This window comes from Mus caroli, unplaced genomic scaffold, assembly GCF_978045245.1.
Source record: "Mus caroli unplaced genomic scaffold, Mus_caroli_1 scaffold_4, whole genome shotgun sequence".
In the NCBI taxonomy this organism is placed as follows: Eukaryota; Metazoa; Chordata; class Mammalia; order Rodentia; family Muridae; genus Mus; species Mus caroli.
In genome coordinates, this window is record NW_028227259.1 from 109,002,876 (window position 1) to 109,134,930 (window position 132,055).

A 132,055-nucleotide genomic window follows, 5' to 3' on the forward strand; every position below is an offset into this window, starting at 1 on the left:
TGACTCTTGGTCATCCAGACACAGCTGGGAGTCCCAGAAGAGCCAAGAACTGAGTCAGGACCCTTGGGGCACATATCTGTGTGATATGATTTTTAATTATGTAACCATATTGTCTTGACAATATTTTAGCCTCCTAAAGAGTAAATTCTAAAGCCCTTTTACAAACGCAAATCTATTCTTTTTGGGTCTCAATCCACCATAAATGTATTTCAAGGCCTCTGTTAATTTCTTTCTGCCTTCCCATGGTGAAGCTCTTTACTATGTGAGGATGACATGAAGTTTTCTGTTCCATGAATGACAGTGCTTTAAGATCCTTGTCCTAGCTGCCTGGAAGCCAGTCTTCTCCTGACAGCCTTTGTAACAAGAAGTGGAACTCCCAGCTCCTCTGGCCCCCTGCCATCCTGGGATTTGCCATGCACCAGCATTGATGATAATGGAGTGAACCTCTGAATTGTAATCGAGCCCCAATTAAAGGTTGTCCTTATGAGAGTGCATTTGTCATGATATTTGTTCACAGCAGTAAAACCATTATTAAAACAGGAAAAATTGAAAGGAGAAAACAAACAGCTAAAGGCCTTTTCAAAAGACATATCCAAAGACACTACCATTGTTTCCTGTCCCCTGGAACTCCTGTCTGACCTTAGCTGCCATTGTGGGTTGGACCTGAGGTGACAGAGAGTCAAGGACACAGACTTGTGGAGCAGACAAGAAAGACAGTGCAAGGTCTCTAAACACTGCTGCAAGCTCCTTTAATTCCCTCCCCACCATGTTCATTGGTACCAAGAAAGTGTCTGTGAGTATGAATATAAATGCTCAGAAGATACTGTGGAATCACAATTCTTTAAATAATTTTAGACAATTCCCATCACTGTACATGTCAGTTGCAGGTTTATTTGGTGGATTTAAAATACAAAATAAAATACAAAATGAAGAGAAAGAAAAAGGTGATTTCTGTTTCTTGTCAGGAAAATTCAAACAAATCAGAAATTTAAATATGAAAACATCAAAAATGGTGATCTAACAACGAACCCTTTTCTGAAGAGGTAGCAATTGTTCATAATTATTTGCTAAGAGGATAATCATTATACAAGCTATAGACAGGGAATTCTCTCACAGACCCCAGGATGAGAGTTAAGAGCCCCAAGATGAGAGATGGAAACCCTGGGTCTCCAAGAATTCCTCACCAGCACATCTGTAAGACAACACACTCAAAGGTAATGTCAAACCTAATTCAGGATATTTACTGTTGCTTCCATTTACAAACACACAGTTAAAACACATTATTAAACATTTCCTGTTATTTAATTGACAATAGTCCTAATATGATTCCAATTTTGTTATACATCCAATCCATCAATTGTCTTGAATCTGGTACTTTAGTTAATTTCAAAAACAATACAAATGGGTTAGCTGCAACATCTACTCAAAAGCATACTGGAAGTGGTCTTAATAAGCTTGGCAAGTTCTCAGATCAACAGTGTGATCCAACTATGTAGACACAACAATGTTGTTCATTTCTCAATCTATAATGCTGCTCTCTACAAAGGGGAAAAGTAAGGATCAAATATTGCTACTCCTGTAGAAGAAAATCCCAGCTTCCTAATGACACAGATGTTTCAAGGAGATAAACGTGGTGTCAGCATTTTGCTTACTCAGTAGACACTCATGTACAAGAACAGAAGCAATGATTTCTAGACCTGGGACCAGAGGAGGACAAGAACTTCATTCATCCAGGAGACAGTGAATTCTTGTCTCTTCCTATAGGAAGTCTGAAGTGACTATAGCTTCTGTCAAGTTGACAATAAGGTACCCAGCACAAATCCCACACAATTATAACCTATGTATTGCATCACTCATACATAGTGCCAGGTACACATTTGAATTCCTGTAAAGTGTAGGATGGTTAGATTTTATTCTCTGGATACTCTCCATGGCCTCTCTAAAACAGACCATTTACCAGAGGGGTCTAATTGTCCTGCATCTTGACTGATCTAGGAAGAAAAAACACTACATGTCCTCTCTGAACATTATGTCGTCTTTGCTGTAGATTTCAAGGTTTGTTAGAAATACGATAGCAAGCCCGGCATGGTCGCACACGCCTTTAATCCCACCACTCAGGAGGCAGAGGCAGGTGGATTTCTGAGTTCGAGGACAGCCTGGTCTACAAAGTGAGTTCCAGGACAGCCAGGGCTATACAGAGAAACCCTGTCTCAAAAAACAAAACAAAACAAAACAAAAAACAAAAAAGAAGAAATACCATAGCTTTCCCAGTGTTGTCACTTAACTCTGTGCAACATGCAGATGAAGCTCAGACATTTTAAAATGAATGTTGGGTTGGTTTTACTTTAGAGTAGTTTAATCTAACAAAGTTTAAAACTCAATAATTATCTTATTTGCATGTGTCTTTGTTTTGTATCTGTGATAACTGAAACAGCTCACATAAAGCTTTACAAGCAAGTGTTTATAACTGTTACCAGGATTGGTCAAATCTAATGGAACTCTGTTTATTTAAGTAGAGACTTGACATAAATGCATTGATCCTTGGCTTACAAATTGAAATATCCTGTCTATCATCTACCTCCCAAGTGCTGGGATTAAAGGTGTGTGCCACCATGCCCGGCTCCTGTCTATCATCTGTAAGGTTTATCATTTACATATCTTAATAACTTACTTGGACACTTCCAACTTGCATAAACTTCCTAATTTCTCTTTCCATTCTGGAAACATCCAGCCATTCTAATCTTCATAGATAAAACTTTAATTATTAAAACTCAATCATTGCCTTCTCTTCTTCCTCCTTCTCGTTTTTGTTTTTTTTGTTTTTTATTGATAAAGGGTTGCTCCGTGTAGCCCAGGCTGTCCTGGAATTCAGTACTACACAGAGCAGGTTGACCTTGAAGTCTATGATCCTCCTACTTCTGCTCCAGGAGTGGTTGGATTCAAGACTTGCCCCTTATTTCCAAACCTTATGTTTACATTCTTATAATTTTTTTAACTTACATTTTAAAGAGTTCAAGGGACATTGATGTTTGACCATTTAGAGCATGAAGCTAAAACTGCAACTATTTTCTTTTCTTTTTTTTTTTTTTTTGGTTTTTCGAGACAGGGTTTCTCTGTGTAGTTAGTCCTGGGTGTCCTGGAACTGGCTCTGTAGACCAGGCTGGCCTCGAACTCAGAAATCAGCCTGCCTCCGCCTCTCAAGTGCTGGGATTAAAGGCGTGTGCCACCACGCCCGGCAACTATTTTCTTAGTATCAGGATATCTAATAAAAAAAAAATCTCTTAATCAGTAACAATAACATGCTCATTTGATCTTTGTTTTTGTAGTTGTGATGAATTGATGATTTTTCATTATGTCAGTAAGAAGCATGTCAGGTCCAGGATGAGTGGCAGCCTCATTTTTTCTAATTTTAAACATGTTGGAGAGGTTAAGGACTGCAGCTGTTTCCAATTAAACAGCCCTGGCTGTCCTGGCACTCAAATTGATCCCAGTGGCAGCAGCTGCTCCGAGTTACTAGCTGCCAGCCCCAATGTTCTACTTTCCTGAATGAAATACACACTCACACTCACACACACACACACACACACACACACACACACACACACACACACACACACACACACACAGCACTTAAATTTTATATGCTTAAAACAATTCAATGGCTGGGCCACTTCCTGGCCCCAATATTGCCAATCCACCTCCCTTTAATATTCCTAAGTTATTGCTACCAAACCTCTATAGTCCATCTTTGCTGCCCGTGACACAGTCAGGCAGCCCTTTCAGGGCCACTACTCCCTGGTTCCTACATGGTAGCTATCTTTATTCTGCAACTTCTCGTATGTGGTGTCTCCTGATCCTCACCCAGCACATGTCAAACCTCCTTCTCTTCCTCCTTATCTCTCCCCAGCCTGTGAATCATAAAACTCTCTCCTCTTCCTGCCCTGCACAGCCATTGGTTTTCAGCATCTTTACTTACCAGTCAGAATCAACCTGGAGCATCCCTGAGCATCTTACATATGGACCCTTTTGTGAGCAGTTTGGGGGAAAAAATAAACATAAGAATACAAGCAGCTACAAGGGTATGTTCACAGAAATCGAGATTCTCTTTTATTGGTGCCCATATCTTAGCACGTTGTAATCAAATAAGCAATAGTATGAGGGTCTGTAGCCACAGAATCAAGGTATACTTAATAATTATTCATTATAATAAACACATTTTGCATTTTCTTATGCCAATGAAAGAAATAGGTGATCGAAACTTCCTCATTGTTTCTCTAAGGCTTGTTGTGGACAATAACAACGCCCATAAGAGCTCTGCAGGCTTTTGTCTCACAGTGAAAGAAGTTCGGAATGTGTGCTAAAGTTGGGGATTTCACATTTAGACATAGCAGTAGAAGCAACAGGCTGGCAGGAAAGCCAGGGCTTGGCTTGAAGGCTGCTTGCTGCTGGGTACTAAGCCATGGATGGCTGCCAACTTCCTGGAACAAGATAGGGGCTGGAGGAAGTTGCTGCTCATGCTCAAGAGCACACTGAGGAATGAAAGCTCACAAATGTGTTTCAATTTCTTGGGTGAAGACTGTAATTGTTGCAGATGCATATGAAATTTAAGAGGCAAAAAACTCCCTATAGCAAAAGCCAACAGAGAAACTGAAGTGGACAGGCTGAAAAGCAACAGGAGCAACAGCCTTAGGGAAAGCTGTGGTTTGTGTCAGCTCAGCCCACACAAAGGCCAGTCTATTACACAGAATTTCAAGAGACCTCCAGGAGACAGTTTAACATCACAATCTCTTGTGTACTCCTTTTGAAATTCCACCATATATCCTAGGGGGTCTAAGTACTGTTATTTATCCATATTCTTCCCCCATTACTCATCACAATTACACAGGAGAAAAAAATGGGAGCAATCACAGACTCTTTTCCCATTTATTTATATGTACACATTCAATTGTCTTTCTCCCTCAACCCAATGCTCCTAAGTCACTGGAGAACTGCATTTCATAGATTTTTTTTTAAATATTTTTATTACATATTTTCCTCAATTACATTTCCAATACTATCCCAAAAGTCCCCCATAGCGCCCCCCACTTCCCTACCCACCCATTCCCATAGATTTGTAATCCTCTCTCATAAGACACAGGCAGCTCTGGGCTCTGAAAGGTACGCACATGCTGACACTATCTATACATTTGCACATATACAATAAATAGAATAGATGTAGAATTAAGATAGATGTAGACCTGATGAATACATTGGAAATCTTGAGAGTTTACGGACATTTTTTGTTGTTGTTGTTTTTTCGAGACAGGGTTTCTCAGTGTAGCCCTGGCTGTCCTGGCACTCAATTTTTGTAGACCAGGCGGGCCTTGAACTCAGAAATCAATCTGCCTCTGCCTCCTGAGTGTTGGGATTAAAGGCATGTGCCTCCACGCCCAGCTGGGACATTCTATTTAAAGCAGTGCTCCACCTTCTCCACAGTCACTCATCCTATGCTCTAGGCTATATTCCTTTTTTTTTTTTTTCAGTGCAAGCATTTTATTGGTCCATACTCTTTTTTTTAAATTTTTAATATTTTTATTACATATTTTCCTCAATTACATTTCCAATGCTATCCCAAAAGTCCCCCATAGCGCCCCCCACTTCCCTACCCACCCATTCCCATTCTTTTGGCCCTGGCATTCCCCTATATTGGGGCATATAAAGTTTGCAAGTCCAATGGGCCTCTCTTTCCATTGATGGCCAACTAGGCCATCTTTCGATACATATGCAGCTAGAGACAAGAGCTCCGGGGTTCTGGTTAGTACATCATGTTGTTCCAACAATAGGGTTGCAGATCCCTTTAGCTCCTTGGGTACTTTCTCTAGCTTCTCCACTGGGAGCCCTGTGATACATCCAATAGCTGACTGTGAACATCCACTCCTGTGTTTGCTAGGCCCCGGCATCGTCTCACAAGAGACAGCTATATTTGGGTCCTTTCAGCAAAATCTTGCTAGTGTATGCAATGGTGTCAGCGTTTAGAAGCTGATTATGGGATGGATCCCTGGATACGGCAGTCTCTAAATGGTCCATCCTTTCATCACAGCTATGAACTTTGTCTCTGTAACTCCTTCCCTGGGTGTTTTGTTCCCAATTCTAAGAAGGGGCACAGTGTCCACACTTTGGTCTTCATTCTTCTTGAGTTTCATGCGTTTAGCAAATTGTATCTTATATCTCAGGTATCCTAAGTTTTGGGCTAATATCCACTTATCAGTGAATACATATTGTGTGAGTTCTTTTGTGATTGTGTTACTTCACTCAAGATGATGCCCTCCAGGTCCATCCATTTGGCTAGGAATTTCATAAATTCATTCTTTTTAATAGCTGAGTAGTACTCCATTGTGTAAATGTACCATAATTTCTGTATCCATTCCTCTGTTGAGGGACATCTGGGTTCTTTCCAGCTTCTGGCTATTATAAATAGGGCTGCTATGAACATAGTGGAGTATGTGTCCTTATTACAAGTTGGAACATCTTCTGGATATATGCTAAGGAGAGGTATTGCTGGATCCTCCGGTAGTACTATGTCCAATTTTCTGAGGAACCACCAGACTGATTTCCAGAGTGGTTGTACAAGCTTGCAATCCCACCAACAATGGAGGAGTGTTCCTCTTTCTCCACATCCTCGCCAACATCTGCTGTCACCTGAATTTTTGATCTTAGCCATTCTGACTGGTGTGAGGTGGAATCTCAGGGTTGTTTTGATTTGCATTTCCCTGATGATTAAGGATGTTGAACATTTTTTCAGGTGCTTCTCTGCCATTTGGTATTCCTCAGGTGAGAATTCTTTGTTCAGTTCTGAGCCCCAATTTTAATGGGGTTATTTGACTTTCTAGTGTCCACCTTCTTGAGTTCTTTATATATATTGGATATTAGTCCCTTATCTGATTTAGGATAGGTGAAGATCCTTTCCCAATCTGTTGGTGTTTTTTTTTTGTCTTATTGATGGTGTCTTTAGCCTTGCAGAAGCTTTGCAGTTTCATGAGGTCCCACTTGTCAATTCTCGATCTTACAGCACAAGCCATTACTGTTCTATTCAAGAATTTTTCCCCTGTGCCCATATCTTCAAGGCTTTTCCCCACTTTCTCCTCTATAAGTTTCAGTGTCTCTGGTTTTATGTGAAGTTCCTTGATCCACTTAGACTTGACCTTAGTACAAGGAGATAGGAATGGATCGATTCGCATTCTTCTACATGTTAACAACCAGTTGTGCCAGCACCATTTGTTGAAAATGCTGTCTTTCTTCCACTGGATGTTTTTAGCTCCCTTGTCGAAGATCAAGTGACCGTAGGTGTGTGGGTTCATTTCTGGGTCTTCAATTCTATTCCATTGGTCTATTTGTCTGTCACTATACCAGTACCATGCAGTTTTTATCACAATTGCTCTGTAGTAGAGCTTTAGGTCCGGCATGGTGATTCCACCAGAGGTTCTTTTATCCTTGAGAAGAGTTTTTGCTATCCTAGGTTTTTTGTTATTCCAGATGAATTTGCAGATTGCACTTTCTAATTCATTGAAGAATTGATTTGGAATTTTGATGGGGATTGCATTGAATCTGTAGATTGCTTTTGGCAAAATAGCCATTTTTACAATGTTGATCCTGCCAATCCATGAGCATGGGAGATCTTTCCATCTTCTGAGATCTTCTATAATTTCTTTCTTCAGAGACTTGAAGTTTTTATTATACAGATCTTTCACTTCCTTAGTTAGAGTCACGCCAAGATATTTTATATTATTTGTGACTATTGAGAAGGGTGTTGTTTCCCTAATTTCTTTCACAGCCTGTTTATTCTTTGTGTAGAGAAAGGCCATTGATTTGTTTGAGTTAATTTTATATCCAGCTACTTCACCGAAGCTGTTTATCTGGCTTAGGAGTTCTCTGGTGGAATTTTTAGGGTCACTTATATATACTATCATATCATCTGCAAAAAGTGATATTTTGACTTCATCTTTTCCAATTTGTATCCCTTTGATCTCCTTTTGTTGTCGAATTGCTCTGGCTAGGACTTCAAGTACAATGTTGAATAGGTATGGAGAAAGTGGACAGCCTTGTCTAGTCCCTGATTTTAGAGGTATTGCTTCAAGCTTCTCACCATTTACTTTGATGTTGGCTACTGGTTTGCTGTAGATTGCTTTTATCATGTTTAGGTATGGGCCTTGAATTCCTGATCTTTCCAAGACTTTTGTCATGAATGGGTGTTGGATCTTTTCAAATGCTTTTTCTGCATCTAACGAGATGACCATGTGGTTTTTGTCTTTGAGTTTGTTTATATACTGGATTATGTTGATGGATTTTCGTATATTGAACCATCCCTGCATCCCTTGGATGAAACCTACTTGGTCAGGATGGATGATTGTTTTGATGTGTTCTTGGATTCGATTAGCAAGAACTTTATTGAGGATTTTTGCATCAATATTCATAAGGGTTATTGGTCTGAAGTTTTCTATCTTTGTTGGGTCTTTTTGTGGTTTAGGTATCACAGTAATTGTGGCTTCATAGAATGAGTTGGGTAGAGTACCTTCTGTTTCTATTTTGTGGAATAGTTTGTGAAGAACTGGGATTAGATCTTCTTTGAAGGTCTGATAGAACTCTGCACTAAACCCATCTGGTCCTGTGCTTTTTTTAGTTGGGAGACTATTAATGACTGCTTCTATTTCTTTGGGGGATATAGGGCTGTTTAGATCATTAACCTGATCTTGATTCAACTTTGGTACCTGGTATTTGTCTAGGAACTTCTCCATTTCATCCAGGTTCTCCAGTTTTGTTGAGTATAGCCTTTGGTAGAAGGATCTGATGGTGTTTTGGATGTCTTCAGGATCTGTTGTTATGTCTCCTTTTTCATTTCTGATTTTGTTAATTAGGATGCTTTCCCTGTGCCCTCTAGTGAGTCTGGCTAAGGGTTTATCTATCTTGTTGATTTTCTCAAAGAACCAGCTCCTTGATTGGTTGATTCTTTGAATAGTTCTTCTTGTTTCCACTTGGTTGATTTCGCCCCTGAGTTTGATTATTTCCTGCCGTCTACTCCTCTTGGGTGAATTTGCTTCCTTTTGTTCTAGTGCTTTTAGGTATGTTGTCAAGCTGCTAATGTGTGCTCTCTCTAGTTTCCTTTTGGAGGCACTCAGAGCTATGAGTTTTCCTCTTAGAAATGCTTTCATTGCGTCCCATAAGTTTGGGTATGTTGTGGCTTCATTTTCATTGAACTCTAAAAAGTCCTTAATTTCTTTATTTATTCCTTCCTGGACCAAGGTATCATTGAGAAGAGAGTTGTTCAGTTTCCACGTGAAGGTTGGCTTTCTATTATTTATTTTGTTATTGAAGATCAGCCTTAGTCCATGGTGATCTGATAGGATGCATGGGACAATTTCAATATTTTTGTATCTGTTGAGGCCTGTTTTGTGACCAATTATGTGGTCAATTTTGGAGAAGGTACCATGAGGTGCTGAGAAGAAGGTATATCCTTTTGTTTTAGGATAGAATGTTCTGTAGATATCTGCCAGATCCATTTGATTCATAACTTCTGTTAGTTTCACTGTGTCCCTGTTTAGTTTCTGTTTCCATGATCTGTCCATTGGTGAAAGTGGTGTGTTGAAGTCTCCCACTATTATTGTATGAGGTCCAATGTGTGCTTTGAGCTTTACTAAAGTTTCTTTAATGAATGTGGCTGCCTTTGTATTTGGAGCATAGATATTCAGGATTGATAGTTCCTCTTGGAGGATTTTACCTTTGATGAGTATGAAGTGTCCCTCCCTGTCTTTTTTAATGACTTTGGGTTGGAAGTCAATCTTATTAGATATTAGAATGGCTACTCCAGCTTGTTTCTTCATACCATTTGCTTGGAAAATTGTTTTCCAGCCTTTCATTCTGAGGTAGTGTCTATCTTTTTCTCTGAGATGAATTTCTTGTAAGCAGAAAAATGTTGGGTCTTGTTTGTGTAGCCAGTTTGTTAGTCTATGTCTTTTTATCGGGGAGTTGAGTCCATTGATATTAAGAGATATTAAGGAAAAGTATTGTTGTTTCCTGTTATTTTTGTTGTTAAAGTTGGCATTCTGTTCTTGTGGCTGTCTTCTTTTAGGTTTGTTGAGGGATTACCTTCTTGTTGTTTCTAGGGCGTGGTTCCTGTCCTTGTATTGGTTTTTTTCTGTTATTATCCTTTGAAGGGCTGGATTCGTGGAGAGATAATGTGTGAATTTGGTTTTGTCGTGGAATACTTTGGTTTCTCCATCTATGTTAATTGAGAGTTTGGCTGGGTATAGTAGCCTGGGCTGGAATTTGTGTTCTTTTAGTGTCTGTATAACATCCGTCCAGGATCTTCTGGCTTTCATAGTCTCTGGTGAAAAATCTGGTGTAATTCTGATAGGCTTGCCTTTATATGTTACTTGGCCTTTTTCTCTTACTGCTTTTAGTATTCTATCTTTATTTAGAGCATTTGTTGTTCTGATTATTATGTGTCGGGAGGTATTTCTTTTCTGGTCCAGTCTATTTGGAGTTCTGTAGGCTTTTTGTATGTTCATGGGCATCTCTTTCTTTAGATTTGGGTAGTTTTCTCCTATAATTTTGTTGAAGATGTTTGCTGGTCCTTTGAGTTGAGAATCTTCATTCTCATCCACTCCTATTATCCGTAGGTTTGGTCTTCTCATTGTGTCCTGTATTTCTTGGATGTTTTGAGTTAGGATCTTTTTGCTTTTACATTTTCCTTGATTGTTGTGCCGATGTTCTCTATGGAATCTTCTGCACCTGAGATTCTCTCTTACATCTCTTGTATTCTGTTGCTGATGCTCGTATCTATGGTTCCAGATTTCTTTCCTAGGGTTTCTATCTCCAGTGTTGCCTCATTTTGGGTTTTCTTTATTGTGTCTACTTCCCTTTTTAGGTCTAGTATGGTTTTGTTCATTTCCATCATCTGTTTGGATGTGTTTTCCTGTTTTTCATTAAGGACTTCTACCTGTTTGATTAGGTTATCCTGTTTTTCTTTAAGGATTTGTAACTCTTTGGCAGTGTTCTCCTGCAATTCTTTAAGGGATTTTTGTGCTTCCTCTTTAATGTCTTCTACCTGTTTACCAGTGTTCCTTTGTATTTCTTTAAGTGTGTTATTAAAGTCCTTCTTGAAGTCCTCTACCATCATCAGGAGATATGCTTTTAGATCCGTGTCTAGCTTTTCTGGTGTGTTGGGGTGCCCTGGACTGGGCGAAGTGGGAGTGCTGGGTTCTGATGATGGTGAGTGGTCTTGGTTTCTGTTAGTAAGATTATTACGTTTACCTTTCGCCATCTGGTAATCTCTGGGGTTAGTTGTTGTTGTTGTCACTGTTTAAAGATTGGAGCAGAAGCTGTGTTCCACTCACCAGCAGTCTCAAAATCCTGTGGCAGGGGTCGTGGGTAGCTGGCGCTCTAGACCCTGCGCTCTAGCTACCCCGGTGCTGGTCCGGCCGGATGAGGCCTGTGGCCCTACTCAGGCCAGTTTCTGCTTCCCTAACTAATGCAGTCTCAGGTCCTGCTCACAATTGGATTGGAGCAGAAGCTGTGTTCCACTCACCAGAAGTCTTAAGATCCTGTGGCGGGTGTTGTGGGTAGCTGGCGAGTGTCAGCCGACCCTGCGCCCTAGCTACCCTGGTGCTTTTCTCTCTAGGCTATATTCCTGATGCCTCTTCTATGTTGGATGAAGTTTCCCTCTAATAAAGAAGAGTTCTGTTGTCTACTTTTGAATCTCCTTCACAAAAAATGCACACAATTGACTGGGTATTAACTTAATAAAAACTTAATGGACTCATCAATGGGAGGAGATGCCCTTGGTTCTGGGAAGGTTCTATGCCCCAGTATAGGCCAAACCAGGACCAGGAAGCAGGAGTGAGTGGGTTGGTGAGCAGAGGGATGAGGGAGGGGATAGGGCATTTTGGGAGGAAACTAGGAAAGGGGATAACATTTGAAATGCAAATAGAGGGGCTGGTGAGATTGCTCAGCAGGTAAGAGCACTGACTGCTCATCAGGGGTCCTGAGTTCTAATTCCAGCAACCACATGGTGGCTCACAACCATGATGCCCTAGTCTGGTGTCTAAAGACCACTACAATGTACTTACATATAATAAACAAATTCTTTTTTAAAAAATGAAATGTAAATAAAGAAAATATCTAATTCTAAAAAAAGAAAAAATGTAAAAACAAAACAAAAACCAAACCCTTAATGGCCCTTTAGCACATACCTTCTTGTGGGAAATATTTAAAAAGAGAGCTTGCTTGTTCCAGTGCTAGTGCCTGCAAGGCAACCAGCAAGCTGCAGCACTCCTGCCCAGGGCCACCGGGAGTCACTGTGGCCCCGTAGGAGCTCTCACTTGGCAGTCCCTCTGCCTGCAAACTCTCTGGCCCTGAGGGGCCACAGGGCCTTCACTGCACCATCTCACTCAGAGTCCCTCTGCTAAATATCTCTCTGGTGCCCCCTCCCCCTCTTGAGTTTATCTCACTACTATGCAATGCCTATTCATCCCATGATAAGTCATAGCACCACCTAATTTCCTGGTAGAAACAAGACTCAAAGCTTAATAGTTAACCAATTAGATTTATATTTCAAAATAATCATGATATACAAGATACCAATAAATAATTTCGGATCCAATTGACAATGATAAAGCTTTACCCCAATTATTGTACCCTTGTGAAAATCTCAGCTAATTGCATCTGTTTAAAACCACTGCAGATCAGGATCTTCTTGTCTATCTGCCTCTGTGTTGGATTCCTCCTTCCCCTCTTCCTCCTGAGACCTCAGGAAGACCTGTTGAGAACTCAAAATTGTCTTTCCCCATCAAGCCATCAGTATGCCCAACATCACACCATTCTTATGGGCAAGTGCAATTTTGATTAGATATTGTTATCATTAAGTGTCTAAAAATGTAAGATAGTCCACACATACAACACACTGAGCATTAAGCTCAACTTCAATAAGTTATCAATTTTACTATTAGAGATTTAATAAAATGTTTACATCACAGAATGTTTACATGCATGTTCATTAGGAGTAATTATCTGGCTAAACATTCATGAACTGTCATAACTCCACAGGTTCATGGAAAGCTAAAAATCAGAGCTAAATTACTAGTAAATGTTTGATTAGATAAACCCAGTAATATTTTATCTTGTCATAGCACCCGTAATAAATCAAAGTTCCCTTTTTATGACATTTGGTTACTAGTTTTACAGCCTTTTGGAATATGCTCTGAATAGTAGAATGCCTACTTAATATCTGAAACCGATTCACGGGTAACACTTTTAGACTAGCAGAGTTCTCATTGCCGTTTTGACTATCAGAAAGACATAATAACCATCCTCCTATAGAAGAGATTAATCAATACTTATGTAATTTTAGGAATTCTTATAGGATAACCATTAAGAATTAAGTAGGCGGGCTGGTGAGATGTCTCAGTGGGTAAGAGCACCCGACTGCTCTTCGGAAGGTCCAGAGTTCAAATCCCAGCAACCACATGGTGGCTCACAACCATCCACAACGAGATCTGGCGCCCTTTTCTGGAGTGTCTGAAGACGGCTACAGTGTACTTATATATAATAAATAAATAAATCTTAAAAAAAAAAAGAATTAAGTAGGCATCTAATCGCCTATAAAAGATCAATACAAGAAAGTATGTGTTTCTAGTTCTTCAAAGATCTGTTCAAAAGTGTGGGATAATACCTAGTGATTATTATATATTTAATAATAACAGGAAACTCATATTAATAGCAGTAATTTGTCCTAAAACAATTGCTCCTGGGTATTGCCTATCAGACCAAAAAAAGTTATGTTTGTTTTTTTCTTAATCCTAGACAGACTCATCTCAGGAAGATAATCTATTAGTCAATAGCTTGTTATATGATGGTTCCTGGCATGTTGTTCATTTGGCCTCCATTCCATTAATTTTACTGTAATCATGAATCTCTGTAGGTAGAACAATATGAGGCTGGTTGAATAGGGAAGCATTTGCTGTGCACGGGATAGGACTGAAGTTTAACCCACAAAACTAACATAAAGGAGGGAGTGGTGGAGGGTATTTCTAACTGTAGTGCACTGTGGAGAAAGGAGACAGCCAGGAGAATCTCCAGAAGCTTTGAGGCTGCTAACCTGCCATACACAGCAGTGAACAATCAGAGACTCTGTCTCCAACAAGATAAAGGTGAAGACCAATGCTCAAGGTTGTTCTCTCAGAGACTTAGGCCAAGCTTGTGTGATAGCACCTATACATCTGCACATGTGTGCATGCACACACACTTATACATACAAATCCACATATGCAGACATTCACAAACATACATACATATACACACACCATTATGCACATACTTACACAAACATACATACATGTATATATGTACATGTGCACACACAACTTCTTTATAATGGACACAGTTATGAAGAGAACAATACACTGTCTTTAGCTCATGGACATCCTTGGTATTGGGTAGTCTATTGATCACATGTGAGAAACAATTCAGTGTTCATGATTGTAATCTTTGTAACTGAGAAGCTAAGGAGGGGAATTGGGATTGTTCACCTTGGCTGAAATTTGAATTCTTATCTCCAAGAGAACAAGAGGAGGGCAGGGTAATTAAGCATGGACTGCTAACATGGATCAGATTGTGCTGTTTGTACAGCATCGGACACATCGGAGACCAGGTAAAGTTAAAGGTTGAAGAGTTAGTTTCACTACTCAATCAGTTTTAACATTCTAGCATCGATTAGGGAAGGACATACAAGTTGCCCCTGCCCCTGGACCTCTCCTCACCATACACACCACCCCTATATGAAGAGATATCGACACTTGATGACTGATTGCAGGGGGAGTGAAAGTCAGTTTTCTTCAGGACAGTGATCCTTGGTGTGTTGGCTACCCAGGGGAGGATTTTACTCTGAGGGCAGTACTCTTATGGGCAGTGCTAAATGGACCCCTCTGTGGGTTACTGAAAAAGAAGGAGAGGAATGGGGATGGGGAGGGCAGAAGGAAAGAGAGACAAAGAAAAGGAGGGGGGGCAGGAGAAGGATGAGGAGGTAGAAGAAAGGACAGACCTGTCAAAGTACAGATACAGACCCTAGTAGCCAATAGCCTGTAATGTGTAGGGCTGCAAAGGATCCTGAGAACAAGTAGATTTGGGAGTGGGCAATTATTCCAGGAGTTAGTGTGTACAGATACTAATATAGAAGATGGTGCACTCCATTAATCCCAGCACTTGGGAAGCAGATACAGGCAGATTTCTGAGTTCAAGGCCAGCCTGGTCTACAAAGTGAGTTTCAGATCAGCCAGGGCTATACAAAGAAACCCTGTCTCGAAAAATAAAGGAAAAACAAACAAAAGAACCAAACAAGACAAAGCCCAAATATCTTTATCTTAGCAAGGTTATTCTGGAGAGCCTCTTCCCAAATTCTATCCCTCTGAATTAACCCTGGGGGTTAAGTGACTTCACATCTAGAGTTTACCCTGAAATGTGACAAGAGCCATTTCATATCACAAGTACCCTGTCTTTTTTATTGTGACTATAGCCAAATTCCCAAGTTAAGATTCCTGATCCATCACCAGAGAAGGATCCCTCTGTACTAGCTAGTTTTATGACAACTTGACACAAACTAGAATTATCAGAGAAGAAGGAACCTCAATGGAGAAAAAGCCTCCATAAAATAGCTGTAGGGCATTTTCTTAACTAGTGAGTGATGGGAAAGTGCCCAGCTCATGGTGGTGGTGTAATCCCTGAGATGGCCTCCTGAGTGCTGTTAGAAAGCAGGCTGAGCTGTTAGAAAGAAGGCTGAGCAGCTAGAGAGATGGCTCAGTGGTTAAGAGCACTGGCTGCTCTTCCAAAGGTCATGAGTTAAATTCCCAGCAACCACATGGTGGCTCACAACCATTTGTAATGGGATCTGATGTTCTCTTCTGGTGTGTCTGAAGACAGCAACAGTATACTCATATAAACATAAAATAATTGAAAAGAAAGAAAGAAAGAAAGAAAGAAAGAAAGAAAGAAAAAAAGAAAGAAAGAAAGAAAGAAAGAAAGAAAGCAGGCTGAGCAACTCTGATGAAGCCAGCCAGCATGCAGTACCGTCCATGGCCTCTTCTTCAGATGCTGCCTCTAGGTTCCTGCCTTGCATTAGATCCTGTCCTGACTTTCCTTATGTGATGAACATTACAATGCTTAAGTTGATCTCAATAAACCCTTTCCTACCCAACTTGCTTTTTGGTCACTTTTGTTGTTGAATCAACAGAAACTCTGAGATACTCTCCATAAATCCTACTTACTTAATGAGCTGATGAGGATGTTTTTATAGTTACTCATTATGTTTGGGTTTCTGTTTGATTGTATTGTTTTGATGTAGTGTCTTTTGGAGCCCAGTTAGCCTCAAACACAGTATCTAGCTGAGAATGACTTGGACCCTGATCTTCCCAACACCAATCAGATTCATTAGCTATGACATTTGCAGGATGATAGCTTAAGTTCTCACTGACAAGATGAAGAAATTGATACCAATGAATGTAAGATTATCTAGGGGAAATTCTCCATTATCAGGTGAAAAATAGTAATTATCTTTCATCATTATTAGAGATGAGATGAAGTAAGATGCAGTACAGACTAACCTTAGTTTGGGGCTTGGTATCTATAATTTAGTTTGATGTTATATTCTGTTTTTTAAATAATTGCTGATTTACAATATGACAGATACCAAATAAAAACAATTTTCATTACATACTTTATATAAAAATTTCTGTTTCTGGCTGAAGAGATGGCTCAGAGGTTAAGAGCTCTGACTGCTCTTCCTGAGGTCCTGATTTCAATTTCCAGCAACCACATTGTTATGATCTTGAACACTGCATGGCTTCACAAGGACCACACCAGACCAAAACGTTCCACATGAGATTTATTGAGAGAGAGAGAGGCAAGGTGGCAGTGGAAAGAAAGGCAGGAAGAGAGAGAGAGAACAGGGGTAGTTGCTTTCTTCATATATGGATGATGATGTAATCACAGGTAAAGGTGGGAGGTGAGTCAAGTAGATTCTGGAAATATGGTGGCTGTTGCTTTGGCAACATGTCTGCAGGTCCCCCCTATGTGATGTCGTGGGTTTCAGATGTGGTGATACCAACACACACGGTGGCTGACAACCATCTGTAATGTGATCAGAGGCCCTCTATTGGTGTGTCTGAAGAGAGTTAAAATGTACTCACATAAAATAAATAAATATTAATAATATTTCTGTTTCATATTTATAATTTTTATTTTTTAAAATATACAGTTGCATAGTCTGATCATTTATATATGCTTGGCTCAGAAATTGGCACTATGGGGAGGTATGGCCTTGTTGGAGTAGGTATGTCACTGTGAGTGTGTACATTAAGACCCTTATTATACCAAACTGGAAGCCAGCATTCTGCTGCCAGCCTTTAAATGAAGATGTAGAACTCTCAGCTCCTCCTAGACTATACCTACTTGGATGCTGCCATGTTCCTGCCTTGATGATAATGGACTGAAACTTTGGACCTGTAGTCCAGCACAAATTAAACATGCCCTTATAAGGGTACCCTTGATCACGGTGTCTGTTCACAGGAACAAAACCCTAACTAAGACAGAAATTGGTACCAGGGACTAGGATTTGTCTATCACTAGGGTGATACACCTGACCATGCTTTTGTCAGGAAGAGTGTGGATTTGGAGACTTTGGATTTGGAAAGCAGTGGAATGCTTTAAGTTCGGCTTCATACAATAGCCTAGGAAGAATAGGAATGACTTTTTGGTGATATTCATTTGAATTGTGCAGACCTGGCCCAAGAGGGCAGAGTGGAGAAGAATTTCAGTATATGGTCTACAGACTGTTTTTGTGGTAATTTGGTGAAGAGTGTGGCTGCTTTTCGCCCTTGTCTGAAGAGTCTACCTCAGTCTAAGGTACAGAGATTTATATTAAATGCTTTTACAATAAAGTCTCAAAAAAATCCCAGCAGAGTCATTGTTCTCTGGTTAAGTCCCATAAGGAGCATTTTGAACAAGCATAGCAAGCTTAGAAAGGAAAAATATAAAATATATGATACAAGTATTAAAGCTGCACTAGGAAGTAAATTGGAACTGAATGCTACATTCTAGGAGACTGTGAAGAGATTAAGAGATATTGGAGTAAGATCCCATCCAGTTAAATTTACATCCAGGCATGGTTGGACACATCTTTAATCCCATAAGACAAAGCCAAACAGTTCTCTGGGTTCAAGGCCAATCTGGAACAAAGCAGGTTCTAGGGAAAGAAATGCTTAAATCCAAGCATAGTGGTACACACATTTCATGCCAGCATTACAGGAGACAGATCCATGTAGATCTCTTGAGTTCAAGGTCAAACTCCACTGTAAGTTCCAGGAAATCCAAACTTAGGCAGTGAGAAATTTGGAAAACAGAAAGCTGGTGATAATGTAATAGAAAAAGGGGCCATGTTCCCGCCCAAATAAGCAGGAAAACTCAACAGCTTTGGCCATGTGGCTCTGGATATAGAGTCAAGAATAGAAAGAACTTCTGAGACAATTGATGCTGGTTAGCAGGAGCTAAGACATTAGTGGTGATTAAGAAGAGACTGGTATCACTGAGGTGAAAGCTTCTGGGAAGGGTTTGGTGAGAGCACAAAGATACTCTGTTCCAGAGACAGCCAAGATAGTACCTTGTGCTACAGCTGTACTTGGTAAGCTGAAAGTGTCGCCAAGGTGATATTGGTTTTGAAGGCATGAAGACACCATGAAGAACAGCTGAGGCTTGTCACTGTGAGAGACCATGGAAGACCTTTGGTGAAAAGTACAGCCTCAGTTGCAGTTAATGGCCAAGGACTGAAGGGGTCATGAAAAAGATTTGAGGCTTGGCACCATGAAGCAAGGCTATTTGGTGAATCCATATTGTAGCAGAAGACCCCAGTGTATTGGAGATACCAGTACCATGAGATGATCACCAAGAACAGCAGTGGCAGTGGATCAACCTGATCTTAGAGTGCTACAGAGCAGAGAAATGAAAAAGTGATGCCAGCCCTTTGGAGGTTCCCAGAAAAAAATGTGTAGATCTCAGATATTGGAACATGAAACTGTAAGGTTGAAGGTGCCTTGGAGACCTAAAAATGTTAAAGATGTCAGGGCCATGGAATACCTGCTGAAGACAGCTGCTAACAGGAAGAAGAACCTGCCCAGGAGAAAGAAGTTTATTGTACTCAACAAAGATCAAAATGGAGTTGGAGATCTGAATACTATAGCTTTGACTTCAGACATGGAAATGCAGAGTTTGGATTTGTAAAGATGGTTTCCTTTCTTGCTGTGGGGATTACGGTTAAGTGACTGAGTGAGTCTCAGAAGAGACCTTTAGCATTGGACTTTTAACATTGTTGATACAACATAGTTTAAACTTTGTGTGCTTTGGAAGTTGGACTAAATTAATATTTTATCATGCTATGTGTAGGTATGGCACGAATAGACTCATGTGTTTTAACGAGACTATGGGAGCCAGGGAGTGGGATTTGATGGTTTATATATGCTTGGCCCAGGGATTGACACTATTTAGAGGGGTGGCCTTGTTGGAATAGGTGAGTCACTGTGAGTATGGGCTTTAAGACACTCAAGGTACCTTCCTGAAAGCCAGTATTCTGCTAGCAGCCTTCAGGTGAAGATGTAGAACTCTCTGCTCTTCCTATATCATGCCTGCATGGATGGTGACATGTTCCTTCCTTGATGATAACAGATAACCTATGCACCTGTATGCCAGCCCTAATTAAATGCTGGCCTTTTAAGGGCAGCCCTGGTCATGGTGTCTGTTCACAGGAGTAAAACTCTAACTAAGACACATGTATGATGCATTTCTGTGATTCCCCCTCCATCTCTCCTCTCTCATTTCCCTTACAATCACTTCAAATATTCTTCTTTACAAGGATTTTCTTACAGTCACATCTTTGGGCTTGTCTGGTGACCCACAGAGTTTAAACGAGGCTGACTGTGGGATCCTGGGTTTCAACCTTTCCACTTGAGCTCAATCCATGCTTGCCTCATTCCAAACATCTGCCAGTAGCCAAAAGTTCAGTAGATTGGGGGATGGGACCACTGAGCCCCTCATTGTTCCTTGCTGTGCTGGTGAAGTCTGCACTCTTATGCAGATAGCTGCGGAGTTGAGAGACAGACCATGGTTTCCTTGGTTGTGCATGAGCACAATATTGCATTTCCATTCCTTCTTCTCATCTTCTGGCTCCTGCATCCTTTCTACCTATATTCTATAATGCACTGAGTTGTATAGGGTGTCTTTCAGGTTTCCGGTTTGGAGTTAAGCAATTGGGTGTTCTGTAGCCTGATACTGTGAGCAGACATGAGTCTCTGCATTCACCACAGTTGACAGCATAGGCAACCTCTCTGGCTAATGCTGGCTGTAACCTTTGTCCATGAGAATAATTACAAACATTCAGTCGATAGTTTGGAATCACATCTTTTAAAACAACTGTCAAAAGTTCCTACCCAGGAACTAAGAACTTCTAATATCTTAAGCTGTAATAACTGCACATAGGTAATTGATTTGTCCATTTCCGGTTGGCTCCGGCTGAAAGGTTAAATATTGAGTGTCCCAGGAATTCAGATTGATGTAACACATGGATGCTGGGTACGGACATGAACATGAACATGAACTTGGCCATGGCCATGGAAAAATGGAACTCCCAGATTACAGACAACAAAAAAATTGGAGGAAAGCCACTATAAACAATGTGGAAGAACCTTGCTACCTGATGGCTGAGGGATCCATAGGATCTCAATGAGGCTTGCAGTTACATGGGCAGCTTTGCAGGCAACATCACCTTCACAAGTGTAATATTAAAAGGATTCAAATGGGGGATTGCGGCATATGTGGTAGCTTGAGGGACTGAATATTTCCTGGATTTCCAAAATAATGATAAGAAGCAGCACCTTGGGAAGTCTCTTTTGTAATAAGATTCTCTCACTGTAGCATCCTTGGCTGTATGTTTGTCCTTGAAAGAATATTAGTATGGTTTGATAAAGTAAACAAAACTGTTGTTTTCATAACTAATAAATAATTTTAAAAAAAGGATAATCATGATACAAGCTAAAGACAGGTGTCTTTCCCAGAAGCCAATGAGAGTCTAATGACCTGGATCATAAAGAACTCTTCACCAGGGCTAGAGAGATGGCTCAGTGATTAAGAGCACTGATTTTGGGTATCAGGGGGACCCAGGCACCCAGAAGCTCCACCTGAGCAGTAGCAGAGGTGCCTTCTGGTCTGCGGTGGTGCCCTGAGAAATTCTGGGGTTCGAACTCTGTAGCCAGTCCCACAACACCCACAGGAAGATACCCTCTCAGTTGTTTTAACACTCACAGGATCACAGGATCAGAGGTGAGGAGGACACAACATCTGCCTTAACATCAGGAGAAACTGTGACCAATAGAACCCTTGCACCATAGAACTCTGCCAGACCAGTGAAGCAGGTTCCTTCAGGTCTGGGTTGGTGCCCTGAGCAGATGTTGGCCACAAACTCCGAAGCCAGCACCACACACTAACAGGAAGCTCCACTCCCAGGTGCTCTAACATGCCCAGAATAATAGGATCAGAGGTGCCCTAAACAGAGCTTGGATGCAAAATCTGCAGCCAGTCCCACAACACCACAAAGAAGCTCCACTCCCAGGTGCTAATATCCTCAGGAACAAGGGATCCCAGGATCCCAGGAGCTTGGTGACACCAGGATCTCAGGGTCCCAGAGGCAGCTTGACTCCCAGGAGCATTGACAGACCCAGGATCTCAGTGTCACAGAATGCCAGAGATAGCTGAACTCTGAGGAGTTCGACCACAACCAAGATCACAGGTAGAACAGGCTGCAGGCAGATATAGCCATGGCAGGAAACACTAGAAATAATCAAAAGGCAGGAGGCAAGCTTAAGAACATAATCAACAAAAACCAGGGTCATTTGGCATCATCAGAACCCAATTCTCCCACCACAGGAAGTCCTGGATACACCTTCACACCAGAAAAGCAAGATTCAGTTCTAAAGTTACTTCTCATGAAGATGAGAGAGGACTTTTAGAAGGACATAAATAACACCCTTAAAGAAATACATGAGAACACATGTAAACAGGTAAAGGGTCTTAAAGTGGAAACATAAATATCCCTTAAAGAATTACAGGGAAACACAATTACACAGGTGAAGGAAATGAAGAAAACCATCCAAGATCTAAAAATGCAAATAGAAACATTAAGAAATGACAAAGGGAGTAAACACTGGAGTTAGAAAACCTAGGAAAGAGATCAGGAGTCATAGATGCAAGCATCACCAGCAGAATACAAGAGATAGAAGAGAGAATCTCAGGGGCAGAAGATAACATAGAAAACATGGATACAACAGTCCAAGAAAACGCAAAAAGGAAAAGGCTTCTAACCAAAAACACCCGAGAAAAACAGGACACAATGAGAAGACCAAATATAAAGAGAATAGGTATAGAAGAGAGTGAAAATTTCCCCCAACTTAAAGGGCCAGTAAATATCTTCAACAAAATTATAGAAGAAAACTTCCCTAACCCAAAGAAAGGAATGTCCATGAACATACAAGAAGCCTGCAAAACTCCAAAAAGAATGGACTAGAGAAGTATTGAAATGCCTCCTGTCACATAGTAATCAAAACACTAAATACAGTAAACAAAGAAGGAATATGAAAAGCAGTAAGGGAAAAAGTCAAGGAACATATAAATGCAGACCTATCAGAATTATTCCAGACTTCACGAGAGAGACTGTGAAAGCTAGAAGACCCTGGGCAGATGTCATACAGACCTGAAAGAACATAAATGCCAACCCAGGGTACTATACCCAGCAAAACTCTCAATTATCATAGTTGGAAAAACCAAGATATTCAATGATAAACAGTATCTTTTCATAAATCCTGCCCTACAAAGAATAATAGATGGAAAACTGGAGGAAACTACACCCTAGAAAAAGCAAGAAAGTGACCTTTCAACAAACCCAAAAGAAGATAGCTACACTGTGATGGTTTGTATATTCTTGGATCAGGGAGTGGCACCATTTGGAGGTGTGGCCTTGTTGGTATAGGTGTGAACTGGTTGGAGTGGGTGTGTCACTGTGGGTGTGGGCATAAGATCCTCACCCTAGTTGCCTGGAAATCAGTCTTCAAGTAGCACCTTTGGATGAAGACATAGAAGGCTCAGCTCTGTGCCTGTGCTATGCCTGCCTGGATACTGCCATGCTCCCACCTTGATGATACTGGCAACTAGGGTGAAGATCTTATGCCCACACCCACAGTGACACACCCACTCCAACCAGTTCACACCTATACAAACAAGGCCACACCTCCAAATGGTGCTACTCCCTGATCCAAGGGACTCTGAACCTGTAAGCCAGCAGCATTAAATGTTGTTTTTATAAGGCTTGCCTTGGTCATGGTGTCTGTTCACAGCAGTAAAACCCTGACTAAGACAGAAATTGGTACTGGGAGTGGGGTATTGCTGTGATAGGCCTGACCATGCTTTTATTTGAAAGAATGTGGATTTTTGGACTTTGGATTTGGAACTCAGTGGAATGCTTTAAATGGGGCTTAATGGGTCATAGTAGTAGGAATATGGAAGACTTTGTTGCTGGGAGTAACTTGAACCCTGTTGACCTGGCCCAAGAGATGTCAAAGGAGAAGACTTTCAGTATGTGGCATAAAGACTATTTTTGTGGTATTTTGGTGAAGAATGTGTCTACTTTTTGCCCTTGTCTGAAAAGTCTGCCAGATGCTAAGGTGAAAGGACTTGGATTAATTGCATTAATTGCATTGACAAAGGAAGTTTTATAAAAGCCCAGCAGAGACTTTGTTCTCTGATTAAGTCTCACAAAGAGAAGTTTGAAAAAGCATAGCAAGCTTAGAAAGGCCAAATATAAAATATATGGTTCGAGTATTAAAGGCATACCAGGAAGTGAAATGGAGCAAAATCCTGTGTTCTAGGAAATAACAGATTAAGGGAGTGGGACCTTGGGGCAAGATCCTACCCAGCTTAATTTAGATCAAGGCATGGTGGTACACACCTTTAATCCCATGAGACAGGCATGCTGATCTCTGCAATCAAGGTCAATCTACAGAGCAAGGACCAGCATAGCCAAGTTTAGGCAGTGAAGAATTTGGAAAACATAAAGCCAGTGATAATGTAATAGTATAAGGGGATCTAGTTTCTGTAAGCAGCAGAACTCGGCAGCTTCAGCCATGTGGCACTGGCTCTAGAGTTAAGAATGGAAGGAACTACTGGGACAATTGATGCTGGTTAGCTGGAGTTAAGACATTAGCAATGATTAAGAAGAGACCAGCATCACTGAGTTGAAATCTGGGAGTTGTTTTCTGGGAGCACAAAGAAGCTGTGTTCCAGATATAGCCAAAGTTGTACTGAAAGATCCTGAAAGAATGTAAAAGGTCACAGAAGTCCTGAAATTGGCAAAATAGATTTGTTAGTAGAATTAACTTCACTGACTTAGAAAAATAGAGGTGCACAATGAATGCTCTGGCCACTCCTTGAACCCGTGTGTCTGCCAATGTTTTGACTCCTTGAACCCATGTCTGTGCCCACTGAAAAAGCCCATTGCCAGGTAGGTGTTTGTGATATTGGTTGCTGAGAAAAAGTCAGAAAATCTCCCCAGCAACCACAGCCTGGCCAATCCGGAGCTGCTACACCTGCACCAGACTCTTTCCTTGTACCCCTCCCATACCCATTTCTTGAGAATAGATATTGTTTAGATCTGGAAATACCCTACTCCCCCCTTCTCCTTTCTCCCCTGAGGGCCTATAAAAACTGGGACCTCTTTCACCTCGAGGTTGACTCCTCTACCCCTGCGTGGGATATGAGTCATCCCCAGAGCTCTGGCTTTCCCCGAATAAAGCCTCATGTGGTTTACATCAAGCTTGGTCTATCGTGTATTCTTGGGTGTCCGCTATTGTCCTGAGGCCTGAGCAAGGGGCTCCTCGCGGGGTCTTTCAATACCTCATGCTGCAGCTGGACTTGGTAATGTGTATGAGTCACCCAGGTGGTACTGGTTTTGAAGGCATGAAGGTGTCATGAAAAACAGCTGAGGCTTGGCACTGTGAGAGGTCATGGAAGGCCATTGGAGAAGGTATAGCCTCAGCTGTAGTTGATGGCCCAGCACTGAAGGGGTTGGGCAAAGGATTTGATGCTTGGCACCATGAAGAGAACCTATGAGAGGCTATTGGAGAAGCCTAGTTGGAGTGGAATACCCCAGTGTATTGGAGATGTCAGTACCATGGGATGACCACCAAGAACAGCAGCCATAGTGAAATGGATCAACCTGAGCTTAGAGTGCTACTGAGGGCAGAGCTGGAGACGTGATGCCAGACATTGGGAGGAGTCCAAAAGATCAAGTGGAATCCCAGACATGGAAACAAGAAGCTATAACATTGAAATTGCCTTGGAGACTCAAAGATGTTAAAGATGCCAGAGCCATGGGATACATGCTAAGGAAAGCTGCTAACAGGGAGTGGAACCAGCCCAGGAGAAAGCAGATTGTTACAGTCAACAAAGATGAAAAAGGAGTCAAGATCTGAAGACTGCTTTGACATCAGCCATGGAGATGCAGAGTTTGGAATTTGCCCAGCTGGTTTCCTGTCTTTCTTTGGGGATTACAGTTTAGTGATGGGATGAATCTCAGAAGAGACCTTGAACTTTGGACTTTTAACATTGTTGAGACTGCTATATACTATGAGGACTTTGAAAGTTGGACTAAATGCATTTTGCATTATGTTATGTTTAAGTATGGTCCCCTTATAGACTCATGGGTTTGAACAAGTCTATGGGGGCCAGGGAGTGGAATGTGATGGTTTGTATATTCTTGGATCAGGGAGTGGCACCATTTGGAGGTGTGGCCTTGTTGGAATAGGTGTGACCTTGTTGGAGTGGGTGTGTCACTGTGGGTGTGGGTACACCTTTATCCTCACCCTAGTTGCCTAGAAGTCAGTCTTCCACCAGCACCTTTGGATGAAGACGTAGAACTCTCAGCTCTGCCTGCGCCATGCCTGCCTGGATATTGCTATGCTCCCACCTTGATGATACTGGACTGTGCCTCTGACCTGTAATCCAGCCCCAATTAAATGTTGTTTTTATAAGGCTTGCCTTGGTCATGGTGTCTGTTCACATCAGTAAAACCCTGATTAAGACACACACAAATACAATTCCATCTCTAACAACAGAAATTTCAGGAAGTGACAATGACTTTTCCTTGCTATCTATTAACATCAATGGACTCACTTCCTCCAAAAAAGACATAGACAAACAGACTGGGTAAGTAAACAGGACCCAGCATTTTGCTGCATACGGGAAAACCACCTCAGTAACAAAGACAGACTACCTTAGAATAAAATTTTAGAAAACAATTTTCCAGGGAAGTGATCCCAAGAAATGAGCTGGAGTAGCAATTCTAATAGAAAATAAAATAAACTTTCAGCCAAAAGTGATCAAGGAAGGACATTTCATACTGGCCAAAAGAAAAGTCTACCAAAATGAACTCTCAGTTCTGAACATTGATGCTCCAAATGCAAGGGAATTTAGTAAAGTTTCATGAAAGAAACTTTACTAAGCTCAAAGCACACTTTGCACCCCACACAATAGTAGTGGGAGACTTCAACACTCCACTCTCAGCAATGGACCAATTATGGAAATAGAAACTAAATAAAGGCAGAGTGAAATGAACAGAAATTATGAACTACATAGATCTAACAAATATTTATAGAACATTTCATCCTAAAGCAAAAGAATATACCTTCTTCTCAGCACCTCATGGTACCGTCTCCAAAACTGACCATACAATTGGTCACAAAACAGGCCTCAACACATACAAGAAGAATGAAATAATCCCATGCACCCTATCAGATCACCACAGACTAAGGCTGGTCTTAAATACCAACAATAATAACAGAAAGTACACATACACATGGAAGCTTAACAACGCTCTACTCAATGATTACTTGGTCAATGAAGAAAATAAAGATACATCATACCAAAACTTATGGAAAACAATGAAAGCAGTGCTAACTAAGAGGAAAACTCATAGCTCTAAGTGCCTCCAAAGATAAACTGGAGACAGCTTACACTAGCAGCCTGACAGCACACTTCAAAACTCTAGAATGCCAGGCACAGTGGTTCATGCCTTTAATCCCAGCACTTGGGAGGCAGAGGCAGGTAAATTTCTAAGTTGGAGGACAACCTGGTCTATAGAGTGAGTTCCAGGACAGCCAGGGCTATAGAGAAACTCTGTCTCGAAAAACCAGGAAAGAAAGAAAGAAAGAAAGAAAGAAAGAAAGAAAGAAAGAAAGGAAGGAAGGAAGGAAGGAAGGAAGGAAGGAAGGAAGGAAGGAAGGAAGGAAGGAAGGAAGGAAGGAAGGAAGGAAAGCTCTACAACCAAAAAAAAAAAAAAAAAAAAAAAGCAAGTACAAGAGGAGTAGACTATGGGAAATAAGCAAACTCATGGCTGAAATCAACCAAATACAAACAAGAGGAAGCATACAAAGAATCAACAAAACCAGGAGCTGGTTCTTTGAGAAAATCAACAAGACAGATAATTCCTTAACCAGACTAAGCAGAGGGCACAGAGACAGTATCCAAATTAATAAAATCAGAAATGAAAAGGGAGACATAACAAGGAACTATATCTTAAAATAACTATTCTGTTCATTGAATATTAACAATTGAAAATATTAAAATCATGTTCTACAAAAAAATAAATGAATAGAAAATGAAAATAAAACTGACTGCTCTTCCAAAGTTAAATTCGCAGTAACCACATGGTGGCTCACACCGCCTACAATAGAATCGATGCCCTCTTCTCATGTGTCTGAAGACAACTACAGTGTACTGATATACATAAAGCAAATAAATGAGTATACAAAATATTTTTAAAAAATCAGTACATTTGTAATTCAACACACACAAAGTCAAAATTTGTTTATTTACTATTTCTTCTCTTTTATAACTCATACTTTCACACATCATTAAAAATTTCTCCGTTTAGGCTCTGAAGCCCAGCTGGGAAGGCAGGTGGTAGCTTGTGGGGAGTGATGTGCAGACTCAGCTCCCAAGTGGCCTGCCAACCTGCTGGTGTCCCTTGGTCCCTGAGATCGTTGAGCACTGGCCCTGGGGGAGGAGGTCTTAGGCAATGGGGCACAGAGAGGGAGGGCAGCCAGGTAGTGGGAGCATCCTGGCTCTGTTACACGGATCTGGCTGTCCAGCTGCTGCCCTCAGCTGCTGCCCGCTCCTATGGGGTCGTCTGCAAGGGGCTACTGCTCATATTCTTTGACCTGGCTTGGCTGCTGCACATCAACTTTCCCTACCTCTACATCATGGTGTCCATGATGTTCAACGTGGCTTGCAGGTTCATATTGAGATCCACTGAAGGCCATCCTTGACTGATAGGCCTCACCCCACTCTCTGCATCAGAGGGCACAAAGCATGATGGCTGGGACAGGGACCCTGGGTGTTTGCCTGGCCAGTGTAAAGCAGTCACAAGGAGATGACCCGGAGAAACAGCATGTGGTCTTAAGAAAAGAAGTCAGGAGAGGAACCCCAGCCCCTCAGTTGAGCCTTCTTGGACAGACTAGCCTGTAGCACATAGCTATGGAAAATCACGTGCCATGAAGGCAGCATCCTCAGAAATGAAGCATGGTCAGAGCAAAGCCAACCTCTTCACAGTGGCTTCAAGTGTTTCAGTCACTGAAGGGATCAATGGGGAGAATTTCAGCACCAGCAGCCTCCCTAGGCAAGGCTGTGGCTCTGTCCCCTGCTCCTTCAGAAGAACAACTAGCTGGGGTGTCCCATGTCATCCAGGATGCACTAGGAACTGACTGGCCAGGAAGAGTCCAGAGCCACAGGCAACCGTGAACAGTACCTCAAAGGAGAGTCCTGGGTGTCAGGACGGCCAGGCCATCCAAAACTAAGGGAAGTGTGATTCCTAAGAGGTGAACCCCTAAGTGCTGTCCCCAAGGGCTAGGCACCGGGTAAGAACAGTCCCACCGATACTCTGAGCTGTGCCAGTTGCCATATGCTTACCCCTATTATGAAGTCCTACCAGAAGACATGATGAGATGTGTGTCCCTTGACCTATTCAATCCCGTGCTTTCAGAGAAAACAATAGAAGATGAGAAACTCTTTCAAGTACTTCAGATGGTCTGCACATAGTCGTGGGGTCACTGGCTCTACAGTCTTCCAGATTAGCAAGTCTCTGATGCCATAGTTAAGGTTCAAGCAGAACAAATAATAGCAGATTAATTTTAAAGGTTGTCTTACAGTTTCTTTTGCATTAAGTTTGGCGTATGCTGCAGCCACTCAGTTCTTGCTGTGTCCTGTGAACCAGGCACTCGCTAGTTGATGCAGAAGAACATTTTCGAGCATGTTTTCAATCATTTCAGAAAGATGCTCAGAACTGGGAAAACCTCTCCCTCAGGGAAAATGATTGATCTATCCCATATATGATCAGACAGGAACCATTTAGCACAGGGTTCCAAATCATGGAGACCCATCCTCAAGGGCTAGCATCGAGATGCAGCCTGCCTCAGCTCACCTCTGGCCATCTGATGGAAGTGGAGACCTGTAGGCTATGCCCTCCACTTCCTGTCAGCCTTCCTTCAGTCATGAAGAGCCTTGCTTGCCATTTCTGCATTGTACTGACTCAGTGACCTGAAGCTAGAGGTCACTTCTGACATGCCCCTCTCTTCCCTGAGTTGCAGTTTTTAAGGGAGGCATTTTGGAGAAGTTGCAATATTACATTTAGGATAATTTTAAATTACAGAAGAGTTTAAGACTTTTCTGCCGACAGAACACAGATGGCAAATGATGAATTTTACTTTATCCTGGCCCAGGACTTGTGATTTCTTTTACATTAAGATTTTTTTTCTCCAAAATAACTCTCCCATTGTGGCTTTTTGATAACATTAATAAGGGAAATTTAAAGAGTGGACATTTTAAAGCCTCCCTACCCAAGACATTGTTAAAAAGAACCATGGGGGAGTTGGGGGGACCTGACTGTACATGTCATTCATATTGTGTCCTAAATTACTATGCCATGGGCTATTTTAGTGTTTTGGGAAAATAATAAAATCTGCTCTTTAGCATAATAAAAAAATTCTCCTTTTTATTTACATGGCAGTAGTCATGATGTGCTTACTTTAGGTGTGGGTCATTTATACTATTCCCATGGCCCTGATGAAGGCAGACTTTAATGACAGTTGAAATAGCAATCTATAAAAAGAGCAGAATATCATTAAGCTTTTTTTGGGGGGAGGGGGTGGGTGATGGGCAAGGGGCAGTCATGTTTGGTTCTAAAATATGATTCTTGCTTATCTTGCTTCTACTTTCTGATTTACCAGTCAGTGTCAGTTACAGGCTCCTTCATCTTTCATGTGCCTCCAATTAAACCAGTCAATATTTGGTTACCACCACAAGTTCTGTGCTACTATTGACCCAGTACACCTTGCAAGCAGGAAACTTTATAGGCTGAAGGTTCCAATCCTGGGTTGTTTCCCCTCCCCTTCAGTTCTCCATGACTTTTCCAATCTACCATGGTCCCAAGATCCACTCCTTGTCCACCCCCTTCAAAAAATAGCAGGTCAGGCTTTTGTGGATATCAACTGAACAAGAAATAACATATGACAACAAAAAAAGCCCACATTTTCATTTCAAACTAGGCAAGGTATTTAACTAGGAGAAAAAGCATGAGACGATTAGACAAAAGAGTTACATGTGAAAGACTCAAAAACTCCCAAAGGGAGGCACTTACTCAAGCCTCGGGACAGCCGCGCACCCAAGAAGACACTGAGACCGAACTTAAGATGTATAGAGAGTAAGATTTAATACAGCAACGACAAGAAAGCACATAAAAAAAGCACATATACCAGATATCTGGGGTCGAAACTCATGCAGCCAGCAAGGTGCAGAGGAGATTCGGCAATTGGCCCAAACTTTTCACAGGCTTTTATAGGAAATAGCCAGGGGAAAAGTACAAGTTTTACGTCACCAAGGTGTTCTGCCAAGGGGCTTTACATAACCAAGGGGTCGTGTCCTATATTTTGGCAATGTACTCGATCTATTGGATCATTCTGGTGTAGTACCAGGAGGCCCCTATCTCAAAAATGTTCTTGGCATAGTCTTCAGTTAGGAGGGGTAGGACTAGGTTTTTTCCAGGAGACCCCTTATCTAAAAAATGTTCCTGGAGCAGTTTCCAATTGGGAGGGGGTACCTTGGGGTAAAAAGTTCAGGAGTGCTCCGGGAACAGTCTCTGGATGGGAGGGGTAAGAGGACCCTGAACTGAAGAGTTCATGGAGAGTTCAGCTTTCCTTCTTTCAACATGCATACACACAATTTCTCTGCTGTATGATTCTTTTCATGCAAAAAGAGACTCTGATATGCAAAGTCTTAATCAAGTTGACTACATTCATAAGAGTTCACTGCAATCTAGGTTTTTAATGCCCTTGTGCAAAGGCTTTACCACGTTGTTTACATCGACAGAGATTCTGTCAAGTATGTTTTCTTTTGTGACTCTAAAGATTAGTTATGTGAAAACACTTTAACACATTGGTTCCATGAATAGTGTTTCTCTCCAGTATATGTCCGGTTATGGCTTTGAGGATGGCTGTGACGAGCAAAGGCTTTAACACATTGTTTACATTCATAGGGCTTCTCTCCACTATGTGTTCTTTTATGACTCTGAAGAAAACTCTCCTGTGAAAAGGCTTTACTACACTGGTTACATTCACAGGGCTTCTATCCAGTACATGTCTTTTATGGCATGGAAGATTACTGTTATATGAAAGCACGTACGACATTGGGTACATGCATAGTGTTTATTGCCTCTATGTGTCTTTCCATGGATTTGAAGATAGCTGTGATGAGCAAAGGCTTTATCACATTGGTTACATACATAGTCTTTCCAGTGTAGGGTTTTTTTTTATGCTTTTGAAGATTAGTGTTTTCTGCAAATGCTTTGCCACAGTGTTTACGGTTTCTCTCCAGTATGTGTTCTTTTATGGCTTTGAAGATGGCTATGATGAGCAAAGGCTTTACCACATTGTTTACTTTCACAAGGCTTTTCTCCAGAATGTGAGCTTTTATGCCTTTGAAGAGCACTGTGACATGCAGAGGCTTTACCACATTATTTATATTCATAGGGCTTCTCACCAGTATGTGTTCTTTTATGCCTTTGAAAATCCCTGTGATATGCAAATGCTCTCCCACACTGATTACATTCATAGGGTTGCCTTCCAGTATATGTTCTTTTATGGCTTTGAAGATGGGTGTGACAAAAAAAGGCTGTACCAAACTAGTTACATTCATAGGGATTCACTACAGTATGTGTCCTTTTATGTCTTGGCAGATGGCTGTGGTAATCAAAGGCTTTAACACATTGGTTACATGCATAGGGCTTCACTCAAGTATGTGTTCTTTTTTTTTTATTTTTTTATTAGGTATTTTCCTCACTTACATTTCCAATGGTATCCCAAAGCCCCCCATACCCTCCCCACACTCCACTACCCACCCATTCCCACTTCTTGGCCCTGGCGTTCCCCTGTACTGAAGCATATAAAGTTTGCATGACCAATGGGCCTCTTTTTCCACTGATGGCTGGCTAGGCCATCTTCTGATACATATGCAGCTAGAGACATGAGCTCCAGGGGGTACTGGCTAGTTCATATTGTTGTTCCACCTAAAGGGTTGCATATCCCTTTAGCTCCTTGGGTACTTAGTCTAGCTCCTCCATTGGGAGCCCTGTGATCCATCCAATAGCTGACTGTGAGTACCCACTTCTGTGTTTGCTAGTCCCTGGCATAGTCTCACAAGAGAAAGCTATATCAGGGTCCTTTCAACAAAATCTTGCTAGTGTATGCAATGGTGTCAGTGTTTGGAGGCTGATTATGGGATGGATCCCCGGATATGGTAGTCTCTAGATGGTCCATCCTTTTGTCTCAGCTCCAAACTTTGTCTCTGTAACTCCTTCCATGGGTTTTTTGTTCCCAGAGGCAGGTGGATTCTGAGTTCGAGGCTGGCCTGGTCTACAAAGTGAGTTCCAGGACAGCCAGGGCTATACAGAGAAATACTGTCTCAAAAAAAAAAAAAAAGGTGTGATTAACTATTGCATATGCCAGAAAGATTGTGCTGAAGGGACCCTGTTATAGCTGTCTCGTATGAGGCTATGCCAGTGCCTGGCAAATACAGAATTGGATGCTCTCAGTCATCTATAAGATGGAACACAGGGCCCCCAATGGGGAAGCTTGAGAAAGCACCCAAGGAGCTGAAGGGGTCTGCAACCCTATAGGTAGAACAACAATATGAACTAACCAGTATCCCCAGAGCTTGTATCTTTAGCTGCATAAATAGGAGAAGATGGCCTAGTTGGCCATCACTGGGAAGAGAGGCCCCTTGGTATTGCAAACTTTATATGCCCCAGAACAGGGGCATGCTAGGGCCAAGAAGCAGGAATGGGTGGGCAGGGGAGCAGTGTGGAAGGGGGTATAGGGAACTTTCAGGATACCATTTGAAATGTATATAAAGAAAATATCTAATAAAAAGCAAATAAATAAATAAACAAAAAAGAATGTGTGATTAAGTATACACAAATATATGAATAAAATTTTCTGACTACATTTTGTTTTGCCTGTATAATGACTTCAGGACTGGCCATGTTCCAATGCATAGTCAAATAGGGAGGTCATCATTCCCTAATGCCAATTCTTCCGATTGCTGGAGAATTTCACTCTTTAATGACCAACAGGGCATTGGGGGTAGATTTCTTTGCACCCACAGTTCACTAGAAAACCTAGGAATAGTAAACACCCATAGGACAGAACTCAATGAAAGAGATAGAAAAAAAATCTTCATTCACTTCAAAATGCTCAGATGTATTTTTTAAAGACCTCATGACCTCTGCTATTTGAAGACAGACATTACCTACCTTTAGCTGTAGAAGCAGACCTTAGCCAACTTCTGCAGAACAATTATCCCACACTCTTCCCTACACTGTTAACCATCCCTAGGGGAACTGTCCAATGTACTTTATGACCTCTGACATCAGTCACAGACCACATTGAATTCTGGGTATTTTACATATAGAATCCAGTCTTGTGGTCACATTTACTTTCTAAAATGATTTCAATGCAATCAAAACTTAAAACATCTTGTACAACTAGAATTAGGCTGATTGGACTCTTTGTTTCCTGGAAATCTTCACCAAAATTGTATTGCATTTTAAATATGTAGGCAATGATTTGGCTGGCATTAGATTCCCCCATGTCTGCACCAGGTTGACAAAGTCACTGTGCGTGAGATTTTCATTCTCATCTCTTAGCATGGTTTGCTTCCCCATCTGATACCTAAAGGGAGCCCCTCAAGAAGATTGGATGCCCAAGTGACCTAGAACGCCTTGGGTAGAAAACATGAAGGATAGAAAATTGGGGGTGCCCAATAGTCCATGCCAAAAAAAAAAAAAAAATTGGGGATGGAAAAACCACAGCATCTAAGCAGAAAGAAGTTTCTTCAAGAGCATCCATGTTTCATTCCAGGACACAAAACATCTCACTACTACATATTACTCAGGTACAGGGGCTTTAACACAACCTCCTTGCCTTCCTGCTCAACAGGCATGAACACTGTACAAAACCATGGGTATAGACAAAATATTCCTACAAATAAAATAAGGATCAAATTCTTTTGCTAGGAGAGACAGGGAGGGAAAGAGAGAGGCACACATACACACACACACACACACACACACACGCAGAGAGAGAGAGAGAGAGAGAGAGAGAGAGAGAGAGAGAGAGAGAGAGAGAAATTAGTATCATAAAACTTTAGGGGTTAAGCTGGGAATGTAAGTGCATTTCTTCAGTCCCAGCACTCAGAACACAAAGAGAGGAAGACCTCTGTGAATTTAAGAAAAGCTTTAGGGACACAAGGGATATAAAAAGCATACTAAGGAAAATCAACTCTCAAAATTCAGACAACATAAAATTGAATTAAGGTAAACTCAGAAGAATTCCTCAATACGAGGAACAAGACAAGGCTGATCAGTGTCTATATCTGTACTCAATATGTTGAAAGAGATCCAGGGGATATAATTTGAAGAGTTAAAATTCAAATTATCCTAACTGGGAGATGATAGGACCTTACTGATACAAAGAATTCTACTACCAACTTTCTATAGCTTATAAACACTTTCAGGAAACTGGCTGGTACAAGATTAACTGAAAACTGTAAATTAAATCAATATCCCTTCTGTATACCTCATATATCAAACTGACAAATGGACTGTGAAAAAAATCAGAGCAACAGTATAATAAATAACATATGAAATGTGTCAGAGTAACATTTAAAAAGCAAGTCACTTTAAAAAAGCAAATGAAAGATTTGCATGACAAGTTGAATTAGTTAAAGAAACTGAAGTAGACATAAGAAGATGGGAAACTTTCTCATGCTCATGAATTGGTAGGATTGATGCAGTCAAAACACAAATCTTCACAAAAGTAATCTACAAATTCAACACAATCCCTGACAAAATGCCAAAAATGTTTACAGAGCATGAAATGACAATTTCCAGCTCCCAGGACAAAAACCCAGGAGAGCTACAACAATCTGGAGCAGAAAAATAACTACATAGTACTGGCATATAGACACACAGCTTGAATAATGGAATAGAGTTGAAGACACAGAGACAATTCAAACCACATATGGACACCTGGAGTGTCTAAAGGAATCCACCTAGACCCAATGAGAAAAACAGGACCTTAAACAAGTGGTGCCAATGACCCACATTGGCTCTGATAGGGGTTCTGAGACAAGGGGTGCCTGGGAACAGCAAAAACATGACAAGAAGTCAAACAGTGGATTCTAACTCAAGACCTGTGTTCTGCTTGAGACATCTTTTTAAGTCTGCTGCTCTCTCTCTTCTGTTTCTTCCCTGGAGATCTCTCTGTCCATGTCATGCTTATTCTGTGTGTGTGTGTGTGTGTGTGTGTGTGTGAGAGAGAGAGAGAGAGAGAGAGAGAGAGAGAGAGAGAAAGATCTCCAAGTAGTTTTCTCTTTTTATCCTTAACATTTGTCTAGATACAGCAACTCCAGTAAAACCCAAATCTAATCATTATTTTACATATCAATCCAATCATTTATTCAAGGTTTCCTTGAGTATTTCAGGAATCACCATCACAAGGCACAAGTTCTTAGATTCTTTTTTTTTTTTTTTTTTTTGGTTTTTCGAGACAGGGTTTCTCTGTGTAGTCCTGGCTGTCCTGGAACTCACTTTGTAGACCAGGCTGGCCTCGAACTCAGAAATCCGCCTTCCTCTGCCTCCCAAGTGCTAGGATTAAAGGCGTGTGCCACCACGCCCAGCTCAAGTTCTTAGATTCTTAAGGGACCGGAAGCATACATTTTTTTTTCCTTAACAATGCAAAAGAATTCAGGGATCTATTAGCCTTTCTTAAGCATACTTCAGAAGCCAGTTCAATTGCACAAAGTCATCAGATTACAATTTACCTCTCCTGGGAATGGCCTTTTGCCTGGCCAAACAGACCTTGAACTGTGGAATGTGCATGTCTTTTAATCTCCTTGCCTTTGTATCTTTCTCACTTGCTGGCTCACAGGGTAACTAACTTGGTTCCTTTAGAATCCTTAAAAAGCCCCTCATATGATTCCTCTTGCATCCTTATTTTTGGCAGAGTTGAGAAAGCATATATTTTCAAGCTCATGTATTTAGAGCTTTTTTGCATAGCCTTAAAAGCTGTCCTGAAATCTCAGTTTTCACAACTTGGCTGTGACATAGCCACACCCTCACCTCCAGGACTCCAGCAGTTTCTAACCAGCATGGAGTCATTAGCATTCACAGGGAAGACATTCCTCTGAAAATGAAATCCTCTGATTTCAGAGAAAAGAGTCCTCTGTGAGTGGGTCCAGAAAATTTGTACATGATTACACAAATAAGACTTACTTATACCTACAACAGCCATCAACACTCATGACAGCTCACATCAGTGCCTGGGGGGCAGGGGGGGGCCATGAACCATGTCTACCTGTGCCAACCAGGGCCACACTTGGCTTAGCAAAGTGGTGCTTGTTAAACTGTAGTTCGACATGGAGATGTATGGAAAGAGATTTGTCTTCTTTCAATGCACAAAACTCATTTCCAAATAGATTTCCAACGACTTAAAATAAAACCAGACATATTGATCCTGACAGAAGTATAAAGGGAGAACCTCACTGAATTCAATGTTACAGGAGACACCCTTCTGAACAGAATACTAATAGTACTGAAACTAAGATCAACTATTCATAAATTGGACCTAATGAAACAGTGATGTTTCTGTAAGGCAAAAGCCCAGTTAATTGGACAAAAGACCACAAAAGGATTGAGAAAAGTAATTTTACCATATCCACATTGTCTGATAATGTTTATATATATACCTCACAAAACTGGATGTTCTAATATCAAAAACACCATATAAAAATAGGATACATATTTAAACCATGAATTCTCAACAGACAATCTCAAATGGCTGAGAAACTCTTAAAGAAATATTCACCATCCATACTCATTATGGAATTGCAAGTGAAAACTAAGTTGTGATTACATATGAAACATGCCAGAATGGTTACGAAGAATAACACAAATGATTTTCATATTAGAGAGAATATAAAGCAAGTGTGCCACCTTCTACTGCTTTTAGGAGTACAGACAAATATAGCCAATATGAAAATCAGTATCATGACGCCTCAGAAATCTGAAAATACAACTACCTCAGGACCAAGCTATATCAGTCTTGGGCATATATGAAAAAGGTACTCCATGCAGCAACCCAGATGGACACATTCTCACCTATATTCATAATAGCATTGTTTGTACTAGTCAGGAGGTAAAAACAACATAGGTATCCCCCTGAGGAAGATCAGATAAAGAAAATGTGGCTTGTCTGTATAACACAGTATGAATCAGCTGCTAAAACTATGATAACTTAAAATGAATCCATGACAACAGGCTGATGACTGGAACTACAGTAAAAACATCCTACATGAGGTAACCCAGACTTAGAATGACGGAAGACTTATACTTTCCCTGACATGTGGATATTAGCTCTTAGGTAAAGTTTAATCTACGTATCCTCCACAGACCCGGAGAGGTTATGTAAGGAGAAGAGTTGTAGAGGGGAAACACACATTTCTTGAAAGCAGAAATAGAAGAGACTTTCTTGGTAGACTGAGGCAAATGGCAAAAAAAAGTGGTAGGGATCATTTGGAGGGGGGATGTAGGGAGAGAGTTCAGGGAGACAGAGCTGGGATTAGGGGACAATTGCAGGTTTGTAAAGGAACAAAGTGCCCTGGGAACTTTCAGGGAACTCTGAGGGTGACACTGGTGACCATTCCTACTAATTCAGGACAAAGTCTTAACTGGTCATCCTGTATAGGCAGCATGGATTCTGTGTTGGGAACAGGTTATATTTCACTGATTTGTGAGCCATGGATGGCTCAAACTACCCATGCTGAATACATTTAAAACATTTTGCTCTCTGCAACCAGACCAAAGGGACACTTTGTTTTGGACAACATTCACACAACCAGCTAAACGTGAAAATCAAGTTTGTGCAGGTTTGGAGCCTTCACCCCTATGTTCTAGTTTCTTTGTGGAGACAAGAGAGTCCACAGGCCAAAAAAGAAAATCTTCAAACTGATGCAAGCTATAAAACCTACATATACAGGGGCTGGAAAGATGGCTCAGCGGGTAAGAGCACTGACTGCACTTCCCAAGGTCCTGAGTTCAAATTCCAGCAACCACATGGTGGCTCACAACCATCTGTAACAAGGTCTGACGCCTTCTTCTGGAGTGTCTGAAGATAGCTACAGTATACTTACATATAATAAATAAATAAATATTTAAAAAAACCTCCATATAAACACTCCTGTGTATAAAGTGTGCTGAGCCTAATTGATATTGAACCTTTTTGAGGGGCCAAGCAATATTTGGTTTAACTTGAGGAGATGTACATCAGAGGGAACCCAATCCTTACATGGCCAGGGTTTTCAGAAAAGACTTAAAGACTTAAATAGGAAAAATGGGGTTTGCATGGGTCTCACCCAGGTCCTCTGCTTCTATGTTATGGTGCTTAGCTTGGTGATGTGTGGTAACCCTAACTCTGGGAGGAAGTATGGCTCTGACTCCTTTGCTTGATCTTGATGTTCTTTTCTTCCTATTGGCTTGCCATGGACAGCCCCAAAATGAGGGCTTTCATTTATTTATTTATTTATTTATTTATTTATTTATTTATTTATTTATTATATGTAAGTACACTGTAGCTGATTTCAGACTCTCCAGAAGAGGGTGTCAGATCTCATTATGGATGGTTGTGAGCCACTATGTGGTTGCTGGGATTTGAACTCAGGACCTTCAGAAGAGCAGTCAGTGCTCTTAACCACTGAGCCATTTCACCAGCCCGTAGTGCACTTTTTAAATTTATTTTATGTATATGAGTATTTTATGTATATAAGTATACTGTAGCTAGCTGTTTCACCAGAAGAGGGCATTGGATTCCATTAACGATGGTTGTGAGCCACCATGTGGTTGCTGGGAATTGAACTCAGGACCTCTGGAAGAGCAGTCAGTGCTCTTAACCACTGAGCCAACTCTCCTCCAGCCCATAAGGGCTTTCAACACGCCTTCTCTGTCTTGTTTTGTTCTGCTTGGCTCTCCTCTCCTTGTAACCTGCTCTCCTCTAAAGAGAAAACAGAATGAGAGGGAATCTGTGAGAGGGAGGAAAGAGGAGGTGACAGGGTAACTGGAAGGAATGCAGGGAGGAGAAACTGTAGACCTGATATGCTGTATGAGGGGAGAAGAATTTAGTTTCAATGAAAAATTAATTGAATTATTACTTGAATGAAAAGGTAAAGAGCTGGGAAGTGGTGGCACACACCTTTTTTTTTTCCAGAACTTGGGAAGCAGAGGCAAGTGGACTTTCGAGTTCCAGGCCAGCCTGGTCTACAGAGTGAGTTCCAGAACAGCCAGGGCTATACAGAAAAATCATGTCCCGAAAACCAACAACAACAACAAAAGAAAAAAATGGAAAAGTAAAAAGAAAGGAAAATGCAAAGGAGAGAAACAATGAAGAAAGAAATTCAAAATGATGAAGAGTAGGAGTGCATGATTTTTGACAGGTACATTTCTCATGCTCTTCCTGAAGAGGATGACCATCACAGAAGAGTTCATGCCAAGCCTGTGTGTGTGTGTGTGCGCGCGCGTGCACATATGTTTGTGTGCCTGTGTCTGTGTATATATATATATGCAAACATGTGGGAAGCCACATATGTCATTGCAGAGTGGCGCAGGCTACTGCTGGCCACCACACATAAGTTTGGGCAAACAACCAATGCTTACTTATGCAGTAAAGTTTTTCACCAAAACACTGCCTGGCCCGGGCATGATAATGAGGCTCTGCAAAGTACTAAGAGAATAACCAATCAGATGTGAGACATGCAAATGAGGTATGATAATGAGGTACTGAGAGAATAACCAATCAGATGAGAGACATGCAAATGAGGTATGTTAATGAGGTACTGTGAGATACTGAGAGAGAGAGTAACCAATCAGATGAGGAACATGCAAATGAGGCATAGTGCATAACCAATCCGGGTGTGAGACACGCCTCTCCTAGACCTATATAAGCAGCACCAGTTCTGGGCTCCGGGTCTCTTTGCCTCTACAATCAAGCTCTCCCAATAAACGTGTGCAGAAGGATCCTGTTGCAGCGAAGTTCTTGCTGGTCGAGTCAGACGTGAGCAAGACAAACACACATAAAACAGGAAAGAGACTCAGGTCATTGTCTTGTGTTATCTTTCATAAGGTTGGACTGTGGAATTAGAAGAGTAATTGCACGTTTATTTCTAAACAACCACTCTTGCTTATCAATATGAAAATTATGTTTGATTAACTATTCAAAAATAAGAAATGCATACATATTATTGGGTATTGATATTACAATTATATATTACACTTAACAGACACTCCTGGGCAAAAATATTAAATGTTGGGTTGGAGAGATGGCTCAGAGGTGAAGAGAACTGGCTGTTCTTCCAAATGTCCTGAGTTCAATTCCCAGCAACCATAGGGTAGGACACAGTCATGTATAATGAGATCAGGTGCCCTCTCCTCACTTGCATACATACATGCAGGCAATGCACTGTATACATAAAAAAAAAAAAGAACTAAAATAAATAAATAAATAAATAAATAAATAAATAAATAAAATAACACCTTTAAAAATACTCTTAAATATTTACAAACACATTCTCCAGAGCAAAAATGTGTGACGACCTAAGCCTGGTTATTTACTCAGAAGAATTGAAATGGGTCACTTTTCTAAAGTATTGCACTTCTGCTCAATGATCTCTTATTGCCATTATTTAAATTCAAGCAAAATCGATTCAGTCTGTTTCTTAACCTCATTTTTAATTTCGAGCCACTTTGACTCACGGGCAGAAAGTTCTCTTTGCAGCCACATAGAACAACTTTCTGGATTCTTCCAGTCTGCTATGTGACCTATTTGCTTCTCAATAACCTGGCAACTCTGGTGTAAAAAGCTTGACACTCACTTTTTCTCCCCTAAATACCAACCAGAAGAACATTATAAAAACATTTTGAACCTGAAAGCTGATGCTACATTCTGTGCTTTCTCCCCCGAATTTTCAATTTCAACCTGTAAGGTAGACAGGTCGGCTGAAGCTCTCACATCCATCTGACAAATGGCAATGTTATAAAAGATTAAAATCAGATGGGAGAAAGAGTCAGCAGGACATTGCTTAAGCTGTCATTCTGTGCTGTTTTTTTTTTTTTTAAAGATTTATTTATTATTTATATGTAAGTACACTGTATCTGTCTTCAGACACACCAGTAGAGGGTGTCAGATGTCATTACAGATGGTTGTAAGCTACCATGTGGTTGCCGGAATTTGAACTCAGGACCTTCATAAGAATAGTCAGTGCTCTTACCCACTGACCATCTCTTCAGCCCCATTCTGTGCTGTTTTATGACCAAGAGGGCACTGGTTGTAGGGATCCTTTATAAGGGTATAGTCCCTTAAATGTGACCTTGAACAATGTTACCAATGAGCACATGTGTATTATAAACAAAACAAAACAAAAAAAACCCTCACAAACTCCAACAACAATAACAAAAATCAAAGTGACTTTAACTGTTAAATTTCTCACTGTCCACCTACTATTCATCCTCCAAACAGTGAGGCCCCATGCTCTACAGATCTCTCTGCATGGAGATTAGAATGGTGGCTATGGCTCTGCAGTCTCTCATGCCTCCTTATGACTTCAGGAAAACCCATGCCCTCTAGAACCCACAAAGAAAACAACTTGGAAGAGCATTTTAATATCTGCTCCCTGCTAAGCATCATGAACACATGAAAAACCTCTGAAACTCAAATCTATTTTTGAACCCTGGAGTTAATTTCCATGAAACTTGCATTGTGGCTGGTGGTAATAGAACAAGGGACAGATGAATAACAATAGTGACTTTCAAGAAGAGCAGGCCATTCCCTGCTGAGGAAATGCCATCAATAAGATGATGTACGATCTTGTCCTTATGTGTAATATAGGCTGCTGATCTATAACCTGACACACACACACAGCTTCTCAGCTTACATAATTACATCAACAAAGTTTGATCCCACAGAACCTCCCCAACTTGTATACCCACCAATCTGTACAATTTCTATAAACATGCATGAATTAATCAATGCTGAGGAATTTAAAACAATCACTCACTTTGCCTCAGAATAATGACCCCTGCAAATGACTCCCTTAAACTTTAGTCTGTGAGCTAGCTCTTGTCTACATTGTTTCACCTTACTGTGTACACAGTAAACCATTCCTCCTGTTCTAGTCTAAAAGGCTGAAGACATGTTCCACAGGAAACCACTTTTCCTTTCACTGCAAAGGACAGTTAATTACAGAACATGAATGAGTGATTTTAAAAATGTACATACATTTAACATTCAAACTTAGAAAGTCTAATAAAAAGGAAAGCAGGTTCAGTGCCCTGGGGAGCATGGGACTGGGAACCGTGTTATAACATAGCTTGTCTCAGAAACATTTTTCTAAAAGGCTAAATAAATGTGCAGCTGTACAAAAATTAATGGATCTATTTTTTGTTTCCTTAAAAACAGTGACATATTGAAAGAACGTGCTCTCTGTCACACAACAGTTGGGATGCGTTTTAGAATTAGACAAAATTAACTCCAAATGAATCACAACAAAAATGATAGATAGAGAAGAGCTTGTAGACTCTACTAGAGGAACCAAGCCTGCCCACCACTGGCATCCTCTTAAGAATGTTTCTGTACACAAGCCCCTGCTCCAAATGCTTTTTGCAGATTCAGCCCAGAGAGGGAAGTTACTAAGATGCCACTGCTGGGTCCAGGAATGGCTAACACTAAGAGACCTCACACGTGGCTGCATCAAGCTGCTGGTTCCTGCCCAACCCCGAGCAGGGCCCACCACAAAGGCTTCCGCTCCTCACCTTTGTGGGCAGTGAGCATGTGCTGGCCACGTTGCAACTTCAGAGCTTACTTAGCCTTCCCTCAGTACTCAGCAGTTGAGGTCAAAGCACAACACACCAATTCACAGCCTCACAATAAACTCTCACAATGCAAGGAACATGCCAAATGATTTTGGGAAGAACCCTCCTCCTAATCTGACTGGCAGGCGCGTATGGAGGCTCTGATTGGTCAGTGCATCTGTCAGTTCATGTATTCACTTCCACTGGTTTTACCTTCTTTGGGCTCTGAACGGAGGCATATCTGACTATATTTTCCTTTCTGCAGCGTGGCTGGTGCTGGGCTTCAGGGGAAACCAAGACTCTGCTCAGGGACGGGAAATGCAGTCCATGATGAGGGGCAGGCCAGAGCTGGTTGGGGAGTTCCTGGGCTGTGACAGGTCCCGGGCCTGGGCTGGAGGTTGGGGGTGAGGTTCTGACTCTTGGTCATCCAGACACAGCTGGGAGTCCCAGAAGAGCCAAGAACTGAGTCAGGGCCCTTGGGGCACATATCTGTCTGATATGATTTTTAGTTAACTAACCAGATTGTATTGACAATATTTTAGCCTCGTAAAGAGTAAATTCTAAAGCATTTTTACAAACGCAAATCTATTCTTTTTGGGTCTCAATCCACCATAAAAGTATTTCAGGGCCTCTGTTAATTTCTTTCTGCCTTCCCATGGTGAAAATCTTTATTATATGAGGATGACATGAAGATTTTCTGTTCCATGAATGACAGTGCTTTAAGATCCTTGTCCTAGCTGCCTGGAAGCCAGTCTTCTCCTGACAGCCCTTGTAACAAGATGTAGAACTCCCAGCTCCTCTGTCCCCATGCCATCCTGGGCTTTGCCATGCACCAGCTTTGATGATAATGGAGTGAACCTCTGAATTGTAATCGAGCCCCAATTAAATGTTGTCCTTATGAGAGTGCATTTGTCATGATATCTGTTCACAGCAGTAAAACCATTATTAAAACAGGAAGGAACAATTGAAAGGAGAAAACAAAAAAACAAACAACTAAATGCCATTTCAAAAGACATATCCAAACTCACTACCATTGTTTCCTGTCCCCTGGAACTCCTTGCTGACCTTACCTGCCTTTGTGTTAGACATGAGGTGACGGAGAATCAAGGACACAGACTTCTGGAGTAGACAAGAAAGAGTACAAGGTCTCTAAACACTGCTGCAAGCTCCTTTAACTCCCTACACCCCATGCTCATTGGTACCAAGAAAGTGTCTGTGAGTATGAATATAAATGCTCAGATATACTGTGGAAACACAACTCTTTAAATAATTTTAGACAATTCCCATCACTGTACATGTCAGTTGCAGGTTTATTTCCTGGATTTAGAGTACAAAAAAAAAAATACAAAATAAAGAAAGAGAAAAAAGAAGATAGTTTCTGTTTCTTGTCAGGATATTTCAAACAAATCAGAAATTTAAGTATGAAAACATCAAAAATAGTAATTTAACAATGAATCCTTTTCTGAAGAGGTAGCAATTGTACATAATTAATTGTTAAGAGGATAATCATTATACAAGCTAAAGACAGGGAATTCTCTCACAGACCCCATGATGAGAGTTGGAGCCCCATGATGAGAGATGGAAACCCTGGGTCTCCAAGAATTCTTCACCAGCACATCTGTAAGACAACACACTCAAATGTAATGTCAAAGTTAATTCAGGATATTTACTGTTGCTTCCATTTACAAACACATAGTTAAAACATATTATTAAACAGTACCTGTTATTTAATTGACAATAGTCCTAATATGACTACAATTTTGTTACACATCATGCGAATCCATCAATTGTCTTGATTCTGGTACTTTAGGTAATTTCAAAAACAATACAAATGGGGTTAGCTGCAACATCTACTCAAAAGCATACTGGAAGTAGTCTTAATAAACTTGGCAAGTTCTCAGATCAACAGTGTGATCCAACTATGTAGACACAACAATGTTGTTCATTTCTCAATGTATAATGCTGCTCTCTTCAAAGGGGAAAAGTATGGATCAAGTATTGCTACTCCTGTAGAAGAAAACCCCGGCTTCCTAATGACACAGATGTTTCAAGGAGATAAACGTTTTGTCAGTATTTTGCTTACTCAATAGACACTCATGTACAAGAACGGAAGCAATGAATCCTAAACCTGGGACCAGAGGAGGACAAGAACTTCATTCAGCCAGGAGAGAGTGAATTCCTGTCTGCTCCTATACGAAGTCTACGATGTGTTCTTGGATTCGGTTAGCAAGAACTTTATTGAGGATTTTTGCATCAATATTCATAAGGGATATTGGTCTGAAGTTTTCTATCTTTGTGGGGTCTTTTTGTGGTTTAGGAATCAGAGTAATTGTGGCTTCATAGAATGAGTTGGGTAGAGTACCTTCTGTTTCTATTTTGTGGAATAGTTTGTGAAGAACTGGGATTAGATCTTCTTTGAAGGTCTAATAGAACTCTGCACTAAACACATCTGGTCCTGGGCTTTTTTTGGTTGGGAAACTATTAATGACTGCTTCTATTTCTTTGGGGGATATAGGGCTGTTTAGATCATTAACCTGATCTTGATTCAACTTTGGTACCTGGTATCTGTCTAGAAACATCTCCATTTCATCCAGGTTCTCCAGTTTTGTTGAGTATAGCCTTTTGTAGAAGGATCTGATGGTGTTTTGGATGTCTTCAGGATCTGTTGTTATGTCTCCTTTTTCATTTCTGATTTTGTTAATTAGAATGCTTTCCCTGTGCCCTCTAGTGAGTCTGGCTAAGGGTTTATCTATCTTGTTGATTTTCTCAAAGAACCAGCTCCTTGATTGGTTGATTCTTTGAATAGTTCTTCTTGTTTCCACTTGGTTGATTTCGCCCCTGAGTTTGATTATTTCCTGCCGTCTACTCCTCTTGGGTGAATTTGCTTCCTTTTGTTCTAGTGCTTTTAGGTGTGTTGTCAAGCTGCTAATGTGTGCTATCTCTAGTTTCTTTTTGGAGGCACTCAGAGCTATGAGTTTTCCTCTTAAAAATGCTTTCATTGTGTCCGATTAGTTTGGGTATGTTGTGGCTTCATTTTCATTGAACTCTAAAAAGTCCTTAATTTCTTTATTTATTCCTTCCTTGACCAAGGTATCATTGAGAAGAGAGTTGTTCAGTTTCCACGTGAATGTTGGGTTTCTATTATTTATTTTGTTATTGAAGATCAGCCTTAGTACATGGTGATCTGATAAGATGCATGGGACAATTTCAATATTTTTGTATCTGTTGAGGCCTGTTTTGTGACCAATTATGTGGTCAATTTTGGAGAAGGTACCATGAGGTACTGAGAAGAAGGTATATCCTTTTGTTTTAGGATAGAATGTTCTGTAGATATCGGCCAGATCCATTTGATTCATAACTTCTGTTAGTTTCACTGTGTCCCTGTTTAGTTTCTGTTTCCATGATCTGTCCATTGGTGAAAGTGGTGTGTTGAAGTCTCCCACTATTATTGTGTGAGGTGCAATGTGTGCTTTGAGCTTTACTAAAGTTTCTTTAATGAATGTGGCTGCCTTTGTATTTGGAGCATAGATATTCAGAATTGATAGTTCCTCTTGGAGGATTTTACCTTTGATGAGTATAAAGTGCCCCTCCCTGTCTTTTTTGATGACTTTGGGTTGGAAGTCAATCTTATCAGATATTAGAATGGCTACTCCAGCTTGTTTCTTCATACCATTTGCTTGGAAAATTGTTTTCCAGCCTTTCATTCTGAGGTAGTGTCTATCTTTTTCTCTGAGATGAGTTTCCTGTAAGCAGCAAAATGTTGGGTCTTGTTTGTATAGCCAGTTTGTTAGTCTAGGTCTTTTTATTGGGGAGTTGAGTCCATTGATATTAAGAGATATTAAGGAAAAGTAATTGTTGCTTCCTGTTATTTTTGTTGTTAAAGTTGGTATTATGTTCTTGTGACTGTCTTCTTTTGGGTTTGTTGAGGGATTACCTTCTTGTTTTTTCTAGGGCGTGGTTCCCGTCCTTGTACTGGTTTTTTTCTGTTATTATCCTTTGAAGGGCTGGATTCGTGGAGAGATAATGTGTGAATTTGGTTTTGTCCTGGAATACTTTGGTTTCTCCATCTGTGTTAATTGAGAGTTTGGCTGGGTATAGTAGCCTGGGCTGGAATTTGTGTTCTTTTAGTGTCTGTATAACATCTGTCCAGGATCTACTGGCTTTCATAGTCTCTGGTGAAAAATCTGGTGTAATTCTGATAGGCTTGCCTTTATATGTTACTTGGCCTTTTTCTCTTACTGCTTTTAGTATTCTATCTTTATTTAGTGCATTTGTTGTTCTGATTATTATGTGTCGGGAGGTATTTCTTTTCTGGTCCAGTCTATTTGACATTTTAAAATGGATGTTGAGTGCGTTTTGTTTTTAGAGTAGTTTAATCTAACAAAGTTTAAAACAGAATAATTATCTTGTTTGCATGTATCTTTGTTTTGTATCTGTGATAATTGAAACAGCTCACATAAAGCTTTAGAAGCAAGTGTTTATAACTGTTACCATGATTGGTCAAAGCTAATGGGAACTCTGTTGATTTAAGTAGAGGCTTGACATAAATGTATTGGTCCTTGTCTTACAAATTGAAATATCCTATCTATCATCTTTTTTTTTTTTTTTTTTTTTTGGTTTTTTGAGACAGGGTTTCTTTGTAAATCCCTGGCTGTCCTAGAACTTACTCTGTATACCAGGCTTGCATTGAATTCAGAAATCAGCCTGCCTCTGCCTCCCAAGTGCTGGGATTAAAGGCGTGTGCCACCATGCCTGGCTCCTGTCTATCATCTCTAAGTTTAACATTTACATATCTTTAATAACTTACTTGGGAGCTGGGCGTGGTGGCACACGCCTTTAATCCCAGCACTCGGGAGGCAGAGGCAGGCGGATTTCTGAGTTCGAGGCCAGCCTGGTCTACAAAGTGAGTTCCAGGACAGCCAGGGCTATACAGAGAAACCCTGTCTCGAAAAACCAAAAAAAAAAAAAAAAAAAAAAAACTTACTTGGAAAATTGCAACTTTCATAAACTTTCTAATTTCTCTTTCCATTCTGTAAATGCCGCAGACCCTCTGGGTCCCTTTGTCTGCATGGAACGGGTCTCTAGTCGAGAGTGGGCAAAGCGTAGGATGAATTTGACAGACAGATAGATGCACACAGGAGAGGTTGTGTTGGATCTGAATGTCTTTTGACGAGCATCAGACTTTTTATACAGAAGACAATAAAGAAGTTGGGTGACATACCCGCAACAGACAAATAAGGTAATCAGATGCTTAATGACTCTTACACAGAACAGAGGAATGAAAACGCAAAGACTGGCAGGAACTGGGCAATAAAATAACTGAGACAAAGTCAGCCCTATCTAAGGTCAGCTATAGTCTTAGAAGCCAGGTGTGAGATCTTTTCACTCCATGGTTCTAGCTAGGAGTTCCTTTCTAGCTAACCATCTCATGAATAATGCAATACTCTAAAACCAAAGCCCGATATACTTCCTAAACCATTGTAAATTCCTGTATATGGGTGTAACTCAGCTATAGTTCTAAGTATCTCTTCTGGTTTCTCCTACAGTCAGAAACTTCTTTCTTCCTTGGTGATGGTAGTTTCCTGTGAAAGACAGTGACCTAACTTTTACTCAAAGTGATAGTGTAATACCAGGGGCAGTACTGAAATTAAGCCCAAGGTCTTGCTCAAGGATGTTCTAGGACTGTTGGAACACTGGCTTTAGCTATGTCAGAATTCAATCTTAAAAGGCACTTATAATAGGATAATACTGAAAGAGAGCACATGGATCCATACACTAGACTAACGAGAGAATGGAAAATTAATGTATGGGTTAGAGAGGACGCCAGACTCCAGGACTGAGTTTCTGTGAAACTCTTCTGCCTCAGTGAGTAGCTTCCAAGCCTCGGCTTGTCAAACTGACTTGACCAGAGCTCGTGGCATGGAAACATCCAGCTATCCTAATCTTCATAGATAAAACTTTATTTATTAAAACTCAATCATTGCCTTTTCTTCCTCCTCCTCCTCCTCTTTCTCATTTTTGTTTTTTTGTTATTGAGACTGGGTTCCTCCATGTAGCCCTGGCTGTCCTGGAATTCAATACTATGCAGACCAGGTTGACTTTGAACTCTATGATCTTGCTGCTTCTGCTCCAGAGGTGGTCAGATTAAAGACTTGCCCCTTATTTCCAAGACTTATGTTTACATACTTATAATGTTTTAAACTTACGTTTTAAAGATTCCAAGGGACATTGATGTTTGACCATTGAAAGCATAAAGTTAAAACTGCAACTATTTCCTTAGTATCAGGACCAAATAAAAAAAACAATCTCTTAATCAGTAACAATAACATGCTCATTTGATCTTTGTTTTTGTAGTTGTGATGAATTGATGATTTTTCGTTATCTCAGTAAGAAGCATGTCAGGTCCAGGATGAGTGGCAGCCTTATTTTTTCTAATTTTAAACATATTGGAGAGGTTAAGGACTATAGCTGTTCCCAATTAAACTACCCAAATTGTTCCCAGTGGCAGCAGCTGCTCTGAGTTACTAGCTGCCAGCCCCAATGTTCTATGTTCCTGAATGAAATACACACTCACACACACACACACACACACACACACACACACACACACACACACACACACACAGCAGTTATATTTCATATGCCTAAAACAACTAAATGGCAGGACCATTTCCTGGCTCCTATATGGCCAATCCATTTCTTTTGATCTTCCCTTTGATCTTGGTAAGTTATTGCTTACCAAAACTCTATATTCCAACTTTGCTGTCCTTTATACAGTCAGGGCCACTATTCTCTGTCTCCTACATGGTGGCTATGTTCTCTATTCCTCACCCTCTCCTGGTGGTATCTCCTGACCCTCCCCCATCACATGCCAAATCTCCTCTTCCTCCTTATCTCTCCCAAGCCTGTGAATCATAAAACTCACTCCTCTTTCCTGCCCTGCCCTGCCCTGCTGTTGCTTGTCAGCATCTTTACTTACCAGTCAGAATCAACCTGGAGCATCCATGAGCATCTTACATATGGAAACTTTTGTGAGCAGTTTTGGGGACCAAATTGAACATAAGAATACAAGCAGCTACAAGGGTATGTTCTGAGAAATTGAGATTCTATTTTATTAGTGCCCATATTTTAGCATGTTATAATCAAATAAGCAATTGTATCAGGATCTGTAGCCACCGAATGAAGATATACTTACTAATTATGCATTTTACTAACCAGAGTTTGCATTTTATTATGCCAATGAAAGAAATAGGTGATCACAACTTCCTCATTGTCTGTCTAAGGCTTACTGTAGACAGTAACAATGCCCATGAAGAACTCGGAAGGCCTCTGTCTCACAGTGAAAGAAGTTCTGGGTGTGTGTCAGTAGAAGCAACAGGCTGGTTGGGAATCCAGGGCTTGGCTTTGTTTAATAACCCTTTAAAGATGGCAAGACTTGATCCATAGTATGAAGTTTCATTTTTAAGAGACTTAAGTAATTAAACGAATTTTCTTTAACATTTTAAGTTTATCCACATAAAAGGATCATATCCAACTTCATGGTAAAACAAAAAGTGCTTTAAGGTGAAGATAAGCTTTGGTTATATATGCACAAGCCTGGCATGGTGGCACACACCTTTAAACCCAGCACTCAGGAGGCAGAGGCAGGCAGCTTTCTGAGTTTGAGGCCAACCTGGTCTACAAAGTGAGTTCCAGGACAGCCAGAGCTATACAGAGAAACCCTGTCTTGAAAAACCATAAAAAAAAAAAAGTTATGTATGCACAAGTCATACAGCCTCAAGCTGATAGAAGCCTGCTTGCTGCTGGGTACTAAGCCATGGATGGCTGCAAACTTCCTGGAACAAGATAGGGGCTGGAGGAGGATCCCCTGCAGAGGACTTCCAAGTTGGGACTCATGCTAAAGAGCACACTGGGGAATGAAAGTTCACAAGTGTTTCAGTGTTGCCTTCATTTCAATTTCTTAGGTGAAGACTGTAATTGTTGCAGATGCATATAAAATTTAAGAGGCAAGCAACTCCCCATAGCAAAAGCCAACAGAGAACCTGAAGTAGACAGGCTGACAAGCAACAGGAGCAACAAACAGCCTTAGGGAAAGCTGTGGATTGGGCCACCTCAGCCCACACAAAGGCCAATCTATTACACAGAATTTCAAGAGACCTCCAGGACAGAGATTAACATCACAATCTCTTGTGTACTCCTTTTAAAATTCCACCATATATCCCAGGGGGTATAAGTACTGCTATTTATGCATATTCTTCCCCCATTACTCATCAAAATCACACAGGAGAAAAAAATGGGAGCAATCACAGACTCTTTTCCCATTTATTTATATGTACAATTTAATTGTCTCTCACCCTCAACCCAATGTTCCTGAGTCACTGGAGAACTGCATTTCATAGATTTGTAATCCTCTCTCATAAGACACTGGCAGCTCTGGGATCTGAAAGGTGCCCACATGTTTATGCTGATACTATCTATACATTTGCATATATACGATAAATAGACATAGACTTGATGTAGATTTATAATAGATGCAGACTTGATGTATACGTTCAAAGTCTTCACATGAAAAAACGTTTGATTTCCACCTAAATTTTTATTTGAGTCCATAGATTCAAAAATATTGCACATTTTAGAGTCAGAGAATCCTCCATAACTGTATCCATATTTCTAAAAGATGAAGCTGACTGCATGAGCTTATGAAAAGCACTCACCATACATTCTGACTCTGACAAACCCAGGCATATCAAAAATATGAAGTCTTATGAATATTATAGTCTCCATAGGCCACAAGCAAGGCCTGAATCTGAAATTAGAACAGACTCCTGAGTTGAGTGACATCTCCACAACAGCTTAGAGTCAGATCATACCCTAGGGGAAAACTGAAAATCACCATCTGTACATGGTCTTTTCCCAAGCTATTCAAATGATAAATAAGTGGGCCTAAGGCCAGCATGTTGACTAAGAGGGTCACCACAACTGGGAAGCACAACAAAGCATTCAGTAAGACACAAGCATACATGCAGGACTAGAGAAGGAAGAAAACCTGAATAACAAGCCAGTGCTGTTAACCTAACACAAATCTTGCCACCAATTTATCCACTGGTATTTAAAGTTGAGAAACCCACACACAGTTAAGTCTCCATCCCTGATATCCCCTGTTCTGGATTGCAGATCCTGTGAATGAAGAAGCTCTCATAACAATAGATGACCATCCCTGCAGATCTGAAGGACTTCAAAGCATCCTGTGCAGGTCCATGAAACATAATTTTTTCTGAAGCCACTAAGGTGAGGCTATCAAAAAATCTGAAGATGGAGTACTGAGACTGGATAATCGAGAAAATGATGGTGTGTCCCCTCTTCAACATTTCAACTTAACAGAAGGATACATGCTAAGTCACTGGACACTGGAACCTTGAATTCTCCACAGAACATTTCACACCTGAAGGCACACTCTTTGTTGTCATTTCAGGTTGAAATTTCCTTATAAACACCTCATTTCCCTTGTTATTATATACCTTAGTGACAAACCAAGATCCATGCTCCTATTTAAAAGTCTATAGCTCCTTATCGTGTGGAATATCAGGGGTTCACTGTCCACCAGAGTTTTATTGACACTATAGATCCCCAGACACTGTAGCTCTGGGACATTGAATTAGATCACTGACAGGCACACCAGGTGATCTGCAGATTTACCTGAGATTGAGAGCTAGTGATAGGGCATTTATTGATATTATGACTGTATGCACAGTCCCTTTCATCACATATAGTTTCTGTCTCTTCAGGAACTGGTTTTTATTATTCTGATAATATGATTCATATTGCTAACCACTTGCTCACTTTGCCTAATGCTCCAGTGATAAACTCATTTCAATTTTAAAAATATTGGCAAACTAAAAACTTTAATGTGATGCTATTCTGAAGAAAAGCATCAAAAGGCCAAGCAACAGGTTTATGGTTTACAGTTGGCCTGCCTCTTCCTCCCAACTGCTGGGAGTAAAGGGGTGCGACACCACGCCCAGGTAAAACTATTAATAAGACAATGTTTCCTGGGCTGGTGAGATGGCTCAGTGGGTAAGAGCACCCGACTGCTCTTCCGAATGTCTGAAGTTCAAATCCCAGCAACCACATGGTGGCTCACAACCACCTTTAATGAGATCTGATGCCCTCTTCTGGTGCGTTTGAGGACAGCTACAGTGTACTTACAATAAATAAATAAATATTAAAAAAAAAAGACAATGTTTCCTACAAATTCTTCAGCCACAGAGTTCATTTTTGAGCGCAGGACATATCACTTCGTTTACTTCATTCTTCTTTGTGTTCAGAAACCAATCTTAGAAACCTGTTTCCTCTGCATCAATCACTCTATTCAGATCCATCACTCCGTTCAGACCTCTCCACTCAGCCCCAGCTCAGTTGTCCCATGCTTGAGGGTTTAGGGACATTCTATTTAAAGCGCTGCTCCACCTTCTCCACAGTCACTCATCCTATGCTCTAGGCTATATTCCTGATGCCTCTTCTTTGTTAGATGAACTTTCCCTCTAATAAACGAGATTTCTGATGTCTACTTTTGAATCTCCATCACAAAAAATGTACAAAATCAACTGGGTATTAAGTTAATAAAACCTTAATGGACTCATCAATGGGAGGAGATGCCCTTGGTCCTCGGAAGGTTCTATGCCTCAGTATAGGCCAATGCCAGCGCCAGGAAGCAGGAGTGGGTGGGTTGGTGAGGAGAGGGATGAGGGAGGGGCTAGGGGAGTTTTGGGAGGAAACTAGGAAAGGGGATAACATTTGAAATGTAAATAGAGGGACTGTTAAGATGGCTCAGCAGGTAAGAGCACTGACTACTCTTCTGGAGGTCCTGAGTTCAAATTCCAAGAAACACATGGTGGTTTACAATCTCTATGCCTTGTTCTGGTGTCTAAAGACAGCTACAATGTACTTACATATAATAAACAAATTCTTTTTTAAAAAAAATGAAATGTAAATAAAGAAAATATCTAATTAAAAAGAAAGAAAAAATGTAAAAACAAAACAAAAACAAACCCTTAGTGGCCCTTAAGCACATACCTTCTCGTGGGAAATATTTAAAAAGAGAGCCTGCATGTTCCAGTGCTAGTGCCTGCAAAGCAACCAGCAAGCTGCAGCACTCCTGCCCAGGGCCACAGGGAGTCACTGTGGCCCTGTAGGAGTTCTCACTTGGCAGTCCCTCTGCCTGCCAACTGTCTGGCCATGAGGGGCCACAGGGCCTCCACTATGCCATCTCACTCAGTGTTCCTCTGCTAACCATATCTCCAGTGGCCCCATCCCCATCCCGAGTTTATCTCACTACCATGCGATGCCCATTCACCCCACGATCAGCCATAGCACCACCTAATTTCCTGGAAGAAACAAGACTCTTAAAGCTTAAAGTTAACCAATCAGATTTATTTTTCAATATAATCATGATTTAGAAGATGCCAATAAATAATTTCAGAGACAAATGATAAAGCTTTACCCCAATTTATTCTACCCTTGTGAAAATCTCAGCTAATTGCAGCTGTTTAAAACCACTGCAGATCAGGATCTTGTTGTCTGTCTGCCTCTGTGTTGGCTTCCTAACTTCCCTTCCTACTCCTGAGACCTCAGGAAGACCTGCTGAGAATTCAAAATTGTCTTTCTCCATCAAGCCATCAGTATGCCCAACATCACAACATTCTTACGGGCAAGTGCAATTTTAATTAGATATTGTTATTACTAAGTCTCTAAAAATGTAAGATAGTCCACACATACAACACACCCAGTATTAAGCTCAACTTCAATGAGTTATCAATTTCACTATTAGAGATTGAATAAAATGTTTACATCAGAGAATGTTTACATACATGTCAATTAGGAGTAATTATCTGGCTAAACATTCATGAACTGTCACAGCTCCACAGGTTCATCGAAAGTTAAAAATCAGAGCTATTTAATCCCAGCACTTGGGAGACAGAGGCCTGTGGGGAGCCTCCCTTACATTCTCCATTACACGATGGCACTGACACCCTGTGTTCTAAGTAGTAAACAAGCAAGCTGCGCATGTGCAGGGGTAGTTTTCCACTCCATGTGCTCTGCCTTCCCCGTGACGACAACTCCGGTCGATGGGCTGCAGCCAATCAGGGAGCGACACGTCCGAGGCGGAGGACAATCCTCCATAAAAGGGACGGGGCTTTGCCATTTTCTCTCTCTTCTCCTCTGGCCTGTGAAGAAGTAAGCAATAAAGCTTTTGCTGCAGAAGATTCCGGTTGTCCTGAGCGTGTTCTTACCGGTGGGGACAAAAGCTCAGGATAAGTGGTGCTGAAATTCGGGAACTACCATCACACCAGCGCAAGGAAGATCCCTCGTTTGCGGGGCAGAACCAGAACTGCGGGACCCGTGACAGCTTTACGAGGTATGTCTGGCCTTGAACTTTCCCTAGTGTTAAAAGCCCTTTTGTTCCTTTTCACATGTCAACAAGTTGTTAAGGCAGGGTGGAGATTCTGGACGAAATTCAAGACAGTCTATCAGAAGTAAAGCAGGGAGAGAGATCAGGAGCAAAGAGGAAACATGGTGCACCAAATAAGTATACAGGCCTTTCCACGGGTCTTGAACCCGAGGAAAAGTTAATGTCAGGGAAGAATACCTGGGGAGAGATTGGAAGGAAAGAGGAGAAAAAAGATGAGTTTAAGGAGCCAGCTCTTAGTAGCTCTGAATCAGATGAAGAACTTAGCCCCTCTGAGGAAACAGACTTGGAGGAGGAAGCAGCTCGTTATGAGAGAGCAAAGTACCAGCCAGATAAAATGCGAGCTTATAGGTCAAGAAAAAAGCCAAAAGCAGCTGGCAAAGGCCAGCTTGCTGCTCGGCCTCCGGGCAGTCGGCTTCAAGGTCATAGTGCACATCCACCCTATTCGGAGCCCCCGCCCTGCGTAATGCATCAGCCCTGCACAGAGAGGTAGTGCACAGAGAGGCAGTGAGCAGACTCGTTCATTCCAAGAGAGGAACAAAGCAAGATGCAACAGGCATTTCTGGTCTTTGAAGGAGCCGAGGGTGGGTGTGTTCACGCTCCGGTAGAGTATATACAGATTAAAGAGCTTGACGAGTCGGTCCGTAAATATGGAGCCAATGCTAATTTTACCTTGGTGCAGTTAGACAGGCTTGCCGGCATGGCACTAACTCCTGCCGACTGGCAAATGATTGCAAAAGCCGCTCTCCCCAGTATGGGCAAATATATGGAATGGAGAGCTCTATGGCAAGAGGCTGCAAGAAACCAAGACAGACAGGGTTTAGGCTTTTTCTAGGGGCCATTGGGGCAGCACAACCCATATGATTGGGCAGTTTTAGTTACCTACTTTTCAGGACAAATAGATAACCATTATCCAAAACATCCAATTTTACAGTTTGCCCAAAATCAATCTGTTGTGTTTCCACAAATAACAGTAAGAAACCCACTTAAAAATGGGGTTGTGGTATATACTGATGGATAAAAAACTGGCATAGGTGCCTATGTGGCTAATGGTAAAGTAGTATCCAAACAATATAATGAAAATTCACCTCAAGTGGTAGAATGTTTAGTGGTTTTAGAAGTTTTAAAAACCTTTTTAGAACCCCTTAATATTGTGTCAGACTCCTGTTATGTGGTCAATGCAGTAAATCTTATAGAAGTGGCTGGAGTGCTTAAGCCTTCCAGTAAATTTGCCAATATTTTTCAGCAGATACAATTAGTTTTGTTATCTAGAAGACTTCCTGTTTATATTACTCATGTTAGAGCCCATTCAGGCCTACCTGGCCCCATGGCTCTGGGAAATGATTTGGCAGATAAGGCCACCAAAGTGGTGGCTGCTGCCCTATCATCCCCGGTAGAGGCTGCAAGAAATTTTCATAACAATTTTCATGTGATGGCTGAAACATTACGCCGTCATTTCTCCTTGACCAGAAAAGAAGCCCGTGACATTGTTACTCAATGTCAAAGCTGCTGTGAGTTCTTGCCAGTTCCTCATGTGGGAATTAACCCACGCGGTGTTCGACCTCTACAGGTCTGGCAAATGGATGTTACACATGTTTCTTCCTTTGGAAAACTTCAATATCTCCATGTGTCCATTGACACATGCTCTGGCATCATGTCTGCCTCTCCTTTAACTGGAGAAAAGGCCTCACATGTGATTTAACATTGCCTTGAGGCATGGAGTGCTTGGGGGAAACCCAAACTCCTTAAGACTGATAATGGACCAGCTTCAAAAATTCCAGCAGTTCTGCCGTCAGATGGATGTGACCCATCTGACTGGACTTCCATACAACCCTCAAGGACAGGGTATTGTTGAGCGTGTGCACCGCACCCTCAAATCCTATCTAATAAAACAAAAAGGGGGAGTCGAGGAGGCTCTACCCGGAGTACCAAGAGTGTCTGTGTCTATGGCACTCTTTACACTCAATTTTTTAAATCTTGATGCTCATGGCCATACTGTGGCTGAACGTTATTGTTCAGAGCCAGATAGGCCCAAAGAGATGGTTAAATGGAAAGATGTTTTAAGTAACAAATGGAAAGGACCGGATCCTATTTTAATAAGATCCAGGGGAGCTGTTTGTGTTTTTCCACAGAATGAAGACAACCCATTTTGGATACCAGAAAGACTCACCCAAAAAATCCAGACTGACCAAGGGAATACTGATGTCCCTCATCTTGGTGATGTCCAGGGCGACAACAACAAAGGGAGAGCAGCGTTGGGAGATACAGAATTGGACAGCTAAATTTGAACAGACCCTTCGAAAATTGCGACTTGCCCCACGCACTTGGACCTGTCCCTGACCAAAGGATTATCTCCTCAACATTTTCCTTCTTTAAAGAATGGGTGGGGGTGGGATTATTTGGAGCTACACTTTGCTGTGGATTAGTGTTGCTTCTCTGGTTGGTCTGTAAGCATAAGGCCCAAACTAGGAGAGACAAGGTGGTTATTGCCCAGGCGCTTGCAGCACTAGAACATGGTGCTTCCCCTGATATATGGTTATCTATGCTTAAGCAATAGGTCGCTGGCCACTCAGCTCTTGCACCCCATGAGGCTAGTCTCATTGCACGGGATAGAGTGAGTGTGCTTCAGCAGCCCGAGAGAGTTGCACGGCTAAGCACTGCAGTAGAAGGGCTCTGCGGCATACATGAGCCTATTCTAGGGAGACATGTCATCTTTCAAGAAGGTTGAGTGTCCAAGTGTCCTTCCCCCAAGAAAAATGACACGGGACCAGACCATGACCCCTCCAGGTGATGAGCCTGGGAGGAGGTTTTGTGTACGGCTCCTTTACCTGCACACTGGGGATTTGACCTTTATCTCCACTCTCATTAGAATGGGTGGCCTATTGCTTCTATATAAAAGAAAAGGGGGAGATGTGGGGAGCCGCCCTCACATTCGCCATTACAAGATGGCGCTGACACCCTGTGTTCTAAGTAGTAAGCAAGCAAGCTGCGCATGTGCTGGGGTAGTTTTCCACTCCATGTGCTCTGCCTTCCCCAGGACGACAACTCTGGTCGATGGGCTGCAGCCAATCAGGGAGTGACACGTCCGAGGCGGAGGACAATCCTCCATAAAAGGGATGGGGCTTCGCCATTTTCTCTCTCTTCTCCTCTGGCTCGTGAAGAAGTAAGCAATAAAGCTTTTGCTGCAGAAGATTCCGGTTGTCCTGAGAGTGTTCTTGCCAGTGGGGACAAAAGCTCGGAATAGAGGTCGGCAGATTTCTGAGTTCAAGGCCAGCCTGGTCTACAAAGTGAGTACCAGGACAGCCAGGGCTATACACATAATCCCCGTCTCGAAAAATCAAAAAAAAAAAAAAATCTGAGCTAAATTGTTAGTAAATGTTTGATTAGATAAGCCCCATAATATTTTATCTTCTGTCATAGCACCCATAATAAATCACAGTTCCCTTTTTGATGACATTTGGTTAATAGTTTTATAGCCTTTGGGAATATTTTCTGAATAGTAGAATGCCTATTTACTATCTGAAACCAATACACTGTTGACACTTTTAGACTGGCAGAGTTCTCATTGCTGTTTTGACTATCAAAAAGACCTAATAACCATCCTCCTATAGAAGAGCATAATCAATACTGTTGATCAATATAATTTTAGGAATTCTTATAGGATAATCATTGAATTAAGTAGACATCTAATCGCCTATAAAACGTCAATACAAGAAAGTATGTGTTCCTAGTTCTTTAGAGATCTGTTCAAAGGGGTGAGCTAATACCTACTGATTATTATATATTTATTAATAACAGGAAACTCATATAAATAACAGTAATTTTTCATAAAATGATTGCTCCAGGGCATTGTCTATCAGAGCAAAAAAGTTATGTTTGTTGTTGTTTTTTTTTTAATTCAAGACAGACCCATCTCAGGAAGATCATCTATTAGTTAATAGCTTGTTATATGATGGTCTCCATCAAGATAAAGGTGAAGACCAATGCTCAAGGTTGTCCTCTCAGAGACTTAGGCCAAGCTTGTGTGATAGTACCTTCACATCTGCCCATGTGTGCATGCACACACACGCGCACACACACACACACACTTATATATACAAATCCACATATGGAGACATTCACAAACATACATACATATACACACACCTTTATACACATACTTACACACACAAACATACACACATGTATATATGTACATGTGCATACACAACTTATTTATGAAGGAAACAGTTATGAAGAGAACAATACACTGTCTTTAGCTCATGGACATCCTTGGTATTGGGTAGTCTATTGATCATATGTGATAAACAATTCAGTGTTCATGATTGTAATCTTTGTAACTGAAGCTAAGGAGGGGAATTGGGATTGTGCACCTTGGTTAAAATTTGAATTCTTATCTTCAAGAGAACAAGAGGAGGGCAGGGTGATTAAGCATGGACTGCTAACATGGATCAGATTGTGCTGTTTGTACAACATTGGACACATCCTAGACCAGGTAAAGTTAAAGGTTGAAGAGTAAGTTTCATTACTCAATCAGTTTTAACATTCTAGCATGGATTGGGGAAGGACATACACATTGCCCCTGCCCCTAGAACTCTCCTCACCATACACCCCACCCCTAGATGAGGAGATATCGACACTTGATGACTGATTGCAGGGGGAGTGAAAGTCAGTTTTCTTCAGGACAGTGATTCTTGGTGTGTTGGCTACCCAGGGGAGGATTGTACTCTGAGGACAGTACTCTTATGGGCAGTGCTAAATGGACTCCTCTGGGGGTTACTGAAAAAGAAGGAGAGGAATGGGGATGACATAGGAGGAGGAGGAGTGTGAGGAGCTGCCCTCACATTCGCCATTAAAAGATGGTGCTGACATCCTGTGTTCTAAGCAGTAAACAAATAATCTGCGCATGTGCTGGGGTAGTTTTCCACTCCACGTGCTCTGCCTTCCCCGTGACGACAACTCGGCCGATGGGCTGCAGCCAATCAGGGAGCAACATGTCCGAGGTGGAGGACAATTCTCCATAAAAGGGACGGGGTTTTGCCTTTCGCTCTCTGCCTCCTGAAGAAGTAAGCAATAAAGCTTTTGCCACAGAAGATTCCGGTTGTCCTGAGCGTGTTCTTGCTGGTGGGGACAAAAGCTCGGGATAGAGGAGGAAGAGGAGGACGAGGAGGAGGAGGAAGAGGAAGCTGCAATTGGTGTGGGACTCTGAGGGGAATCCTTTCAGAACGTGACTGGGGCTGAGTAAGGCTGACTACAATTAAAATCTATCATATGTATAAAATTCTAGAAATTCACAAAGAACTAAAGATTTATAAGCATTTGTTGAAATTACCTTTTATTGGAGTCCAAATACACACAAAGAAAGGGGAGGCAGGGGCAGGGACTTGCCTGACTGGTTAGGTATGAGGTACTGAGTTTGGATCCCAGGATCCAGGGAAAGCCTGGTAATTGGAAGAGGAGGGCAGAAGTGACCCTGGGGCTTGCTGGTCAGCATTCTACCTGAGTCAGAAAGCTTTAGCTCATTCCTCACGTTCAGTGAGGGAACAACGAAAATACCATGCTTGATTCCACAGTATGGACACAAATGCAGACACATAGACATAGTATTGAAAATCTCATAGATAGCTTGAGGTACATTTAACAATGTGACACATCTGTAATTGTGAAACTCTCATTTTTTTAATAGAACATTTACAGTACTTCAGAAAGGGAAGTACTACTAATATACTACTATAGTGTCAGGAGTTATCGCCTGAGACCCAACGTTTCCATGTTGAATGAAAATCTGTGTTACATAGGGAGTTGCTGGCCAGCCTGAGCTAGAATGTAGGACTGCTTCTTCCCTCTACTTGGAATGGAGAACAGAAATTCCTAAGATATACTCTTATAAATTTCTAAAGTTTATTGATATCTGTTTTAATATCTCATCATTGTCTCTAACTTTATTGCTATGTATTTTTCTTTGGTTTCATTGCTAACAGTAGATTAATTATCTCTTCCAACAACCAGCTCAACATTTTATTGTTTGATGTAGTCATTGTATATTTTTTCTGTTCCACTGTCATTAAATTCTATCCTGTTCTTACTTCTTGACTTCTGTTGCTGTTTGGTTTGGCATGTTCTTGTGTTCCCAAGGCAATGACGTGTATCATTAAACATTACTTTAAAAACAAAGAGAGAGGGGAAAATATAGGAAGAAAAAAAGAGAGTCAAAGTAAAGACTAAATGTCATGTCAGCAATGTCTAATCATGTCTCTCATGGATACAAGTAGTAAATTCTCAGAGAAAATAAGCACATTTTTCAAATATCTATATTTCCTCATAATTGGGAGAATTAAGTTCAACTACAACCTAGTAGTCTGCTTCATTATCCCAGTCCTTCACAGCTATTAGTGAAAATAACATTTCATTTTATAAAATAGTAATTATTATAAAAAATGAATGAGAACCTACTGCGTTCTTAGTGAGCTTTTCTACTGATGCCAGGGAGGGGTGGAAGGGAAAAACAGCAGGCAGGGAACACTTGACACTCAAGCATTTACTGCTAGAGTTTCTGGATTATGTCTTCCACTTCCTGCACAGGCTCTAATCATCAAAGCTGTCAAGGTGATTACTCCATTTCTCTTCTCTCTGGTACTGTATTATGGAAGTCATTCAGAATGTCAGGACAGCAGAAGGCCACAGAGTCAGGGCCTGACACACAGTGATCATTTATGTTCCTTCTGAGTTCATGCTGGGAGGGTCTGTTTCAGTGTGGCTCTCCTAGGGTTTGGCTCTCACACGTGGCCTAACCATTAACCCAGAAAAACAGACCAGGACAACTGAGGAGAAAGCCAGAACTCAGTCAGTGAAGTGTTTGCTGCACATGCATGTGCACCCATTGAACAGTAGCATGAGGGTGGCCACACTGCAACTGTAATGCTGGGACACTGCAGTCGCATGGAAATCACTGGCATATCAGCCTGGATAACCACTGAGTACAAGCCAAGAGAGAGACTTGGTCTCACAAATAAATATATGGTCCTAGTTTGGGTTTCATTGCTGTGAAGAGGCCCTATGACCCAGAACTCTTACAAAGGACATTTATTGGAGCTGGCTTACAAGTTCACAGGTTCAGTCCATCATCAATTAGCAGGAGTATTGCACCATCCATGCAGATATGGCTCAGGTGTAGCTGACATTTCTACATATTGTTCTGAAATTTGCTAGGAGAAATGTGGCTCTTCTGCATTGGACAGAGCTTCATAGCCTACTCCCACAGTGATGCACTTCCCCAAACAAGGACAGACCTCCTAATACTACTATTCAAAATTGTGTCTTAAAAGCCTGATCAAGTGTCTGTTCCATGTTCCAAACAGCAATTAATTTGGTTACTACAGAATATTGATATTTGACCTATTGCATACCATCATTTTAAATAAAATTGACAGTCATTGTCCCAAAGATAAAGTAAAAATTGTTTTTATGCATGCCATTTACTGCGTTTAAAAACAATCCTTCTATGGGAAAAAAGTATATGTGAATTAGATCACATGTTTATTCCTCTGAGCTTCCTCCTGTTTCAGCACAGATAATTAGATTGTGTGCTGTAGATGGTGTTTTAAATTGTTGAACAATCAAACGTTAATTTGTATATTAATAGTCAATATTATATCTCATAGCTTGCAATTGCTTAAGATTGTTTGCCCCTCAGATGCCATTGATTCTCAAATTTGCAATTGCTTGTGCATATACAACTCGTAAGAAAAAAATGCTGTTCTTTTAAGAAGACTGTTTTTAGACATTTAATAAATTGTTCTGGATTGCCTGGACAAGACCTCTTAAGGCAATGCAATGCTGGATTTATATCTCAGGCAGACTACAGGTCTTACATAAGAAGAACTGGCTATATAATCTCATTCTTTATATATTCAAAACAGTAATGGTTTAAGATAATAGTTTGGTATTTTTAGAGAATGTGCATGTCAAATTGTAAAAAATTTGCTCTTGCTGTCCTCAGTTCATACCTGATTCCACATAATGGTGCTAATTCTTGAGGACCTATACTTAATTAACTGCTACAAATGAATGTTCTTATTTCTGATTAATAAATAAATAAATAAATGATGCACATGTGACTTTTTCAAGCTTTCTAGTTACAACCACTCTTCAAGAGAAACAATTGAAAGTGTAATTAGTCACTGCCCTTGTTATATTAAAACTGACTATAAAAGTCAAGTATTTGAGATGTTTTGTCAACAATTTATTAATTCTCAAAGACAAGGTATTGTGGAACTTTAAAAACTCTATCTTCTTAAAAGCAAAGGAGGGGGAAATTATATCCCTGTGCACATTATTTAAATCATACTTTTGTTTTAAGAATTTTGAAATTTGCATGTCAAAGAAACTAATAAATGCCTTATAGTGCCTTAAAACCAGCCATAATCATGTCTAGGTGAGATGACAAGGATCTACTTATTGACATATGGCTTGATCCTGAACAGATACCTTAGTGGGAAAGGGAAGGTTAGGTTCTCTCCACAGAGTGCTGCCGAAGCATGGCAACTATCAGAATAATTTGTGTGACAAGCTGACTGGTGAGTTCGCTGAGTGTCCTGACTGTAGTGACAAGAAAGCTGAATTGGGTATATGTTTTTGGACAAGCTAAGCTGCCTTGCTTCAAGCCTTTTAAACCTTATAGGACATAGAACATTAGAGACTGTGTAATCTGACATAGAAAGATTAGCCATGGCTGGAGAGATGGCTCAGCAGTTAAGAGCACTGACTGTATTTCTGGAGGTGCTGGGAGTTCAAATCCCAGCAACCACATGGTGGCTCACAACCATCCGTAATGACATCTGACACCCTCTATTGGGGTGTCTGAAGACAGCTCCAATGTACTTACATATAAATAATAAATAAATATTAAAAAAAAAGATTAGCAATAAGAAGGAGTTGTGGGCTGGTGACATGGCTCAGCAGGTAAGGGCATTGACTGCTCTTCCAATGGTCCTGAGTTCAAATCCCAGAAACCACATGGTGGCTCACAACCACCCATAATGAGATCTGACGCCCTCTCCTGTTGTGTCTGAAGTCAGCTACAGTGAGTTTAGGTATAATAATAAATAAATCTTTTTAAAAAAAAATAAGAAGGAGTTGTAATGATTCTTCTATTTCCCTCAATGTGACCAGTTATTCTAACTCAATCTTGGACTGGTCTACTATTCCAATATTAGAGATTCCTATTGAAGACAGCTAAAAGTCTTAATTACCTAGCAAAGTTAATTTGGACCACAGCCTCCACTCCCAGAGAAGTTACAGCCTTTCTGTAATTCTCAAAACCACCTCCCCAACACTGGGAGCTCAGAGTCTGAGTTGATCATTGTTAATTTGCAACTGAATAGAGTACCTGGACTTCCCCAAAGAAGCTTTTGTACTATTACTTTTCACTGTCTCCCATTGTGTTTCAAGCAGGTTAGTCAACATCTTTCAGCCTGATTGCAGCAAGTGTGCAGCCTCGCCCCCAACAGTGCAGATGGCAGAAATTAATCTATATGAAGAAGCATTTTAGGTATATATTGTGGCTTTGGTCTGAATTGGGAATAAGGTGTGGTATGAGGGCCAGACAGCCAAAGACAGGCAACCAGATTTCGGAACCATATCAATCTAAGATGGAGGTACATGGCAAGAGGCCGAGGTTTGTTAATAACATACCACAGAGCCATGTATTGTGTAAAATAAACACAAACAAACAGCATGTATGCTCCTTGATGGATCTGAATGGTTCGGGAAGCTCTAAGTTAGGCACTGCCGCCTGCCACCAAAACTCCCAGGAAGGACTATGGAGCATAAATAAATTTTATGCCTCTATCCAGCTATTTTTTATTATATTATAATCGGGTGGAAATTGTAACCTACCCCAGCCTGAAGCAGGCTGGTTCAGACTTTGTTGCCACTGAGAATTAGACCACCTGGGGTGGAGCCTTCTGACCTAGATGACTCTATTGTTCTGTTACCTGCTGCTCATTTCTGCCAAGACACTGATACCTGCAGAAAGGCCCCTGAGATGTTCCAGAGGCACATCCTATCCTGCAGCTGGCTCCAGGCATCATGAATGGATTGGCGGGGGATGGGCTTTTCCCCTTATAAGCACAGACTGCCAATAAACTTGAGCCTTGAACTAGGAATTGAAAGACCCACAACGTGAGGACTCCCCCACGTTCTGACTCAGGAGAGGCGACACCCCAAAATCACCCACAAGAAACGATCTTGCTGCAACTGCAAGAGGATTTTTATTCGAGAGCGTTCTCGGGCCCATGGTCATACACCACGCAGGGGTAGAGGACCATGGCACCCCGAGTAGCTGAGTAAGGGGGTATTTAAAGGAAGAAACCACAATTCATGGAGGTGGGGAGGGCGTTGTTGGAAAATACCAAAAATACCAGTTAAGAGTCACAAGGAAGTATAAAGTCACAAGTGTCAGGTTATCTCTCAAGACAGTTTCTAAGAGCCCCTAACAATCTAAGAGCCCCTAAAGATAGCACATTTGCATTGCAGGTTCCAGTAATGGTCAGGGTGCCATTCTTTGAATTGAACCCAGGAAGCGGGTAGGTGGAGGAATGTCGCTATCTGTTTTATGACCAGTACCTGGAGCACTAAGCCACAAAGGCTACACTCCCAAGCCTGGGCCCAAAAGCCTCGAATTTTGTTTTTACTTTGCTATACTTTTTTAATACTTCTTCAGAATCATCTTGCCTCCATTATTGCTCAAGCCTTCTAGTTTTCCCTATCAGCCCCAGCCTGCCTCCCAGGTGTACCCTGGTCCATGTGAACTGTGGGCCAATATGATACTAGTATTAAAGCAGGACCATGAAGTAAATTGGAACTGAATCCTATATTCTAGGAGACTGTTAAAAGATTAAGAGATATTGGAGTAATATCCAATCCAGATAAATTTAAATCCAGACATGGTTGGACACACCATTAATCCCAGAAGACAAAGCCAAACAGGTCTCTGGGTTGAAGGCCAATCTGGTACAAAGCAGGTTCTTGGGAAAGAAATGCTTAAATCCAAGCATAGTGGTACACACATTTAATGCCTGCATTACGGGAGACAGATCCATGCAGATCTCTGAGTTCAAGGTCAATCTCCACTGTAAGTTCCACGAAATCCAAACTTAGGCAGTGAGAGAGTTGGAAAACAGAAAGCTGTTGATAATGAAATAGAAAAAGGGTCAATGTTCCAGCCCAAGTAAGTAGCAAAACTCAACAGCTTTGGCCATGTGGCTCTGGCTATAGAGTCAAGAATAGAAAGAACTACTGAGACAATTGATGCTGGTTGGCTGGAGCTAAGACATTAGTGGTGATTAAGAAGAGACTGGTATCACTGAGGTGAAAGCTTCTGGGAAGGGTTTGGTAAGAGCACAAAGATATTCTGTTCCAGAGATAGCCAAGATAGTACCTTGTGCTACAGCTGTACTTGGTAAGGTGAAAGAGTCTCCAAAGTGATATTGGTTTTGAAGGCATGAAGACACCATGAAGAACAAGTGAGAATTGTTAGTGTGAGAGACCATGGAAGGCCATTGGTGAGAAGTACAGCCTCAGTTGCAGTTGATGGCCTAGGACTGAAGGGGTCATAAAAACAGTTGAGGTTTGGCACCATGAAGAGAGGCTATTTGGTGAATCCATGTTGTAACAGAAGACCCCAGTGTATTGAAGATACCAGTACCATGTGTTGATCACCAAGAACAGCAGTGGCAGTGGATCAATCTGAGCTTAGAGTGCTACAGGGCAGAGAAATGAAAAAGTGATGCCAGCCCTTTGGAGGTTCCCAGAAAATCATGTGTAGATCTCAGACATTGGAGCATGATGCTGTGAGGTTGTAGGTGCCTTAGACACCCAAAAATGTTAAAGATGTCAGGGCCATGGGATACATCCTGAAGACAGCTGGTAACAGGAAGAAGAGCCTGTCCAAGAGAAAGAAGTTTACTGTAGTCAACAACGTTGAAAATGAAATTGGAGATCTGAATACTATAGCTTTGACTTCAGACATGGAAATGCAGTTTGGATTTGTACAGGTGGTTTCCTGTCTTGCTTTGGGGATTACAGTTAAGTGAATGAATGAATCTCAGAAGAGACCTTTACTATTGGACTTTTAACATTGTTGATACTGCATTGTTGATACAACATAGATTAGACTTTGTGTGCTTTGGAAGTTGGACTAAATGCATATTTTTATCATGCTATGTGTAGATATGACTCACATAGACTCATGGGTTTGAAAGAGCCTATTGAAGCCAGGGAGTAGACTGTGATGGTTTGTATGTGCTTGGCCTAAGGATAGGCACTAATTAGAGGTGTGGCCTTGTTGGAATAGGTGAGTCACTGTGAGTGTGGGCTTTAAGACCCTCAATATACCTTCCTGAAACCCAGTATTCTGATAGCAGCCTTCAGATGAAGATGTAGAACTCTCAGAGCTTCCTGTATCATGCATGCCTGGATGATGACATGTTCCTGCCTAAATGATAATAGATAACCTATATACCTGTAAGCCAGCCCCAATTAGATGCTGGCATTTTAAGGGTAGCCCTGGTCATGGTGCCTGTTCACAGCAGTAAAATTCTCACTAAGACACATGTATAATGCATTTCTGTGATTCCCCCTCCATCCCTCCTTTCTCATTTCCCTTACAATCCCTTCAAATATTCTTTACAAGGATCTTTCTTACAGTCACATTTTAGGTCTTATCTTGTGGCCCACAGAGTTTAAACAAGGCTGTATGTGGTATCCTGGGTTTCAAGCTTTCCACTTGAGCCCGGGCAATGCTGACCTCTCTACAAAAATCTGCCAGGAGCCAAAAGTTGAGTTGAATGGGGAATGGGCCCACTGAGCCCCTCACTGTTCCTTACTGTGCTGGTGAGGTCTCCACTCTTGTGCAGATAGCTGCGGAGTTGAGAGACAGACCATGGTTTCCTTGGCTGTGCAGGAACACAATATTGCATTTCCATTCCTTCTTCTCATCTTCTGGCCCCTGCACTCTTTCTCCCTATATTCTATAATGTCCTGAGCTATATAGGGGGTACTAAAAGTTTCCAGTTTGGAGTTAAGCAGTTGGGTGTTCTGTATGTAGCCTTATACTGTGAGCAGACATGAGTCTCTGCATTCACCACAGTGGACAGCACAGGCAACACCTCTGGCTAATGTTGGCTGTAACATTTCTCCATGAGAATAATTACAAACATTCAGTGGATAGTTTAGAATTACATATTGTTAAACAACTGTCAAAAGTTCCTACCCAGGAACTAAGAACTTCTAATAACTTAAGCTGTAGTAACTGCACATAGGTAATTGATTTGTCCATTTCTGGTTGGCTCCAGCTGGAAGGTTAAATATTGAGTGTCCCAGGAGTTCAGATTGATGTAAGACCCGGATGCTGGGTACAGACGTGAACATGGACATGAAAATGGCCATGGCCATGGTAAAATGGAAGTTTGATTACAGACAGCAAAAAATTGAAGGAATGCCATTATAAATGATGTGGAAGTAGCTTGCTGCCCGAGGGCTGAGGGATCCATAGGCTCATAATGAGGGCTGGAGATACATGGGGGGTTGCAGGCAACATCACCTACAGGAGTGTAATATTAAAAGGATTCAAATGGGGGTTTGCGGCATTTGTGGTAGCTTTAGGGACTGAATATTTCCGAGATTCCCAGAATAATGATAAGAAGCATCACTGGAGAGCACCTTGGGAAGACTCTTTCGTAAAAATAAGATTCTCTCACTGTAACATCATTGGCTGTATGTTTGTCCTTGAAAGAATGTTAGTATGGTTTGATAAAGTAAACAAAACTATTGTTTTCATAACTATAAATAAAATTTTTTTAAAAAGGGATAATCATTATACAAGCTAAAGACAGGTGACTTTCCCAGAAACCTCACAATGACAGTCTAATGACCTGAATCATAAAGAACTCTTCACCAGGGCTAGAGAGATGGCTCAGTGATTAAGGGCACTGATTTTGGGCACCAGTGGGACCCAGCACTCAGAAGCTCCTCCTGAGCAGTAGCACAGGTTCCTTCTGGTCTGGGGTAGTGCCCTGAGTAACTCTGGGGCTCAAACTCTGCAGCCACTCCCACAACACCCACAGGATGATCCCCTCTCAGTTGTTCTAACACTCCCAGGATCACAGGATCAGAGGTGAGGAGGACATAACATCTGCCCCAACACCAGGAGAAACTGTGACCAATGGAACTCTTGCACCAAGGAACTCGGCCAGATGAGTGAAGCAGGTTCCTTCAGGTCTGGGTTGGTGCCCTGAGCAGATGTTGGGCTAAAACTCCGAAGCCAGCTCCACACACAAAGAGGAAGCTCCACTCTCAGGTGCTCTAACATATCCAGGATAATAGGATCAGAGGTGCCCTAAACAGAGCTTGGATGCTAAATCTGCAACCAGTCACACAACACCCCGAAGAAGCTCCAGTCCCACGTGCTAACATGCTCAGGAACACAGGATCCCAGGAGCTTGGTTATACGAGGATCTCAGGGTTTCAGAGGCAGCTTGACTCCCAGGAGCATTGATAGACCCAGGATCTCAGTGTCACAGCATGCCAGAGATAGCTGAACTCTGAGCAGTACCAACACAACCAAGATCACAGATAGAAGAGGCTCCGGGCAGATAAAGCCATGGCAGGAAGCACTAGAAATAATCAAAAGGCAGGAGACAAGCTTAAGAACATACACAACAAAAACCAGGGATGTATAGCATCATCAGAACCCAATTCTCCCACCACAGGAAGTCCTGGATACACCTTCACACCAGAAAAGCAAGATTCAGATCTAAAGTTATATCTCATGAAGATGAAAGAACTTTTAGAAGGACATAAATAACAGCCTTAAAGAAATACACGAGAACACATGTAAACAGCTAAAGGGCCTTAAAGTAGAAACATGAATATCCCTTAAAGAATTACAGGAAAACACAATTACACAGGTGAAGGAAATGAAGAAAACCATCCAAGATCTAAAAATGGAAATAGAAATATTAAGAAATGACAAAGGGAGTAAACACTGGAGTTAGAAAACATAGTAAAGAGATCAGGAGTCATAGATGCAAGCATCACCAGCAGAATACAAGAAATAGAAGAGAGAAAGAATCTCAGGGGCAGAAGATAACATAGAAAACATTGATACAACAGTCAAAGAAAATGCAAAAAGGAAAAGGCTCCTAACCCAAATCACCCAGGAAATCCAGGACACAATGAAAGGACCAAATCTAAGGAGAATAGGTATAGAAGAGAATGAAGATTCCCCCCAACTTAAAGGGCCAGTAAATATCTTCAACAAAATTATAGAAGAAAACTTTCCTTAACCCCAAAAAAGGAATGCCCAAGAACATACAAGAAGCCTCTAAAACTCCAAATAGAATGGACTAGAGAAGAAATTTCAGTCTGGCATATGCTGCAGCATTTCAGATCTTGCTGTTTCCTTTCAACCAGCTGGTTGATTCATGTTTTCGAGCATGTTTTCATTCATTTTGGAATGACGTTTAGAATTGGGAAAACCTCTCGCCCAGGGTAAATGATTCATCTACCCCATATAAGATCAGACAGGAACCATTTAGCACAGAGTTCTAAATCATGGAGACCAATCCTCAAGATGCAGCCTGCCTCAGCTCACCTCTGGCCATCTGCTGGAAGTGGAGGCCTGTAGGCTATGTCCTCCACTTCCTGTCAGCCTTGCTTCAGTCATGAAGAGCCTTGCTTGCCATTTCTGCATTGTACTGACTCATTGACCTGAAACTAGAGGTCACTTCTGACATGCCCCTCTCTTCCCCGAGTTGCAGTTTTTGATGGAGGCATTTTGGAGAAGTTGCAATATTACATTTAGGATAATTTTAAATTACAGAAGAGTTTAAGACTTTTCTACCGACAGAACACAGATGGCAAATGAAGAAATTTCCTTTATCCTGGCCCAGGACTTGTGATTTCTTTTACATTAAGATTTTTTTCTCCAAAATAACTCTCCCATTGTGTCTTCTTAATTTAAAGACTGGACATTTTAAAGCCTCCCTACCCAAGGCAATGTTAAAAAGAACCATGGGAGAGTTGGGCAGAACTGACTGTATATGTCATTCATATTGTGTCCTGAACTACTATGCCATGGGCTATTTTAGTGTTTTGGGAAAATAATAAAATCTTCTCTTTAGCACAATAAAAAAAATCTCCTTTTTATTTACATGGCAGTAGTCATGATGTGCTTACACTTTTTTATGTATTATAGCAATCAATAGAAAATACTTGAGTCAGGCACCTTAGCTGATGTCAAAAATATTCCAGACATGTGAAGCTACCATATATACCTATACTTATATACAGGATGAGGCCTAATAAACTTAGAGAGTTTACAGAGTCACACTATGATCCAACTCTGTAAACTTCATGGAATCATTCCTTTTTAATCTATAATGCTGCTCTCTTCAAAAGACAAACAAATATATCAAGTATTGCTTCTCCTGAAGTAGAAAACCCCAGCTTCCTAACAGCACACAGATATTCCAAGGAGATAATGGTTTTGACAGCATTTTGCTAACACAGGAGACATTCATGCACAAGAAGAGAAACATGGAATTCTAGAACTGGGTCAAGAGGAGATCAAGAGTGTCAAGGAAGAATCAGTGAATTTCTGTCTGATCCTGTACTAAGACTTACAAGACAACCACAACTGCTCAGCTTCAGGATGTCCCCAGGAGCACAGGTGACAGACTGAGTCTTTGTTAGCAGTGGGAGCACAGCAGCATGCAGTGAGCCTCATACTGGTTAGGAAAGGAGCTACTGCTAAGACCTATGCCTCAGCTACAACTGCTCTCCATCCCTGTGACTCTCCATTCCTTTGTATCTCTTAGGATTTAGCAGTTCACAAATCCGCTGAAAGAGCAGGTTTCTTGCTCTTGAGAGGACAATCTGTGATAAGGAAGTCTATGGATGGTCTCTTCTACTTTCCCTTTCCCGTCCATGTCCCTCCTGACCAGATACTGGTAAGGAAGCTGTATTAGAAAGAGGCCAGTCCACACCAGAAAGAGAAATTCTCTCTCCATACAGGATTTCTTGTCATCAATTCAAACTGACAATTTGTATTATTATATTTTTATTTTGTGTATCCATAAAAGATATAACATATCAGTATATTTTCTTCTAAGCTATATATCCAAATCATATCAATAAAAACAGATGGAGAAAGTAAAGTTATTGTAAGATTAAATCAAAACACACTAATTTTATTAAAAATTATGTTTTCATTTTAAAAGCATTAGAATAAACAGAGATTTCCTATACAACATACTAGGTATGTTTCTTTCATGGCAGGACAAATATCCTGATAGGGCATTTTATACACACACACACACACACACACACACCAAAGCAATACTTCTCATGGAAACATACAACCTCTATTCACAGTGTATTTGAGAGACTTAATGGGAAAGTTAATTTGCAAAATGTAGAACACGTATTTGCACCTTTAAGGAATCTGGCAAATGGGCTGTATTAATCTTCAATGAATGGCAAACTGGATTAACTTTTTAAAAGACATTTTTATTGTCTTTTTTTTGTTTATGTTTTTTTGTTTGTTTGGTTGGTTGGTTATTTTGTTTTATTTTGTTTTTTTCAAGACAGGTTTCTCTATATAGCCCTGGCTGTCCTGGAACCCACTTTGTAGACCAGGCTGGCCTTGATCTCAGAAATCTGCCTGCCTGTGACTCCCAAGTGCTGGGATTAAAGACATACACCACCACTGCCCGGGTGAGATTTTTTACTGTCTGAGACACATGGTGACACTAATGTTAGGAAACAGGAAAAAAAAGTAATATTCACAATGAGAAAGCTGAACTTAATAAAAGTAATTAGAAATCCCGCTAATGTGATTAACCAACAAATACAATAAGAAACCTTTGACAAACAAATATTGAGAGAAATATTGTTGGTATTATTAACCTAATAAAAGTACAGCAAGATTAAATCTATGTCTAAATGACTTATTTCAAAATTGATACCAAATGTGTATTAGAAACTGTGCAGTCAAGCACTGTCCCCTGAAGAACAAGGGATAATGCTGCAGACCTTCTTTTTCCTGTGTCTGCGTAAGAACGAGTCTCTTGAGTGGATAGGCAAAGAGTCAGATGGCAACAGACAGAATCAAGCACACAAGAGAGGTGTTGAATCTGAATGTAATTTTCTGGTCGAGCTTAGACTAATTATATTACAGCGAATATCATCAATAGTAAAACATAACAGATAGGGTACATTGAAGTTTCTCAGGTGCAAAGGGAGTGACTGTAAAGTTTATGCTAGGGATCAGCACCCCTCCAGATGCAAGAGGAGTGACTTCAAAAGGACTATGTTTATCTTAGAGATTAGCACCTGCTAGGGGTCTGCACTGAGTTTCGAACTTTAGAGTTAATTGGGCTAGAGGGGTATTAACTCTTGCCTGGCCTCAGGAATAAAGTAGTGTCAAGGACTTTTAGGCCTTGTTAATATTTATCTATGTCTGGAGAATTCCCATTTATCAGTATAGTAACTTAATTTGCTGTTGGCACGGAATATAGTCTGTAATAAGAATTTCTATCTCAGTGAGAATTCCAGTCTCCTTTTGTAGATAGGTGAAATAATGACTAGTACTTAATTGGTTATTGAATAAGTTAAACTCCTTGTTGCTATCTGGAATCTAAGAACACTGGGAAAAGGCTTTAGCTATGTTAGAATACAATCTTAAAAGGCATTACAATAAGGTAATTCTAAATAGAGTGCACGTGAATCTATACATTAGACTAACGCTGTGGAAATTAGAATATTATGGGTTGGGAGAAAACGCCAAATCTCCGGGAGGGGAATTACCATGGAACTCTGATCCTCATGAACAGCTTCCAGGCTTTTCGCCTGTCAAACTGATCCAAACTGGAGCGCTGACTGCCAGGAGGAGAGTTTTAGGAATTCATTTCTCATGAGCAGCTTTTTGGCATTACTGCCTCAAGCTGGCTCCACCGGAGTCCCTTGGCAGGATAAACAGTTTCATTATTTATGGATGACAGATACTTTTTCCAACTAATTTATAAAAACAACCCTAGTAAGATGTCTAAGTCATCAAGACATTAATAAGAATTAATAGCACTCATTTACACAGTCATCATTACAAATGAACAGCTTTGGAGGGCCCAGAGCACAGTGTGAATATATGCAATGTTGGCACATGTATCTAAAAATATCAATATTCTACATTATGTCAAGATAATTCTTCTTGAATCTAATGTATGTTCTATTATTCTGGAGTGGTGGCTCAGAGAGTAACAGCAATTCCTGCTTCTCCACAGGGCACTGGCTCAGTTATAGTAGGCATGCTCAAAGGGTGATTCATGACAATCTGCAATACTAGTTCTAGTTGATCTGAAACATCCTCTGGCATGCAGTTCACAGGTCTACATGTAAGCAAAATTCCATAGATATAAAATACAAACAGGTAATAATGTAAGGCTACAGAATTAAGAAGTAGAATATAAGGAGTTCAAATCAGTGATAAATTAGGTTGATAATTTATACTACAGCACTCTGATGATTTCCCAAATGAGCAGAGCATTGTCACTGAAAGCAAAGATATAAATTAAGCAATTGTACAGAAAACAACATAGGGCTGGTTGTTTTCTACACATACCATGAAGTAGACTGAAATAATACTGAAACACTCACTCAATTATATGTATGCTGTGAAATCTCAGAGAAACTCAGGAGAAATGGCTTACTTATTTAACATATCAAAAGCAGGTGCTGGCTGCTACTACCTGTAATAAAATCCTGTCTCTTCTGAGCACCTCTCATATCCACCACTTCCCTAAACTTGTTTTTGTCACTGACATTTGCTGCCCTACCCATAACTTCCCTTTTCCTGTAAACCCCATGGGTTCCCATAGAACTTGCTACTCACACACTTTCTCCCCACTCTTCAATTTATTTTTAACTCCTTCACTGACAAACTCAAGTCCAAGTGTACTTTGCACAGCTGAGGCTTGGATGTTTCCAGGTGCACATAGTTGTGCTTTTGCTCATCCCTTCAATAAAACATTCTTCTCAAACATGCCTACGAGTTTCATGCCCTCCTTTTCATTCATGTGGTACCGAAACCACGGGAAGAGCATACAGGACTTCCCATTCAAGGGACTCAGTCTCTCTGAAACAACTTTCTCATATGACTTGCCTGAGCTGTGTAGGTGGCTGGCTTCTCTCAGTCAACTAGTTTGACTCCAAAAGAGTGCACCTCTTCTCGCCCTGTTCTAACAATTCAATTCTGGTCATTTATAGTATAAACACCTCACTGGTTCTGACGCCCGCTCCACCTCTTGGGAACACATCAAGCAACTCTGAGTCTCTGTGGCTTCTCGATCCTGCTGCAATAGATGTGGGCAGGAACAAAGGGACACGTAAGACAGTAAACTTGTCTCAGGAAAACAGCAGGGCAGCCTCTTGTGGATATCAACTAAACAAGACATAACATATTCCAATAAAAAACACAATTCCTCATATCAAAGATAGGCAAGGTCATTAACCAGAGAAAAAGTATGGGATGGTAGACAAAAAAGTTACACGCCTACACACACAAAACTCACAGTATCTCTCTGCTGAATAATTCTTTTCATGTAAAAGGAGGAGACTCTGATATGCAGTCTTAATCAAGTTGACTACATTCATAAGAGGTCAATCTAGGATTTTAATGCCCTTGAAGACCACATGTGCAAAGGCTTTACCACGTTGTTTACATCGACAGAGATACTGTGAAGTATGTGTTCTTTTGTGACTCTGAAGATTACTGGTATGTGAAAGCACTTTAACACACTGGTTACATGAATAGCGTTCCTCTCAGTATGTGTCTGGTTACGGTTTTGAGAATGGCTGTGTTGAGCAAAGGCTTAAAACAATGGTTACATTCATAGGGCTTCTATCCAGTCCGTGTCTTTTATGGCATGGAAGAATACTGTTATGTGAAAACACTTTATGACACTGGGTACATGCATAGTGTCTATTTCCTCTATGTTGTGTCTTTCGGTGGATTTGAAGATAGCGGTGATGAGCAAAGGCTTTATCATATTGGTTACATACATAGAGAGTCTTTCCAATGTAGGATTTTTTTATGCTTTTCAAGATTAGTGTTTTCTGCAAATTCTTTCCCATAGTGGTTACATGCATAAGGTTTCTCTCCAGTATGTGTCCTCTCATGGCTTTGAAGATGGCTGTGACAAGCAAAGGCTTTACCACAGTGGTTACATTCATAGGGCTTCTCTCCAGTATGTGATATTTTATGTGTTTGGAGAAGGCTGTGGTATGGAAAGGCTTTACCAAATTGGTTACATGCATGGAGTTTCTCTCCAGTATGTGTTCTTCTATGAACCTTAAGATTTTTGTGATATGCAAAGGCTTTACCACAGTGGTTACATTCGTAGGGCTTCTCTCCAGTATGTGTCCTTTGATGGCTTTGAAGATTGCCGTGAAGAGCAAAGGCTTTACCACATTGTTTACATTCATAAGGCTTCTCTCCAGTATGTGTTCTTTTATGACTCTTTAAATGACTATTCTGTGCAAAAGATTTGCCACATTGTTTACATTCATACGGCTTCTTTCCAGTATGTGTCCTCTCATGGTTTTGAAGATTATAGTGAAGAGCAAAAGCTTTACCACATTGTTTACATTTATAGGGCTTCTCTCCAGTATGTGTTCTTTTATGTCTTAGAAAATCACTATTATATGCAAAGGCTGTATCACAGTGGTTACACTCATAGGGCTTCTTCTCTCCAGTATGTCTTCTTTTATGACGCTGTAAATACCTATTCTGAGCAAAAGATTTGCCACATTGTTTACATTCATAAGGCTTCTCTCCAGTATGTGTCCTTTCATGGTTTTGAAGATTGCCATGAAGAGCAAAAGCTTTACCACATTGTTTACATTTATAGGGCTTCTCTCCAGTATGTCTTCTTTTATGTCTTAGAAGATCACTATTATATGCAAAGGCTATATCACAGTGGTTACACTCATAGGGCTTCTCTCCAGTATGTCTTCTTTTATGACGCTGTAAATACCTATTCTGAGCAAAAGATTTGCCACATTGTTTACATTCATAAGGCTTCTCTCCAGTATGTGTCCTTTCATGGTTTTGAAGATTGCTGTGATGAGCAAAAGCTTTACCACATTGTTTACATTCATAGGGCTTCTCTCCAATATGTGTTCTTTTATGCCTTTGAAGATCACTATGATATGCAAAGGCTTTACAACAGTGGCTACATTCATAGGGCTTCTCTCTAGTATCTGTTCTTTTATGGCTTTGCAGATGGCTGTTGCATGCACAGGCTTTACCGAGTGTGTTACAGTCACAGGGTTTATCCCCTGCGCGTGTTCTTCTATGCATCTGAACACCAGTATAAGGTACAAAGGCTCCATTAAGCATTCCTTTATATATCTGAGCATGATTGTGACTTGAAAGCACTTCATTACATTGCACACCTTCATAGCTTTTCTCTCCAGTATGAGTTCTGTCTTCCATTTGAAGATGCCTATGACATACAAAATCGTTAGCATTTTGCATATATTCAGAAATTTTCTCTACATTATAAATTCTTTTATGCCTGTAGATGCAATTGTCACTTTTGAAAGGTTTACCCATGTATTATAGTAATGAATATTTTTATATGTATGAATTAATTTACAGTGTTTTCTAAATGGAAATATAAATCAGATATAATAAGCATTCATCACTTTGTTTGTATCCATGGTGTTTTCTTTCATTATGGGTTTCATTAAATATTTGAAGATAATGGTAATTGTAAAAGCATTTATATCATGGCTCACATTCATGGCAATCTTTTCTTATATGGGCTTTTTCACATACTTAACAAAACCTGCAAGCACTCAGAGATTTACAACAATTACTGCATTCATAAATTTTCTTGTAGATTAAGCCGTATTATATTTGGACAGTGAACCAGTAAAAAACAGAAAATTTCTACATTACTAATACTCCTGGGAATCTTTTGTAGTGTGTTTGTTGATTCACTCCTAATGAAGTTGGAAAATCAATTAACTGTAAAATCATATCTCGTTCAACAAATATACTCTAAGTGGCGTTAACAAGATATCTTCTAGCTGTCTTTGGTGAAAAAGACATTCAGTGTTTCCATCAATATCTTTAATAAATAGGGCCTGAATCCTTTATATAAGATAGAGATAGATAGATAGATAGATAGATAGATAGATAGATAAATAGATAGACAGATATGTGCCTTATAAGATACTTATGAAAGGTACAAAAACAAATAAAATGGAAAAACACTATATTCACAACGTTTGAATTTTTATTCTCCAGAGACATGTGAGGTATTTCTATGAAGCTTTCTATTCAACTTTCTCAAGCCTTATAAACTTCCACTATCAGTAAACTTAACTACTTTTCTACAAGTACATGAGTTACATATGTGTTACTGTGAACTATTTGTTTATGAGAAGTTTTTGGATATATACACATCATATGATCAAAGTGTATACAATTTTGCAATATCTAAGAAGTATAAGACTAAACCGTGTGGCAGGTCTGCATTTTAGTGCCAATGCAGCTCTTCTTGAAATAGTTCTATCTGTTAAGTCAGGATTCTATATTGCAGAATTCCGTGGCAACTGAAATAGAGTACCTGACATAGAGGTAAATGCATTTGTGAGAATTTAATACTCAGTATCTTATGCTTATTTACATATACTGTTGCCTTGAACTAAAATTTCAAGAACCCATGAAGATTTCTTCTGAGGCACATTTGGATCAGCATGTAAATAAAAATTACCTTCCACTTCTTCTAGAAGTTTGGGAATTTTCTTCATTACTGTGGTCTTCCCAATAAGAGTCTAAAACATAGTACCAGAAAATCTATGATGTATTATTGGAATTGAGGCAAAGTTTAACGTATTATCTTCAGTGAACCTTAGAACCATGTCTGACTCATTCACCTCATTCTTCCTTCTCAATGTAAATTATAGAAGAGCATCATCAACAACAAAAGAAGCAAGCAAAAAGACAAACACACACTCAAACCAAAGGAAACAGTTTCCCTCAAAGTTATAAAGGAAAACCACATGAACAGTCTTACCTATAGCTCTGAGGTTCCTGTAGGTCTCCAGCATCACATCCTTGTAGAGACTCTTCTGGGAAGGATCCAGCAAAGCCCATTCTTCCCGAGTAAAGTTCACATGCACATCCTCATATGTCACTGCATTCTAAAACATCCCATACAACATGATTATAATAGAAAGCATGGTGCTCACATATTGGACATATATTTCATTGACAATGTATTCAAAATATTCTTTTCTTTCCTCCATCCTAACACAGAAGTTATAAGGTAATCACAATGTCTTTTCAGACAGAAACTGAATTATTAGTTTCACATCTCGCATTTCTTCACCTATTGAATGGGACATACATTTGCAAGAAGAGTACAAATTAATAGATATAAAGTGACAATCACACAGATAAACAATGCTAAGTAGATATCATAGATTCTGTATGAATATTACAAACTACAAAAAGCAAGGAACTCTCAATTCTGAACACCTATGCTCCAAATGCAAGGGCAACTATTTTCATAATACAAACTTTACTAGAGCTCAAAGTGCACATTGCACCTCACACAATAATAGTGGGAGAACTCAACACCCCACTCTCAGCAATGGACAGATCATGGAAACAGAAACTAAACAGAGACACAGTGAAAATAACAAAAGTTATGAAACAAACATTTCATCCTAAAGGCAAAGAATACACCTTCGTCTCAGCAGCTCACAGTACCTTCTCCAAAACTGACCATATAATCAGTCACAAAACAGGCTCAACAAATACAAGAAGACTGAAATCATCCTATGCACCCTATCACATCATAACTGACGATGGCTGGTCTTAAATACCAACAAATGCAAAGGAAAGTACACATGCACATGGAAACTTAACAACACTCTACTCAATGATAACTTTGTCAAGGAAGAAAGAAAGAAAAAAATTAAAGGCTTTTGAGAATTTAATGAAAATGAAGACATATCATACCAAAACTGATGGGAAACAATGAAAGTAGTGCTAAGAGGAAAATTCATAGCTCTAAGTGCCTCCATAAAGAAACTGGAGAGAGCTTATACCAGCAGCTTGACAGCACACCAGAAAGTTCTAGAACAAAAAGAAGCAAATGCACCCAAAAGTAATAGCCTGCAGGAAATAATCAAACTCAGTTCTGAAATCAACCAAATAGAACAAAAAGAACTATATAAGGAATCAACCAAACCAGGAGCTGGTTCTTTGAGAAAATCAACAAGATAGATAAACTCTTAGCCAAATTAACCAGTGGGGCACAGAGACAGTACCCAAACTAATAAAATAAGAAATGAAAAAGAAAACATAACAATGAAATATACCTTAAAATAACTATTCTGTTTGTTGAGTATTAACAGTTGAAAATATTAAAATCATTCTTATAAACATCATAAAAGTATCATTGATAATATTTCTTACTGTTCTTGAAATTACCATTTTCTTAATGTTTAACTTCAATGAGTTTTTCCTTTTTTCATTTTCATTCATTCATTTATTTATTTATTCATTTATTTATTTTTAGTTTCACATGGCAGGGTTTCTCTGTGTAGCCCTGGCTGTCCTGGAACTCAGTCTGTATACCAGGCTGGTCTCGAACTCCGAGTTCCGTGTGTCTCTGCCTCTGGAGTACTGGGATTAAAGGTGTGTGTCACCACGCCCAGCGAAATTTTTAAAATATAGTAACTGATAAAATAATATCTGTCCTAGAAACACTGATAATCTTTTTAAAGTAAACTGATTGTTATATAGTATACAGGGATATATAATGTATTTTAAATACCCACTAAGTCAGGAGGAATCATATAAAGGCTTTTGAAAATATTTTTTAATGATTCATTTTTAAAATTTTATGCTCTTCTACTATGGTTAATTCCCACAAAATATTATATGTTTTGAAACAATAATAGTTTTGAATAATTCATAAACATTAATTAATTTAATGTTTTGAAACATTGTAGTATTCAACATTAGATTTAGGATCCTCAGGTATGAATAATATTAAACATTCATTAATGACATCTTTAGTGTATGAAAGGATATAAACATAAAAGTTCAAGAATCAATCAATCAATTTTCCACTTTTTCAGAAAACTGAGAAAAGTACTACCTCAAGACCCAGCAATAACACTCCTTGGTATATACACAAAAGATGCTCCAACATTCCACAAAGACCCTTGATGAACTATGTTCATAGCTACTTTAATCATAATAGCAAGAAAATTGAAAAATCTAGATGTCCCTAACTAAGGAATGGAAAAAAGTAATGCACATCTACACAATCTAGTTCTATTCAGCTATGGAAAAAAAAAGATACCATGAGATTTGCTATCAAATGGAGGAAACGTGAGAACAGCATCCTTACCAAGGGAATGCAGTATCAAATTGAACTTCTTGATATGTTCTCATTTACACGTAAATATTACCCAAAAAATATACTTACCAAACTATACCACACAGAACCAAAAGTTAATAAGTAAGAAAGCAAGAAAGCAGGCCCAAGTAAGGAGGATATTTGAATCTCACTCAGAGGGGGGAATATAAGTCATAAAAGCCAGATGGAGGGAGGGGCATTGGACTGACAGAGGATGGAAAGGGAACAGTCTGTACAGGATCAGTTTTGGGGAAAGACAGGAGAGGTGACTAGATGGCCATGAATATGAATAGAAATCAGCAACTGAGCCAGGTATGGTGGCACACACCTTTAATCCCAGCACTTGGGAGGCAGAGGCAGTCGGATTTCTGAGTTCGAGGCCAGCCTGGTCTACAAAGTGAGCTCCAGGACAGCAAGGGCTATACAGAAAAACCCTGTCTCAAAAAGAAAACAAAAACAAAAAAGAGAAATCTGCAACTGATGGGGGTGAAGAGGCAGCGGGCATTTCCAAAAAGAGACAGAGACCTGGTGGAAGACAAGCTCTCAAGAATCAATGGGGATAGCGGGGCATAGTAGCATACTCCTTTAATCCCAGCACTAAGGAGGCAGAGGCAGGCAGATTTCTGAGTTCGAGGCCAGCCTGGTCTACAAAGGGAGTTCCAGGACAGCCAGGGCTATACAGAGAAACAATGTTTTGAAAACAACAACAACAACAAAAGAAAAAAAAAGAAAAGTAAAAAGAAAGGAAAATGCAAAGGAGAGAAACAATGAAGAAAGAAAATCAAAATGATGAAGACTAGGAAAGAATGATTTTTGACAGATATATTTCTCATGCTCTTTCTGAAGAGGATAACCATCACAGAAGAGTTCATGCCAAGCCTGTGTGTGACTCAGGACATTGTCTTGTGTTGTCTTTCATCAGGTTGGATTGTGGAATTAGAAGAATAATTACACATTTATTTCTAAACAACTTTTCTTGCTTGTAAATATGAAAAATTATGTTTGATTAACTATTCAAAAAATAAAAAATGCATACATAATATGATAGGGTAATGATATTACAATCATATATTACACTTAACAGTCACTCCTGGGCAAAAATCTTAAATCTTGAACTGGAGACATGACTCAGAGGTGAAGAGAACTGGCTGCTCTTCCAAAATTCCTTAGTTCAATTCCCAGCAACCATAGGATAGATCACAGTCATGTATAATGAGATCAGGTACCCTCTCCTGGCTTGCATACATACATGCAGGCAATACACTGTATACATAAAAATATATGAACTAAAAAAAATAATAATAAAAAAATAAATAAATAAAATAATACCTTTTTTAAAACCTCTTAAATATTTAAAAACATATTCTCCAGAGCAAAAATGTGTGGCCACCTAAGGCTCTTTATTTACTCAGAAGAATTAAAATGGGTCATTTTTCTAAATTATTGCACTTTTGTTCAATGATAATTTATTGATGTTATTTAAAGTCAAACAAAATTAATTCAGTCTATTTCTTAACCTCATTTTTACTTTTTGATCCACTGTGACTCACGGGCAGAATGTTCTCTTTGCAGCCACATAGAACAACTTTCTGGATTCTTCCAGTCTGCTATGTGACCTATTTGCTTCTCAATAACCTGGCAACTCTGGTGTAAAAAGCTTGACACTCACTTTTGCTCCCCTAAATACCAACCAGAAGAACATTATAAAAACATTTTGAACGTGAAAGCTGATGCTACATTCTGTGCTTTCTCCCCCGAATTTTCAATTTCAACCTGTAATGTAGACAAGTCAGCTGAAGCTCTCACATCCATCTGAGAAATAACAGTGTTATAAAAGATTAAAATCAGATGGGAGAAAGAGTCAGCAGGACATTGCTTAAGCTGTCATTCTGTGCTGTTTTATGACCAGTAGGGCACTGATTATAGGGATCCTTTATGAGGGTATAGTCCGTTAAATGTTAACTTGAACAGTGTTACCTATGAGCACATGTGCATTGAAACTAAAAAAAAAAAAAAAACAAAAAAAAAACTAAAAACAAACAAACAAAAACCTCACAAAGTCCAACAACAACAAAACCAAAGTGAGTTTAACTGTTATATTTCTCACTGTCAATCTACTATTCATCTTTCAAACAGTGAGGCCCCATGCTCTACAGATTTCTCTGCATGGAGAAGATCAGAATGGTAGCTATGGCTCTCCAGTCTCTCATGCCTCCTTATGACTTCAGGAAAACCCATGCCCTCTGAAACTCAGGAAGAAAACAACTTGGAAGAGCAATTTAATGTCTGCTTCCTGCCAAGCACCATGAAGACAAGAAAAACCTCTGAAACTCAAATCTACTTTTGAACCCTGGAGTTAATTTCCAAGAAACATGCATTGTGGCTGGTGGTAACAGAACAAGGGACAGATGAATAACAATAGTGACTTTCAAGAAGAGCAGGCCATTCCCTGCTGAGGAAATGCCATCAATAAGATGATATACAATCTTGTCCTTATGTGTAATATTAGCTGCTGATCTATAACCTGACACACACACAGCTTCTCAGCTGACATAATTACATCACCAAAGTTTGATCCCACAGAACCTCCCCAACTTGTATACCCACCAATCTGTACAATTTCTATAAACATGCATGAATTAATAAATGCTGAGGAATTTAAAACAATCACTCACTTTGCCTCAGAATGATGACCCCTGCAGATGACTCCCTTAAACTTTAGTCTGTGAGCTAGCTCTTGTCTACATTGATTCACCCTACTGTGTACACAGTAAACAATTCCTCCTGTTCTAGTCTGAAGGCAGAAGACATGTTCCACAGGAACGCACTTTTCCTTTCACTGCAAAGAACAGTTAATTACAGAACTTGAATGAGTGATTTTAAAAACGCTCTTGTACATACATTTAACATTCGAACTTAGAAAGTCTAATATAAAGGAAAGCAGGGTCATTGCCCTGGGGAGCATGGGACTGGCATCCGTGTGGCAACATAGCTTGTCTCAGAAACATTTTTTCTAAAAGGCTAAAGGTGCAGCTGTACAAAAATTAACGGATTTTTATTCCCTATTTTTTGTTTCCTTAAAAACAGAGACATATTGAAAGAACGTGCTCTCAATCACCCAACAGTTGGGATGCCTTTTACAACTAGACAAAATTAACTCCAAATGAATCAAAAAATGATAGATAGAGGAGAAGAGCTTGTAGACTCTACTAGAGGAATCAAGCCTGCCTGCCACTGGCATCCTGTCAAGGATGTTTCTATACACAAGGCCCTGCTTCAAATGCTTTGTGCAGATTCAGCCCCGAGAGGGAAGTTTTTCAGATGCGACTGCTGGGTCCAGGAATGGCTAACACTAAGAGACCTCACTCAGGGCTGCATAAAGCTGCTGGCTCCCGCCCAGCCCTGAGTAGGACCCACCACAGCGGCTCCTGCTCCTCACCTTTGTGGGCAGTGAGCATGTGCTGGCCATGTTGCAACTTCAGAGCTTGCTTAGCCTTCCCTCAGTACTCAGCAGTTGAGGTCTAAGCACAAGACACCAATTCACTTAAATGCTCAGAATAACAAGGAACCTGCCACATGATTTCGGGAAGAACCCTCCTCCTATTCTGATTGGTAGGAGTATATTGGGGCTCTGATTGGTCAGTGAATCTGTCAATTCATGTATTCACTTCCCCTGGGCTCATGTATTTACTAAAGTAAAGACACTAAAGTGTCTTTGGGCTCTGAGCCTGGGAATATCTGACTGTTTTTTCCTTTCTGCAGCGTGGCTGGTGTTGGGCTTCACAGGGGAAGCCAGGACTCTGCTCAGGGATGGGAAATGCAGTCCATGATGAGGGGCAGGCCAGAGCTGGTTGGGGAGTTCCTGGGCTGTGACAGGTCCCAGGCCTGGGCTGGAGGGTGGGGGTGAGGTTCTGACTCTTGGTCATCCAGACACAGCTGGGAGTCCCAGAAGAGCCAAGAACTGAGTCAGGGCCCTTGGGGCACATACCTGTGTGATATGATTTTTAATTATGTAACCATATTGTATTGACAATATTTTAGCCTCGTAAAGAGTAAATTCTAAAGCCTTTTTACAAACGCAAATCTATTCTTTTTGGGTCTCAATCCACCATAAATGTATTTCAAGGCCTCTGTTAATTCCTTTCTGCCTTCCCATGGTGAAGCTCTTTATTATGTGAAGATGACATGAAGTTTTTCTATTCCATGAATGGCAGTGCTTTAAGATGCTTGTCCTAGCTGCCTGGAAGCCAGTCTTCTCTCTTTTTTTTTTTTTTTTTTGCTTTCCAGACAGGGTTTCTCTGTATAGCCCTGGCTTTCCTCACTTTGTAGACCAGCCTGGCCTCGAACTCAGAAATCTGCCTTCCTCTGCCTCCCTAGTGCTGGGATTAAAGGCCTGCGCCATCACTCCCAGCTGCCAGTCTTCTCCTGACAGCCCTTTTAACATGATGTCGAACTCCAAGCCCTTCTGGCCCCATGCCATCCTGAGCTTTGCCATGCACCAGCATTGACGATAATGGAGTGAACCTCTGAATTGTAATCGAGCCCCAATTAAATGTTGTCCTTATGAGAGTGGCCTTTGTCATGATATCTGTTCACAGCACTAAATCCATCATTAAAACAGGAAGGAACAATTGAAAGGAGAAAACAAAAAAACAAACAACTAAATGCCATTTCAAAAGACATATCCAAACACACTACCATTGTTTCCTGTCCCCAGGAACTCCTGGCTGACCTTACCTGCCATTGTGTTATTCATGAGGTGACAGATAATCAAGGACACAGACTTCTGGAGTAGACAAGAAAGAGTACAAGGTCTCTAAACACTGCTGCAAGCTCTTTTAACTCCCTACCCCCCATGCTCATTGGTACCAAGAAAGTGTCTGTGAGTATGAATATAAATGCTCAGATATACTGTGGAATGACAACTCTTTAAGTAATTTTAGACAATTCCCACCATTGTACATGTCAGTTGCAGGTTTATTTGCTGGATTTAGAGTACAAAAAAAAAAAATACAAAATAAAGAAAGAGAAAAAAGAAGATAGTTTCTGTTTCTTGTCAGGATATTTCAAAAAATCAGAAATTTAAATATGAAAACATCAAAAATGGTAATTTAACAATGAATCCTTTTCTGAAGAGGTAGCAATTGTACATAATTAATTGTTAAGAGGATAATCGTTATTCAAGCTAAGGACAGGTGATTCTCTCACAGACCTCATGATGACACATGGAGCCCCATGATGAGAGATGGAAACCCTGGATCTCCAAGAACTCTTCACCAGCACATCTGTAAGACAACACACTCAAATGTAATGTCAAAGTTAATTAAGGATATTTACTGTTGCTTCTATTTACAAACATATAGTTAAAATACATTATTAAACATTTCCTGTTAGTTAATTGACAGTATTCCTAATATGATTACAATTTTGTTCTACATTATGCCAATCCATCAGTTGTCTTGAATCTGGTACTGAAAGGAAATAAAACTTGAGACCTGTGATTCATGTAATGTATGTCAAATAGCCCAAAGAGTTGTTTGTGAGCTTTGAAACCTGGAGCTGAGAACATAGCAGAACAGGCCAGGACATGCCCGGGCAGGCCCTTCGTTACATGTCCTGACCGGCCTAGTGCCTCCCTATCTCCCGCCCTTCTAACAGTCTGTTGATGTTTAAATGGACCAATCAAGTGAAACCGCAGCAATTCCTCCCCCCAGCCCCACCCCTTTTCTATAAAAACCCCTAGCTTTTGAGCCTCATGGCCAACATCTGTTATCTCCTGTGTGGGATGCATGTCGGTTCGGAGCTCCGTAATTAAACATCCTCATGTAATTACATCAAGAGATAGTCCTTCGTGATTTTTTGGGTGCACGCCGAATTGGGAATTGGGTGGGGGTTTCCCCACTAGGTTCTTTCAGTACTTTAGTTTATTTCAAAAACAATACAAATGGGGATAGCTACAACATCTTCTCAAAAGCATACTGGAAATAGTCTTAATAAGCTTGGCAAGTTCTCAGAGCAACACTATGATCCAACTATGTAGACATAACAATGTTGTTCATTTCTCAATCTAGAATGCTGCTCTCTACAAAGGGGAAAAGTATGGATCAAATATAGCTACTCCTGTAGAAGAAAACCCCAGCTTCCTAATGACACAGATATTTCAAGGATATTTTGTCAGCATTTTGCTTACTCAGTAGACACTCATGTACAAGAACAGAAGCAATGAATTCTACACGTGAGACCAGAGGAGAACAAGAACTTCATTCAGCCAGGAGACAGTAAATTCCTGTCTGCTCCTATACGAAGTCTGAAGTGACTGTAGCTTGTGTCAAGTTGACAATAAAGCACAAATGCCACACAATTACAACCTATGTATTGCATCACCCATACATAGAGACAGGTCCACAGTTGAATTCCTGTAAAGTGTAGGATGGTTAGAGTTTATTCTCTTGATACTCTCCTTGGCCTCTCTAAAACAGACCATTTACCAGAGGGGGTCTCATTGTCTTGCATCTTGACTATTCTAGAAAGAGAAAATACTACATATCCTCTCTGAACATTAAGTCCTCTTTGCTGTAGATTTCAACGTTTGTTAGAAATAGGATAGCAAGCCAGGCGTGGTGGCACATGCGTTAACCCCAGCACTCAGGAGGCAGAGACAGGCTGATTTCTGAGGTCCAGGCCAGCCTGGTCTACAAAGTGAGTTCCAGGACAGCCAGGGCTATACAGAAAAACCCTGTCTCAAAAAAAAAAAAAGAAAAAAAAAAAAGAAAAGAAAAGAAAAGAAAGAAATACCATAGCTTTCCCAGTGTTGTCACTTAAATTCTGTGCAACATGCAGATGAAGCTCATTTCAAAATGAATGTTGGTTGGGTTTTGTTTTTAAGAGTACTTTAATCTAACAAAGTTTAAAATACAATAATTATCTTGTTTGCATGTATCTTTGTTTTGTATCTGTGATAATTGAAACAGCTCACATAAAGCTTTAAAAGCAAGTGTTTATAACTGTTACCAGGATTGGTCAAAGCTTGTGGGAACTCTGTTGATTTAAGTAGAGGCTTGACATAAATGTATTGGTCATTGGCTTACAAATTGAAATATCCTGTCTATCATCTCTCTCTCTTTTTTTTTTTTTTTTTTTGAGACAGGGTTTCTTTGTATAGCCCTGGCTGTCCTAGAACTCACTCTTTACACCATTGTGTTGAACTCAGAAATCAGCCTGCCTCTGCCTCCCAATTGCTGGGATTAAAGGCGTGTGCCACCATGCCCGGCTCCTGTTTATCATCTCTAAGGTTTAACATTTACATATCTTTAATAATTTACTTGGACACTTGCAACTTTCATAAACTTTCTAATTTCTCTTTCCATTCTGGAAAAATCCAGCCATTCTACTCTTAATAGATAAAACTTTATTTATTAAAACTCAATCATTGCCTTCTTTTCCTCGTCCTCCTTCTCCTTCTCATTTTTGTATTTGTTATTGAGGCTGGGTTCCTCCACGTAGCCCTAGCTGTCCTGGAATTCATTACTACACAGACCAGGTTGAACTTGAAGTCTATGATCCTCCTGCTTGTGCTCCAGAGGTGGTCAAATTAAATACTTGCCCCTTATTTTCAAGCCTTATGTTTACATTCTTATAATTTTAAACTTATATTTTAAAGATTCCAAGGGACATTGATGTTTGACCATTGAGAGCATGAAGCTAAAACTGCAACTATTTCCTTAGTAACAGGATACGGAATAATAAAAAAAAATCTCTTAATCAGTAACAATAACATGCTCATTTGATCTTTGTTTTTGTAGTTGTGATGAATTGATGATTTTTCATTATGTCAGTAAGAAGCATATCAGTTCCAGGATGAGTGACAGCCTCATTTTTTCTAATTTTAAACATGTTGGAGAGGTTAAGGAGTGCAGCTGTTCCCAATTGAACAGCCCTGGCTGTCCTGGCACTCAAATTGATCCCAGTGGCAGCAGCTGCTCTGAGTTACTAGCTGCCAGCCCCAATGTTCTACTTTCCTGAATGAAATACACACTCACACTCACACTCACACACACACACACACACACACACACACACACACACACACACACACACACACACACACACACACACAGCAGTTCTATTTTATATGCCTAAAACAACGCAATGCCAGGGCCATTTCCTTTCTGCTATATCGCCAATCCATCTCCCTTTGATCTTCCTAAGTTATTGCTTACCAAACTCTATAGTCCAACTTTGCTGTCCTTCACAGTCAGGCAGCCCTTTCAGGGCCACTATCCTCTGTCTCCTACATGGTGGCTATGCTCTCTATTCCTCACCTTCTCCTGGGTGGTATCTCCTGACCCTCCCCCAGCACATGCCAAATCTTCTCATCCTCCTTATTTCTCCCATGTCTGTGAATCATAAAACTCTCTCCTAATGTAAGATATTCTAGGACACTTTTGTGAGCAGTTTTGGGGACCAAATGAACATAAGAATACAAGCAGCTACAAGGGTATGTTCTTAGAAATTGAGATTCTATTTTATTAGTGCCCATATCTTAGCAAGTTGTAATCAAATAAGCAATTGTATGAGAATCTGTAGCCACAGAATGAAGGTATACTTACTAATTATTCATTTTAATAACCAGAGTTTGCATTTTCTTATGTGAAAATAGGTGATCATAACTTCCTCATTGCCTGTCTAAGGCTTATTGTAGACAATTACAATGCCCATGAAGAGCCCTTTAAAGACGGCAAGTCTTGAGCCATAGTATGAAGTTTCATTTTTAAGAGACTTAAGTAATTAAATGAATTGTTTTTAAGATTTTAAGTTTATCCACATAAAAGGATCATATCCAACTTCATGGTGAAACAAAAAATGCTTTAAAGTAAAGGCAAGCTTTGTTTATGTTTGCACAAGCTGGGAGTGGTGGCACACGCCTTTAATCCCAGCACTCAGGAGGCAGAGGCAGGTAGATTTCTGAGTTTGAGGTCAACCTGGTTTACAAAGTGAGTTCCAGGGCAGCCAGAGCTATACAGAGAAACCCTGTCTCAAAAAACCATAAAAAATAAAAAATAAAATAGGTTATGTATGCACAAGTCATACAGCCTCAAGTTGGTGGAAGCCTGCTTGCTGCTGTGTACTAAGCCATGGATGGCTGCCAACTTCCTGGAACAAGATAGGAGCTGAGGAGGATCCCCTGCAGAAGCCTCCCAAGTTGCTGCTCATGCTCAAGAGCACACTGGGGAATAAAAGCTCACAAATGTGTTTCAGTGTTGCCTTAGTTTCAATTTCTTAGGTGAAGACTGTAATGGTTGCAGATGCATATGAAATTTAAGAGGCAAACAACTCCCCATAGCAAAAGCCAACAGAGAACCTGAAGTGGACAGGCTGACAAGCAACAGGAGCAACAGCCTTAGGGAAAGCTGTGGTTTGGGTCAGCACAGCCCACACAAAGGCCAGTCTATTATACAGAATTTCAAGAGACCTCCAGGACACAGTTTTACATCACAATCTCTTGTGTACTCCTTTTAAAATTCCACCATATATCCTAGGGGGTATAAGTACTGTTATTTATCCATATTCTTTCTCCATTACTCATCACAATTACACAGGAGAAAAAATGGGAGCAATCACAGACTCTTTTCCCATTTATTTATATGTACACATTCAATTGTCTTTCACCCTCAACCCAATGCTCCTGGGTCACTGGAAAACTGCATTTCATAGATTTGTAATCCTCTCTCATAAGACACAGGCAGCTCTGGGCTCTGAAAGGTGCCCATATGTTTATGCTGATACTATTTATATTTTTGCACATATACAATAAATAGACATAGAACAGATGTAGAATTACAATAGATTTAGACCTGATGGATACATTCGAAATCTTCCTGGGAAACAAATATTTGAACTCCACATACATTTTTATTTGACTCCATAGAATCAAATATATTGGACATTTTGAATGACAATGATTAATCACTAACAAATAAATAGTGCTGGAATGGCAAGTGTTAAGCCCATATTTAGAGTCAGAGAATCCTCCATAACTGTATCCATATTTCTAAAAGATGAAGCTGACTGCATAAACTTATGAAAAGCACTCACCATACAATCTGACTCTGACAAAACCAGGCATACCAAAAATATGAAGTCTTATGAATATTATAGTCTCTATAGTCCAGAAGCAAGGCCTGAATCTGAAATTAGAACAGACTCCTGAGTTGAGTGACATCTCCACAGCAGCTTAGAGTCAGATCATACCCTAGGGGAAAACTGAAAATCACCATCTGTACGTGGCCTTTTCCCAAGCTGTTCAAAAGATGAATAAGTGGGCCTAAAGCCAGCATGTTGACTAAGAGGGTCACCACAACTGGGAAGCACAACAAAGGGTTCAGTAAGAAACAAGCATGCATGCAGGACTAGAGAAGGAAGAAAACCTGAATAACAAGCCAGTACTGTTAACCTAACAAAAAAACCTGCCACCAATTTAACCACTGGTATTTAAAGTTGAGAAACCTACACACAGTTAAGTCTGCATCCCTGATATCCCCTGTTCTCGTTTGCAGATCCTGTGATTGAAGAAGCTCTTGTAACAAGAGATGACCATACCTACAGATCTGAAGTGCTTCAAAGCATCCTGTGCAGGTCCATGAAACATAATTTTCTCTGAAGCCACTAAGGTGAGGCTATCAAAAATCCGTAGATGGAGTACTGAGGCCTACTGATGGATAAGATGATGGTCCGTCCCCTCTTCAACATCCTAACTTCACTGAGGGAGACATGCTAGGTCACTGGACACTGGAACCTTGAATTCTCCACAAAACATTTCACTCCTGAAGGCACACTCTTTCTTGTCATTTTAGGTTGAAATTTCCTTATAAACACCTCATCTCCCTTGTATTATAGACCTTAGTGACAAACCAAGATCCATGCTCCTATTTAAAAGTCTATAGCTCCTTATCGTGTGGAATATCAGGGGTTCACATTCCACCAGAGTTTTATTGACACTGTAGATCCCCAGACACTGTAGCTCTGGGGCATTTAATTGGATCACTGACAGGCACACCAGGTGATCTGCAGATTTACCTGAGATTGAGAGCTAGTGATAGGGCATTTATTGATATTATGACTGTATGCACAGTCCCTTTGATCACATACAGTTTCTGCCTCTTCAGGAATTGGTTTTTATTGTTCTGATAATATGATTCATATTGCTAACCACTTGCTCACTTTGCTGAGTGCTCCAGTGATAACCTTATTTCAACTTTAAAAATATTGGCAAAATAAAAATTTGAATATAAGTTTCCTATTCTGAGGAAAAGCATCAAAAGGCCAAGCAACAGGTTTATGGTTTACAGTTGGCCTCTGCCTCCCAACTGCTGGGATTAATGGGGTACACCACCACGCCCAGGTAAAACTATTAATAAGACAATGTTTCCTACAAATTCTTCAGCCACAGAATTTATTTTGGAGCAGAAGACAATGCACTGACTGCTCTTCAGGAGGTCCTTAGTTCAAATTCCAGCAACCACATGGTGGTTCACAACTTTTATGCCCTGTTCTGGTGTCTAAGACAGCTACAATATACTTACATATAATAAACAAATTCTTGTTTAAAAAAATTAAATCTAAATAAAGAAAATATCTAATTAAAAAAAAGAAAAAATGTAACAACAAAACAAAAACCAAACCCTTAATGGCCCTTTAGCACATACCTTCTTGTGGGAAATATTTAAAAAGAGAACCTGCATGTTCCAGTGCTAGTGCCTGCAAGGCAGCCAGCAAGCTGCAGTGCTCCTGCCCAGGGCCACAGGGAGCCACTGTAGCCCTGTAGGAGCTCTCACTTGGCAGTCCCTCTGCCTGCCAACTGTCTGGCCAGGAAGGGCCACAGGGCCTCCACTATGCCATCTCACTCAGTGTCCCTTTGCTAACCATCTACCCAGTGGCCCCCTCCTGCTCCTGAGTTTACCTCACTACCATGCAATTCCCATTCACCCCATGATCAGCCATAGCACCACCTAATTTCCAGGGAGAAACAAGACTCTTAAAGCTTAAAAGTTAACCAGTTAGATTTATGTTTCAATATAATCATGATTTACAAGATGCCAAAAAATAATTTCAGAGCCAATTGATAATGATAAAGCTTTACCCCAATTATTCTACCCTTGTGAAAATCTCAGCTAATTGCAGCTGTTTAAAATCACTGCAGATCAGGATTTTGTTGTCTGTCTGCCTCTGTGTTGATTTCCTACTTCCCTTCCTCCTCCTGAGACCTCAATAGGGATAGCTGCAACATCTACTCAAAAGCATACTGGAAGTAGTCTTAATAAGCTTGGCAGCCGGGCGTGGTGGCGCACGCCTTTAATCCCAGCACTTGGGAGGCAGAGGCAGGCGGATTTCTGAGTTCGAGGCCAGCCTGGTCTACAAAGTGAGTTCCAGGACAGCCAGGGCTATACAGAGAAACCCTGTCTCGAAAAACCAAAAAAAAAAAAAAAAAAAAAAAAAAATAAGCTTGGCAAGTTCTCAGATCAACTCTGTGATCCAACTATGTAGACACAACAATGTTGTTCATTTCTCAATGTATAATGCTGCTCTCTACAAAGGGGAAAAGTATGGATCAAATATTGCTACTCCTGTAGAAGAATACCCCAGCTTCCTAATGACACAGACATTTCACGGAGATAAACGTGGTGTAAGCATTTTGCTCATTCTGTACACACTAATGTACAAGAACAGAAGCAGTGAATTATAGACCTGAGACCAGAGGAAAACAAGAACTTCATTCAGCCAGGAGACAGCGAATTCCTGTCTGCTCCTATACAGAGTCTGAAGTGACTATGTATCAAGTTGACAATAAGGTACCCAGCACAAATCCCACACAATTATAAACTATGTATTGCATCACCCATACATAGTGCCAGATCCACATTTGAATTCCTGTAAAGTATAGGATATTTAGAGTTTATTCTCTCGATACTCCCCATTCCCTCTCTAAAAGCTACCATTTACCAGAGGGGTTTCATTGTCCTTCATCATGACTGACCTAGGAAGACAAAACACTACATGTCCTCTATGAACATTATGTCCTCTTTGCTGTAGTTTTCAAGGTTTGTTAGAAATACGATAGCAAGCTGGATATAGTGGTGTATACCTTTAATCCCAGCACTCAGGAGGCAGAGGCAGGCAGATTTCTGAGTTTGAGGCCAGCCTGGTCTACAAAGTGTGTGCCAGGACAGCCAGGGGTACACAGAGAAACCCTGTCTGGAAAAACCAAAAACCAAACCAAACCAAACCAAACCAAACCAAACAAACACCAGAAACAAACAAACAAACAAACAAAAAAGAAATACCATAGCAGCTTTCACAGTTTTGTCACTTAAACTCTGAGCAACATGCAGATGAAGCTCAGACATTTTAAAATGAATGTTGGGTTGGTTTTTGTTGGGAGCTATTAAGACAACTCTTGATCTCTAAATTGGGTCTCTCCCCCTGAGAAGAAAAGGGGGTCAAAAGCGGGCCCCCGACACATCGATTCAGAGAACAACCACGGGATGTTCCAGCCCTAAGTCATCTCTGATGTCCTGACCACACCCTGATACCACCAAGTTCCTGCTTCCAGGTGTAGCTGCCAAAAGAAAGAATTTCTTTTTTTTTTAATTTTTAATATTTTTTATTACATATTTTCCTCAATTACATTTCCAATGCTATCCCAAAAGTCCCCCATACCGCCCCCCACTTCCCTACCCACCCATTCCCATTCTTTTGGCCCTGGCATTCCCCTATATTGGGGCATATAAAGTTTGCAAGTCCAATGGGCCTCTCTTTCCAGTGATGGCCCACTAGGCCATCTTTCGATACATATGCAGCTAGAGACAAGAGCTCCGGGGTACTGGTTAGTTCATCATGTTGTTCCAACTATAGGGTTGCAGATCCCTTTAGCTCCTTGGGTACTTTCTCTAGCTTCTCCATTGGGAGCCCTGTGATACATCCAATAGCTGACTGTGAGCATCCACTCCTGTGTTTGCTAGGCCCCGGCATAGTCTCACAAGAGACAGCTATATTTGGGTCCTTTCAGCAAAATCTTGCTAGTGTATGCAATGGAAGAAAGAATTTCTATTGTCTCCCTTCCCACTGATAAGTACTTCTCCTTTTGCTTGTATTATCCCACCCTTCCCACTGATAAGTATATGTACTTCCCCTTTTGCTTGTGCATTTAAGCCTTGGGCCTTTCTCAATACACTTGGGGCTTTGATGCAATTCAGAATGGTTCCGTTTCATTATTCGCACAAGGCCCTCGTCTCTCTCTACCCCCCATTTGGTTATTAGGAGAAAGTCCCCTCGAGACCCTCGAATAACTGGACCTGCTGGATGGGTCAGGTTTTGTTTTTAGAGTCATTTAATATAACAAAGTTTAAAACACAATGATTATCTTGTTTGCATGTATCTTTGTTTTGTATCTGTGATAATTGAAACAGCTCACATAAAGCTTTAGAAGCAAGTATTTATAACTGTTACCAGGATTGGTCAAAGCTAACGAGAACTCTGTTGATTTAAGTAGAGGCTGGACATAAATTCATTGGTTCTTGGTTTACAAATTAAAATATCCTGTCTATCATCTTTTTTTTTTCTGGTTTTTTGAGACAGGGTTTCTTTATATAGCCCTGGCTGTCCTGGAACTCACTCTGTATACCAGGCTTGCCTTGAACTCACAAATCTGCCTGCCTCTGCCTTCCAAGTGCTGGGATTAAAGGCATGTGCCACCATGCCCGGCTCCTGTCTATCATCTCTAAGGTTTATCATTTACATATCTTTAATAACTTACTTGGACACTTGCAACTTTCATAAACTTTCTAATTTCTTTCCATTCTGGAAACATCCAGCCATCCTAAACTTCATAGATAAAACTTTATTTATTAAAACTCAATCATTGCCTTCTCTTCCTCCTCCTCCTTCTCCTCCTCCTCCTCCTCCTCCTCCTCCTCCTCCTCCTTGTTTTTGTTTTTTATTATTGAGACTGGGTTCCTCCATGTAGCCCTGGCTGTCCTGGAATTCAATACTACACAGACCAGGTTGAATTTGAACTCTATGATCATCCTGCTTCTGCTCCAGAGGTGGTCGGATTAAAGACTTGCCCCTTATTTCCAAGCCTTATGTTTACATTCTTATAATTTTTTAACTTACATTTTTAAGATTCCAAGGGACATTGATGTTTGACCATTGAGAGCATGAAGCTAAAACTGCAACTATTTCCTTAGTATCAGGATACTGAAAAATAAAAAACAATCTCTTAATCAGTAACAATAACATGCTCATTTGATCTTTGTTTTTGTAGTTGTGATGAATTGATGATTTTTCATTATCTCAGTAAGAAGCATGTCAGGTCCAGGATGAGTGGCCGCCTTATTTTTTTCTAATTTTAAACATGTTGGAGAGGTTAAGGACTATAGCTGTTCCCAATTAAACTACTCAAATTGATCCCAGTAGCAGCAGCTGCTCCGACTTACTATCTACCAGCCCCAGTGTTCTACGTTCCTGAATGAAACACACACACACACACACACACACACACACACACACACACACACACACAGAGCACTTATATTTTATATGCCTAAAACAACTCAATGGCAGGGCCACTTCCTGGCCCCTATATGGCCAATCCATCTCCCTTTGATATTCCTAAGTTATTGCTACCAAACCTCTATATTCCAACTTTGCTGTCCTTTACACAGTCACGCAGCTCTTTCAGGGCCACTATTCTCTGTCTCCTACATGGTGTCTATGCTCTCTATTCCTCACCTTTTCATGGGTGGTATCTCCTGACCCTCCCCCAGCACATGCCAAATCTCCTCTTCCTCCTTATCTCTCCCAAGCCTATGAATCATAAAACTCTCTCCTCTTCCAGTCCTGCCCAGCCATTGGTTGTCAGCATCTGTACTTACCAGTCAGAATCAACCTGGTGGATCCCTGAGCATCTCACATATGGACACTTTTGTGAGCAGTTTTGGGGACCAAAATTAACAAAACCCTACTCCCACAGTGATGCACTTCCCCAAACAAGGACAGATCTCCTAATACTACTATTCTCTCTGTCAAGCATATTCAAACCACCTTGACAATCTTCCTAAATTCACTATGTACATGAAATTTTTAAACATTAAGCCAAATGTAGTGGTACTCTGTCTTAACTCCAGCAGGTTAGGAGGTAGTCAAGACAAGATGGATTTCAGGCAAATTTATCCTGCTAAATGCTATCCCAGTAAATTAAGACAAGATAAACTGAGAAGTGAATGGGAATAAGGTCAGATGGAGAATTTACTATAGGTGGCAGCAATGAGCTAGGACATCTCTGTATCATTGCCCAAAGCCTGAGTCCCTAGGGAGTGGAGAATAGGTTTGGTAGTTGGGCAGGTCATGTGGGCAGGCAGCAGGAGGACCGAGGGTAGTAACTCTAGAGAGTCCAGAGTGGAGGGCAGAAAGGAGGATGAAGGTTTCCAAGCTAAGTACTAGCCTACTATAGCAGCTGTGGGTCCTTGTTAGAGAGAGATTCTATGGTCAGCAGAGTCACAAAAGACTGGGGAGGGGCTAGAAGAAATGCCTGAAAAGGGCCAAAGGATCACTTAGTCTACACTAAGAGCCTAACTGGATATTTTCTTACATTATGCATCAATGTTTAAGATATTTAAAAACACTCATATTTCTGATGAGTACATTCCGTTTGTGGAAAAAGATTGAATGAAGAAGTTATGACAGTAAATTCTAGATATTTCACAAGGGACAGACCTGTCAAAGTACAGATACATCCCCTAGTAACCAATAGCCTGTAATGTGTAGGGCTGCAAAGGATCTTGAGAACTAGCAGATCTGGGAGTGGGCAATTATTCCAAGAGTAGTTTCTACAGATAAAATATACAAGATGGTGCACGACTTTAATCCCAGCATTTGGGAGGCAGAGACAGGCAGAATTCATAGTTCGAGTCCAGCCTGGTCTACAAAGTGAGTTCCAGGTCAGCCAGGGCTATACAGAGACCCTGTCTCAAAAAACAAAAAACAAACAAACAAACAAAAAACCCGAACAAGACAAGCCCAAACATCTTTACCTTAGCAAGGTTATTCTGGAGAGCTTCTTGCCAAATGCTATACATCTGACTGAAAGACCTCCATGGGATACCCCCACCCAAGTCACGAGATAGCATGCACCCAAAGAATGACAAGAGACTGTCTAGCTGCAAACACACAAGGTAGTTTAATGATGGAGCTCCGGGCCAACACGTATCTCATGCAGGAACAGAGGTGTCAACCACCAGGCTCAGAAGCTAGGATTTTATATAGAAAAAGAGTGGGGATAGGGGAAGAAATGGCGTGGCTTCACACAATTGGAGAGTTTAAACATCAGCAAACTGTATGTGCAGAGTGAGGTAACAGAAGAGCATCTGGTTAATATTTAGCCCATGTCAGAGGGCGGGAGATAGGGAGTAGCTGGGCCAGTCCTGACATTCTTATATGTCCTCCCTGTCTTTATGGCTAGCCAATTCCTGGGATGACTTTACAGCCTTTGTTCTTTGATCTAGGCCCAAAAAGCCTAACTAGCAAGCCGCATGAGTCATGGACCTTGCATTTTAATTTTCTTTCATGACTTAATCCTAGAGGTTAAGTGACTTCACATCCAGAGTTTACCCTGAAATGCCACAAGAGCCATTTCATATCACAAGTACCCTGTCTTTTTTATTGTGACTATACCCAAATTCCCAAGTAAGGACTCCCGATCCATCACCAGAGAAGGATCCCTCTGTACTAGCTAGTTTTATGACAATTTATCACAAACTAGAATCATCAGAGAAGAAGGAACCTCAATGGAGAAAATGCCTCCATAAAATAGCTGTAGGGCATTTTCTTAACTAGTGAGTGATGGGGAAGCACCCAGCTCATGGTGGTGGTATAATCCCTTAGCTGGTGTCCTGAGTGCTGTTAGAAAGCAGGCTGAGCGGCTAGAGAAAGGGCTCAGTGGTTAAGAGCACAGGGTGCACTTCCAAAGGTCATGAGTTAAATTCCCAGCAACTACTTGGCGCCTCACAACCATTTGTAACTGGATCTAATGCCTTTGTCTGGTGTATTTGAAGACAACAATAGTATACTCATATAAACATAAAATAAATGTTTTATTTTTTAAAAAGAAAGAAAGAAAGCAGAGCAATTCTGGTGAAGCCAGCCAGCATGTAGTACCATCCATCCTTCAGATGCGGTCTCTAGGTCCCTGCCTTGCATTAGATCCTGTCCTGACTTTCCTTATGTGATGAACATTACAATGCTTAAGTTGATCTCAATAAACCCTTTCCTACCCAACTTGCTTTTTGGTCACTTTTGTTGTTGAATCAACAGAAACTCTGAGATACTCTCCATAAATCCTACTTACTTAATGAGCTGATGAGGATGTTTTTATAGTTACTCATTATGTATGGGTTTCTGTTTGATTGTTTTTGTTTTGATGCAGTGTCTTTTGGAGCCCAGTTAGCCTCAAACACAGTGTCTAGCTGAGAATGACTTGGAACCTGATCTTCCCAGCAGTAATCGGATTCCTTAGCGATGACATTTGGAGCATGATAGCTTAAGTTCTCACTGAAAAGGTGAAGAAATTGATACAAATGAATGCAAGATTATCTAGGAGAAATTCTCCATTTTTGGGTTAAAAATATTAATTATCTTTCATCATTATTAAAGATGAGATGAACTGACATGTAGTACTTATTGTCCTTAGTTTGGGGCTTGGTATTAATAATTTAGTTTGTTATATTCTGTTTTTAAAATAATTGCTGATTTACAATATGATAGATACCAAATACAAAAAAAATTCATTACATACTTTACATAAAATTTTCTGCTTCTGGCTGAAGAGGTGGCTCAGAGATTAAGAACTCTGACTGTTCTTTCTGAGGTCCTGATTTCAATTGCCAGCAAACACATTATTATGATCTTGAACATTGCATGGGTTCAGAAGGACCACACAAGTCCAAAAAGTTTCACATGTGGTTTATTGAGAGAGAAAGAGGCAATGTGGCAGTGGAAAGAAAGGCAGAAAGAGAGAGAAAGAACAGGGGGTAGTTGCTTTCTTCATATATGGATGATGATGTATTCACAGATACAGGTGGGAGGTGAGCCAAGTGGATACTGGAAATATGGTGGCTGTTGCTTTGGCAACATCTCTGCAGGTCTCCCTTATGTGATGTCATGGGTTTCACATCTGGTGATACCAACACACATGGTGGCTGACAACCATCTGTAATAGAATCAGAGGCCCTCTTTTTATGTGTCTGAAGAGAGTTAAAATGTTCTCACATGAAATAAGAAATCTTAAAAACATATCTGTTTCAAATTTATCATTTTTATTTATTAAAATATACAGTTGCATAGTGTGATCATTTATATATGCTTGGCTCAGAGATTGGCACTACGGGAAGGTATGGCCTTGTTGGAGTAGGTATGTCACTGTGAGTGTGTACATTAAGACCCTCATCATACCAAACTGGAAGCCAGCATTCTGCTACCAGCCTTTAAATGAAGATGTAGAACTCTCACCTACTCCTAGACTATGCCTGCTTGGATGCTGCCATGTTCCTACCTTGATGATAATGGACTAAAACTTTGGACCTGTATGCCAGCACCAATTAAACATTGCCCTTGTAAGAGTGCCCTTGGTCATGGTGTCTGTTCACAGAAGCAAAACCCTAACTAAGACAGAAATTGGTACCAGGGACTAGGGTTTGCCTATCACTAGGGTGATGCACCTGACCATGCTTTTGTCAGGAAGAGTGTGCATTTGGAGACTTTGGATTTGGAAAGCAGTGGAATGCTTTAAGTTCGGCTTAACACAATAGCCTAGGAAGAATAGGAATGACTTTTTGGTGATATTATTTGAACTGTGCAGACCAGGCCCAAGAGGGCTCACTGGAGAAGAATTTCAGTTTGTTGTTTAGCGTCTATTTTTGTGGTAATTTGGTGAAGAATGTGGCTGCTTTTCGCCCTTATCTGAACAGTCTACCTGAGTCTAAGATACAAAGATTTATATTAAATGCTTTCACAAACAAAGTCTCAAAAAAATCCCAGCAGAGTCATTGTTCTCTGGTTAAGTCCCATAAAGAGCATTTTGAACAAGCATAGCAAGCTTAGAAAGGATAAATATAAAATATATGATACTAGTATTAAAGCTGTACCAGGAAGTAAATTGGAACTGAATCCTACATTCTAGGAGACTGTTAAGAGATTAAGAGATATTGGAGTAAGATCCCATCCAGTTAAATTTACATCCAGGCATGGTGGGACACATCTTTAATCCCAGAAGACAAAGCCAAAGAGTTCTCTGGGTTCAAGGCCCATCTGGAACAAAGCAGGTTCTAGGGAAAGAAATGCTTAAATCCAAGCATAGTGGTACACACATTTCATGCCAGCATTATAGGAGACAGATCCCTGCAGATCTCTTGAGTTCAAGGTTAATCTACTCTGTAAGTTCCAGGAAATCCAAACTTAGGCAGTGAGAAATTTGGAAAACAGAAAGCTGTTGATAATGAAATAGAAAAAGGGGCCATGTTCCAGCCCAAATAAGCAGCAAAACTCAACAGCTTTGGCCACGTGGCTCAGGTTATAGAATCAAGAATAGAAAGAACTCCTGAGACAATTGATGCTGGTTGGCTGGAGCTAAGACATTAGTGGTGATTTAGAAGAGACTGGTATCACTGAGGTGAAAGCTTCTGGGAAGGGTTTGGTGAGAGCACAAAGATATTCTGTTCCAGAGATAGCCAAGATAGTACCTTGTGCTACAGCTGTACTTGGTAAGGTGAGAGAGTCGCCAAGGTGATATTGGTTTTGAAGGCATGAAGACACCATGAAGAACAGATGAGGCTTGTCACTGTGAGAGACCATGGAAGGCCATTGGTAAAAAGTACAGCCTCAGTTGCAGTTGATGGCCCAGGACTGAAGGAGTCATGAAAAAGGGTTGAGTCAAAAGAAAAAAAAGTCTGGCATGGTAGTGCACACCTTTAAACCCAGGACTTGGGAGGCAGAGGCAGACAGGTTTCTGAGTTCGAGGTCAGCCTGGTCTACAGAGTGAGATCCAGGACAGCCAGGGCTACACAGAGAAACCCTGTCTCGAAAAACCAAAAAAAAAAAAAAAAAAAAAAAAAAAAAAAAAAAAAAAAGTAAGAAAAGAAAAAAAAAAGTAAGAAAAGAAAAAAAGAAAAAGGGTTGAGGCTTGGCACCATGAAGAGAGGACATTAGGTGAATCCATGCTGTAGAAGACCCCAGTGTCCTGGAGATACCAGTCCCATGGGATGATCACCAAGAACGGCAGTGCCAGTGGATCAACATGAGCTTAGAGTGCTACAGGGCAGAGAAAGGAAAAACTGATGCCAGCACTTTGGAGGTTCCCAGAAAATCATGTGTAGATCTCAGATATTGGAGCATGAAGCTGTGAGGTTGAAGGTTCCTTGGAGACCCAAAGATGTTAAAGATGTCACGGCCATGGGATCCCTGCTGAAGACAGCTGCTAACAGGAAGAAGAACCTGCCCAGGAGAAAGAAGTTTATTGTAGTCAACAAAGATCAAAATGGAGTTGGAGATCTGAATACTATAGCTTTGACTTCAGACATGGAAATGCAGAGTTTGGATTTGTACAGATGGCTTCCTGTCTTGCTGTGGGGATCACAGTTAAGTGACTGAGTGAGTCTCAGAAGAGATCTTTATCACTGGACTTTTAACATTGTTGATACAACATAGTTTAGACTTTTTGTGCTTTGGAAGTTTGACTAAATGCATATTTTTATCATGCTATGTGTAGGCATGGCCCTACACATAGGCATGGCCCTACACATAGGTTTGAATGAGCCTATAAAAGCCAGGGAGTGGAATGTGATGGTTTGTATATGCTTGGCCCAGGGATTGACACTATTGAGAGGAATAGTGTTGGAATAGGTGAATCACTGTGAATGTGGGCTTTAAGAACCTCAATATACCTTCCTGAAAGCCAGTATTCTCCTAGCAGCTTTCAGATGAAGATGTAGAACTCTCAGCGATTCCTGTATCATGCGTGCTTAGATAGTGACATGTTCCTGCCTTGATGATAACAGATAACCTATGCACCTGTAAGCCAGCCCCAATACAATGCTGGCCTTTTAAGGGTAGCCCTGGTTATGGTGTCTGTTCACAGCAGTAAAACTCTAACTAAGACACATGTGTAATGCATTTCTGTGATTTCCCCTCCATTCCTCCTCTCTCATTTCCCTTACAATCCCTTCAAATATTCTTCTTTACAAGGATCTTTCTTACAATCACATCTTTGGTCTTGTCTTGTGACCCACAGAGTTTAAACAAGGCTGTCTGTGGGGTCCTGGGTTTCAACCTTTCCACTTGAGCCCAGGCAATGCTGACCTCTCTCCAAAGATCTGCCAGTAGCCAAAAGTTCAGTAGAATGGGGGATGGGCCCACTGAGCCTCTCACTGTTCCTTCCTGTGCTGGTGAGGTCTCCACTCTTGTGCAGATAGCTGCGGAGTTGAGAGACAGACGATGGTTTCCTTGGCTGTGCATGAGCACAATATTGCATTTCCATTCCTTCTTCTCATCTTCTGGCTCCTGCACTCTTTCTCCCTATATTCCATAATGCACTGAACTATATAGTGGGTCCTATAGATTTCTTGTTTGGGTGTTCTGTATGTAGCCTTATACTGTGAACAGACATGAGTCTCTGCATTCACCACAATTGATAGCATAGGCAACCTCTCTGGCTAATGCTGGCTGTATATTTTGTCCATGAGAATAATTACAAACATTCAGTGGATAGTTTGGAATCACATCTTTTTAAACAACTGTTAAAAGTTCCTACCCAGGAACTAAGAACTTCTAATAACTTAAGCTGTAATAACTGCACATAGGTAATTCATCTGTCAGTTTCCAGTTGGCTCCAGCTGGAAGGTTAAATATTGAGTGTCCCAGGAGTTCACATCAATGTAAGACATGGATGCTGGGTACGGACATGAACATGGACATGAACATGGACATGGTAAAATTGAACTTCCAGATTACAGACAGCAAAAAATTGAAGGAACGCCATTATAAACGATGAGGAAGAAGCTTGCTTCCTGAGAGCTGAGGGATCCATAGGCTCAAATGAGGGCTGGAGATACATGGGTGGCTTTGAAGGCAACATCACCTACAGGAGTGTAATATTAAATAGACTCAAATGGGTGTTTGCAGCATTTGTAGTAGCTTTAGGGACTGAATGTTTCCTAGATTTCCAGAATAATGATAAGAAGCATCACTGGAGAGCACCTTGAGAAGTCTCTTTCGTAAAAAGAAGATTCTCTCAATGTAGCATCCTTGGCTGTATGTTTGTCCTTGAAAGAATGTTAGTATGGTTTGATAAAGTAAACAAAAATGTTGTTTTTGTAACTACTAAATAAAATTAAAAAAAAAAAAGGATAATCATTATACAAGCTAAAGACAGATGACTTTCCCAGAAGACTCACAATGAGAGTCTAATGACCTGGATCATAAAGAGCTCTTCACCAGGGCTAGAGAGATGGCTCAGTGATTAAGAGCACTGATTTTGGGTATCAGGAGGACCCAGGCACCCAGAAGCTCCACCTGAGCAGTAGCACAGTTTCCTTCTGGTCTGGGGTGGTGCCCTGAGTATATCTGGGGCTCGAACTCTGCAGTCAGTCCCACAACACCCACAGGATGATCCCCTCTCAGTTGTTCTAACACTCCAAGGATCACAGGATCAGAGGTGAGGAAGATACAACATCTGCCCTAACACCAGGAGAAACTGTGACCAATGGAACTCTTGCACCAGGGAACTCTGCCAGACGAGTGAAGCAGGTTCCTTCAGGTCTGGGTTGGTGCCCTGAGCAGAAGTTGGGTGAAAACTCCGAAGCCAGCCACACACACCAAGAGGAAGCTCTACTCCCAGGTGCTCTAACATGCCCAGGATATGAGGATCAAAAGTGCCCTAAACAGAGCTTGGATGCTAAATCTGCAGCCAGTCCTATAATACCCTGAAGAAGCTCCACTTCCAGGTGCTAATATGCTCAGGAACACAGGATCCCAGGAGCTTGGTTACACCAGGATCTCAGGGTCCCAGAGGCAGCTTGACTCCCAGGAACATTGACAGATCCAGGATCTCAGGGTCACAAGATGCCAGATCACAGGCTGCTAAAGACAGCTGAACTCTGAGGAGTTCTAACACAACCAAGATCACAGGTAGAACAGGCTCCAGTCAGATACAGCCATGGCAGGAAGCACTAGAAACAATGAAAGCCAGTGCTAGCTAAGAGGAAAACTCATAGCTCTAAGTGCCTCCAAATAGAAACTGGAGACAGCTTACACTAGCAGCCTTTACAGCACACCTCAAAGCTCTAGAATGCTGGGCATAGTGGTTCACGCCTTTAATTCCAGCACTTGGGAGGCAGAGGCAAGTAAATTTCTGAGTTGGAGGAGAGACTGGTCTATACAGAGAGTTCCAGGGCAGACAGGGCTACAGAGAAACCTCGTCTCAAAAAACCAAAAAAATTTAAAAAATAAAAACATAAAAATAAAAAAATAAATAAGAAAGAAAGGAAGGAAGGAAGGAAGGAAGGAAGGAAGGAAGGAAGGAAGGAAGGAAGGAAGGAAGGAAGGAAGGAAAAAGAGCTCTACAACAAAAAGAAGCAAATTCAAGAGGAGTAGACCATGGGAAATAAGCAAACTCATGGCTGAAATCAACCAAATATAAACAAGAGGAACCACACAAAGAATTAACAAAACCAGGAGCTGGTTCTTTGAGAAAATCAACAAGATAGATAATTCCTCAACAAGACTAAGCAGAGGGCACAGAGGCAGTATCCAAATTAATAAAATCAGAATTGAAAAGGGAGACATAACAAGGAACTATACCTTAAAATAACTATTCTGTTCATTGAATATTAAGAATTGAAAATATTAAAATCATGTTCTACAAAAATAAATGAATAGAAAATAAAAATAAATAAAAATAAAACTGACTGCTCTTCCAAAGTTAAATTCCCAGCAACCACATGGTGGCTCACACCACCTGTAATAGAATCTGATGCCCTCTTCTCATGTGTCTGAAGACAACTACAGTGTACTGATATACATAAAACAAATAAATGATTATACAAAATAATTTTTTATTAGGTATTTATTTCATTTACATTTCCAATGCTGTCCCAAAAGTCCCCCACATGCTCTCCTACTCACTCCCCCACCCACCCACTCCCAGTTCTTGGCCCTGGCATTCCCCTGTACTGAGGCATATAAAATTTGCAAGACTAATGGGCCTTTCTTTCCACTGATGGCCTACTAGGCTATCTTCTGATACATATGCAGCTAGAGACACAAGCTCCAGGAGGTACTGGCTAGTTCATATTGTTGTTCCACCTATAGGGTTGCAGATCCCTTTGGCTCCTTGGGTACTTTCTCTAGCTCCTCCATTGGGGGCCCTGTGATCCATCCAATAGCTGACTGTGAGCATCCACTTCTGTGTTTTCTAGGCCCCGGCATAGTCTCACAAGAGACAGCTCTATCTGGGTCCTTTCAGCAAAATCTTGCTAGTGTATGCAATGGTGTCAGCGTTTGGAAGCTGATTATGGGATGGATCCCCGGATATGGTAGTCTCTAGATGGTCCACCCTTTTGTCACAGCTCCAAACTTTGTCTCTGTAACTCCTTCCCTGGGTGTTTTGTTCCCAATTCTTTTTTTTTTTTTTTTTTTTTTTTTTTTTTTTTTTTTTTTGGTTTTTCGAGACAGGGTTTCTCTGTATAGCCCTGGCTGGCCTGGAACTCAGAAATCCGCCTGCCTCTGCCTCCCAAGTGCTGGAATTAAAGGCGTGCGCCACCACACCCGGCTTTGTTCCCAATTCTAAGAAGGGGCAAAGTGTCCACACTTTGGTATTCATTCTTCTTGAGTTTCATGTGTTTAGCAAATTGTGTCATATATCTTGAGTATTCTAAGTTTCTGGGTTAATATCCACTTATCAGTGAGTACATATTGTGTGAGTTCTTTTGTGATTGGGTTACCTCACTCAGGATGATGCCTTCCAGGTCCATCCATTTGACTAGGAATTTCATAAATTCATTCTTTTTAATAGCTGAGTAGTACTCCATTGTGTAAATGTACCACATTTTCTGTATCCATTCCACTGTTGAGGGGCATCTGGGTTCTTTCCAGCTTCTGGCTATTATAAATAAGGCTGATATGAACATAGTGGAACATGTGTCCTTCTTACTGGTTGGAACATCTTCTGGATATATGCCAAGGAGAGGTATTGCAGGATCCTCCGGTATTTTTCCCCTGTACCAATATCTTTGAGGCTTTTCCCTACTTTCTCCTCTGTAAGTTTCAGTGTCTCTGGTTTTATGTGGAGTTCCTTTATCCACTTAGATTTGACCTTAGTTCAAGGAAATAGGAATGGATCAATTCCCATTCTTGTACATGATAACTGCCAGTTGTGCCAACACCATTTGTTGAAAATGCTGTCTTTTTTCCACTGGATGGTTTTAGCTCCCTTGTCAAAGATCAAGTGACCATAGGTGTGTGGGTTCATTTCTGGGTCTTCAATTCTATTCCATTGGTCTACTCGTCTGTCGCTATACTGGTACCATGCAGTTTTTAATCACAATTTTTCTATAGTACAGCTTTAGGACCGGCATGGTGATTCCACCAGAGGTTCTTTTATCCTTGAGAAGAGTTTTTGCTATCTTTTGTTTTTTTTGTTATTCCAGATGAAGTTGGAGATTGCCCTTTCTAATTTGTTGAAGAATTGAGATGAAATTTTGATGGGGATTTAATTGAATCTGTAGATTGCTTTTGGCAAGATAGCCATTTTTACTATATTGGTCCTGCCTATCCATGAGCATTGGAGATCTTTCCATCTTCTGAGATCTTCTTTAATTACTTTCTTCAGAGATTTGAAGTTATTATTATACAGATAATTTCTTTCTCAGCCTGTTTATCCTTTGTGTAGAGAAAGGCCATTGACTTGTTGGAGTTAATTTTATATCCAGCTACTTCATTGAACCTGTTTATCAGGTTTAGGAGTTCTCTGGTGGCATTTTAGGGTCACTTATATATACTATCATATCATCTGCAAAAAGTGATATTTTGACTTCTTTCTTTCCAATTTGTATCCCCCTGGGGAAAAAAAAAAAGAGAGAAATCTGCAACTGATGGGGGAGAGGAGATGGCAGGGCATATCCAGAAAGAGACAGAGACCTGGTGTAAGACAAACTCTCAAGAATCAATGGGGATAGCCGGGCTTGGTAGCACATGCCTTTAATCACAGCACTCAGGAGGCAGAGGCAGGCAGATTTCAGAGGTTGAAGCCAGCCTTGTCTGCAAAGTGAGTTCCAGGACAGCCAGGGCTATACAAAGAAACCCTCTCGAAAAACAAACAAACAAACAAAAAACAAACTAAATAACTAAAGAATCAATGGGGAAGACCTCATCTGTGACTCACTACAATGGGGATATTGATCATACAGAGGACACTTTCGGGTGCCAGGCAGGAACCCCATTGAAGCAGTACAGACACCAACCAAGCCACAAAAAATTTCAACCCAAAATTTACCCTGTCTAAAAGAAATGTGTGCATGGGGAATGGAGGAGAGACTGAGGGAATAGCCTAACAATCGCCAGACCAAATTGAAACCCATCCTATGGGTAAGCACCAGTCCCGAACACTATTAATAGTACTCTGTTATGCTTACAGTCAGGAGTATGCTGTCCTCTGAGTGGCTCCACCCTGGGGCTGGTTCATACAGAGACACAGCCAAACAGTAGATGGGGTTTGGGGATTCTATTGGAAGAATAGGAGCCAGTATTACAGACCTCCCAGGAGACAGGAACTCTATAGGAAGACCAACTGAGTCAAGTAACTTTTATTGTTCTCAGAGTCTGAACCCTCAACTAAAAAACATACACGGGCTGGATCTAGGCTTCCATGCTCATTTGTCGGAGATGTGCAGCTTTGCCATCATGTGGGTCCTAAACAACTGGAAATGGGGATATGCAAACAGATGTTGGTTCTTGGAGCCAAACTGCCTTGTCTGACCTCGGTGCAAGAGGAAGTGTGTATCCTTTCAGTGACTAGTTGTCAGATTGGGAGATAACCAAAAGGGCCTCCACTGGGTTAGAAGAGAATGGGATGAGGGCATGGAGGAAGAATTATAAGAGGGGGTGATAGGAGGGGGCAACAAGCATGAGGTAAATTGAATAACTTAAAAAAGATAAAATTCAGGTTAAAAAGAGGAAAAATATAATGAGCACGCTGGTTAGAATGGCTCAGGCATTTAATCCCAGCACTAGGTAGACAAAAACATAGCATATATCATGGAGTTGGATGTTAGCCTGGTCTATGTGATCAGTTCTAGGACAGCCAGAGATATATATTAAGAACCTGCATGCCATGCAAATTCAACTGAACAAACCACAAAGGAGTAAAGAACTCAGAGGTCATTACTAAAGTGTTTGAAAAGAATTATATATTCACCACACTGTCACTGTAGAAAACCTAGATGTCCCTGAACTGAAGAATGCATTCAGAAAATGAGACACATTAACACATTTGAATATTATAAAAATGGTAGTCATTAAAAAGTGAGAGCATAAAATGTACAGGCAATTGGATGCAACTAGAGAAATCAGACTAAGTGAGGTAATATAGGCCCCGAAAGAAAAATATGGTAGGCATTTTCTTATAAGTGGATATTGGCTATTACCTAACAGATAATCATTGAAGACAGGAGCATAACATAGCTGTCCTCTGAGAGGTCCAATGAGCAGCTGATTGAGACAGATGCAGATACTTACACCCAACCACTGGACTGAAGTCAGGGAGACTTGTAGTTGAATTAGGGAAAGGTTGGAAGAAGCAGAGAAGCAGAGCAAACCCATAGGGAGATCAGCAGTCTCCAGTAAACCAGAACTCTGAGATCTCGCTGAGCTACCAATGAGGCAGCACACATGAACTCCTCCGAGGCCCCTGCCACATAGAGAGCAGAGGACAGCCTGGACTGGCCTCAGTGGGGGAAGAGGCACCTAACCCTCCAGAGACTTGAGGCCCCAGGGAGTGTGGAGGCCTGGCCAGAAGGAGGAGAGAGGAGAAATCTGTGGGAGAAGGAATGGGATGAGGAAATATAGGAGGTGGGCAATGACTGCAATGTAAACAATAAAAGTAATAATAATAATAAAATAGATAATCAAGTAGCAAACCCCAGAGGAAAAAAGTCAGTAGGTAAAAGGAAGAAGGAAAACTCCTACAATTGATAAGCAACTTCAGCAAAGTGGTTGGATATTAAATTAAATCAAACAAACCAGTAGCCTTACTCTACACAAAGATAAATGAGCTGAGAAAGAAATTAGGGCAACAACAGCCTTCACAATCAAAAAAATATAGAAAATATCTTGGTGTGACTCTAACCGAGTAAGTGAGAAATCTGTATGTCAGGAAATTCAACTCTCTGAAGAATGAAAGCAACGAAGACCTCAGAAATTGGAAAGATGTCCTATGCTCATGGATCAACTGGATTATCATAGTAAAAATGGCTCTCTTACAAAGCAAGCTACAGATTCAATGTAAACACCATTAAAATTCCAACTCCATTCTTCACATAGATAGAAAGAGCAATTCTCACATTGATCTGTAATAAGAAAAACAAACCAAGGATAGCAAAAACTGCTGTCAACAATCAATGAACGTCTGGGGGAATCATCATCTCTGAACACAAGCTGTAATACAGAGCAATACTGGTACATACTGCATGGTATTGGGACAGAGAGAGACAGGTAGACCAAAGGAAAAGAATTGAACACCAAGAAATAAGTGCACAGATCTATGGTCACCTGATCTTTGACAAAGACGTCAAAACCATCCTGTGGATAAAGTACAGCATATTCAACAAATGGTGTTGTTTCAAATGTTGCTTGGCTTGGAGAAGAATGCGAATGGATTCATTCTTATCTCCTTGTACAAAGCTAAAGTCCAAGTGGATCAAGGACATTCAACCAGATGCACTGAAACTTATTGAAGAGAAAGTGGGCAAGAGCCTCGAACACATGGGCACACGGGAAACATTCCTGAACAAAACATCAATGGCTTATACTCTAAAATCAAGAATAGACAAAGGGGCTGGGCACTTGTGTTGCACACCTTTAATCCCAGAAATTGAGAGGCAGAGGCAGGCAGATCTCTGAATTCGAGGCCAGTCTGGTCTATAGAGTGAGTTCCAGGAAAGCCAAGGCTAAACAGGGAAACCCTGTCTCAAAAAAAGAAAAGGAAATAAAGAAAAAAGAAAAAGAAACAGTTAAGACTCCAGAGAAACAAATAGCCCTATCTGTCCTGCATGTGGCCTGTTTCCTAGAATATTGCCACTTAAGGACAGATTGTAGTTTTGTAACTTCATGATGGGTTGAGGTAAACTGTAGATCATTTCCACCTGGTATGTATGAGACAACCCTGGGAGAAAAGCAGGAGACAGATGAAAGCATTATTGTTACCTGTGGAGCATTATTGTTACTGAGCTTCCTTAATGAGAAGGTAAAAAAAAAAAAACATACAAACAGCAGGAACAACAAAACAAACATCAAAAAACAAAGCACAAGCCACTACTGTTCCAGTAAAGATCAACAGAACTGATAAAATGAAAGGATGCTTGTAGAAAGTAGGTGTTCTAAATGGCTCAGAGGCTGTGGTCTAAGTAGACTAAGAATTGGTGCCTAACAATGGAAAACCGAAAAGACAATAGTGTTTAGTTTAAACTGCCCCAGGTGGCAGAAAGTCTCACCTAATCTTCAGCAGATAACAGAATTCCAAAGAAATCGGCTCCAATGGAAGAAAAAAAATTAAAACTCAAATTAACAGCCACTTTTTATATAATACTGACAATTATATATTTTAATTTAAATATATTAGATCAGTTTTCCCCTTAGTCTTCTCTAAGTCCCTCCCCCAAATTTCCTGAGGTAATTTGTTCTTTATTAAGAATGTGTGATTAAAGCCAGTCATGGTGGCGCACGCCTTTAATCACAGCACTCTGGTGGTAGAGGCAGGCAGGTTTTTGAGTTCGAAGCCATCCAGGTCTACAAAGTGAGTTCCAGGACAGTCAGGGCTACACAGAGAAACCCTGTCTCAAAAACAAAACAAAACAAAACAAAAACAAAAACCAACAACAACAAAAAATGTGTGATTAACTATTGCAAATGCCAGAAAGATTTGGCTGAAGGGACCCTGTTACATCTGTATCATAAGAGGCTATGCCAGTGCATGGCAAATACAGAAGTGGATGCCCACAGTCATCTTTAAGATGGAACATAGGGCCCCCAATGGAGAAGCTAGAGAAAGCACCCAAGGAGCTGAAGGGGTCTGCAACCCTATAGGTGGAACAACAATATGAACTAACCAGTACCCCCAGAGCTCATATCTCTAGCTGCATAAATAGCAGAAGACGGCCTAGTTGGCCATCACTGGGAAGAGAGACCCCTTGGTATTGCAAACTTTATAACCCAGTATAGGAGAATGCTAGGGTCAAGAAGCGTGAGTGGGTGGGCGGGGGAGCAGGGTGGAGGGGGGTATAGGGAACTTTCAGGATACCATTTGAAATGTATATAAAGAAAATATCTAATAATAAATAAATAAATAAATAAATAAATATAAAAAAGAATGTGTGATTAAGTATGTACAAATAAATGAATAAAATTTTCTGACTACATTTTGTTTTGCCTGTATAATGACTTCAGAACTGGCCATGTTCCAATGCATAGTCAAATAGGGAGGTCATCATTCCCTAACGCCAATTCTTCCAATTGCTGGAGAATTTCACTCTTTAATGACCAACAGGACATTGGGGGTAAATTTCTTTGCACCCACAGTTCACTAGGAAATCTAGGAATAGTAAACACACATAGGACAGAACTCAATGAAGGAGATAGAAAAAAAACCTTCGTTCATTTCAAAATGCTCAGATGTATTTTTTAAAGACCTCATGACCTCTGCTATTTGAGGGCAGACCTTACCTACCTTTAGCTGTAGAAGCAGACCTTAGCCAACTTCTGCAGAACAATTATCCCACACTCTTCCCTACACTGTTAACCATCCCTAGGGGAACTGTCCTATGTACTTTATGACCTCTGCCATCAGTCACAGACCACATTGAATTCTGGGTATTTTACATATAGAATCCAGTCTTGTGGTCACATTTACTTTCTAAAATGATTTCAACGTAATCAAAACTTAAAATATCTTGTACAACTAGAATTGGGCTGATTGGACTCTTTGTTTCCTGGAAATCTTCACCAAAATTGTATTGCATTTTAAATATGTAGGCAATGATTTGGCAGGCATTAGATTCCCCCATGTCTGCACCAGGTTGACAAAGTCACTGTGCGTGAGATTTTCATTCTCATCTCTTAGCATGGTTTGCTTCCCCGTCTGATACCTAAAGGGAGCCCCTCAAGAAGATTGGATGCCCAAGTGACCTAGAACGCCTTGGGTAGAAATCATGAAGGATAGAAAATTGGGGGTGCCCAATAGCCTATGCAAAAAAAAAAAAAAATGGGGATGGAAAAACCACAGCATCTAAGCAGAAAGAAGTTTCTTCAAGAGCATCCATGTTTCATTCCCAGGACACAAAACATCTCAATTCTACATATTACTCAAGGTTCAGGGGCTTTAACACAGCCTCCTTGCCTTCCTGCTCAACAGGCATGAACACTGTACAAAACCATGGGTTTAGACAAAATATTCCTACAAATAAAATAAGGATTAAATTATTTTGCTAGGGGAGACAGAGAGGGAAATAGAAAGGCACAGACACAGACACACACACACAGAGACAGAGAGAGACAGAGAGAGAGACACAGAGAGAGAGACAGAGAGAAACAGAGAGAGAGAGACAGAGAGAGAGAGGCGGGGGGCGGAGAGAGAGAGGGAGAGAGAGAGATTAGCACCATGAAATTCTTAGGCGTTAAGCTGGGAATGTAAGTGCATTTCTTCAGTCCCAGCACTCAGAACACAAAGAGAGGAAGACCTCTGTGAATTTAAGAAAAGCTTTAGGGACACAAGGGATATAAAAAGCTTACTAAGGAAAATCAACTCTCAAAATTCAGACAACATAAAATTGAATTAAGGTAAACTCAGAAGAATTCCTCAATACAAGGAACAAGACAAGGCTGATCAGTCTCTATATCTGTACTCAATATGTTGTAAGAGATCCAGGGGATATAATTTGAAGAGTAAAAATTCAAATTATCCTAACTGGGAGATGATATGACCTTACTGATACAAAAAATTCTACTACCAACTTTCTATAGCTTATAAACACTTTCAGGAAAGTGGCTGGATACAAGATTAACTGAAAACTGTAAATTAAATCAATATCCCTTTTGTATACCTCATATATCAAACTGACAAATGGACTGAGAAAAAAATCAGAGCAACAGTATAATAAATAACATATAAAATGTGTCAGAGTAACATTTAAAAAGAAATGTCACTTTAAAAAAGCAAATGAAAGATTTGCATGACAAGTTGAATTAGTAAAAGAAACTGAAGTAGACATAAGAAGATGGGAAGCTTTCTCATGCTCATGAATTGGTAGGATTAATGCAATCAAAATATAAATCTTCACAAAAGTAATCTACAAATTCAACACAATCCCTGACAAAATGCCAAAAAAGTTTACAGACATTGAAATGACAATTTCCAGCTCCCAGGACAAAAACCCAGGAGAGTTACAACAATCGGGATCAGGAAAATAACTACATGGCACTGTCATACAGACAAACAGCTTGAATAAATGGAATAGAGTTGAAGACCCAGAGACAATTCAAACCACATATGGACACCTGGAGTGTCTAAAGGAACCCACCTAGACCCAATGAGGAAAACAGGACCTTAAACAAGTGGTGCCAATGACCCACATTGGCTCGGAGAGTGGTCCTGAGACAAGGGGTGCCTGGGAACAGCAAAAACATGACAAGAAGTTAAACTGTGGCACTGGCATACAGACACAGATCTTGATTAATGGAATAGAGTTGAAGACCCAGAGACAATTCAAACTACATATGTATACCTGGAGTTTCTTAAGGAATCCACCTAGACACATTGAAAAAAACGAGACCTTAAATAAGTACTGCCAATGACCAGGCTTGGCTCTGATAGGGGTTCTGATACAAGGCGTGTCTGGGAATAGCAAAACAAACAAACAAACAAACAAACAAAAACAAAACAAACAAACAAACAAACAAAAAAAACCCAAAAAGCAAAAAAACAAAAAACAAAAAACCATGACTACAAGTCAAACTGTGGATTCTAGATGATGACCTGTGTTCTGCTTGAGACAGTTTTTCAGTCTGCTGCTCTCTATGTTCTTCTTCTTCCCTGGAGACCTCTTTCTATCCATGGGGAGGGAGGGAGGGAGGGAAGGGGAGAGAGAGAGGAAGAGAGAGAGATTCTCCAAGTAGTTTTCTCTTTTTATCCTTAACATTTGTCTAGATACAGCAACTCCAGTAAAACCCAGATCCAATAATTATTTTCCATATCAATCCAATCCTGTATTCAAGGTTTCCTTTTGAGTATTTCAGGAATCACCATCCCAAGGCCCAAGTTCTTAGATTCTTAAGCATACATTTTTTTCTTAACAATGCAAAAGAATTCAGGGATCCATCAGCCTTTCTTAAGCATACTTCAGAAGGCAGTTCAATTGCAAAATGTAATCAAATTACCATTTTTTACCACTCCTGGGAATGGCCTTGCCCCTTCTCAAACTGACCTTCAACTCTGGAATGTGCATGCCTTTGTATCTTTCTCACTTGCTGGCTCACAGGGCAACTGACTTGGTTCCTTTAGAATCCTTAAGGAGCCCCTCATATGATTCATATTGCATCATTATTTTTGGCAGAGTTGAAAAATTATATATTTTCAAGCTCATGTATTTAGAGCTTTTTTGCATAGCCTTAAAGGCTGTCCTGAAATCTCAGTTTTCACAACTTTGCTGTGTCATAGTCACACCCTCGCCTCCAGGACTCCAGCTGTTTCTAACCAGCATGGAGTCATGAGCATTCACAGGGAAGACATTCCTCTGAAAATGAAATCCTCTGATTTCAGAGAAAAGAGTCCTCTGTGAGTGGGTCCAGAAAATTTGTACATGATTACACAAATAAGCCTTACTTACAACAGCCTTCAACACTCATGGAGGCTCACACCAGTGTCCCGGGGCAGGAACCATGTCTACCTGGGCCTATCAGGGCCACACTTGGCTTAGCAAAGTGGTGCTTGTTACACTGTAGTTCTACATGGAGATGTATGGAAAGAGGTCTACTTTGCCCTGCACAAAACTCATTTCCAAATAGAGGGATCCTACTATGATCCTCCTGACCCAAAAAATTCAACTACCAACTTTATATAGCTTATAAACACTTTTAGAAAAGTGGCTGGATACAAGATTAACTGACAGAAAAGCACCGGGGCAGCTGAGGCGCAGTGTCGGCTGACACTCGCCAGCTACCCACAACACCCGCCACAGGATCTTAAGACTTCTGGTGAGTGGAGCACAGCTTCTGCTCCAATCCAATTGCGCGGGACCTGAGACTGCATTAGTTAGGGAAGCAGAAACCGGCCTGAGTAGGACCACAGGCCTCATCCGGCCGGATCAGCGCCGGGGTAGGAGGAGCGCAGGGTTGCCTGACACCCGCCAGCTACCCACGACCCCCGCCGCAGGATTTTGGGACTGCTGGTGTTTGGAACACAGCTTCTGCTCCAATCCAATTGCGCGGGACCTGAGACTGCATTAGTTAGGGAAGCAGAAACCTGCCTGAGTAGGGCCACAGGCCTCATCCGGCCGGATCAGCGCCGGGGTAGCGGGAGCGCAGGGTTGCCTGACACCCGCCAGCTACCCACGACCCCCCACCGCAGGATTTTGGGACTGCTGGTGAGTGGAACACAGCTTCTGCTCCAGTCCAATCACGCGGGACCTGAGACTGCTCTGGTTGGGGAGAGAGAAATCCGGCCTACATAGGGCCACATCCCTCTTCCGGTCAGAAAAGCACCGGGGCAGCTGGGGCGCAGTGTTGGCTGACACTCGCCAGCTACCCACAACACCCGCCACAGGATCTTAAGACTTCTGGTGAGTGGAGCACAGCTTCTGCTCCAATCCAATTGCGCGGGACCTGAGACTGCATTAGTTAGGGAAGTAGAAACCGGCCTGAGTAGGGCCACAGGCCTCATCTGGCCAGATCAGCGCCGGGGTAGCGGGAGCGCAGGGTTGCCTGACACCCGCCAGCTACCCACGACCCCCACCGCAGGATTTTGGGACTGCTGGTGAGTGGAACACAGTTTCTGCTCCAGTCCAATCACGCGGGACCTGAGACTGCTCTGGTTGGGGAGAGAGAAATCCGGCCTACATAGGGCCACAACCCTCTTCCGGTCAGAAAAGCACCGGGGCAGCTGGGGCGCAGGGTCGGCTGACACTCACCAGCTACCCACAACACCCTCCGCAGGATCTTAAGACTTCTGGAGAGTGGAACACAGCTTCTGCTCCAATCCAATTGCACGCGGGACCAGAGACTGCATTAGTTAGGGAAGCAGAAAACCGGCCTGAGTAGGACCACAGGCCTCTTCCGGCTGGACCAGCACCGGTGTACCGTCAGCTACCCACGACCCCCGCCGCAGGATTTAGAGACTGCTGGTGAGTGGAACACAGCTTCTGCTCCAATCTTTAAACAGTGACAACGACAACAACTAACCCCAGAGATTACCAGATGGCGAAAGGTAAACTTAATAATCTTACTAACAGAAACCAAGTCCACTCACCATCATCAGAACCCAGCACCCCCACTTCGCCCAGTCCAGGGCACCCCAACACACCGGAAAAGCTAGACACGGATTTAAAAGCATATCTCCTGATGATGATAGAGGACTTCAAGAAGGACTTTAATAACACACTTAAAGAAATACAGGAGAACACTGCTAAACAGGCAGAAGACGATAAAGAGGAAGCACAAAAATCCCTTAAAGAATTGCAGGAGAACACTGCTAAAGAGTTACAAATCCTTAAAGAAAAACAGGATAACATAATCAAACAGGTAGAAGTCCTTACAGAAAAACAGGAAAACACATCCAAACAGATGATGGAAATGAACAAAACCATACTAGACCTAAAAAGGGAAGTAGACACAATAAAGAAAACCCAAAATGAGGCAACACTGGAGATAGAAACCCTAAGAAAGAAATCTGGAACCAGAGATACGAGCATCAGCAACAGAATACAAGAGATGGAAGAGAGAATTTCAGGTGCAGAAGATTCCATAGAGAACATCGGCACAACAATCAAGGAAAATGTAAAATGAAAAAGATACTAACTCAAAACATCCAAGAAATACAGGACACAATGAGAAGACGAAACCTATGGATAATAGGAGTGGATGAGAATGAAGATTTTCGACTCAAAGGACCAGCAAACATCTTCAACAAAATTATAGAAGAAAACTTCCCAAATCTAAAGAAAGAGATGCCCATGAACATACAAGAAGCCTACAGAACTCCAAATAGACTGGACCAGAAAAGAAATACCTCCCGACACATTATAATCAGAACAACAAATGCTCTAAATAAAGATAGAATACTAAAAGCAGTAGGAGAAAAAGGCCAAGTAACATATAAAGGCAAGCCTATCAGAATTACACCAGATTTTTCACCAGAGACTATGAAAGCCAGAAGATCCTGGACGGATGTTATACAGACACTAAAAGAACACAAATTCCAGCCCAGGCTACTATACCCAGCCAAACTCTCAATTAACATAGATGGAGAAACCAAAGTATTCCACGACAAAACCAAATTCACATATTATCTCTCCACGAATCCAGCCCTTCAAAGGATAATAACAGAAAAAAACCAATACAAGGACAGGAACCACGCCCTAGAAACAACAAGAAGGTAATCCCTCAACAAACCTAAAAGAAGACAGCCACAAGAACAGAATGCCAACTTTAACAACAAAAATAACAGGAAACAACAATTACTTTTCCTTAATATCTCTTAATATCAATGGACTCAACTCCCCGATAAAAAGACATAGACTAACAAACTGGCTACACAAACAAGACCCAACATTTTGCTGCTTACAGGAAACTCATCTCAGAGAAAAGGATAGACACTACCTCAGAATGAAAGGCTGGAAAACAATTTTCCAAGCAAATGGCATGAAGAAACAAGCTGGAGTAGCCATTCTAATATCTGATAAGATTGACTTCCAACCCAAAGTCATTAAAAAAGACAGGGAGGGACACTTCATACTCATCAAAGGTAAAATCCTCCAAGAGGAACTATCAATCCTGAATATCTATGCTCCAAATACAAAGGCAGCCACATTCATTAAAGAAACTTTAGTAAATTTCAAAGCACACATTGCACCTCATACAATAATAGTGGGAGACTTCAACACACCACTTTCACCAATGGACAGATCATGGAAACAGAAACTAAACAGGGACACAGAGAAACTAAGAGAAATTATGAATCAAATGGATCTGGCAGATATCTACAGAACATTCTATCCTAAAACAAAAGGATATACCTTCTTCTCAGCACCTCATGGTACCTTCTCCAAAATTGACCACATAATTGGTCACAAAGCAGGCCTCAACAGATATAAAAATATTGAAATTGTCCCATGCATCCTATCAGATCACCATGGACTAAGGCTGATCTTCAATAACAAAATAAATAATAGAAAGCCAACCTTCACATGGAAACTGAACAACACTCTTCTCAATGATACCTTGGTCAAGGAAGGAATAAAGAAAGAAATTAAGGACTTTTTAGAGTTCAATGAAAATGAAGCCACAACATACCCAAACTTATGGGACGCAATGAAAGCATTTCTAAGAGGAAAACTCATAGCTCTGAGTGCCTCCAAAGGGAAACTAGAGAGAGCACACATTAGCAGCTTGACAACACACCTAAAAGCACTAGAACAAAAGGAAGCAAATTCACCCAAGAGGAGTAGATGGCAGGAAATAATCAAACTCAGGGGTGAAATCAACCAAGTGGAAACAAGAAAAACTATTCAAAGAATCAACCAATCAAGGAGCTGGTTCTTTGAGAAAATCAACAAGATAGATAAACCCTTAGCCAGACTCACTAGAGGGCACAGGGAAAGCATCCTAATTAACAAAATCAGAAATGAAAAAGGAGACATAACAACAGATCCTGAAGACATCCAAAACACCATCAGATCCTTCTACCAAAGGCTATACTCAACAAAACTGGAGAACCTGGATGAAATGGAGAAGTTCCTAGACAGATACCAGGTACCAAAGTTGAATCAAGATCAGGTTAATGATCTAAACAGCCCTATATCCCCCAAAGAAATAGAAGCAGTCATTAATAGTCTCCCAACTAAAAAAAGCCCAGGACCAGATGGGTTTAGTGCAGAGTTCTATCAGACCTTCAAAGAAGATCTAATCCCAGTTCTACACAAACTATTCCACAAAATAGAAACAGAAGGTACACTACCCAACTCATTCTATGAAGCCACAATTACTCTGATACCTAAACCACAAAAAGACCCAACAAAGATAGAAAACTTCAGACCAATATCCCTTATGAATATTGATGCAAAAATCCTCAATAAAGTTCTTGCTAACCGAATCCAAGAACACATCAAAACAATCATCCATCCTGACCAAGTAGGTTTCATCCCAGGGATGCAGGGATGGTTCAATATACGGAAATCCATCAACGTAATCCAGTATATAAACAAACTCAAAGACAAAAACCACATGGTCATCTCGTTAGATGCGGAAAAAGCATTTGACAAGATCCAACACCCATTCATGATAAAAGTCTTGGAAAGATCAGGAATTCAAGGCCCATACCTAAACATGATAAAAGCAATCTACAGCAAACCAGTAGCCAACATCAAAGTAAATGGTCAGAAGCTTGAAGCAATCCCTCTAAAATCAGGGACTAGACAAGGCTGTCCACTTTCTCCATACCTATTCAACATTGTACTTGAAGTCCTAGCCAGAGCAATTCGACAACAAAAGGAGATCAAAGGGATACAAATTGGAAAAGATGAAGTCAAAATATCACTTTTTGCAGATGATATGATAGTATATATAAGTGACCCTAAAAATTCCACCAGAGAACTCCTAAGCCTGATAAACAGCTTCGGTGAAGTAGCTGGATATAAAATTAACTCAAACAAATCAATGGCCTTTCTCTACACAAAGAATAAACAGGCTGAGAAAGAAATTAGGGAAACAACACCCTTCTCAATAGTCACAAATAATATTAAATATCTTGGCGTGACTCTAACTAAGGAAGTGAAAGATCTGTATAATAAAAACTTCAAGTCTCTGAAGAAAGAAATTATAGAAGATCTCAGAAGATGGAAAGATCTCCCATGCTCATGGATTGGCAGGATCAACGTTGTAAAAATGGCTATCTTGCCAAAAGCAATCTACAGATTCAATGCAATCCCCATCAAAATTCCAAATCAATTCTTCAACGAATTAGAAAGTGCAATCTGCAAATTCATCTGGAATAACAAAAAACCTAGGATAGCAAAAACTCTTCTCAAGGATAAAAGAACCTCTGGTGGAATCACCATGCCGGACCTAAAGCTCTACTACAGAGCAATTGTGATAAAAACTGCATGGTACTGGTATAGTGACAGACAAATAGACCAATGGAATAGAATTGAAGACCCAGAAATGAACCCACACACCTATGGTCACTTGATCTCGACAAGGGAGCTAAAAACATCCAGTGGAAGAAAGACAGCATTTTCAACAAATGGTGCTGGCACAACTGGTTGTTAACATGTAGAAGAATGCGAATCGATCCATTCCTATCTCCTTGTACTAAGGTCAAGTCTAAGTGGATCAAGGAACTTCACATAAAACCAGAGACACTGAAACTTATAGAGGAGAAAGTGGGGAAAAGCCTTGAAGATATGGGCACAGGGGAAAAATTCCTGAATAGAACAGTAATGGCTTGTGCTGTAAGATCCAGAATTGACAAGTGGGACCTCATGAAACTACAAAGCTTCTGCAAGGCTAAAGACGCCATCAATAAGACAAAAAAACCACCAACAGATTGGGAAAGGATCTTCACCTATCCTAAATCAGATAAGGGACTAATATCCAATATATATAAAGAACTCAAGAAGGTGGACTCCAGAAAGTCAAATAACCCCATTAAAAAATGGGGCTCAGAACTGAACAAAGAATTCTCACCTGAGGAATACCGAATGGCAGAGAAACACCTGAAAAAATGTTCAACATCCTTAATCATCAGGGAAATGCAACTCAAAACAACCCTGAGATTCCACCTCACACCAGTCAGAATGGCTAAGATCAAAAATTCAGGTGACAGCAGATGCTGGCGAGGATGTGGAGAAAGAGGAACACTCCTCCATTGTTGGTGGGATTGCAAGCTTGTACAACCACTCTGGAAATCAGTCTGGCAGTTCCTCAGAAAATTGGACATAGTACTACCGGAGGATCCAGCAATACCTCTCTGGCATATATCCAGAAGATGTCCCAACCGGTAAAAAGGACACATGCTCCACTATGTTCATAGCAGCCCTATTTATAATAGCCAGAAGCTGGAAAGAACCCAGATATCCCTCAACAGAGGAATGGATACAGAAATTATGGTACATTTACACAATGGAGTACTACTCAGCTATTAAAAAGAATGAATTTATGAAATTCCTAGCCAAATGGATGGACCTGGAGGGCATCATCTTGAGTGAAGTAACACAATCACAAAAGAACTCACACAATATGTATTCATTGATAAGTGGATATTAGCCCAAAACTTAGGATACCCAAGATATAAGATACAATTTGCTAAACGCATGAAACTCAAGAAGAATGAAGACCAAAGTGTGGACACTGTGCCCCTTCTTAGAATTGGGAACAAAACACCCAGGGAAGGAGTTACAGAGACAAAGTTCATAGCTGTGATGAAAGGATGGACCATTTAGAGACTGCTGCATCCAGGGATCCGTCCCATAATCAGCTTCTAAACGCTGACACCATTGCATACACTAGCAAGATTTTGCTGAAAGGACCCAAATATAGCTGTCTCTTGTGTGACAATGCCGGGGCCTAGCAAACACAGGAGTGGATGTTCACAGTCAGCTATTGGATGTATCACAGGGCTCCCAATGGAGAAGCTAGAGAAAGTACCCAAGGAGCTAAAGGGATCTGCAACCCTATTGTTGGAACAACATGATGTACTAACCAGAACACCGGAGCTCTTGTCTCTAGCTGCATATGTATCGAAAGATGGCCTAGTCGGCCATCAATGGAAAGAGAGGCCCATTGGACTTGCAAACTTTATATGCCCCAATATAGGGGAATGCCAGGGCCAAAAGAATGGGAATGGGTGGGTAGGGAAGTGGGGGGCGCTATGGGGGACTTTTGGGATAGCATTGGAAATGTAATTGAGGAAAATATGTAATAAAAATATTAAAAATCAAAAAAAAAAGATTAACTGAAACCTGTATAAATCAATATCCCATATGTATACCTCATATATATAAATTGGCAAATGGACCGAGAAAAAACTCTGAGAAAACAGTGTAATGAATACAAAATAAAATGTGTCAGAGTAACATTTAAAAAGCAAGTCACCTAAAAAACGTAAATGAAAGATTTGCATAATAAGATCAATTATTTTTTTAAAAAATTGAAGTAGATATAAGAAGATGGGAAACTTTCTCATGCTCGTGAGTTGGTAGTTGCATGGGACCTTGCCCTGAAATTAGCACTGTTACCACTCCTGGGCCTGGACTTGCTATGTCCCAAACTAACCTTGAACTCAGGAATGTGCCTGCCTTTTTATTTTCCTGCCTTAGCATCTTTCTGACTCCTTTGCTCATAGTGTAGCTGCCTTTGTTCCTTTAGATTTCTTAAGATGCACCTCATATAATTCATATAGCATCCTTATTTTTTGCAGAGTTGAGAAATTATATATTTTCAAACTCATGTATTTAGAGCTTTTCCCCATAGCATTAAAGGCTGTCCTGAAATCTCAGTTTTCGGTTACAGAGCAGAGAGAGTGAGGAGGCTGCGTCTGGCTCCCGCTCTCACAGCCATTGCAGTACATTGAGCTATATAGAGACAGCGCTGGGGCAAGCGCGAGCCGGACGGACGGGCACTGGGCGACTCTGTGCCTCGCGGAGGAAAATCAACTAAACAAGGGCAAAGGAGATCCTAAGAAGCCGAGAGGCAAAATGTCCTCATATGCATTCTTTGTGCAAACTTGCCGGGAGGATCACAAGAAGAAGCACCCGGATGCTTCTGTCAACTTCTCAGAGTTCTCCAAGAAGTGCTCAGAGAGGTGGAAGACCATGTCTGCTAAAGAAAAGGGGAAATTTGAAGATATGGCAAAGGCTGACAAGGCTCGTTATGAAAGAGAAATGAAAACCTACATCCCCCCCAAAGGGGAGACCAAAAAGAAGTTCAAGGACCCCAATGCACCCAAGAGGCCTCCTTCGGCCTTCTTGTTCTGTTCTGAGTACCGCCCCAAAATCAAAGGCGAGCATCCTGGCTTATCCATTGGTGATGTTGCAAAGAAACTAGGAGAGATGTGGAACAACACTGCAGCAGATGACAAGCAGCCCTATGAGAAGAAAGCTGCCAAGCTGAAGGAGAAGTACGAGAAGGATATTGCTGCCTACAGAGCTAAAGGAAAACCTGATGCAGCAAAAAAAGGGGTGGTCAAGGCTGAAAAGAGCAAGAAAAAGAAGGAAGAGGAAGATGATGAGGAGGATGAAGAAGATGAGGAAGAGGAAGAAGAAGAGGAAGACGAAGATGAGGAAGAAGATGATGATGATGAATAAGTTGGTTCTAGCGCAGTTTTTATTTTCTTGTCTATAAAGCATTTAACCCCCCTGTACAAAACTCACTCCTTTTAAAGAAAAAAATTGAAATGTAAGGCTGTGTAAGATTTGTTTTTAAACTGTACAGTGTCTTTTTTTGTATAGTTAACACACTACCGAATGTGTCTTTAGATAGCCCTGTCCTGGTGGTATTTTCAATAGCCACTAACCTTGCCTGGTACAGTCTGGGGGTTGTAAATTGGCATGGAAATTTAAAGCAGGTTCTTGTTGGTGCACAGCACAAATTAGTTATATATGGGGACAGTAGTTTGGTTTTTTTTTCCTTTGGTTTTATTTTTGGGTTTTATTTTTTTCATCTTCAGTTGTCTCTGATGCAGCTATACGAAGATAATTGTTGTTCTGTTAACTGAATACCACTCTGTAATTGCAAAAAAAAAAGAAAGAAATCTCAGTTTTCACCACTTTGATGTGACACAGTGACACCTTTAGCTGCAGGACTCCAGCTGTTTCTAACCCTCATGGAGTAGTTACCATTTATAGGGAAGACATTCCTCTAAAGGAAAGAGTTCTCCTCTGCTAGTGGTCCAGACAATTTGTACATGATTACACAAATAAGCCTTACTTATGCTTACAACAGCCATCAACACTCATGGAGGCTTATACCAGTGCCCTGTCTCAGGGGCAGGAACCATGTCAACCTGTTCCCACTAGGGCCACACTTGGCTTAGCAAAGTGGTGCTTGTTAAACTGTAGTTCTGCACAAAGATATATGCAAACAGATCTATATTCTTTGCCCTACACAAAACTTCATTCCAAATAGATTAAAGACTTAAAACCAGATACAGTGATTCTGACAAAAGTATCATGGGAGAACCTCACTGACTTCAATGTTACAGGAGACACCCTTCTGAACAGAATACTAATAGTGCAGAAACTAAGATCAACAATTCATAAAATGGACCTCACAAAACAGTGATGTTTGTGTAAAGAAAAAGCCCAGTCAACTGGACAAATAGACAGTCTAAGAAATGAGGAAAGTATTTGTACAATTTAAACACATCTGACAAAGTTGTAATATACAAAAATATATATAGACCTCATGAAACTAGATGTTCTAAAATCAAAAAACTCCAGATAAAAAAATTGGGTAGAGATTTAAACCACAAATTCTCAACAGAAAATCTCAAATGGCTGAGAAACTCTTAAAGAAATGTTCATCATCCTTATCATTATGGATTTGCAAATTAAAACTACTTTGTGGGGGCTGGTGAGATGGCTCAGCGGTTAAGAGCACCGACTGCTCTTCCAAAAGTCCTGAGTTCAAATCCCAGCAACCACATGGTGGCTCACAACCATCTGAATCAAAAATCTAATGCCCTCTTCTGGAGTATCTGAAGACAGCTACAGTGTACACACATATAATGAATAAATAAATCTTAAAAATGTATTAAAAAACTACTTGTGAATCGATATGATATGTAGAATGGTTATGATCAATAACATGAGTGATTTACATATTAATGAATATATAAAGCAAGTGTGCCACCTTCTTCTGATTATAAAAGTACAGACAAATATAGCCACTATGGAAATCAGTATCACAATTTCTCAGGAAACTGGGAATCTACCTACCTCAAGCCCAAACTATATCAGTCTTGGGCATATATGAAAAAGGTACTCATCTAGCAACCCAGAAGGACACATGCTCACGTATGTTCATAATAGCATTATTTGTACTAGCCAGAAGGTACAAACAACATAGATATGCTCCTGCTGAAGAATAGATCAACAAAATGTGGTATGTCTGCATCATAGAGTATGAATCAGCTGCTCTAAATATGTCAATTTAAAATGAGTGCATGACAATAGGCTGATGGTTGCAACGAGAGTAATATCACCCTACATGAAGTAACCCAGACCTGGAATGATGGAAATGTTATACATTCCTGTTGGGAGCTATTAAGACAACACTATTGTCCTGATCTCTAAACTGGGCCTCTCTCCCCGAGAAGAAAGGGGGGTCAAAAGCGGGCCACCGACACATTGATTCCGAGAACATCCACGGGATGTTCCAGCCTTAAGTTATCGTTGATGTCCTGACCACACCCTGATACCACCAAGTTCCTGCTTCCCCATATAGCTGCCAAAAGAAAGAATTTCTATTGCCCCCCTCCAACTAATAAGTACTTCTCCTTTTGCTTGTATTGCCTCACCCCTCCCACTGTTAAGTATCTGTACTTCCCCTTTTGCTTGTGCATTTAAGCCTTGGGCCTTTCTCAATACAGTGGTGTCTTGATGCAATTCAGAAGGTTTCCGTGTCGTTATTCGCACAAGACCCTCATCTCTCTCTACCCCCCCCCCCCCCCATTTGGTTCTTAGGAGAAGGTGGATGGGTCACATTCCCTGATAAGTGGATATTAGCTCTTAGGTAAACTTTAATTGAGCTATCCTCCACAGACCCAGAGAGGTTATGTAAACAGAAGAGATGTAGAGGGGAAACAGACATCTTTCTGGAAAGCAGAAATAGAATAGACTCTCTGGGTAGACTGAGGTAAATGGGAAAAGAAGTGGTAGGGATCATTTGGAGGGGGGATGTAGGAAGAGAGTATAGTTCAGGGAGAAAGAGCTGCAAGTAGTGGGCAATTGAAGGTTTGTAAAGGAACAAAGTGCCCTGGGAACATTCAGGGAATTCTGAGGGTGACGCCGCTGACCACTCCTACTAATGGAGGACAGGGTCTTAACTTTATAGGCAGCATGGATTCAGGATTGGGATCAGGTTACATTTCATTGAGTTGTGAGCCAATCCGGTCTCCAAACTGCCCATGGGGGGTACATGAAAAACATTTTGCTCTATGCCACCTGACCACAGGGACAAATTGTTTTGGATAATTTCCAAACAACTCACTAATTGTGAAAACCAAGTTCATGCAGGTTTGGAGCCTTCACCCCATGGCCTAATTTCTCTGTGGAGAGCAGGTAGTCCACAGGGCACAGAAAGAAAATCTTGAAAATGATACAAGCTATGAAACCTCCACCTACAGTTTCCTATCTGTAAAGTCTGCTGAGCTAAGTTAATACTGAACATTTTTGAGTGGCCAACCAATATTGAGTTTATTTTGAGGAGCTGGACATCAGGGGGAACCCAATCCTTGGCCAGGGTTTTCAGAAACTGCACATAGACTTAACTAGCAAAAATTGGGATTGCATGTGGCTCACCCAGGTCCTCTGCTTCTGTGTTATGGTGGTTATCTTGGTGATGTGTGGTAACCCTAACACTGGGAGGAATTATTGCTCTGTCTCCTTTGCTTGATCTTGATGTTCTTTTCTTCCTATTGGCTTGTCATAGACAGCCCCAAAATGAGGGCTCTCAACAAGCCTTCTTTGTCTTGTTTTGTTTTGCTTGTCTCTTCTCTCCTTGCAACCTGCTCTCTCCTAAAGAGAAAACAGAATGAGAGGGAATCTGTGGAGAGGAGGATAGAAGAGGAGGCAGTGTAACTGGAAGCAATGCAGGGAGGAGAAACTGTAGACCTGATGTCCTGTGTGCAGGGAGAAGTATCTAGTTTCATTCAGTATTCCTGAATGAAAATTCAAAGAAGAAAACAAATAAAGAAGAAAGAAAAGCAAAAAAAAAAAAAAAAAGTATGATATTTGGCAGTATGATATTTGTCAGACCAAGTTCTCATGCTGTTTCTGAAGAGGATGACCATCACAGAAGAGTTCATGCCAAGCCCACTCCTACACACTGTGTAGACCTGTAAAACCCTATTTGCACTCCACACTGTGATATGTATGTATATGTATACACTCGTGTGTGTGTGTGTGTGTGTGTGTGTGTGTGTGTGTGTGTATGTGTATAAAATAGGAAACAGACTCAGGTCATTGTCCTGTCTTGAGTTTCATTAGGTTGAACTGTGGAATTAGAAGAGAAATGTTGCACATTTAATTCTAAAAAACATTCTTGCTTTGCTTTTAAAAATCTGTTTGATTAACTATTCAAATGATTTAAAAATGCATCTGAAATATTATAGGGTAATATGCAGCAATTATATAGTACATTAATCAGAAAAAAAACTCCTGTGCAAAAATCTTAAATGTTGGACTGAGATGGCTCAGAGCTTAAGAGAACTGAATGCTCCTCCAAAAGTCCTAAGTTCAATTCCCAGCAACCACATGGTAGCTTACACTTATCTATAATGAGATCTGGTGCCTTCTTCTGGCTTGCAGGCATACATGTAGTCAGAACACTGTATACATAATAAACAAACAAAACTAAAATAAATAAATAAAATGAAGTCTTAAAAAAACCCACTCTTAAACGTTTATCAAAATATTCTCTGAAGCAAAAATGTGTGACCACCTAAGGCTGGTTATTTACTCAGTAGAATTGAAATAGGTCACTTGTCTAAAGTATTACATTTTTGCTCAATAATCATTTATTGCCATTATTTATATTAAAACAAAAACAACTAAGTCTATTTCTTAACCTCATTTTTACTTTTTCATGCACTGTGACTTATGGGCAGTTCTCTTTCCAGTCAAATAAAACAACCTTCTAGATTCTTACAGTCTGCTGTACTAGCTATTTGCTTCTCATTGATCTGGCAACTCTGGGTGTATAAAGCTTGATACTTACTTTTTCTTCCCCAAACACCAGTTACAAGAATATTATAAAAACCATTTTTAATTAATTAATTAAATGTGTATGAGTACACTGTAGCTGTACTAATAGATGTGAGCCATTATGTGGTGGCTGGAAATTTGAATTCAGGACCCTGATTGCTCCAGCCTAAAGATTTATTTATTATTATATCTAAGTACACTGTAGCTGTCTTCCAACATCCCAGAAAAGGGCTTCAGATCTCATTATGGATGATTGTGAGCCACCATGTGGTTGCTGGGATTTGAACTCAAGACCTTCAGTAGAGCAGTCCACTGACCCATCTCTCCAGGTCCTAAAACCTTTTGAAAGTGAATGCTGATGCTAGATTCCGTGCTTTCTCCTTCTTGTTTTCTATTTCAAGATGTAATATAGACCAGATGGCTGAGGCTCTCACATCCATCTGACAAATGGCAATGTTTTAAGAGATTAAAATCAGATAGGAGAAACAGTCACCAGGACATTGCTTAAGCTGTCATTCTGTGTTGTTTTATGACCAATAGGGCATTGGTTGTAGGGATCCTTTATAAGGGTATAGTCCCTTAAATGTGAACTTGAACAGTGTTACCTATAAGCACATGTGTGATGAAACAAATCGAGAGGCCCCATGCTCTACAGATCACTCTGCATGGAGATGATCAGAATGGTAGCTCTGGCTTTGCAGTCCCTCATGCCTCTTTGAGACTTTAGGAAAACCCATGCCCTCTGAAGCCCATACAGAAAACAATGTGGAAAAACAATTTAATGTCTGCTTCCTGTCAAGAACCATGAATACCTGAAAACCCTCTGCAATTCAAAACTACCTCTGAAGACTGGAGTTAATTTCCATGGACCATGCATTGTGGCTGGTGGCAGTAGAACAAAGGAACAATGCATAACTATAGTGACTTTCAAGAAGAGCAGGCCATTCCCTGCTGAGGAAAT

The 132,055-nt window shown here is 40.7% G+C and overlaps 1 protein-coding gene and 6 pseudogenes across 1 annotated transcript; 5 read left to right on the forward strand and 2 right to left on the reverse strand.

Moving 5' to 3' along the window:
- Positions 1-20,629: 20,629 nt before the first annotated feature.
- LOC110289175 (NADH dehydrogenase [ubiquinone] 1 beta subcomplex subunit 3 pseudogene) lies at positions 20,630-20,963 on the forward strand (annotated as a pseudogene).
- A 7,519-nt stretch (positions 20,964-28,482) lies between these two features.
- On the forward strand, positions 28,483-29,255 carry LOC110289174 (protein FAM220A-like; annotated as a pseudogene).
- Positions 29,256-31,541: 2,286 nt separating this feature from the next.
- LOC147005313 (uncharacterized) lies at positions 31,542-34,369 on the reverse strand (annotated as a pseudogene).
- A 33,615-nt stretch (positions 34,370-67,984) lies between these two features.
- Positions 67,985-72,760, forward strand: LOC110294087 (NADH dehydrogenase [ubiquinone] 1 beta subcomplex subunit 3 pseudogene; annotated as a pseudogene).
- Positions 72,761-77,193: 4,433 nt separating this feature from the next.
- Positions 77,194-86,057, reverse strand: LOC147005314 (uncharacterized). Its single transcript, XM_085836312.1, has 5 exons — positions 86,028-86,057; positions 80,228-80,354; positions 79,925-79,985; positions 78,176-78,646; positions 77,194-77,836 (listed from the first exon to the last, which is right to left on the reverse strand). Exons 1-5 carry the CDS (start codon positions 86,055-86,057, stop codon positions 77,194-77,196), a joined length of 1,332 nt encoding a protein of 443 aa, XP_085692438.1.
- A 19,520-nt stretch (positions 86,058-105,577) lies between these two features.
- Positions 105,578-105,897, forward strand: LOC110294908 (NADH dehydrogenase [ubiquinone] 1 beta subcomplex subunit 3 pseudogene; annotated as a pseudogene).
- A 19,440-nt stretch (positions 105,898-125,337) lies between these two features.
- Positions 125,338-126,779, forward strand: LOC147005315 (high mobility group protein B1 pseudogene; annotated as a pseudogene).
- The last annotated feature ends 5,276 nt before the right edge of the window (positions 126,780-132,055 follow it).

Bases quoted from the DNA above. Each gene is read 5' to 3' on its own strand.
- LOC147005314 (XM_085836312.1), bottom strand. From the start codon at position 86,057: ATGGCCAGCACATGCTCACTGCCCACAAAG. The intron at 80,355-86,027 runs GTGAGGAGCAGG...GGGATGTTTTAG, and splicing joins CATGCTCACTGCCCACAAAG to AATGCAGTGACATATGAGGA. The intron at 77,837-78,175 runs GTATTTACAGCG...TGCATATAATAG, and splicing joins AAATCTTTTGCTCAGAATAG to TGATTTTCTAAGACATAAAA.